We start from the raw sequence: 102673 nt of genomic DNA, 5'->3' as shown, positions 1-102673 counted from the left end.
AAATAGTCAAGCACTATATTGATGTAAATAGTTAACATCCAATTTGTAATATAGGCTAATGTTTTTATGTTTCTGTAGCCTACGCTTCCTTCTTTTTAGATCAGCTCGTTTCCAGCTTTTTCTATTAGCCTATTTTATGTGTTATTATATTAAAATAAAATGTTTTATAATTAAATAAGTTTAAATGTTTTATAAATTAAATAATAATTGTAGTTGTTATTGTCTGGTTCTGAGTAATGTTGAATGTATATGAAAATACAGCCTATCTATTGTGAATAGGCAATAATTACGGTAGGCTACTAATGATATTATTATTTATAATGTAGCAGACCTCGGCTACGTAAAATTTTAATACAGTTATGAAAATTAATATTTCCGGGAATATTAATTTATACCTCGAAATTAGGAGCCAAACTGGAACCTGGTTCCACAGGAGAGGAGCTTGATAGCTGAACGCTCTGGCTCCCATTCTACTTTTGGAGACTCTAAGAACCACAAGTAACCCTGCATTCTGGGAGCGCAGTGCTCTGGTGGGGTAGTAAGGTACTATGAGCTCTTTAAGATAAGATGGTGCCTGACCATTAAGAGCTTTGTAGGTAAGAAGAATGATTTTAAATTCTATTCTGGATTTTACTGGAAGCCAATGCAAAGAAGCTAAAACAGGAGAAATGTGATTTCCTGGTTCCTGTCAGAACACGTGCTGCAGCATTCTGGATCAGCTGAAGAGTCTTAATGGACTTTATCGAGCAGCCTGATAATAGGGAATTGCAGTAATCCAGCCTAGAAGTAACAAATGCATGGACTAGTTTTTCTGCATCATTTTTAGACAGGATGTTCCTGATTTTCGCAATATTACGTAGGTGAAAAAAGGCGGTCCCTGAAATTTGCTTAATGTGAGACTTAAACAACATGTCCTGATCAAAGATAACTCCAAGATTCCTCACAGTGGTGCTGGAGGCCAGGGCGATGCCATTAAGGGAAACTATATCTTTAGATAATGCGTCACAGAGGTGCTTAGGCCCCTGAACAATAACTTCAGTTTTATCTGAGTTTAACATTAGAAAATTACAGGTCATCCAGGTTTTAACATCCCGAAGGCACATTTGAAGTTTAGCTAACTGATGAGTTTCATCTGGTTTGATCGATAGATATAACTGAGTATCATCTGCATAACAATGAAAGCTTATGGAATGTTTCCTGATAATATTGCCTAAAGGAAGCATATATAAAGTGAAGAGGATTGGTCCAAGGACAGATCCTTGTGGAACTCCATGACTAACTTTGGCATGCATGGAGGACTCATCGTTAACATGTACAAACTGAAATCGATCTGATAAATAGGACTTAAACCAGCTTAGAGCGGTTCCTTTAATGCCAATGAAATGTTCCAGTCTCTGCAATAGGATCTGATGGTCAATGGTATCAAATGCAGCACTAAGATCTAATAAAACCAGTACAGAGACAAGTCCTTTGTCTAATGCAATAAGGAGGTCGTCAGTAATTTTCACCAGTGCGGTCTCTGTGCTATGATGAGCTCTAAATCCTGACTGAAAATCCTCAAATAAACTATTGCTCTGTAGAAAGTCACACAGCTGTTTAGCAACTGCTTTCTCCAGAACCTTAGAGAGAAATGGAAGGTTAGATATAGGTCTATGGCTAAAACATCCGGATCAAGTTTGGTCTTTTTCAGAAGAGGTTTAATTACAGCTACTTTAAAGTACTGTGGTACATAGCCTGTTGATAAAGATAGATTGATCATATCTAGTATAGAAGTGCTGACTAAGGGTAAAACATCTTTAAGCAACCTAGTTGGGATGGGGTCTAAGAGGCAGGTTGATGGTTTAGATGAAGTAATTATTGAAGTTAGTTGGTAAAGATTGAGGGAAGCAAAACAGTCTAAAAATATATCTGGTTCTACAGCTGTTTCTAAGGTTCCAGAGTTTAGAGATAAGTTGGTGCCAGTTGAGGGCAGGTCTTGGTGAATTTTGTTTCTAATAGTTAGAATTTTATCATTAAAGAAGCTCATGAAGTCGTAACTACTGAGAGCTATGGGAATACTTGGCTCAATAGAGCTGTGACTCTCTGTCAGCCTGGCTACAGTGCTGAAAAGAAACCTGGGGTTGTTCCTATTTTCCTCTATTAATGACGAGTAGTACGCTGCTCTGGCATTATGGAGGGCCTTCCTATAAGTTTTAAGGCTATCTTGCCAAATTAAACGAGAATTTTCCAGTTTGGTGGAACACCAATTCCTCTCAAGTTTCCGCGATATTTGCTTTAATTTGCGAGTTTCAGTATTATACCATGGAGCTAACCGTCTTTGTTTTATTATTTTCTTTTTTAGAGGGGCTACAGAGTCAAGTGTCATTCACAGCGAGCCTGCAGCACTATCAACAAGATGATCGATTTGGGAGGGACTGAAATTAGCATAGGAGTCCTCTGTTACTTTGTGACTTGATAATGAATTTAGAGCTGATGGAATCGCATCCTTAAATTTAGCTACAGAAGATCAGACAGACATCTTGTATAGAAATTTTTGCCCTATGGCGAGTAGTTCAGCAATACAAACTCAAAAGTTATCAAACAGTGGTCGGACAAAGAGGGATTCTGTGGGAACACCACTAAATGTTCAATTTCAATACCATACACCAAAACAAGGTCGAGGGTGTGGTTAAAACAGTGAGTCGGTTCATGAACACTCTGAGAGAAGCCAATGGAATCAGAGAGATAAACGCAGTACTGAAGCTGTCATTCTCAACGTCCACGTGAATATTAAAATCCCCTACAATAATGACTTTGTCTGTTTTGAGGACTAAAGTTGAGTACGGGCCAGGTGCTTGGTACACTATAACGAAGAGAATTGGTTGCAGTGAGTTCCAACTTGGGTGCGAAAGACAAAGAACAAGGCTTTCAAATGAGTTATAGTTTAGTTTAGGTTTAGATCTGATTAGTAGGCTAGAGTCGAAGATAGCTGCAACTCCACCTCCTCGGCCTGTGCCTCGAGGAATGTGAGTATTAATATGACTGGGAGGGGAGGATTCATTTAGGCAACATATTCTCCATCACCCAGCCAGGTTTCAGTAAGAAAAAATAAATCAATATCATAATCTGATATTAGTTCATTTGCTAGTACACCTTTAGAAGAGAGAGATCTGATGTTTAAGAGTCCACATTTAATTTTCCTATTAGTTTGCACTATTGCTCTTGTGGTTGCTCCTTTTCTGTTTACCTTTGATTTAAATAATTTCGATGGTCGGGGGGCACACACCGTCACTATAGGATTTTCACTAAGTAACTCCTGAAATGGAGGAGCAGAGAAGTGTGTTAGACTGTGACTCTGCGTAGGGTTTTGGGTGGGTAACTGCTGAATTAGAAGGGCAGAGAAGTGTGTTAGACTGTGACTCTGCCTCCTGGTCTCAACTCTGGGTTGTCATGGATATGGTCCACTAATAAACTTGGCCAGATTTCTAGAAATGAGAGCTGCTCCTTCCCAAGTGGGATGGATGCCGTCTCTCCGAATCAGACCAGGTCTTCCCCAGAAGGTGCTAATGATCTACAAAGCCCACATCGTTTGCTGGACACCACCTCGACAACCAGCGGCGGAATGACGACATGCGGCTATACATGTCATCACTGGTCAGATTTGTCAGGGGTCCAAAGAAAACTACGGTGTCTGACATTGTTTTTGCATATGTACACACCGACTCAACATTAATCTTAGTGACCTCCGATTGGCGTAACCGGGAGTCATTACCGCCGACGTGAATAAAACAGAGATCACATTTTATATGCATAGTAGCAGCCTACTCTAAATATGTTTAGACTTGTGTATGACACAAAAGGACTCACCAATCAATGAGAAACTTGACCCTGTCTCTCACTTATAAGCTTGGTCAGTCTTGGCGTCAGTGTGGCAATAGCAGCTAACAGGCTTTTCTCCAAGTTGAGTCTGTTCCTGTGCTTGGCCTTGATTACGGCCATGGATGAAAATGTCACTTCACATAAATATGTAGATCCAAATGGCAGGAGTTCATTCAGTCCATGTTTCCCCAAATCAGGATATTCCTTCTCCACATTACACCAGAACTATTACAGGTTTGTTCATGAGTACCTCATCTTCAGTTCACAGTCTGAAGACACATCCAGCAGATTTTCCTGTAGTCTGGTAGGAATGTTGTTATCCAAACTTTCAGTCATGAAAGGATTACGGACCCAGTCAAGTTTGGCAGACTTGCTTTCAATATAAGGGAAGTAGGAGTTGAACTCACTCTTGAGTCTGGATAAATGTGTGCTTACTAGTTACTTACTAGCACTATAGGAGCTCTGTCAACATCACCTGCAGAAAGGTAGCTGTTGAGCTGCGGGAAACAACTTATGTCCCCATCTTCACATTTACTCCCCCACAATTTGATCTTCTTCATGAATCCACACACTTGTCATTAATGTTTAGGATGTGTGTGTCTTTACCCTGCAAAGTTAAAGAGGTTGTATTATGCTATGCTATATATTAGGTTCAAAATCTTAATTAGGGGTTGTACCAGAACAGATTTACATGGTTTAATTTTCAAAAAACTCCATATTTTTCCTCATACTTCACATTGCTGCAGCTCCTCTTTTCACCCTATGTCTTGTACGCTTCGCTCTTGAGCTACAGGGTGATGCATCTTACTTGTACAAAATCTTTGTTGGGAGTTGCACATGCGCAGTTCCCAGGTAAGGACTACTAGCCAATCAGAAGCAGAGAAGGGCGGGTCATAAGAAACAAGGTAGTGTGATCCAAATCAAAGCTTCAGACTGCTACCCTAACCTAGCAGATGGTATAAGTTACTCACAAGTCCACAACCACACAACATTATTGTTCCACATCTTACAATAAACTACTACAAAAATCACCATATTTCAACTCAATTTTACATAAAAATTGGCCAAAAAATTTGAACATTTGCTCAGTAGCTTTCACATCGGGTGTAACGTTAGCATTATAGCTATAACTTTAGCTGTGTTAGCCAACGTTTACAACAACTCCGTGCTTGAACAGTCTGCGAAATTACATTGCCGTGTTTATTTAAAAAATAATTCACAACCAATAAAGCATACTTACAGGTTGTGACTGTGAATTTCCAGGCCCAAACAGAGTCGGAGTTGCATCGTCTTTTAGGACTAAATCTGTTGTCGTTGTTCTGACGATCTATGCTGCCTTGCCGAAAATGCTACCATAGCGCAAATTGATAGACTCGACTCTACTCGGCACTGCTCAGTTTTCCATTGCAGATAGTACCCAGAGATAGTACGTAGCTTGTCGTCATAGCGACGCCACACACAACTGCCGCGACGTAACGTTCAATGTGACACACACACCAGCGATACACACAGCTTTCTCTTTTTTAAGTTAAAACGTTTCAACATTACTCAGAATGTAAAGACAGATAAGCGGAATGAAAACCTTCCAGCTGTTTTGCTCTGCCGTTGTTGCTGCAGCGGTCTGTGTGACGGCGGGAGCAGAGGGCTCTGTGAGCGGGCGGCTGGCCGGCCTCGCCAGCTCCTCCCGTGGGTTGGCACAGGCATCCCCCGCAGCCACTTGCTGAAAATATTCCAAAAATATTCAAGCACATTTTTGTTTTGCCATCACTTCTCGTAAAACTGTCACTATTCAAAATCTACAGTTGATTTCTCACCTCAAAACTTCTCAGAAGTGGATTTAGTGATGAAATTGCATACAAAAATTGTAAAATATAAAACTTTCTGTTGCTGGCCTCTGGTGCACGCAATGATGATGCAGTGAATAGTGAATATTCTCTCTGAGCAATCAGCAGTCTGTCGTGTTTTCACGTTCGATTTTAGTATCCCTCAGCTCGCTTGGAACCCCGACGGAGGTGATAAGCAAAAAAGGACCTGGAAGCACGTACAGGTACAACATTTCTACAATGGAAAACCAAACAAAGGCAAGTCGAGCCAAGTCGAGCTGGTACTGTGCAGTGGAAAAGGGGCTTAATTAAAATCAAAGGGCCTCAGCTCAGACTAGCTTAGTTTGAGGGTGTGCCTGACCCCCGCTAGCCACTTGGCAAGCTTTATGACGCGTTTTCATTGTGACATCACAGTGAAGGAAGGGAAACGGCTGGACTACAAACAAGCTGTTTTTAAGCAGTTCAGAGCAGTGCTTTCTGTGGGAGATGGGAACTCCCTTTGGGCTGAACTTTGGGCTTTTTCACTATGCAAACCTATTACATGCACAAAAAAAGAGATATAACTCTATAAAGGAGAGGGAAAAAGGCAAAAAGCGTAATACCACCTTTTTAAATTCAGGTCGTTCAGTTTGCTGAAAACATCAGCAAGATATACTAGGCGGGCTACCCAGTCTGTGTTCTCCAACATAGCAACAAGGGGATGTGAGTGTTCTGTCAGAAAAGCGCTTACTTCGTTGCGCAACTCCAAAAGCCTCTGTAGTGCTTTCCCTTTCGATAGCCAGCGTGCGTCAGTGTGAAGCTGTTGGTGCTCAGCGCCACTGTCATCACAGAGACTTTCAAACAGTCTGTGATTCAGAGGCCGCGATTCGACAAAGTTGATCACTTTCACAGTGTCATTCAAAACTTCATGTAACTCAGGACTCATTCTCTTACTGGCAAGTGCCTCTCTGTGGATGATACAGTGATTCCACTGAACGTTGGGGTTTACTTTTTTAATCTGAGTTTTTAATCCTTTCACACTCCCAGTCATTGATGCTGCACCATCCGTGCAAACATGAATACAGGACTTCCAATCCAGAAGGTGTCGATAACATGAAACACATCTTTACCCGTAGTGCTCCCCGTTAGCTTCTTGTAGAATAGAATGTGCTCGTTGATTTCAGAAATGTCTCTGTATCGCATAAACTGGGCTTCCCCGCTAACATCTGTTTACTCGTCCAACTGCAGTGTGAATGAACCAGAAAGTTTTAACTTTTCTACTGCTTGATCAAAAATATCAACAGCCATGTCATCAATCCTACGGCACACTGTTATTTGACAATGGTACTGTTTTCAGTGCATCAGCTGCTTTCTAATCAATCATTGTTTCTGCAAGAACTACAGGCAAAATTAGCTCCTCAGCAACAGTAAATGGCTTTTTGGATTTAGCCACAAGTAGCGACACAGCATATGAGGCCTGCAATACTTTGGTTGACACTGCAGTCGCTTTCTTTAATTTCTCTTGACTTCCCTTAAATTCCGATAGTTTTCTTTGAAAAAACTCTGTTGCCGACACAGGAAAGATGCTTGGTACTTAGGTGTCGTCGTAAATGGGCTGGTTTCATTATTTATTAGAAAGCACATCCCCGCAGAGTAAAACACAGCGGCTGAGGCGGTTCTGTAGGTGTGGACGTGAAACCGAAAATGACATACTGTTCATGAAATTGCCGGTATTTTGACTTATCAGCTTTCTTTCTTTTTTCCATGGGTTCACTTGAGCTGCCACTAGCACTGCTACTGCTTGGAACGGCATGTTTTTTTCAGCCATTGATCCATAGCTAGCTAGTGTTCTACTCAAAGCTTGCCTCTCTGCCTGTTGCAATGGTCACACTACAAAGTGTGCGGCCACGGAATCAGAATCAGTTGGCGGGAAGGACAGGGTGACTTCACTGAAAGGTTTCCATATTATAACATGATTATAATGTTTTGAGAATCATACCACGTGCCCCCTGGGGACTGCTCACGTACCCCCGGTTGGGAAACACTGCTCTGGGTGAAAAAGACTACTCACTACTCATTCATATCCAAACCAGACTGGTTTGCCCCTGATGAATTGCTTGCAACCATGCCTACCATAATAAGGTATCATGCTTTCGGAACCCCATAGAAAGTCAGCAACTCATCCATGTTCAAATTGGTTTGCACTATATAGGTATTTGTCATAATTAATAATAATAATTAAGTCTTCAGTTAGCTGAAACGTTTATCCAAAACTACTGCCGATTGATATATATGTCAGAGGTCACAAGCCTCTGTATGGAAGATTTAATTGGACTTTAATATTTGTAACCCACAGAAGACAATCTACGAATGTGTACAATGATGCGCAAACATTTCACTATCTGCAAATGTGTATTTTTACATTTGTGATGTGTAAAATCATATCCACAAAAATACAGGGTGATGTGTACACACAAAACTGTTTTTATACATTTGCAGATTACTTCCTGTGAATTTGTGGGTCATGTTATATTTGTAACTTCCTTTTTACACATTTGTGTAATTATGTCCAATGTGTACTGCGGAGATCTGTAAATAAATATATACACAAATATCACACGATTTACAAATACACATAATTAAATCTGTACAAAGATCTTTTTATTTCACATACAAAGTGTGATTTTACATGAAATGAAATTACATACCCAAAATGAATCAGGAATAACTCCTCAACCATTTGGCCTAGATGCATAATTCTGGTCTCCTTTGAAAAGTCAGAAGCTAAGGAATATGAATCCATTATTTATTAATATATTTATTTTACTTTTTACAGACTACATGGAGATGCAATAAAGAAAAAATCTGATATTTTTATCCTCACCTAGTAAAAAAAACTATATTTTAATGCAATAAACCATCAAAACCATCCTGAGGAAGCTTCTGATGCAACTGAATATCTTCTAATATACCTAGAATGCAATTGTAACAGTAAATCTGATGAAAATAAACTAAAATACAACAGTTATCATACAACATTTTCAAATATACCAGGCGAATTTCCATATTTTGGCAATATTTATTGTTAAAATGCTGACTTTTATTGATAGATATCTTTAAAATACTTTTTCAGTCCATACAACCTATTTCCAAATGACAAAACATTGAAATATTGATAAAAACAAGAGTATTCATAAACATTCCTGTCACCAAAAGCACTCCCATGCTTTACAGGCCTGTAGATTGTAAACGGAACATTCCGCATGGGGGCGGGTTTTTTGTCCAATGTGTACTGCAGAGATCTGTAAATAAACATATAGACAAATATTATTATTGTCATTATTGTGTCACAGTCTAAGATGCAAAGAACATTGTCATCTATTGTAAATTCTGTGCGACCAGCAAAAAGCTTTCAACCGCAAACATTTCTACATCTGTTTTACCTCCTCGCTCGCTCCCTCTTTCCCTCAATATTGTCATAACCACTGCACAAACCTGTCCAAAGTTAGAATACCCCCCTCGCTGTCATTCTGTGGGAAACACTGGAAAGTAATATAGTAACGTAACTAGTTACTTTTATCACCCAGTAATAAGTAAAGTAATAATATTACTTCTTTAAGGAGTAATAAGTAACAAGTAATATATTACAATTTCTGAGTAACTTGCCCAACACTGGATGTCACTGCGCTGTGTTTCTGTTGTATGATTACAGGATTGGCGTGAAGAGGATTTCCTACAATAAATCACTGAGCCTTTCCCTTTCTGTTTCCCCATTTTCTCAGCAGCACCTTCGCCTCCTCCAGTCCGAGCTACTACTGGACTGCCAGCCTGCAGCACTGCTTTCTGAGCTACTTCTGCTGGCCCACTGGACTCTACTACATCTAAACTTTTCGGTACAAGTGTAAATAGTTTACTATTTAATACTTTATCACTGTATTTGTTTTACATTTATGTTTAAATTAATAGAGTTGTTCAGGACATGTAGATGTCTAGAGCAATAGTGGAGAGCAATCTTGGAATAATAATAATAATAATAATAATAATCATGGGGGTGGTGTTACCAACCCAAGACTTGCTGGAGGACCTGTCAGTATTAAATAGTAAACTATGTACACTTGTAGCGAAAAGTTTAGATGTAGTAGAGTCCAGTGGACCAGCAGTAATAGACGGTGGCAGTGCCGACAGTTTGTCGGACTTAGCAACAGTAACTAAGGGGGATTGGCTTAGTGAAGGGTCAATTGTATTCCAAGAAAACTGACAGGCCCCAAGACTCTGAAGACCGTTATATGGTGGCCAAAAGGTTTATTGAAAATATGAAAGGTTAATAAAAAACAATATAACCAAAAAATGTGAAAGCTTAATTGTTACAAATAGGCAAATACAATATTTAACATTAATTGCTCTAACCTTAATGACAATTACATGTATTTGTGCATTTATACCAAAAACAGCAATATACAAGCTGTGAAATATAAACTCTACAAATTACAAACATTACTTTCATAAAATAAGGATGAGACCAACCAACACCAGCCTGGTTCACAACTGAAAAACATCAGTAAACATGGCCCATACTTACAACGCTTACAAATGAGACACCTTGAATGAAACAATGAACTATAAATAGGGGATAAACACAAAATTACATAACTTACCAACAATTTAACCAAAAGTCAAAAGACATATGTATTTGTTGCTGATTTACACAGATGAAACCACTTTTCATGGCTTGTGTCTCTTGCGTGTGTAAAGCTTTGTCAGGAAGTCAAAGGTTATTTCCAGTGACATTTAATGGAACCACTAGGTGGCCTGAAGCCATCTACTGCACAGATTCCGATTCCAATTTACGTGAAAATAGGGCCCAGCTTTAAAAACACCAAAATTATCCTTTAAAATCAAGGACTACTCTTGGATAAAGATAATTGCAGTTCTACATCTGTGACAGAATGAGGAGAACAATCTAATCTAATCTTCCTTGCTAGGAACACATGAGTTAAAAGTCAGAGAGGCCACTCCTTCCTCTGAACTTGATCATCCTTGAAGACAACAAAACTCCCAGGCTTTACATTTGGCTGGCTGGACTGATACTCACAAGAAGTCTACAGTGTTGAAAAAAAACTGTCCTCCATTTGTCCCAGAAGGAAGTGTGTATCACTGCAGGGAGCAGTCCTAACCTTTCCAAGTGCTGTTGGCCTATCACCGTGAGGTGGAGGATCATCCAGCTGTGAACAATGTGTCTTTGCACCATGGGAGATATATTGCTACCCCAAAATATGGAAACAAAGACAGGCCGTGGTGGTGAAAGATAGAATTAAACAATAAACATTTATGTTAACGCACATAAATAATGTATATATACATACAATTCTTATTATGATTTGAAGTTGTCAGAATGGCTTTGGTGTCCCCTTCCCCATCATATTCTGTTTTGTATTCTTCTCTGGTTTCAGTAAGATAATATAACATTTTGGAGTAAAAATACAAATGAGCAGTCCAAAACTGGAAGCCAGAATAGAAAATATCTCCACAGCAACACTGAACTTTCCAGGAGAGCTGACATACGCTGGGATAAAAGTGATCCATACTGCGCAGAATATCAGCATGCTAAAGGTGATAAATTTGGCTTCATTGAAATTATTCGGCAGTTTTCGAGCCAGAAAAGCAAGAATAAAACATAAAATGGCCAGAAGTCCTATGTAACCAAGTACAGCCCAAAAGCCTACAGCTGAGCCCAGAGCACACTCTAAGATGACTTTGTCCTTAAACCCCTTAAAATTCTTAAATGGAAAAGGAGGAGAAATTGCTAACCAGAGGATGCATATAATGACTTGTATGAGAGTGAAACCCAGAACACTGAGTTTCTGCTGTGCAGGCCCAAACCATTTCATCACATTACTTCCTGGAAGTGTGGCCCTGAAGGCCATTAACACCACTATTGTTTTCCCCAGAACACAAGAGATACAGAGGACAAAGGTGATGCCAAATGCTGTGTGTCGCAGCATGCAGGACCACTCAGAGGGCCGACCGATGAAGGTCAGAGAACACAGGAAACACAGGGTCAAGGAGAAAAGTAGCAAGAAGCTCAGCTCAGAGTTGTTGGCCCTGACAATAGGAGTCTGCCTGTATCTGAAGAAAATAATTGCCACAACAGCAGTCATGCAAGTTCCAAATAAGGAGGCTGCAGTGAGCAGTGCTCCCATAATCTCTTCATATGATAGAAACTCTGCCTCCTTCTTTACACAGGTATCTCTTCTCTCATTTGACCAAAACTCAGGGTGGCATCGCACACATGTGATAGAATCTGAAAAATAATATTGAAGCAGGTGTTAGACTTGCTCAGTACATTTGTCTTTTCTTGTCTCTATGTTGCATCTTTTCTGTGCCAACAAGGCAGATTCTCTCTCTCTCTCTCTCTCTCTCTCTCTCTCTCTCTCTCTCTCACACACACACACACACACACACAATACATGACCCACTCCCTTCCTTTTCCTCCCAAAGATATGAAGATATGAAGTCTGAGAATGAAGAGGCTGAAAATAACACAGATAACAATAAATTGGAGAAATCTTAAATACCACTGACTTAGATACAGTTTATCACATAGGCTTTAACCTTGATTTACATTACAAGATATTATACAAATGTATTGATATAGTATCAGTATTTGTTAAGGATATTTGATGTATTGATTTGTGCTGCAATTATATTAAGTTTTGGTTTCCTTTAAAGACTACATAATTACTGTATCATCCATGTTTTTTTTGTCTTGCATTGAATATTACTACACCTGTAATGTTGCTTATTTCTCCCTCTGCACATCTTAAACAGTCATAACAGCAAACAGGCTTTCCTTTCTGGAGAACCTTACGAGTTCCTGGGGGACATTTCTCACTGCAAACTGACAAAGGCACCTGCAGGAACAAACCAAATGTTTATCTTTGCAATCAATCTAATATTGGTTTTGATGCACCAAGACCAAACCTTATGATACAGTAACAACAATTAATACCTTAGACAATTCTAAAAATCTAAATTTATTGTCATTAACATTTGCAGTAATCACATGGTAGCTTACCTGTTTTGAGTTCTGTGCCCAAATGAAAGAATTATTTTGCAGATTCAGCTGTTTGCCTTCAGGTAAAGATGCATCATGAAGACCAACTGTGACAAAGTCCACAGTGCCATTTTCTGTTGGCTGCCAGTTTATAATTTCATACTTTGCTGCTGGGTCTCCATTCTCATTAAAGTAAACCTCATCTCCTTCCTTTGTTTTAAAATTAATCTTTCTTAAGTGCTGTAAAATCTAAGAAGATATGTAGATCATTATCTGACAAACAAGTTTTATAGTCTCAACAGCATGATAGACAGAGAGCAGCAATTAATTTTTCAAAATGTTAGCAATTTTCTTTGTTAATGTGACTTAATGTAAAAACAATAATTCAGAAGGTCTTTCGTATTAAACTCACCATCAATGGATCTAGCTGCACTGTGTTGTTACATGTTTTATTACAGTTGAGAATACTATGAAGTGCGTGGGCCACAGCATACACGCCTTTATAGATGTTGTTAAAGATAGGCATGAATGACATATCAGTGAAGCTGTTTTGCACTCCATTCAGATCTTCATGTCCAGTACATTCTCTCTGATTGCCTGCTGATGACTTTGACTGCTCGAACTTACAGCTAAATAATGCCTCCCAAAACTCTGTAAACATTGCATTACTAGATGAATTGAGCGGCTTCACATCCAACATGAACTCTCTCATGCCACTGACATGTGCTCTGGGAATAGACAGGCCTATGGCACCATCCAGAATGTGATGCCTATCCATGGCTGTAGTTAGGGAATCAAAGATCCATGCCTCAGTGCCTACCCACTGGTATCCAATCAAGTTGTGGTGAGATAATACCTGTATTAGCACATCCATATCGATGTGGGAAAGGAAAGCAACAATCACTTTGGAAGTGGAAGACTTGATAATGTCAACTATCTTTTGTATTTTGTGTGGTGGATCTGTTCTAAAGAAAGCTACAGAGTACTCTAGACAGATGCCCAGCTGCTGGGCAGTTTCTGTGAATGTTGCCATGCCAATATTTCCGTAGTCATCATTTGTTCTAATAGCTCCAACCCAAGTCCAACCAAAGTGCTTGACCAACTGTGCCAGGGCTCTGCTCTGGTAGTAGTCACTGGGTATTGTTCTGAGGAAGGATGGGTACTTGGTTTTATCGCTGAGACAAGCACAAGTAGCAAAGTGGCTGATCTAAAAGAAACAATGGGAAATGATATTCCAAGATCAAAGTGTAAAATTCTTAACATTTACACAGTGCACTACAATTCTTTTACAACCACTTTTGCTATGACAAGCCACTTGAATTACAGAAAAATAATTGTTTTTCACAAATATAATTACATTTTTGCCAATCTACCTGCGGAATATGAAAGGGTCCAATGACAGTAGCTATAGCCATGCAAGGAGGTGAAGAGGTCTCTCCCATAATGGCCTGCACTTGAGTAGGTCTGGTACATGGTGCCTCAGAGGATGCAGATACCACTTCGTTACCATTAGCCAAGGCCAGTGCAACCCTCACACTTTTGGCAATTGAGGTACAGCCATCGTAGATCTTATAACCCAAAGATATGCCAGGCAGTAGGTCTGTGCTGTTATTAATCTCCTCAATGGCAAAAAGCATAGCCTGGCCATACTGGAACCCTCTGAAATTCAAACTTGATGCGAACAGTTATAAGAACTTAGAATGGCAAATAATCTGTCTTTGAAATAGAAACAATAACATATAAAAGAAAGCATTTGATAGTAATAATACACTTTTGGAGACACTGAATATATTTTTATTTTAATATTCAGTTGTTATTTTTGTACCTGTTTTGTATCTATATCCTCTTTAACTCTAAATACATGGTAGATTTACCTTGTGCATTGCAGTGGCAGTGGTTTCTCCATGTAGGTATCCTGTCTATCTTTCCAGCTTCTGTGGAAAGAGAAGATTCCCCCCACCATTACATCCCCATCCTTAGACAGCTGGGGGTTCTCAGGATCTCCTATCAGTACGCACACTCGCTCCTCAGCCTGAGAGACAGACACCACAAACAACAGCTGTAAGAGTACCCAACCCTTCCCTGGCCACCTCTGTGTGGACGTCATGTTATCTAAGAGGTAAACCACTGAGTGGCATGACACGTACCTCAGTATTAATGTACTACCGTTTATAAAGTTTTTGAGCTGCATGAAAAATAATAATAGAACAGGGATGTTTTACCTCTGTCGACGTAGTGGAGCAAGGGGAGGGAGGTGCCAAAACATAAAAGAGTTTTGGGCCTTAGTCTCATTTAAATATCTGTATGTATATGTATATGTTATCAGATGAGAACCAAATTGTGCTGTGCAAAAGTTTTCCCTTATTATATTCACATTTTTACATTATGTAGGTGCAATGTATACATGAATTTACAAATGAAATTTAAACATTTAAATATAATGCAAAATGAAGGTGATGTACAGTTGAGAAAATGTGACTAATTAGGCTCACTGAACTGCCCCACAACCGTACAGTCTTGTTAAAAATGCAACTGATCTTTTTTGTTGTTGTTATTTTATTTATCAGCTTATATAGTTGAAATAGCAATAGCGTAGTATAAGCAGTTCCATGTGTTAACTCATTTACACATCAAGCAGACACAGAGCAATATTATAATTCATTTGGAGTTGTTGAAGATTGGGCGCATTTTATATGGGTGCATTTTCAACAGTCTGTGTGCTCAAAAAGCAAAGGTCCAGTCACCTTTGGTCAAATCCACCGATTTAGGGATTGGTCTTTTGTACTCTGCCTTTGTGTGTATACCACCAGTTTTGATTGTCTGCCCCAACTTGATTAGTTTCACCAGTGTTATCGTCCCCTCACTAGTGTGCATCAAAGATGAAGGCCCAGAATGATGAATACATAGCACACACAGCCCTCTCCATGGCATGTGAGGAGTGTCCTTGAAGCCTTGGCTGAAGAATTAAATTAGGCTTAAGGTAGGCTTTAGGTTGTGAGCCTGCAGTCCTCCTGTCCTGAACCGGTTAACCTGCTACCTGTCCTGATCCTGCCTGTTCTAAGCTGGCAAGCCCGCTACCTGCATGTCCCGATCCTGTCTGTCCTGAGTTGGCTAACTTCCCGCCTGATTCCACCTCAGAGTAAGAAAGTAAGTAAGTAAATTTATTTAATATAGCACCTTTCACAGAGCAAGTCACAAAGTGCTTTACAAAAACAAAAACAAAACAACAACAATAATAATAATAACAAAAGCAACAATAAAACAGTGGAGCAATCAGGCATAAATATCATAATATCAAATAATCATAAATAAGCATCAAACATTATAAAGGCATCAATCAATATAATCATTTTGTATTTTAAAGAGAACATGACTATTCACAGTTAAAAGTTTACAGGGAGACAAAGGCCTGTTTAAATAAAAAAGTCTTCAGCTGATTTTTGAATGCTTCAACTGAGACCTCAGAGCGTAGGTCTGACGTAAGAGTATTCCACAGTGTTGGTGCAACCATTTGGAAAGCACGATCACCTCTAGTTTTTAGACGTGTACGCGGTACAATTAGTAGGCCTTAGTCTGAAGATCTTAAAGGCCTAGTGGTAATATAGTAATAAAGTGCAGCATGTCTGAGATGTACCCAGGTGCCTGATCATGCAGCGCTCTGTATGTTAAAACAAGCACTTTGAATTGAATCCTAAATTTAACAGGGAGCCAATGTAAAGAGGACAGAATGGGAGTTATATGAGTTCTCCGGCTGGACCTGGTCAACAGCCTTGCAGCAGCATTTTGGACCATTTGTAAACGGTACAGGGACAACTTGCTAAGAGATGTATAACACTAACCATAGTGTGTTAAACTCAGTTAAAAGGTTCTTATAATGCAGGCAGTGAACTTGAAGCTTAGTGGATTTCCACAGTCGCTCTGCCTTCCTACATTTACGCCTAAAACACGTAATGGCGTCATTTAGCCAGGGGGAAGGGTGTGTGGAGGGGACAGGTCTCATTTTACTCGGAGCCACTTGATCCAGGACTGCAGTGCAATGTGAATTAAAAGAGTAGACAAGATTATTAATATCAGTATGGTGAGATAGAACTGCGTCTTTGTCAAAAGCCGCAGAAATCTTTTCGGCTGAGAGGCCGTTTATGATGCGGGAGCTACTTATATCTTTTCTGGGCACAGAGTCCAAATTAAAGGAGAGGTTGAAAAAGACACAGTTATGGTCAGTGATATGCAGTTCCTCCAAGTAAATACAATCAATATTCAACCCAAGGGGTAAAAACAAGGTCCAATGTATGGCCCTTAACTTGTGTGGGACCAGACACATGTTGAACAAAATTAAATGATTCAGTGATACTTAGCAGCAAGTATACTCAGCAGCAAAACTACAGGAGGCATCATCAATTTGAATATCATCTCTATATAAATCTCTAAAATCAGACATAAAAGATCTGTTAGAACCAGGGGGTCGATAAATTAAGATGCAATAAAATGGGTTAGAATAACCCACTTCGGTCACTTATAATTCAAATGAAGAAAAACCCCCTGTGGTCACCCTCAAGATTTGAAAGCAGTTTTTGGAGACCATCGTGAGACTTCCACCCCGGCCAGAGGTCCTAGGAGTGCTTATAAAAGAACAATCCTGTGGACATAATTCAAGTAACGGGCCATTTTCCATGCTTCTATGCCAGGTTTCAGTTAGAAACATCTATGTCCTTGCTGGTGAAAAAATTGTTCTTTTTGTAATGGATTGAGCATTTATTAGGGCCATCTTCAGGGGTGCAGGCCCTCTGCAAGCACTAGTGGAAGCCCGGGCCAGGGGGTGCAGGAAGCGAGGGTCTGATCTGCTGCGCAAAACAGAGCCTTTCACTTGAAAAAGGGCGGTTTCAGTAACCACAGTCTCAATGGGAAAGAAATTTGGTAAAGGTGACAGATTCATGGGAGAACAGTAGTGAGAAGTCTGCTAAAATGAAAAGCGCCGCGGTCATCTAAGGGAATGGGACCTGAGACAAACACGGACTTCCCGCACTGCTTTAAGAATTTAAAAAGTTTTAAAATCTAATTTGGTCAACTTAGACTGCTTACGAGCTACCTCATTTGCTCCCACGTTGACTATTACTCTTTTGATAGAGGATGGGAGCGATGGCAGTAAAACCCGGGAGACCCTTAGTAAGTGGGAAACGGAGTGTGATGGCATTAAAGAAACGCACATTTTTTGTTATGGAATCACCAATGATAAGTGTTGAGGGAGGGGAAAGTGGCTGGGGGGATGTAGACTGGGCTCTGTCAGGACTAGTGGGAGCGAGCTCAATCCATCACCCTGTGGGGGGTACTGGGAAAAGCTGTGGCCTTGGGTCTGGCACCCATTAGGACCTGCTTTTCTGCTAGCGCTGCTGAAGAGATGGTGTTCAGCTCTACGTTATCCACTGCAGTGCTAAATATATATTATACACACCAAACTATCTTTCAGAACACATTCTTAACAAAACAGCTTTTTGCAAGAGCTTAATCAACTGAATACAATCATGAGGTTTAAAATAAAACTCGTGAAAATCATGCCTATCTTTTGTATTTTGTCTGGAGGATCTGTTAAAGATACAGAGTAGGCTCTTCTAGACAGATGCCCAGCTGCTGGGCGGCTTCAGTGAATGTGGCCATGCCATTATTCCCATAATCATTATTTGTTCTAACAGCTCTAACCCAAGTCCAACCAAAGTGCTTGGCCAACTGTGCCATGGCTCTGCTCCGGTAGTAGTCACTGGGTATTGTACAACACACTGCAATTCTTTCAAAACCCCTTTTGCTATGGCCAGCTGGAAGAATTACATTTCTTTACAATTATCTTTCACAAATATAATTTCATTTTTACCAATCTTAACCACCAGAGGGATTTGATTATGGTGACTAATTATGTCTCTGTAATGTGTACTGGACAACATCTTTGTTTTGTTATATAGTTTACTAAAGTATGTGTGAAACCACTATGGAGAGAGAATTAATATTTTTTTCATGGCTGTGAAAAATAACACAAAAAAGGGTGTACATTTCATGTAATATTTAAATTTTATTACTATTTTGTTAGTACATATTGTATAAAAATGAATTCTTTTAGATTATTCAATTGAATCATTCTCGACCTTGGGGAAACTTAGACAGTGAAGATATAGTCATAGACAGTAACAATATAAACTCAAGGTTGAAAAAATATTTTCCTAGCATGTAAAATGAGAAAACATAACTCCCACATTACAGGTTTTGTTTTTTCTCATTTTTAAGTCGGAGTTGTTGATGCCTTTTGTTTTGTGCAGAGCTATAAATTGCTTTAAATTAAGCTAGAGAAACAGCCCTTTTTCATTAAAAATGTTGTATAGCTACAGTATGACGACAATTTTATATTTTCTCAGAAATTATATATTTAAATGTATTTATGTATAAACTAATTAGATAAATAGAAAAATTATGCAAATAAATCTTTTGTTGTAATTAAACAAATAACTCAGAGGGCTCTCAATGTCACTTTACCCATCAAATGTTTCTTTGTATTGTTCTCAGGCTTTAATAAAAGTATGTAGCACTTGGGCAAAAAAATACAAAAAAGCATTCCATAACTAGAGGCCAGAATAGCAAATATCTCCACAGCTACAGTGAACTTCCCAGGAGAGCTGATATACGCTGGGATAAAGGTGATCCAGACTGCACAGAATATCAGCATGCTGAAAGTGATAAATTTAGCTTCATTGAAATTATCAGGCAGCTTTCGAGCCAGAAAAGCAAGTACAAAAGATAACAAAGCTAAGAGCCCTATGTATCCTAAAACAGCCCAGAACCCTACATGTGATCCGAAAGCACACTCGAGTATAATCTTCTCTTTATAGTGTTTCATATTTTTGTAGGGAAAGGGAGGGCTGATTGTCAGCCAAAGTATGCAAATTAAAACCTGTATGAGAGTGAAAGCCACAACACTGATCTTCTGCTGTGTAGGACCAAACCATTTCATCACATTACTACCTGGAAGTGTAGCCCTGAAGGCCATTAATACAACTATTGTTTTCCCAAGTACACAAGAGATACAGAGGACAAAGGTGATGCCAAATGCTGTGTGTCGCAGCATGCAGGACCACTCAGAGGGCCGACCGATGAAGGTCAGAGGACACAGGAAACACAGAGTCAAGGAGAAGAGCAGCAGAAAGCTCAGCTCAGAGTTGTTCATCCTGACAATAGCAGTCTGTCTGTAATGGAAAAATATCATGGCTATAGTCATTGCCAGGCATGCACCGAAAATAGAAAAGGTGACCAACAGTATACCCATCAATTCCCTGAAGGTGAGGAACTCAATAGCTTTCGAGTCACAGTTATTCCTCTCTTCATTGGACTTGTACTCGGGAGGGCATTTGTCACATTTCACTGCATCTGAAAGCATAAATATGTTTAGGCTGTACAGCACACACATCTTCAGATAGATCAGTAAAGTGCTGGCAGTGATTTTTCCCAACAGGAACACAATGAGTGCTAGAGTAAAGGCTAGAAATCCTGCTGTCTCACTTGTACTGTTGCTGAACTCCCCATCTGCACAAGTGATGCAATCGAAACAGCAGATAGGCTTGCCTTTGACAAAAGCCTGACGGGTCCCTGGCGAACAGCTCTCACTGCAAACAGACCTTGGCACCTGCATCACAGAGACAGCATTTCAAAACATCCATAACAACTTCCAGACCCACAACCATGTCAATGTGGTAATGAGCTCAGCAATTTATGAATTAACTACTAGTGTTAAAGAATGGTTGATTATTTAAAACATAATGTTAAGTCCAAAATAAGATTTAAAAGATTCATAAGGACAGGGTGTCTACATTTACTTACCTCAAGATTCTCGCCTGCCCAAATGGCTCTCACACCATCTTTCATTATAAACTGCAGACCCTCAGGCTGGGAGGAATCATAGTAACCAATGGTCTCAAAGAGAACATAACCTGTGTCATCCATCTGCCAGTTTACCAATGCATAATGTGCCACACAGTCACCAAACTCATCGAAGAACACTTTCTCACCAATCTTAGTGGTGAAATTGACCTGCGTTAGGTAATGCAGCACCTGCAGGGAAACAGTGATGCAATTATTTAAGTACATAATCAAGCAATCATTATCATATACAGTACTTTTGTGCTTTTTGGTCACCTTCCATGGTTGTAAATTCTGCTTATCAGCACAAGTATTGTTCTCAAAAGGCCCCTCTCCATCTTTGCAAGTAAACAACATATGCAATGCATGAGCGACAGCATATGTGGCCTTGTATACATTATTCAGCAGACTGGCATCTGAAACATCTGTGAAGCGTGTGTTCATGTCCCACAGAGACTCCTTCCCAGTGCAGGCTGCGACTGAACCCTGAGCTTGAGTCTCTGCTTGGGGAGTCAGTGTGCATCTGAACACCGTCTCCCATAACTCCACCAGTCCCTGGTCTCCCGGAGTGGTGGAGGGCTTGCTGTTAGTCAGGAAGTCCTGCAGTCCGGGGATATGAGCATTTATTGCTGCAAAGCCCACAGCACCCTGGACCACAGCGTAGTTCACTGGAGAGGCAATATAGCGATAAGTGATCCAGCCCTCACTGCCCACCCACTGCAGGCCTGTCACGTTCTGAGCATGGAGCTCCTTAATAAGTATGTCAAGGTCTGTGCCATCAGCAAATGCCACTATTACCTTAGAGGTGGATTTCTTTATAATTTCCACCACCTCTAAGAACCACGTCCTTGGATCAGTTCTGTAAATAGCCAATGAGTACTCAACACACACACCTTCCCTTTCTGCTGCTTCTAGGAAAGTGGCCATGCCACCATTCCCATAGTCACTATTAGTTCTGATAGCCCCTACCCATGTCCAGCCAAAGTATTTTACAAGCTTTGCTAGGGCTTTGCTCTGGTAAATGTCACTAGGTATGGTTCTGAAGAAAGAGGGATAGTCTCTTCTGTTGCTAAGACATGCACATGTGGCTGAATGACTGATCTGAAACACAGTTAAAACAGAGAAGCTCATTTTGGAGGTCTTCAATGCCTAATTTGAATCATACATGCAATAAAGCATTTTCTGATATTATATTACGTCTCATTAAACAACAAAAATTCACTTGTGTGCAGAGAGCATACATGCCAACACTCACCACAGGTATATGGAAGGGTCCCATGGTGCGTGCAATACCTATTGTAGAGGTTGACGTGGTATCCCCTACAACAGCAAGCACATTGGAGAGTTTGCTACAGCTGTCTTCCCTGCTGTCATACCTATTCATCAGGTTCAGCGATTCCCTGATGGACAGAGGGATACTGGGGCAGGAGTCAAAGATCCTATAACCCAGTGTTACTCCTGGAAGAAGCTCTGAGCTGTTGTTGATCTCCTGTATGGCAAACATCATAGTGTATGCGTACTGAAGCTCTCCTGGGTCCAGTCTGAAAAAAGGAGACCAGAATTGTATAGTTTGTCACAAGTAAAACATGTGAAACCTACATATCGATACACAGTGATTTACAAGTAAAACATGACTATACAACACATTTTCTAATAAGATATACATTAGTTTTTAATTCCTCTCTTACCCATCACAAAGGATTGTTCCTGGATTCACTTGGAGACTTGCATTGACACTGACTGGGTTCTGATGGAAGGAGAAAATGCCTCCAATGTTGATATCTCCCTCCTTAGAAAACTGAGACAGTTCTTTTGTCCCATATGTTTGACACATAGCCTCCCCTCCTTTGACAGCCAGAAGGGTAAGAAGTAGAAGATTTGCTATCTGCAACATAGTTGCTCTTCTCAATATTAACACCCAAGGCAAAAAGATAAAAAACCTTCATCTCTGAGCATTTTATAGAGTTTTTCTCTGAACTATCACAAAGCCACATGTGCTTGGTTGCACCCTATGTAAATATTGTGTTTCTGTCCACTAATGACAGTGCTTGTGGTGTGAATGACATATGGATGGGCGTATCAAAGGGCCTCCTACATAGGTTTTGCATAACCAATTCCTAACATTAATAATTTCAGAAACCTAAGCATGTCTTTGGGGATACCTGAGCTGTTACTGTGTTCTTGCATATTTTATTTCAGTTTAGAATGTTAAGCTAAATGATAAAAAAGCAAAGCTGAGGGATAGATATTTACATTCAACAAGGAGCTGAACTTTATTCCTTTAAATTTTTATTGACAATTGTGTCACAGGGAAATCATTCTGCAGAAAATAGCCAGCATTAAACCATATCTCAAACAGGTATTTATGTTGTAATACGTGTATCTGTTTCCCTTTCAAATGCACTGTATTATAAATCTAATGTAATGTATTCTTACATTTACTTTTTCAGGTATTTGATTGATTAGAGCTGAGAACATTCGATTTAGAATTCAGTTTCAGGAATGGTAATGCACTGAAATCTTTTATTGCATTCAACAATCTTTGCAAAACTGCACATATGCTTGGTCCCTCAGTGCAATAAGTAGGTGCCTGAAAGTTCATAGCCTTTAATACATTAATATTAAAATGTTTGTGTTACTATACTGCATTCTATTGTTGGTTTCTCCCCATCATATGCTTTTTAGTATTTCTATCCGGTTTCAATAGTAAAATATAACACTTTGGAGCAAATATACAGAAAAGCAACCCAAAGCTAGAGGCCAGAATAGCAAATATTTCTACAGCTACAGTAAACCTCCCAGGGGAGCTGACATATGCTGGGATAAAGGTGACCCAGACAGCACAGAATATTAACATGCTGAATGTGATAAATTTAGCTTCATTAAAATTGTCAGGCAGCTTTCGAGCCAGAAAAGCAAGGATGAAACATAGCACAGCCAGGAGTCCTATATACCCCAACACAGCCCAGAATCCTATTGGTGAACCTAAATCACACTCTAGAATAATCCTTTCAGTGGCATGAGCTGTATTTTTGTAGGGGTGTGGCGGAGCACGATTTAACCACAGCGCACAAACTATCACCTGCAGTAAAGTACAGCTGAGAACACTTGTTCTCTGAAGCGGAGCTGAGCACTGAGGAACTTTGTTTGCTGGCATTTTAGCCTTAAAGGCAATCACCACTGCTATGGTTTTAGCTAAGATACAAGACATGCACAACGCAAAGGTGATGCCAAAAGTTGTGTGCCGCAGCATGCAGGACCACTTAGTGGGTTGGCCTATGAAGGTCAGAGAACACAGGAAACACAGGGTCAAGGAGAAGAGCAGAAGGAAACTCAGCTCAGAGTTACTGGCTTTGACGAGAGGTGTGTGACGATACCGAAAGAAGACACATGACACCATCAGTGTTAAGCTTGCTCCAAACAATGAAAAAGCAGTGATAAGGGCCCCCATGGTTTCTCCATAAGATAGGAACTCTGTCACCTTTGGAACACACTGGCTGTGATCTTCATTTGACCAGTACTCCAGTGGGCACCGTAAACACTCTGCAGAACCTGAATGGGAAACGTGAAACATTCAAATGTACTCATGCTGTAAGCTGCAAGTTATGAGGGAGAGTACATGCTGTAATAAGCACCAGCTGTATTATAGCTAGCTGTATTTATAGACGCATAGGTGAGATACTGGAAAACACTGATTTTGTACAAATATTATGTGAGAAATTACAGTAAGGAAAGCTTCTACTCACTGCTGGAGTTGCTGATCTCTCCAGCACCACAGGCGATGCAGGAGAAACAGCAGATGGGTTTACCTTTAATCACAGCCTGCCGGAAACCTGGGAGACAACTCTCACTGCAGACAGACTGTGGCTCCTGATTGGTATATTATAATCAGCATTAGGGTCATATTTAGACACTGTAGTTTTATATCTTGATCTTACATATACAATCTACACTTAGCATGCCATTCTGCAAAACAGTGTATACACACACACACACACACACACACACACACACACACACACACACATACACGTAATGGGCCTATATGGCTCAAGGAATATCAACCTCCACAATGAGTATTCCATACATAACACATTTGATACCTTTGGGGAGCCGTTCACCCATATTATGTTTATTCCGTTCATGGCAAACTGCTTTCCATCTGGTAGTGAAGCATCATAGCTCCCGACAGTCACAAACACAGGATCTCCTGCTTTGTTTCTCTGCCAGTTCACCAGCTCATAAGTCGCTGTGGGATCTCCATTTCTATCAAAATACACTCTCTCTCCTGACTGAAGAGTGAAGTTCACATCTTGGAGATATGTCACAACCTACCAGTAGAGAACAGTTGATTATAACTTAAGAATTGATTGTGATTCAAATTATTTACATAATTCATGAAGGTGACCGCTTACCTGTTTAGGCTCTAAAATATCTTTCCAGACACATGACTTATTCACCGTTTCATCGCTTTGTCTACATTTTAACATATTATGCATTGCATGAGCCACAGCATACACAGCTTTATACACATTGTTAGATATCCTTAGCTCTGACACATCTGTGAAAGGATTGTTGATGTCCTGTAGTCTCTCAGAGCCAGAGCACTGGGTCTGACCATGCAGACTGGATTGGAAACTGCAGTCAAATGTGGCTTCCCAGAACTCTCTCAGCAGATTATTCTGAGGATCCTGACTTGGATTAACCTGCAAGAGAAACTCTTTCAGGCCTGAGATCTTTGCCTTTTTGATGGTGAACCCCAAAGACCCTGTCAAGATTCCAGAGTACTTTTTAGAGGCCAAATGAACTGCTGTAATCCAGGACTCACTGCCCACCCACTGCAGCCCAGTCAAGTTCTGGTTGAAAACTTCCTCAAGCAGAATGTCCATCTCACCCTGGGCAAGGAAGGCAACTAAAACCCTTGCACTACCACTTTGGATCACTCTGACCACCCTAGCAACTTGCTCTGTGGGGTCAGTCCTTGAGATGGCCTCTGAGTACTCAATACAGACTCCCTCCTGGTTTGCAGCTGTGATGAATGTTGCCATGCCGTTGTTACCATAATCATTGGCACTTCTAACTGCCCCAACCCATGTCCAGCCAAAGTGCTTTACAAGTTTTGCCAAGGCTCTGCTCTGATAGTAGTCGCTAGGGATGGTTCTAAAGAAGGAGGGATATTCCTTTCTGTTACTCAGACAAGCACAAGTGGCAAAGTGGCTGATCTAATAGAAAAGAAAAGGAGGGAAATGAAAAGCCATTTATAACATTTGAGAGGTATTAAGTATTAAGTGACAAAACATCTGACTTTTGCCTCAATCTGCTGCATATGTGCTCACCCTGTCAATGTTAATAGCACATCCCTAAAATGAAACATAATGCTACTAGAATTCGGTCTTCGTTGACAGTCACTTTATACTAACATGGTGAAATCAGTCATAAATGGAATATAAATATTTAAAAAATTTACCACTGGTATTTGGAAAATCCCTGTAATTTGTAGCATCACAATGGTTGAGGAGGACTCAGAGGCTCCGATGATGGCATGAACAGATGACTGGCAGTTTTTTCCCAAAGTCCTTTCCTGTCCATTGATTAAACCCATCACTGCACGTGTTGAAGGCAGTGTTGAACCACAGCTGTCAAATACCTTATAACCAAGTGATATATTAGGCAGCAGAGAGCTGCTTTTGTTGATCTCCCTAATGGCAAAAATCATTGTTTGGGCAAGATGAAATTCTCTTAAATTTATCCTGAAAAGAGTAAAAACAGTTTTCACTAACAGTTTTCAGACTTTATATGACTTTCCCTCAGTTCAGAATCCAACAAATGAGAAAGGAGACAACAAACAGTACCTGGAGCAAATGAGAGGTTCTGGAGTATCTGTGAAGGAGAGCAGGGGCTTTGAGAGTTGGCTATGGATAGAGAAAGTCCCTCCAATAGTGATATCTCCTTCCAGAGATAACAGAGGAAACTTTGGGCTCCCCAGCATCTCACAGAGTGCAGAGTCCTCCTCTGCTCCAAAGGCTCCAATAAAAAGCACAAACAGTAACATTACATAGACACAGTCACACATTTGGTACAATCGGCCTCATACATCCAGACACAAACCTACACTGTGATATGTGTTATTCTATCACTGTCCAAAACATTTATCTCCTTTCATGGGCAGAGCTTTATACTTGTGTAGATGATGATGACTGAGGTCGTCTTAACAAATCACAGTTTGATGATGTCAGACCACTAGCTGTTCTTCTGTTTTTAAGATGATTATGTCATTATTACTGTAAGTTGCAAATAAAATTGTAGGACAATGTGATGACGGGGGCCACATAGTATTTAAACATAATTTAGTTGCAAAATAAGGATATTAAGAATGTTGTATAGAAGCTGGAGATTTTATTTGCAGAAAATATGTTCCTAAAAGTGGAAATGGAAAATTGAAAAAGGCTGGAAATTAAACCAATAATCAGGAAATTATCTGGATGGAACCTGTATAAAATAATTGTTATTCAGACAAATATGTGATCCAAAATGTATGAACTGGCATTGGTTTTATACTTGAAACATAAAAAAGTATAGTTACAAGAGTAACTATAGAACTTAAAATGTAATTAGACATTCTGAGTCATGTTTGTTTGACAATATATAGAATAAAAACATGACTTGATGGAAAGTACAGACATGCAAGCATGAGTTATGCAAATAAAAACATTACATGTCATCTTCTTGCTACATAAGTACAATAGACTGTGGTGTCCTGACACTGCAGTTGATCTTCATGTGAAGAAAGTTTTTGACAGAGTTCAGTGGAGATGAAGAGCGTAGCTTTAGAATAATTTGTATGAGCTGTTTAATTGCAGTATATTACAACCTGTTCTCATTCCCAATAATAACATCAAATACTGATGTCATAATTCCACTCCACACATGCATCAGTGAGCCTTGGCCGACCATGACCCAGACCATGCAGACTGTTTTGGAGATGCTCTGACCCAGTCGTCTAGCCATCAAAATTTGGCCCTTGTCAAAGTCTCTCAACTCCATATGCTTGCCCATTTCCACCTTCTAACATATCAACTTTGAGGACACTATGGGTGTTTCTCAAAACCAAGAATGCAAAGAATGGACTTCAGCTATGTGTGTGTGTGGGTTGGGAGTGTGGTTGTGGGCATATGTGTGTTTATTTAATATAAATAAATGTTATGTATAATTGTTTTAAAAGTGCAATCCAAAAAAAAAACTAACGTAACATGCCAGCCCAGTACTCTAAAGAATAATATCTATATGTTAAATGCCAGTATTCAGCGGTGTGAAGGTTGTGCCAAGATCACTTGGGGAAGCCCCTCATAGTTCAACGAACTTGGGGAAGCCCAGTAGTGTCATTAACGAATGCTAAAAGCAGCAAAATCTGAGTAAGGAGGTGGAGGGGTGGCCCAGAAACCGGACTTTCACCCATGCCATGAGACTGGTGTATGTTTCCTATGTGAAACAAAAAGTCAACATTGATTGTTTTCAGTTACGTAAGTTTTTAACCTAAATCGTGATGTTTTCCGAAACCCAACCAAGTAGTTTTGTTGCCTAAACCTAAACAAACTGCTATGTTTCACAATGTTAACCACGGGCGTTGCACAACGTTAACCGCTACTTTCATTTTGAAAGTCTAACTGTATGTTGCATATTTATTATTGCTAACTTGACCACAGAGCCCTACATGTCCAAAAATGGTGCAAAAGGGGTACCCAGGGCATAAGAAGCGACGCCAAGGTGTCTTAACCAAGCATCCATGTGTGACGAGTTGGGAGTGAGATTGTGTTGCATCTCAAAGCACAGCTCCAGGTGCGGTCTTGTTTGGGGGAAAATAGGGACTATCTTCCCAGGTCCCAATGGGGAGAGGGCCCTCAAAAGCCTGTGATTATTTTTGTTTGCAATTTTGTTTCTAAGTAATAGTGTCATAACTAAATTAAAATTGGGTAAATATCACACATTGTATAATATATCTTATATTTGCTTGTGATATGTAGGTTGTTCAATGTACAGACCACTGATGTGGCCCTGAGCAAGGCCTTTAGCTCCCAATCCTGCTTCAGTGGAGCTTTATTAATTTTTCCATTAGTCAGTCTCACTCCACAAGCCCTAATTGTGCTAATTAATATTAAATGACAGGTAGTCATGCATAGCATTTTAAATGCTTTTATTTATTATTTTGTTTTGTGAAATAAAATAAAGATTAATACCATGCATCCTGGCAGCACAGTGGTGCAGTGGTTAGCACTGTCACCTCATGACATGATGGTTTCTGGTCTAAAATGCATAATGTCACATCATTTCCGTGATGCATAAAAATACAATGTAAAATTACAGTAAGATAGCTGGCTCAACTTCCCCCAGGTCTTTTGGCTCAAATTACCCCATCCCTGCCATTTTAACAAAATTGTGTCATCCAGCAGTTTAAGAGTAATGTCATGCTAACAGTATAGCCTCATATTGTAACTTCCTAAAACACTAACACATGCATAAGATTTTTTCAAACCTGTCTGAAATTGTTCAGACACAAGAATCACGACTCCTTGAACATAAAAAAAATTACTTTGAAAGGTAAAAAACAGTTTTTTTTATCTTAAATGTGATTATCCCCAATTCAATGGGCCTCTCTCCATCACAGGGTGAGTAAAATGATTAACTATTCAAAAATGTGTAGTCATATTACCAATTAACCATTAAAACCAATTTTGTCTATGGTTGCCGAGAAACAAGGGGTGGCTCAACTTCCCCACAGGCTCTCACCCTGCTCTCCCCTACATACTTTCCTAGTGATGACTAAAAAGTAAAAACAAACAAACAAACAAAAAACAATGTCTCAATTTTTCATTCAACCAAATCTGGTGTTTACTGAACATTACAGACCTTAATTCTAGCCTTACTATAATGGAATGAAACCCTGAAGAGATCACAGGTTTAATGCACAGACCACTGATGCAAGGTTATTTCATTAGTTATGAGTCTCACTGTGCCAGCCCCAATTGTGCTAATTAAAATGAAGTGACAAGTAGTCATGCAAAGCATTTTAAATGTTTTTTATTTATTTATGTGATATACATGAGATTATTTATGTGACATACATAAGAATAATAATACACAAGATTAATACTGTGCATCTCAGTTTGATTACCAACCAAATTTATTGTAAAAGATACTTACTGAAACACATTTTTAAAGTATTTTAGATTAAGCTGTATCACCAGATAGGCAGGATTCAATAAATCATGAATCCATCCATCCATCCATCGTCAACCGCTTATCCTGCGTACAGGGTCGCGGGGGGCTGGAGCCAATCCCAGCTTACATCGGGCGAAAGGCGGGGTACACCCTGGACAGGTCGCCAGTCCATCACAGGGCCACACATAAACAGACAACCAGTATACTCACATCCACATCCACCTAAGGACAATTTTGGAGACACCAATTAACCTAGCATGCATGTCTTTGGATGGTGGGAGGAAGCCGGAGCACCCGGAGAGAACCCTCGCGGACACAAAGAGAACATGCAAACTCCACAGAAATCATGAATGAATGTCTAAAATGAAACTGCCAGTCAAAAATGTTGAATTGACTTTCATTGTAGCTGTTGTCTTGATTCAGAAAAAAGTAAAGCTAACAGTATTTTTGTTTAAATGAATAGTATTGCTCGCGTTATACCAAAACTCCAGTCAAGCCAGAAGCCATGAAATAAAAAAGAAACCTTTATACGGTCATTTCCTTTAAACTAATGTCTAGATTTAATCAGATTGTGTTTTCCCCATCAGATATTTCTTTGTGTTCAGTTCAGGTTTGTGTACAATAATAAAACATTTTGGTGCAAATATACAGATAAGTAGCCCATAACTGGAGGCTAACATAGCAAATATCTCCACAGCTACAGTGAACTTCCCAGGAGAGCTAAAATATGCTGGGATAAAGGTGATCCAGACTGCACAGAACATCAGCATGCTGAAGGTGATAAATTTAGCTTCATTGAAATTATCAGGTAACTTTCGTGCCAAAAAAGCAAGTACAAAACAAAGGACAGCTAGAAGTCCTATGTATCCTAAAACAGCCCAGAAACCTACATCTGAACCAACGTTGCACTCAAGTATAATCTTCTCTTTATAGTGTTTCATATTTTTAAAGGGATAGGGAGGGCTGATTCTCAGCCAAAGAATGCAAATTAAAACTTGTACGAGGGTAAAAGCCACAACACTGAGCCTCTGCTGTGTGGGACCCAACCATTTCATCACATTACTGTCTGGGAGTGTCGCATTAAAGGCCATTAACACCACTATTGTTTTCCCAAGAACACAAGAGATACAGAGGACAAAGGTGATCCCGAATGCTGTGTGTCGCAGCATGCAGGACCACTCAGAGGGCTGACCTATAAAGGTCAGAGAACACAGGAAACACAATGTCAAGGAGAAGAGCAGCAGGAAGCTCAGTTCAGAGTTGTTGGCCTTCACCAAAGGAGTGTCCTTATTGATAAAGAATATAGTGGCCACAATTAAAGTAAGGAGCACACCAAACAAAGTGAAAAATACAAATATTATACCCATTGCCTCAGTGAAGTAGAGGAACTCGACATTTTTCAGTACACATGCATCTCTGTTTTGATTGGACCAATACTCGTCAGGACACTTTTTGCAGTCATTAGAATCTGTAATAGAAATGTTGTCACTATTATTGTAATTTAGTTACGTCCTAAAACCATAAATAAGAGACTGTACCACTGCAAACTTTAGCATGATACACAGAGTGTGGCAAGCAAACAATGTGTGCAAATTTCCATATATCAGGTCTGTGGTACATATACCTGTCCTGTTGCTGATTTCTCCTTCTGCACACGGTGTACAGTCATAGCAGCAGACTGGCTTTCCTTTCTGAAGGACTTTATAAGTTCCTGGACGACAGCTCTCACTGCACACTGACACAGGCAACTTTAAAACAAAGAAAATGAAAATTTTAAACCAGCAATCAAGGTGAAACATCGTCAAACTACATGGCAAAGCCTTGTATTACACAAATGTAGGTGTTACTGTCAATTATGATACTTGCCTCTGTCTGTCCATTAGGCCACATTATGGCTTCAGTCTTGAGGACAAACTTCTGTCCAGTAGGTAGGGAGGCATCATAGTAGCCGACAGGTTTAAACTGGACTGAGCCATCTGATCCATGCTGCCAGTTCACAACCTCATACCGAGCCACTGCTGCTCCAGTGCTGTCAAACCACACCTGGTCCCCATTCTTAATGGTGAAATTCACCTGCTTCAAAGACTCCAACACCTAAAAAGCAGTAAGACAATATGTCAACACATTAATTTAAAGAACTCAGAAATAAACAGTTTAGTAATCAATAATTTTTACCTGCCAGTGAGTAATGTTTACAGTCTTGTCACACCCCTGGCTTTTGGAGCACTTTAAGATGCTATGCAGAGAATGGGCCACAGCATAGATAGCTTTGTAGATGTTACTGGTGTATCTCAGCTCTTCCACATCATCATTATAATCTTTAAGCTCAATTAGATCCTGGTTTTCTTTGCAATTTGACGTTTCTGTCGTGGAGTATCTGTTTGTCTCCTTGCACCTAAACTCTGTCTCCCAGAAATCTTTGATTAAAAAATCAGCCAGGCCGCTGATATTGGCCTTTTGCACAGCAAAACCCAGCGAACCTCCCAGCACACTAAAGCTGGTGGGAGTCACAAGGCTGTCAGCGGTGATCCAGGCCTCCACACCAATAAACTGCCGGCCAGTGATGTTGTGTAGACTCAACTGCTGTAGAAGATTGTTCATCTCTACATGGGCCAGAAAACCAACAATGACCCGGGCAGTGCTCTTTCGGATCACTTCTACCACTTTCATAATTTTTTCTGGCTCTGCCCTGTGAAATTTCTCTGTATACTCAACACACACTCCTTCCTCCTGGGCTGCAGCAAGGAAGATGGCCATGCCGTTGTTGCCATAGTCACTGTCACTGTTGACTGTCCCGACCCAGGTCCAGCCAAAGTGCTTGACCAGTTGGGCGAGGGCTCGGCTTTGGTAAAGATCGCTGGCAATGGTTCTAAAAAAAGAGGGATACTCCTTCCTGCTGCTCAAACACTCACAAGTAGCTGAATGACTTATCTGAGAATAAACAAAGAGAGAGCACAATAAGGACATTTTGCATATAATATACACATTGATACATATAGCCATTCCTCTTACCACTGGTATTTTGAATGGTCCAGTAGTGCGTGACAGCACAATGGTTGAAGAGGATTCAGACTCCCCGATTATAGCATGAACAGCTGATTGACCAGAGCAGCTCTTTCCCTCGGTCCACTCATCACTGTTCATCAGGGCCATCACCGCACGCATTGAGGACAATGTTGAGCCACAGTTGTCATAAATACGGTATCCAATAGAAACATTAGGAAGAAGAAATTCACTTTTGTTTATTTCCTCAATTGCAAAGATCATGGTCTGGGCAAATCGAAATTCCCTGAGGTTTACACTGAGACAAAAAGAGAAAAATACAACTGTGTAGTCACTGTGAAAAATACCAAGAGAAACTATTTTTCAAGCAGTGCTCCCATATTACCTGGAACACGTGAGACGTGTTGGTTTCTCTGTAAAGGAAAGTGGAGGTTGTGTGATTTTGCTGTGGATTGAGAAGGCTCCCCCTATCATGACATTTCCCTCTTTAGAGAGCAGAGGGAACTCTGGACTCCCCAGAATGCGACAGGAGGGAGCTTCTTCCTCCGCACTTCCAAATGCCAAAAGGAGCCCCATGAAAACTAGCTCTGTTATCACATGTGACATTTTCCTCTCCCTGATGGGATAGAGCCATCCAGATCAGGTCAAAGCAGACATAAATGTGACGTTTTATAATCTTAGCTGAGGCCAGGCTCACTGGCCTTTTACTAACCAATCAGAGATAAGCAAGATATTGTTATTGTGCCTTGCCATAAAATTATTGTATGAAATTATTATGCCATGGCAGCTTTAGTTTCTAGTTACTTTGGAGTTCTTTGTAGTTCTTTGTACACAACATATGATACTTTATGAAATATAATTCATTTTTATAGATTAAATTGTCCAGAAGTAAGCTATATAGGTAACGCTCAGATGTTGTCACAGAGAAATGGCGAGCCTATGGACAGGCCCTAATAGATACAGTGGACAATTGGAGATATCATGGCAACCGATCCACAAAACCTTTTAAAGAACATTTTAAAGTAACTGAATAAAAATACTGGTTGGGCAGTAGAGATAAGAATCTCTTGGCACCTCATGATTAGATTTGATAAAAATTCAGAGGGAGGCGATGACTAAGCATTTAATTTGCACATTAAAATCCAAAAGAAACGTCTCCTCAATTGCTTAAAAGGACTACTTTACATCCCTGATTTACTTTAGTAGCCTCAGCTCCTCCGTGGTCAACAGCGTCCTTCCTTTAACAACCAGTTGTCAGACTCCTCTGAAAACTGAAATATAACTATCAGGATGTACAGTATTCTCATTCCTCGACAAGTTAGGTAGTAATGACACTAAGTTAATTAATATTACTCAGTACTAATTTAGCAAACATTACATTGCAACCAAAAAAGAAAACAACGTGCTTTACAGGGGAGATGTTAACGCCAACCGCCTTCGCTTTTCCAGGAGTTGGGGAAACAACAGACTTAACGGACACACTGTGACCTACACTGCACATGTTCTGCCAGACTGACAACTTACTAAATAACTTAAATATTTTCCTCCACTAACTTTCACTATCATGTTCTCCCCGTTCTGCCGCTTGCACTCTCCCTTTCGCTGGTCCACACAAAAAAGTATTGTGTGTACCGAATAATCAACATCATCCATAAATGACTTTTAAAAATGTTATGGCACGTTAAGATTTTCTGTTATTTTACATTACATGCCATATCACTTTTAGGGATTTTCTGCATTTGGACATGTGAATTAAAGTTACACTTTTGACAACTGATCAAAATAAACAATTCAACACACCTGATTTAGCAAGGCATTGGGCCATGTGTTGTTTAATTTGGTGTTATTGTTATTTTTCAGACAAAGGGGAGTAATAGTCAGCTGTTATCCCTCAGAGGCCCTCTTTAATTAAAAAGAAATTGTTGTTTGTGTGTTTGTAGAGATGCATGTTAGTTTTATGAAACACTATAGAGGGTATGTCTTTGGGGGCTGATTTATCAGGAACACATGTGGTGAAGTTCAGGTGCCTCAGGCCTGACCATGACTTACCCCTCAGGATCTTCCCACTCACAAACATAACAACCTCTAACAAACTAACAAACTCCCTCTAGAGTTCATGGTGTCTCCAGCCTCACCTCTCCTCTCGCCTTACACCGGAAACTTCCCTTCTCGAGTGTTGCATCATGATCCACTTCATCAATCTCCAATGGAGAACCTATGCCTTTGTCAAGATACTTCCATTTGACTGTGATGCTGCCCTTTGAACTCAACAAACTTCAATAATTAGAATAGAATTGAAAGTTTATAAATGTTTTGCTTTTAAAATGTGTGAGGGGGAATCAAATCTTAACGTGATGTACTGAATGATAAATAAAGTAGAACATACAGTTTAGGTGTGACACTAACCTCATAATGAATATGAAAAATGTTTCCAAATGATCAACATAGGTGACTTTTGGGCAATACGGTCTGGCTCCTAAATTTGTTTGATGGAGTTGAGGAGCACATGGAAAGACTGTGGAGCAGCTCACATAATCTGACAACTATATATTTGGATTAAGAGAATGCATCTCAATGTTTGTGGTTAGTAGGAAAATAAACACATATAAGGATTAAAAATGACTACATATGCCGACGAAACACAGGACACACCTGAGTCAGTTGTAACATCTTACTACCGCATGTTGATTAACAGTGAAAACAAACTAGTAAGCACGCAAACAAGGTTGCACAATGCATATAGACAGCTAAAAGTAAAGCTAAATGATTGATAGGCTCAGCTTGCCACCTGTAGTGTTTTTAGTAAACTCATGAAAAAAGAACAAAATGCAATGGTTAACCTTTAAAGCACAGTTGTGTCTCCTCAATCTGATAAACACAAGTACAGTCACACAGACACACAATCACACACTAGTCTTTGCTTTGTAAACTAGAGAGAATATCCATTCCATGGACAATGTTGCCATCTTCTGGCATTATTGTGCAACTGCTGAAAAGCTCTCATAATGAAAAAGATGATGATACTGCTACTAATGGTAACATTTAGTATTATAATCATTATGATGATGTTGATGATGATTATTATTATTATTATTAGGAAGAAGAAGAAGGAGTTTATAAAGTGTTCTTGCCATCACAATGAAAGCACAATACTCAAATTAATAAAGTAAGGCAATAAAACAGTAGGACACATTAATAGACAAACATACATACAAATATAAACAAATATACAGACAAGAGATAAATATAAATATGAATGTATACATAAGTGTAAAATAAGAGATAAGAGAAGTATAAAGGCTGAAACGGACCAACAAGGCAAGTATATAACAAAAGGACAATCAACTGCAACTGCATACATTTAAAGCCTTCAATTCAAAACACTTAAGAGTTTTTTTTCACCCAGAGTAGCTCAGTTTAAAGGGGCTACATGTAGTTTTTTAGTGAAATTATCACTTTGTATTACGAACATGTTGTAACCTCACATAAAAATAATCCATTTGCTGGCTTTCTCAGTTGCTTGTAACACCCTCTATGATGCTTCCTATGTGAAGAAATCGAGTTGGAGTCTCTTGCCAACTGAATCTGAACTGTAGGCTACTTGCAGCGACAACACTGCAGCTAATGATACAAAAAAAGAAGCTTTTATGTGCTGAAGCCAGTCAGGCTAAACAAGAATTGGATGGACGTCGGACGAAAACATGATTAACATCAGAAAGGCATTTGAGTAATAGAGACCTCTGCCTTGTTTTCAAACCGACCCAGAGTTGGCTTTCATCCTATTGGACATGTAAGCTAACCTTACTACAAATCATGTGAATTAAATAGATTTTGTGTTTTAGTTGGCTCAAGTTAGATAACATTAGCTTGCCAGCTAACGCCGGTAGCAGGATGATTTGTTCTATCCAATATCAAGGCAGAGGCAGCCAGCTAGATTAGCATGGATCTGGCAAGGTTTGCTTCGTTATGTTCAATTTAGATTCATTGTTGTTTTAACCAATACTCAGATACACTTTTCACTGGTCTCAGTCGCCCACACATAATATACAATACTGCAACATAACGCTGCATAAGTGCATGGATTAGTTCAACGTCAGGCTGATAAAAAAATAGTACTGTAATGTTGCAGTGAGAGTTTACCTGAGTACGTTTTGTTTTAAGACTGTTGTTAGCTAGCCAAAATTAGAATCACGGTTAAAATCACAGGTAATGTGAATTACAGATGCACCTAGCTAACCAAGCTTTCTAGCATCGTCCAAATATGGTCACATCCGGTAGGTAGTTGCAAAAAATCAACATGGGAGCGTACAAACTACCAAACTTGAGGCTTCAAGATGCCAATATACAAAACAATGGGTGATGTCACGATGACTACATCCATTTCTTTTATCCAGTCTATGGTTTTGACCGACGCCGAGTGCTCTTCATTAATTTGAGCATGTGCGTGAGCATAGCCTTGGAAAGTTACCTCACCACTGGAGGCCTCTGAAAACATAGCCACTTTAAGTCAGTGAGATTATAACAAAGCTAAAAAGTTGATCTAAATTTAAATTTGGACTTCCCCTGTGATGTTCCTCCCGAGAATTGTGTAGAAGAGAAAATCCTGACAGTTGCTCATAGTGTTCAAAAAGATTCTTTTATGTAGGTACAAATACTTTAAAACCATATGACCTTGATTCTCACCCAGGCGTTCAGACAGTTCATTTGGCATGGTTTATAGTTTCAATGGCTGCGTGTCTTAAAAACGATTTTAGACTGAATGTTTTTCTCAATTCAATGCTATAATAAAGATTACTTTATACCAGAGGACACTGTGCACTGCTTTTCATCTGAGTTAAAAATGTTCAGAAATCTGACATTGCTTCATGAATCAAAGGATCACATTATGTGACCTTCACAAATACAGAGAAACATCATCTGATGTGAAGTACCAATCCTTACTTCCAGTAGGACTGAAATTTTTAAAAGCACACTAGTGCTTTGTTTGCCAAAGAGCAGCAGAGCCAGAAGGACTTGTGTAAGGTCATCTTTTGTGTTGAGTTTTTTCTCTCTGCCCAACACCTGGCTGTCTTGTGATTATATGGACACCTGGAGAGGTCCTTGCCAAATATGACATTGGCAGATGATATCAGATTATTCGGGGGTGCTTTTGATGTAACCAGGCTGCTTCATCTCTCTGAAGGATGTATGAATAGAACAACATATAAAGGGGCTTGTAGAGGAAAATCTGTATTTGGTCTGCCCAGATATACTATAAACCTGACTGAAATTTAATGTCAACAAGCAGACATTAGAGTTACAACTCAGTGAACAAAGCCAAGCTGTGTAAATTCTTGGGCCAGAATGTACTCAGCCAACAAACTTAGCCAAAAGGTCCTGTGAGGGATGGTTGGAGAGCAGGCCAAGATCCATTAAAGCTTCAATAAAGAAGCAAGGTTACTTTGCCCCAAAAGATTGTGTTGATCCCTTGATAAACAGATGAAATTTATATTATTTATTGTCTCGATTTAGGCTCAAAGCTTTTTATTTCATGTTATTATGATAATTTTGCACATTTTACACATGTACATTGTACATATTTTGTCATGAGACATTTAGTGTATATGGCTTACTCTGGAGTGTTACTGTGGAGTGTTTGTGTTGTTGTCCTTTCACTGAAATCAGTATGTAAAGACAAAAGGATCTAAATGAGAAATCCCAATAACTATTTTTTGCACTTGCATTAAGTGTGTTAAACAGGCTCTGACATGCCAGATTTGTGACATTTAACATAAAGATTATATTTTATTCTCTCCAATATCCAAAAACTAATTAGTGTAGCCTGTACCGAATAATGAATCTGCTGTAGTCTTGCTAATTAATGTGAGCAACTTGTTTTGAAAGTGACAAGATAACCTTCCATTAAAACTCTAAATTAATTAATTTCCAACACAACACCTGGTGAGCTCCTGTTTCATTGCTTTGGGGCCAGATGTCATCAGTCTTGTCGAAAACACTTGCTTGTCTCTGCATGCCCAACTGAGTCTTTGCTCCCCACAGCCCTCTGGGTAAAAGGTAAATTGGCAGGTTTAGGATGATGCCATAAGGCCACCTCCCTTCCAGAATATACACAATAACAAGTTTTCCCAAGTGTGTGTGACGCTTCAGCGCATGTTGTTATTCATGACTGATTGCAATTAAACCAACAGTTGTTGATCGTAAGATATTCCCGATGTGCAAGTTCACAAACAAGTCAATGTCTGCGACAGTCCTTCAACTGTGAACTGGTCATGAAACTCTCATTCTGAAAATCAAACAAAGTTTTCCTGATGCAGATGCTTTTAATGTGGCCTATATTGTTCTGACACACTTTAGGGAACGCTCCAGCGGGCATGTGAACCTTGAAGGGTGCAGCTTTAATATATAAGAATATGTAGGCCAGTAAATACGGTGACATGTCAAAATTTTCACCATCAACTTGTTTTGTATGCTATGCTGAAGCTTTTGAAAATGAACATCAGTATAACCTAAATTAACACTGTGAAACTCATCATTATGAAAACACCCACATGTATTTTGGGCTTTGCTTAGTTCCACAGAAAACACAAAGCATAAATGACTGAATGACTGAGTAATTGAATTAATGAGTGTAACAAATGCACAACCCTAAGGATACATGTTTTTGTGAAAAAAAAAGGATCTCCTTCCACACCAGCATTTTAGCTGCATATCAGAATGGAATAATCATATCTCTGTCTATATAAAAACAACTGAAAACACAGTTGAAGTGGACATTCAGTTACACTGGGCATGCTTGTACCGGTGTAAACAGGAAGCCGATTGTCTACTCCGCAGTTGCAGAAAATTTGGCTAAAGAAGACAGAACTAATAGAGACGAATGAAGTAAATACGGTGGCATTCACAGTATTTGAATAGTACAAAATATTTTAATAAAATATAAAAACAAAAACATTGTCAGTAGCATTGTGTTTTGCTTTGCATGGCTGATAAGACCCAATTAGGAAGCCAAACATAGTGTCTGCGTCATCGTTTTCAAAGTCATACGTTTACGCCTGTCTGCACTAATACACTACCGTAAGGATTTAAAACAAATATGGGGTCAGCAGTACTTTCAAACTTCTCCATTTAAGGTGTTTAGGGATTTGCCATTTTAGTCTTGATGGCAGGCTTAAATGTAGCAAACTGAGTACTGAGTTTTAAAATGAAAGCCTAACCAACAAAGAAAAAGAAAATGAATCAAACATATTTTAAGGCAATTTGCCAGATCCGTTTGTGACAGGATAGACAGAAAACCTGAGGAGGGAGGGGTATGACATACTGGAAGCACTAAGCAATTTTATAGAAGAAAATATGGTGCTCTTAATACATTGTTCTGAAGGCATAACAACTGAGAACAATAAAATGTTATTGGTCATGCTCTGACCATTCAGAAGGGATGCCATCCCAGACTGGTCAGCACCACTTTCCTCCAAACATGTGGGGCAGACTCATCTGCTGGTCATACTGCAGTGTCTGCACACCGCCCCAATGCCAATTCAGTGGGCTCCAATGCATTCTCATTTCCAGGTTGTCAAATACAGATGCATTTTTAACACATGGTTAAAGTTGTGAAACGGTTGCAGTTTGATTGGGTTTAGGCCACAAAACTATTTTGTTAAGGAATGTTAAGGAAAAGGTCATGGTTTGGGTTAAAATAAATAAAAGACACACATGATATAACGTTATGTAACTTAAAACTTTTAAAAATCACTGTTGACTTTTGGTTTTACACGGGACACAAACCTCTGTCTCCTGGGTGAATGCCCTGTATTTGTTTTACCCGTCCATCCACCCCAACAACCTTCTTATGCTGATTTTGTCGCTTTGTATACTATGTTAAATGACATCCTAAAGGCTTTCTGGCAGCTTGGTGCATCTGATGCTGGGGGCTGTGACAAAGCGTCACTATTTGATGACCTGGGAATGAGGCCGGGCTGGGGCTTTATGTCGAATCTGGTTTGATAAGGTTTAGTGGCTACTAAACCTTATCTATTGGCTGATGAGGAAACAAGGAGTAGCCAAGCAAATTAAAAATATATCCCTTAAAAGAAATGAAACTAAATTAACAAAAATGTAGTACAAAGACTGTGAAGCCCCCACGCAAGTCTTTTACCAGCGAACAGACCCATAAAAATAATCATACTCCTAGAAGAGTGAGCTCAAATGACTTGTAGGGGACCAACAATTCACACACATGCAAAACCATGTAGCCAATGCGCAGGTCTCTGGTGTAGTTCTCTTCTGGTCCCTTTGTATTAGCAAACAGCTTGGAGGGACAGATAGGATGAATAATTCACTTTTGCCAATCCTGTATGAGAAAATTGAGTTCACTCCACTGGTGGTAAGTATAAAATACCCTGTCCTTTAAAGTTGTGAGAAACACAACACTGAACTGACGGAGCAGGACAGTGGCCTCTATCAATCAAAACCACTAAAACCTGTCCTAAAATCTAATTTAATGGTGGCTATTGGTCTTCCCAAATCCAGCAGAGCCCAATTCACTGAATGTACTGTAGACATGCATATTGACCGGGTCATTTTAATTTCAACTATTGTGAAGTGAAGGCACAACAGCTATAATCCTGTTGACAGAGGTGTTGATTTACCAGGTGTGAGATGGAATCCCTAAAGTGTCTTCTTTTCTATCCCTGTAGACCTGGCGCGAATACCTCCACAGGGAGGAGGCATCCAAATGAAATGCCTGAATCACCTCAACTGAACAGTGGGTCTGCGCTGAGTCCCTTATGGACGTCTGTCCTTCTTATCCTATCTCTAAGGATGAGTCCAGAGACCCTGCAAAGAAAACTAAAATTGGCAACTTGTATCCATGATCTCGTAGTTTTGGTCATTACCCAGTGCTTTTGACTGTGATGATTGGAACATAGATCAGCCAGTAAATCCAGAGCTTTGACTTCAAGGCAGGGTAGGTAAGTTTGAGAAACTAGCAAGAAACTGCTGCATTTTTGAAAGTATCCAACAGAGAAACTCCCACCCCCTCCCTTCTGGGATCCTTTCAAAGCCACGCCCCCAAAACATGTGAATGCGCGTTGCCGACTCTGCCGGAGGACAAGCACAGTGTGACGAGCGGAGGGCAGCACGATGCAGCGGCTCACATCAGGGGTAAGAAAACATTTAACTTTATCATTATGAAAATAAACAAATAACCCGGTTGTTAGTACTCACTATCAAGCTAGCATGTTAATATTGTATAGGTTTAAAACGACTGACTTTGATTGAGTAACGAGCTGGCTAGCTAACTGGTAGCAACAGGTAGCTGTGCTAGCTAACATTGGGCAAAGCTAAAAACAGGCTGATAGACATTTTCCCGTTTCCATCAGTTACACTAAACGAACGTGAATTTTGTGTTAGACTCATAACATGTATGTTGTTTTGCATGTTAGAGCTTCCACTGTGACAGCATTATTGTCTCCGATGAGAACTGCACTCTAGAGCCAAGCACAGACCGGGTCAGGACCGGGACAGGACCGGGACAGGCCCGGGGTCGAGGCGAAGCAGAGGAGGGAGGGCTGCCAGGGTCCGTGGAAGAAGAGGCAGGACGGGAAGGACAAGGTGCAAGCCGAGCAGCACATACCTGCGTCGAGCTTCGCACTCCAACAATGGCATATGAACAGGTATATATATTTTAATATTAGTCTATTGTCTCCCAGTGTACTTGTCTCAAAGTTTCTCTGGTGTTTCCCCCTAAGCCCTGTGGGTGTCAAAAATTGTTATTACTTTTTTATTATTGTTTACTGATTATAACAACTACAGCTCTGCTTCAGCCATCGGCTCATCTGTGTCATGTACATTGACCTGGTGTGTAATGTGGACACAGAAGTCCTGTTAGAGAACAACGAACCCCTTTTCAATAAAAATATCATGTAGATGAATGTTCTTTCAGCGTATACTGGTGAGAGGTACAGGGCTGTGAAAGACTCCATATCTGCAGGTGACCTGAGGGCACAGTAGAAATAAAACATATAGGGCTTTTTTTTTTTTACTTCTGGTAAAATAAGTAAAGGCATAACAGCACAATTTAAAATAAAAGGTTTTCCCACAGTAGGTTTAGCTATGAACAATGTCAAACTATATTATAGGTAGCTTTTATACCAGAAACAGATCCTTGGGGACCTTTAGCCATCATTGTTTATGTATACTAACGTTGAAATGTCTTTTTCATAACTACAAACACACAGCTACATCACCACATTTGTAAAAGTAACATAGTCAAACACAGTCAAACATCAACTGCAGACACAAGATAATCACACAAACAGATTAGATACAAGGTAAAGATAACGTAAAGTTAGGTGTAAACATAGTATAACAATAAACCTAAGTTATATGGTGAATAACTAAACCGGCACAGGCTACACTTACATTGTCTAACGTAATGTTAGCGTCGGAAAACACAGCTGCTGTTTTCCAGCTTACCTACAGCTAGATAGAATTTATCGTCTCTACTCTGGCTCCTACACCAGTCTGCACTCAGAGCAACAGTTAGCTGTATGCTAAGTAGGTAGCTACCGTTAGCTCTATGCGTAGGTAGCTACGTTTGCTAGCGATGAAAGTAACAAATTACCATCAAACTGATAAAAGCCAGATTACCTCTCCAGCAGAAATAAAGCCACCACGCTGTGTCAGCCCCTCTGTGTTCCTCAGTAGTCACTATCGTTGAAAAGCCATGCAGATATCACCCACCAGTCTGACCTCTTCGCTCGTCAGGTCTGAGCGAGCTGACCGGGTGTGCACATGGGGGCAGCTCTTGTAGCAGCAGGGCTGGTAGCCATGGCAGCGAGGGAGTGTGACAGTCAGTCAGCCAATCACTGTATTCGGTCCGAATGGAACCAGTGGCTGTGTTTACCGCAGCCCTGAGAAGACTACAACCAGCCGATTTTTATACTCTCTTTTTCAGTGCACCTAACTTTTTAATATGCATTGGTGTATATAGACAGTTTCAACAAATATGACAAAAAGTGTTTTAGAACCAACTTGCCTACCCTGCCTTTCAGGCACAGCTCCCTCTTCACCATGTCAGGTCTGATTCAACATCTGTGTTACTGCTGACACAGCATTGATCCACCGGTAGATCTTCTTGTCCCAGCGTACCTCAGAGTGTTCCTTCCACTGTCGAACAATATCCTCTGTCCGGGTCAGCAGTTGTCCTGATGAAAACAGGGCAACTGAAAGCCCTTCTCAATGGTCTTCACAGACTCTTACCATACCCAAGTTTTTCCATTGGCAACCACAGAAGCTGAAGCCCTATGCATCCCAATACTGCTGCTTAAGGAGTCACCTGGGCCCATCACCCTTCTTCACCTCCTTGACCACGGGTGTGCACAAGTCGATTCTTTGGCTAACAACACAACAGGCACAGATAACCTTCTGGACCATAACCATGACTCAGATCTTTGAACACACACTGCAAGCAAGTGTGAACATGTTTCAGATTGAAAACACAGTTGCAATTTCTGTTTTGGAGAGATTTTTTTTCCATCAAAGCCTGACATGTAGTAATGAAGAGAGAGAGTTTTTGGTTATGGCTGCATCTTGTTAACTGTTGGTTTACCTATATGCATTACACATTTTCCAACAACATTGAAACTAAGGAATCAAATTTGATCAGACTTGAAATTCAACGGATTTCTAAAATAATAACCCTCTAAATATTTCAATACTAAAAAAGTATTGAATTGAAATGACTCATGATACTCTTACAACATAAAGTATGTAAAATTATCTTTGCTATGCACTCTTTGGTGTTCTGTTTTGTAGCCTGCAGGGTTTGTCCTGATAATGATATGCATAACTAAAGACTCATTAATTTCTATATTAAACCTGTTTAACCCCACAGAAGGATATTAATAAGACATTAAGACATTAATAGACAGTTTGTAAAAATAATTAAACATTTAGTAAGACAAATTCCTGGATTCATGTGAAGTTACCATTATTTTGAAAGCAAATAACTACATAATGTTTACTTTTTATGTCAGGTAACACTGCAATGTAATATGCTCAGATTAAATGTACATTCAAAACAATACAATACTTTATCATATCTTCCTCTCTATTTATGATTGTGAACAATACTTAAAAGTTTTGGATTCCTTTGTCAGTAGTTCACTAGGTGTATCATGTTTGTTTGTGTGTTTGTCTATGTGTTTCAAAGGTAACGTAGTTTAGCAGCCCTTTGTGACATGGGTCTATTGCCTGTCTCTCCACATCACTGAAGAATGAGTAAGGCCCAGTCAGGCATAGCGCTGTGACACGACACAGCTCATGTCTTTCTTCATTAAGGTCAGGTGCTCATTCCACTTCCTTGTTATTGTTGTTACTTACTGTGAAATTGTTTTTCCATTGATCAGAAGCCCATGAGAAATTAGGTCAATTTCACACTTGTGAAATGAGATTGGTACCATATAAAGGCTACAGGACAGCATCTCTGTGGACTAGCTCTTGCTTTTAAATGAGAACTGACAAACTGTTAGATGCTTACAGGGTTGTTCACGGTTAGTATGTGATATTGACTTTATAGACTGTTTAGAATTGATGAATCATTTTTGGATGAATGGTCTTTCACGGAGAAGGACTGAGCTTCTGTTTTTGAGTGTCCTATGGTATATCATTTTGCCCCACAAGTCCCACCAAGACCAGAGCCAACTATGCAAAATTATCCCAGGTTCGATGTCCCTGCCTGTGCTGGAGAAAAAGGGGGACATCATCTTGGGGGGACTCTTCTCCCTTCATGACATGGTGGTGGAGCCCAGTCTGTCCTTCACCTCTACGCCTCCACCCATACAGTGCACCAGGTAAACCGTTTTTTCAATTTGCACATAGCAAAATTTTGATTAAGCAACTGTAATCTCTTAACTCTTGCTTCCATAGTTTTGTGCATCCATGTTTTGGGTGCAATGTTGACTGAAATAAAACTATTTTCTTACAGGGCTGCACACATATAATTATGTTAAAATGTATAACTGCCTCAAGACATCATCTCTCCTTCCAGATTTAACCTTAGGACATTTCGTTGGATGCAAACTATGATCTTTGCCATCGAGGAGATTAACAGAGATGGAAAACTTCTTCCCAACATCACACTGGGCTATAGGATCTATGACTCATGCAGTACACCCCATCAAGCTCTGAAGGCTGTCATTGAGTTAATGGGGAGTGAGAAAGGTTCAGGGGTTGAAGGAGAGACACAGAGTAAAGTCACATGTCATGGGACCGTACCAGCCGTCATAGGAGACGGAGGCTCTACTCAGTCTCTTGTAGTGGCCCGTTTCCTGGGAGTCTTCCATGTGCCACAGGTATGTTTGTCATAGCTATTCAACAACTGTGACCCAGTGGTTTACTTTGTGTTAAAGCCACAGCAGAGGTCAAAGTCAAAGTCATTATTTAAGAATGTTTTAATGATGAGCATTGTTGTCTTCCATTTAGGTTAGTTATTTCTCCAGCTGTGCTTGTCTCAGTGACAAAAAGGAGTTTCCTGCCTTTTTAAGGACCATGCCCAGTGACCTTTTCCAGGTTAGAGGCGTCACACACTTTGATTACTCCCAATGTAACCTCTACACACAAACAAAACATGTCCACATTTTCATTTATGAAACAAAGTTAATTATTATCTTTGTGTCTTCCTCTTATTACCTCTAGGTAGATGCACTTGTACAACTTGTCAAGCACTTTGGCTGGACTTGGGTGGGTGTGATTGCAGGGGATGATGCTTATGGCCGTGGTGGGGCAAACATCTTTGTCGATGAGGTGGGTCACTTCAGGCTATTTTATCATTTTCAGTGTGTAACTTTTAACATATTGTGAACATAAAATGAAGTAAGTTGTCATTGATTTCTCCTGTTGCTCTCGTAGGTTAGAAAGTTAGGTGCTTGTGTTGCCCTCTATGAGATCATCCCTAAAAACCGAGCACAGACTGCCATTTCATCTATCGTTTCTAAGATCCGCTCCTCTGGGACTCGTGTGGTTCTAGTGTTTGCTGTAGAACAAGATGCAGCTGCATTGTTTGATGTAGCACTCAGGCATGTTTCTCGCTTTTTCACAAATTTTCAACAGCGCTATTGCATTTATAACACGAACAAAATGCAATCAACTTTTGGTTTTATTATTTATTTATTATTTACTGATTCAAGTTTATTCAGTTAGAATTTCTGATGTTTATCTTTACAAAAAATGCCATCTACATATCTCTTGAATTTAGCGAGGGGCTTACTGACACACAGTGGCTGGCCAGTGAGGCCTGGAGCACAGCTGCTGTCCTCTCCACCCCTAAAAAGTACCACCACATCCTCCAGGGTTCTATGGGATTTGCCATTCGACGAGCACGCATCCCTGGATTGCAAGACTTTCTTCTTCGCTTGCATCCCTTGAGCCCAGATGCCGTTGAAGATCCTTTCCTGATACCCTTCTGGGAAGAGGTGTTTCAATGCAGCCTGAGTGTGCAGGCTGAAGGTCAGGAGCGTAATGTTGAGGGTAAACCTCCATGCTCTGGAGCAGAAGAGCTGGGGAGTGTGACAAATATCTATTCAGATGTGTCACAGCTAAGGATTTCCTATAATGTCTATAAGGCTGTGTATGCCATTGCCCATGCACTCAAGGCTACGAGAAGCTGTGTGAAAGCAAAAGGACCATTTCCTTTGCAGGCCTGTCCAGATGCAAACAATATACAGCCATGGCAGGTACCATCTCACTAATTTAGTTCACATTTAAAAAAGTTACAGTCATGCTAAAACAGTGTTTAGAGATACTGGTAATACGACTCTTAACAGTAAGAGTAGTAATATGTGATCGTATGTCCCTTCTTCCCATAGCTACTTCATTACATAAAACAGGTGGACTACTTGAATTCATTTGGTGATGAAACCAAGTTTGATGAGAATGGCGACCCTGCAGGCATGTATGACCTGGTCAACTGGCAGCTGAGACCAAATGGAGAAATGGAGTTTGTCACTATTGGAAAATTTGATGAGACAACCACAGTTGGAAAGCAAAAACTCCAGATCCAGGAACAGAACATTGTATGGATCGGCAACCAAACCAAAGTAGGGATCTTTACAGAATAAAACAATGTTTTGTGAATTGCATTTTGTGCTTTAATATTTTCATTATGTGACTGAGTTGTGACCATTGTAGAATGCATTTCTCTTTTGCTTAGGTTCCCTTATCAGTATGCAGCAGCAATTGTGCCCCAGGTACCCGAAAGGCAATCAGACCTCACTTCCCTATCTGTTGCCATGATTGTGTGGTTTGCAAAGCTGGGGAGATTAGCAATCAGACTGGTAAGGAAATTAACTAGCCCACATTATGTTTAAAAATCAGTTTCAGAGGAAAAGCCACAGTACAGCAGCTAAAGACTTCTTGCATTTCCTTTAGATGCCATAGAGTGTGTGCGCTGCCACCCTGAGTTCTGGTCCAGTGCTGACAGGACAGCCTGTGTCCCTAAACAGGTGGAGTTCCTCTCCTTTAGAGATACAATGGGCATCACACTGATGGCTATTTCCCTCATTGGCACCTTCTGCACCTGTGTTGTAGTCTTCATATTCTCCTGTCACAGAACCACCCCTATTGTCAGGGCCAACAACTCTGAGCTGAGCTTCCTGCTGCTTTTCTCCTTGACTCTGTGTTTCCTGTGTTCTCTGACCTTCATAGGCCAGCCCTCTAAGTGGTCCTGCATGCTGCGCCACACAGCATTTGGGATCACATTTGTCCTATGTATCTCTTGCATTCTGGGGAAAACAATCGTGGTGTTAATGGCCTTCAAGGCTACACATCCAGGCAGTAATGTCATGAAATGGTTTGGGCCTGCACAACAAAAGACAATCATTACCATTTGTACACTGGTCCAGGTAAGGACCGCTGGCATTATATGTGCTTGAATGTTTAGGGGAGCATTTATTCAAATGTTTCAAAGATATTTTTAATTTTTTTATGCAGGTTATAATCTGTACAGTGTGGCTGGTTGTAGCTCCCCCCTCTCCACGGCAACTGATCCCACGTGAGAGTGCTATTGTCATTCTCTTGTGTGACGAAGGTTCACCCATAGCATTTGCTCTCGTCCTGGGCTACATTGGTCTGCTGGCCTGCGCCTGCCTTCTATTGGCCTTCCTGGCAAGGAAACTCCCGGACAACTTCAATGAGGCCAGACTGATCAATTTCAGCATGCTCATTTTCTGCTCAGTGTGGGTAGCCTTTGTTCCCGCCTACATCAGTTCTCCAGGGAAATACTCTACGGTCACAGAGGTATTTGCTATCTTGGCCTCCAGTTATGGACTGCTGGGCTGCATCTTTGTACCAAAGTGCTACATAATTCTACTAAGGCCAGAAAAGAACACAAGGAAACACCTAATGACCAAAGTTGCCACTGACACATTTTAGGATATCATTAATATACCATGCACATTTTATGGATTTATTTTACTGTCTTTTCCCCAGATAAATAAAATATATATGTTGAACTCCCTTCACTTCAAATTTTGTGAGTTTGTGGGAACGGTGGGAAGTGGTTACAGAGAACAAGTTTATAAGCTTCCTGTCCTTGAATATGAACAGTTACACTTTACCACCAGATGGTAGTAGTGTGCTGTTAATGCTGCCTTCTGTCATTTATCAGTAAATGCACAACCATGCTGTCACACACATTTACTCTTACTAATAATGTTCACCAGTGTTTTCATAAATTGTCTTGGATAACATTTTCAATCCTGTACTACTTTGGTGTAATTAAAGATATACTTCAACTTTATTTGTGCATTTGATCAGTGGGGTAGAAAAGACAGGTAGTATAATTACAGACACAATACAAAAACAGTGCATCATGAAAAAGAGGTGAATTTATCCAATTCAAGATGTGAATCAAATGTTTTTTTTATTTTTCCAGCTACATGACACTCCTTTAACGTTCTCAGTGGGAATGTGAAGGACGGCTCATTGCTAAATCTGAATGGTATTTGGCAGCAGTGTCCATGCTGATTTGACCTGAGATAGAATGATGAGGCCCAGGGCCTCTGAGATATGTTATATGGAAATCCCAGCTGTCATTGGTTAATTAAATCCTCATACTCCAGAGGCCTTTACATATAAACATCATGCCTGGCTGTTCCCTGCAATAACAAACTAAAACGTTCAACATTTTCCCAGCTCTCCACAGCTGCTCTCAGGCAAACATTGATTTTCTATCACTGATTGATCTGTTGTTCATACAAAGGCAGAGGAATGGATTAGGAAGATGGAGAGACATTGGTTCTCTGACGTCCTACGGGAATAGACCGGAGAAAAAGGTGTTTGGAGGGGGAGATGGACAAGAGTGTTATTGACACTGTATTACTCGATATAAATTTAATTTACAACATTCATTCATCTTACCGTTTGCATTTTCAACCCTTGTCTTCTGTCCTCTGTCCTGACAGAGATGACTATAAGATTGATTTCTTTGTTTCATTTCAAAGAGTAATTCTTCAGATCATAGTACTGTTTGCTTGATTTAATTAAGGAAAACAAAATAGATTCTCTCCATTCAAGGGTTACATGGTGTGAATGAATAAGAAAAAACTTTGTCTTAATGTCTTCCATAAAATGAATTCTCAGACAAAACACTGAAAAAAGATAAGCTGAGATGTGACAACATGGGTTTGCTGACAGTGTAGATGTATACTCAGATGGGGGAAAAAGATGTAATAAGGGCATGACTTCTACTTACATACAGCTATTTACTCAATCTTGTCATCAATTAGTTTTAAAGGAGGCAAATGCTGACCAGATGGTTTCCCTTTAATGACAAAATACATGCCCTGGGACATGTTAGAGTTAACCTCACCAAAGACAGAGGTTAGAGAAGTAAAACAAAATACTATGTCATGAATATGAATGAAAGGAGGTTTTAGCAGTGATCGGTCTAGAGATACAAGGAGGTGAATAAAACAACACAAACACTTCAAAATTCAGCCTGTACTGTTTGTTTTGTTTTGACAGTATCAAAAGTGTTGCTTAAACTTAATAGTCTTTTTTGAGGAACTAGTTTGTAGGGTTGTTAAGAAAATATTCTTGAAAAGTGTCATTCTGTTGGTGCTGTTAGCAATCCACTTGTGACTTCTGCTTGACAATTATACTGCTTGAAACTTTTCCTCCCACCCAATTTTGAAGTGTTTGCAACTAACACCAGCAATTCAGGAGGCAAATCACAATTACAAATACAGCAAATTGTTGAGTTTGTATTTGTGAGTCATATGCTTCCTGATTAATGTGCATTATGTGTCAGTTTCAGTTTGACAAGCACCATTTTTGTGAGTATTCAAGGCAACACAAATTATTTAATATGGCAAGGGGAAAGGTCTGAAAAAAGGATGACAACATATGCAAAATGAGGATAAAAAAGATTAGCAAAAGTATTCATAATTAGACCCTTATCAACATTAGACAAAATAAAAATGACTGGGTATTTGTGTAGAAACCCTGCAATCTACCCCAAAAAATCACCATAAATTTAAATCAACAGCTGCAGTAGTCTGAGAACAAGCTGAACATTAATAGCCATTTAGTGCAGATGTAGGGCAATCTTATATCACTGTGAGGTAAAACATTACTTCCCACCTTTTGTAAATGCACCAGTGTTACTGATGAAATCATTAGAGGACATGATGTAGCATGACTTTGCATGATCCTTATGTAACGCTACAGAGTTGAGTGAATGATACATGTCTTGCACACATTTATATCATGACCTAAATTCTCTTTTCACAATCACAATTATGGCGTCTCTCTTACCATAATCCTCACCATGTCTGCAATTTTTCCTTCTTGAAACCAACTCCTTTCAGGTAGCCTTTTCTGCAACTTTCTTTCACCTATTATGTGGAGAAACCCAATGTCACAGAGGAGATGGGTACCATACAACCTAGCCGAAACTAATGGTCTCTGCCATAATAGCACCATTCACTGGGGCCCATGTGGTTGTCTATGTATACAAGGGATCGAATAATCTGAAAGTCTCAAAAATTGAAGTAGTGTTAGTGATGATGGCTTTTGTTGATATGGTATGAGTCACTTTGCTTATCTAATTCTCCCCTCCGGTAGGCGCTACAGAGCATTGTATGCCAAAACCAACAAACTTAGGAACAGTTTCTTCCCACAAGCCATCACTCTGATGAATAGCTGATTCTGACTCACGGTGTCAGGAACAATTCTTGTGCAATAACCCAGTAACTCTGTAATCAGCCACCTGTTTACTGGCTAACACTTATTATTTATCCACCATTCTATTTCAGTGCTGTTCATACTGTTATTGTCATATTGTAGATACTGTATACCAATCCACCTACCTCAAGTCATAACTCCTACACAAACTGCTTGTACTAATTTATTCCAGCATCCTTTGCACTATGCTTCATTGCACTGTATACATGTACCTGCACCTGTATATCACATCCACCTCCGATATGTACATACTCCTGCATCCTTTGCACTCTGCTCACTGCACTATTTGGCAATATGTCTATATTGTTTTTGTTCATAGTGTGTATATTTGTGTTGTCTACACTGAAGTCTGTGTCTGATATTATTTTATTTTTATTTTATTATTTTTGTATGAGTAAGCACATTGTGAGCAATTTACAATCCTGAGTCAAATTGCTTTTATGTGTACACATACCTGGCAATAAAAGCTGATTCTGATTCTGGTTCTAATTAGGGGCCAGATCCATGTAGGGTGTTCTAAAATGGGAGGACAGATAAGATATGTGTTGACAGGCTGCAATCGAGAAACCACAATACAGAGTTTCTCACACTGAATAATATGTGTGAGAGTGAACAATTCTCACAGTGCACAACACAATCACTCACACGTCCACTGTCTGATGAGTGAATGTTTATGATGGGCTGTCAGGGTGGCACCACGCTAACTCATGAGCTGATAATGTGATGAAATGTTTATTTCCATTTATGCAGAAATTACATATGCAGATAGTGTGCTATAGTACACCCAACAGAAAGAAGAAACACTGATAACATTTTAATGCATAGAACATTCAAAATTTCTAATTTCAGGAAAATCGATTTATTCAGTTTTTCATTTTTTTTTCATTTTATGTTTGCAATATAGTGTAGTCTTGTTTATCAATGCAGTAATTAGTTAATGCAGTTGTAAATCAAACGCTGTCAAGCTTTTTGGATGTAAGGAATGGCAAGCTAGTGTAGATCATCTGCCTTTAGCTTATTGCTCACATATAATGGAAGAGCTGGTGGTGGAGGGGGAGTGGTAATCTGCTGGTCATTTCTGCAGCCATGTAGCTACCAGACTTGAATTCTTCCCCAATTCTGTGGAGAGGGCTATGGACTAACACATTTCCAGAATTTGGTCACCATACCAATTATTAAGGGAAACTTACTTAATGTCTTGCAGACCTTGGATAGATATACTGTTGATTTTGTTTTCCGTTGTTTATGTTTTCCAATTGAGCTAAGAACCCAAGTGGTTTCTTTAGGTCATCCAGAGGTGCAAAGTCAGTTGAATGGCTTGCATACCAAAAACTTGCAAACAAATTGATTCATTTAGACTGCCAAGAAAAATTTCACATTCAGACTTGTCTTTATACTTGCATATATTTGCATCTTTTTTGTATACCAACTTAATTTAGAAATTTTGGACTTCCCCAACTCCCGTGCACACAGCTGTGCACTGCCTTGCAAGGCCACCTAGACCTAATTCAGCGTGCCACCAGCCCCTCCGCCATGAAATGTTTGCATGGCGGAGCCATATCGGGTTCTTCCGTTCGGCCTAGCACTCTCTCCTCGCACGTTCACCAAATGCATGGATGCAGCTCTGGCCCCGCTGAGGCTCCTGGGCATCCGCATATTAAACTACATCGACGACTGGCTCATCTTGGCTCAGTCTCGGGAGTTAGCGGCTCGGCATCGAGATGTCGTCCTCGCCCATCTTCAGCGTTTGGGGCTGTGGCTCAACGCGAAGAAGAGCTGACGTTCCTAGGGGTGGTGTGGGACTCCACGACGATGCGGGCCCACTTGTCACCTGCATGTGTCGGGTCCATTTTGTCCTCGGTGACCAGAGTGAAGCTAGGCTGCACCATCACTGTGAAACACTTAGAGGGTGTTGTGGGTCTCATGGCGGCAGCGTCCAGCGTAATCCCGTCTGGCCTGCTGCAAATGAGAGCCCTGCAGTGGTGGTTAAAATCCAAGGAATTCTCCCCGAGGGGAAATCCGTTCCGTCTGATACGGGTTACGAGCAGGTGCCTTCATTCCCTGTCAGTATGGAGGAAGCCTTGGTTCCTGTCCCGGGGTCCCGTGTTGGAAGCATCATGTCGCCGGACAATTATTTCGACAGACGCCTCACTCGCGGGGTGGGGCGCGGTCATGGACGGCCGCTTTGCGAGAGGCTCCTGGCAGGAGCATCATTTCTCTTGGCACATAAATTGCCTGGAAATGTTAGCGGTTTTCAGAGCTCTGAGGAGTTTTCTGCCCGCTCTCCGCGGTTGCCGTTGGGTCTGCGCTCGCGCCCGTTATGCAGACTGGCACATCAGATCCTCCTGTGGCCCCGGCAGAGACTGCTGTCCCTCAGAGCGACATACGTCCCTGGGACCCAGAATCAGGGAGCAGACCTGCTGTCGAGACAGGGGCTGAGGCCCGGGGAAGAGAGACTCCACCCCCAGGTGGTGGAGTTATTATGCAAAAGGTTCGGCCCCATTGACGTGGACGTTTGCGTCTCGAGAGACTACGCACTGTCCCCTGTGGTTCTCCCTCTCGTCCCCAGCCCCGCTAGGGCTGGATGCCATGGTGCAGACGTGGCCGAGGCTGCGCCTATATGCCTTTCCCCCAGTTGCTCTGCTCCCGGGGGTTCTGGAGCGGGTCCGTCAGGACGGTGTCAGTCTACTGCTGGTAGCCCCGTTTTGGCCGGCCCGAGTGTGGTTCTCGGACATAATATTGCTCCTCGAGGGCCCGCCATTGGAAGTTCCCCTGAGGAGGGACCTGCTGTCTCAGGTGGAGGCCCAGGTCTTTCACCCTTGCCCCGCCCTGTGGAGACTGTGGGTCTGGCTCCTGAGAGGGCCCAGTTCCTGGAGGCGGGCCTGACGGCGGGAACAGTCAAGACGCTGCTCAGCTCCAGAGCCCCGTCCACGAGAAGGACGTACGGCCTGAAGTGGAATGTGTTTGCCACCTGGTGTAGAGAACGGGCAGTGGACCAAGTTACCTGCCCGGTGACTATGGTACTGGAGTTCCTCCAGGACCGTTTCTCTGCTGGCCTTTCCCCATCCACACTCAAGGTGTATGTGGCTGCCATGGCGGCGTTCCACGCCCCTCTGAGGGATGGGCCTCTGGGCAGGCTTCCACTGGTCGTGCGCTTCCTCCGTGGAGCCCGGAGGATGAGACCCGTGACTCGTTCCAGGGTTCCCACTTGGGACCTGGCGGTGGTTCTCAAAGCGCTGGCTGAGGCCCCCTTCCAACCCCTGGAGTCGGCTGAGGCCAAGCACCTGACCATTAAGATGGCCTTTCTCCTCGCTATCACCTCTCTGAGGAGGGTGGGGGATCTCCAGGCACTTTCGGTTTCTCCTCAATGCCTGGAGTTTGCCCCGGGGAGGGTCAGAGCCATCCTGCACTCCTGTCCTGGCTATGTCCCTAAGGTTCCGTCCAGGTTGGCAGGGTCTACGGTGCTGCAGGCGTTTCATCCCCCACCTCATGTGATGGCGGAGGACGGGAGACTTCATCTGCTCTGCCCGGTCAGAGCACTGAGTATTTACTCTCTGCAAGCAGACCAGCTGCTGGTGTGTTTCGGGTCCCCCATGGCTTGGCTCCCCGCTTCTAAACACACGATCAGCAACTGGATTGTTCAGACTATTTCCCTGGCCTATCAGGTGCGTAAGGGTGCACTCTACTCGAGGCATGGCGGCTCATAGGGCCACTCCTCACACTTTCATCCGGTTTTACAGTCTGGACCTTCCTTCTGCACCCGGCACCCGTGCACTCTTTTCTTAGTCGTGCCGAAGGTTACTGCGCGCAGCCCCCCTGCGCGCAGTAACCAGGCGGAGGCTTCGGCATGGAGTAGTGGGTATTCTCGTTCCCATAGTGTCGTCACCGACGCAGTTCGAGTTCCCTCGAAGGGGAACGTCTCGGGTTACGTACGTAACCCTTGTTCCCCGAGAAGGGGAACGAGACACTGCGTCGGTCCGCCACACCTCGCCCCGCCTGGAGTGCCTTGCTTCATAGTAAAGAGCTAATTGGTCCGGTGTGCCGGCGTGCTTATATACACCTCCAGTTACGCCGTCACACACTACCGTTCTAGCAACGCCAATAGGATTGGAGTAGTTTCATTCATAATTTCAGCCCTGCTACGCCCAGAGGTGTTCCCATAGTGTCGTCACCGACGCAGTGTCTCGTTCCCCTTCTCGGGGAACAAGGGTTACATACGTAACCCGAGACGTTCACTGTATGTACAACCACCATTTTCCCCTGTCCTTTGCCTTTCATGTCTCTGTACAGTCCTATCAAAGCAAAATGCCAGCATTAACAGATACTTTCCAATTACTTTACATTCAGATTGCACTTTAATCTTGGAGCTGTGTCTAAGAGTACCCAAAATATTCTTTATGTTGACCCAATTGGGTTTCTAATAAATAGATCTGAAAATGTCATCAATAAGGTAAATAAAAACAAAACAAATTTTGTTTCAGGAGAACAATTCTTTACACTGAAATGGTTGACTTGTGTGGCTTATTTGTTGTGAGCATGGAACTGAATAAATGGTCTATAAATAGTATCAGATGTGGGAATTTGTATTGTGGTGGTACTTTAAAAGGTCTGAGCAAGACGCTTAACGCCTAGTTGCTCCAGAGGTCTCAATTGTAAGTTGCTTTGGATAAAAGTGTCAGCTAAATTAATAAATGTAAATGTCTGAGTTTCCTCAAACTAAGTAAATTTAAGGAAGTCTGAAACTGTCGCAAATAACCCTAGTACAAGATAACTCAAAATGGATTTCTGGTCTCTATTATAGGATAAACGGATATATATTACTCTAATGTAAAATGTGAACATGTGGTCATTTTTAATTATGAAAAAACAGGATATAAATATGTTTGTTTTAGGTTTTGATAATACACCTATAGCTAAAACTCTTCAATCGAAGTATCTGTAAAATGGCATTAAAATTAATTTTTCATCACAAACCCGTAATTTTACAGGACGTTTTCTTTTTTAACCCCATTAAAAAGTGTGAACACCTGTCATTTAACAATAAATTAAATATTACCTTTCTGTAATTTTACCACTTTGGGGCAATTATCCATCCATCCATCCATCGTCAACCGCTTATCCTGCGTAGAGGGTCGCAGGGGGCTGGAGCCAATCCCACCTGGGTAATTTGGGGCAATTATCCATTCATCCATCCATCGTCAACCGCTTATCCTGCATACAGGGTCGCGGGGGGGCTGGAGCCAATCCCACCTGGGTAATTTGGGGCAATTACTGTATATACTATGTTAATCTAACTTGTAATCTAAGAGTTATAATAAAAGTCAAAAGCTGTGAAATTACAGCAATTATGGCTGTTTTCAATTATCAAAACTGTGTTTTGACAGTTTAACAATACTTGTAGACACTATATACTGATTACAATAACGTTTATTCAATGTTTTTATTTTCCAAATATCCATAATTAAAGGAGATATTTGTCAATTAACAAGAAAATCTATGTCAAGTTACAGAACAAATGTTTTTTATTACAGTTAACTGTTACTAATTGTACCAAGTTTAAGAATTGTTTTTACAGTATTAAACTTAAATTTAACCCTTTTTTCTTTTAAATAAGTATAATAATATTTGTGAAAATATGGGATATTCCTGAATGTATTGTACAGTGTTTACCTGAAAAACTCAAAAAGTTTCCTTAAGATAACTGAAAAAATGTTATGGTTATCCACAGCTACAGGTTTTTCATGTTATTTTACATTAGACATGTAAATTCACAGTTTATTTCATTTCATGTATTTCAAAAACACAGGAAAAATCTGTAAAATAAAAAGAAATAAAACTGTCAAAGTACAGATTTTTTTACAGTGTAATGTAGGCCACTCAGAGGATCAGCATGTTGAATGTGATCAGTTTGGCTCTATTAAAGTTGTCAGGGAGTTTCCTTGCTAGGAAGACTGAGACAAGCCAGTAGGCAACTGTAGATCAGAAGCAGTAGGAATCCCACCACATAGAGCCCACAGCACATTCGAGAATAATCTTGGGCCCCCAGTTGTCCATCATGTCTCTTTCTGCAGGCTAAGAAGGAGCCAGGGCACATGAATCAGCACTTTGGAAATAAGGTTGGGTCAGGAACGGATATGTTCAGAATACTAAGAAAACAAAATATCTAGTAGACATCTCAATTTGTATGAATGGCCATGTCCTCATATGGAGGAAGATTTGAAAAATACAATGTCATACATAAATTACTACAGTATTACATAACACTGTCATGTGTCATGTGTTAAAAAAATCACCTGTACCATGGTGCAGATGGAGATGCCCAACCTCTGCTGAGGAGGACCCACATAACGCATAAGGTTCCCCACTGGCAGCATGAAACAAAAGGACACCAGGACCACCACGGTACAGCTCAGCAGGCAGGGTATGTACAGCACAAAGCTAATTCCAAACAGCTTATGTCTCAGCATACAGCACCAAGCCACTGGCTGTTCAATGAAAGCCATGCAGCGCACATAAGAAACAAAACTTGAGGAACAGCAGAAGCATGACGCTTACCTCTGTGCCTCACCTAAAAGCAGGAGAGGGATTTTAAAGTAAGGAGACACAGGGGTAAATTACATCATGGTTTTGGATGTGGTCTTTCAATTGATGTAAATGGATCAGGAAACTGCAACAGATTGCACTATAATTGTCTTAGAATGATGAAATTACAGTGTAATACTCTCCAAAACATGGGATAAGGCTACACTTGTCAGTAGTACAGGAAGGTGACAAATGTGGCATCTGTCGGCGCTGCCCCAACAGCTGAGATGATGGGCGAGGACAATTCCCATGCTGTTGTAAGACAGGAAATCCACCTGCTGGTGAATGCAGACTGTGAGGTTTAAGTTGGACCAAAACGGATCAGGATGATGAATACGCACTAGTGATTCTTAGACAGAGAGACAGAAAAAGAGTTGTGTTTTTGTTGTTTCCACAGGTAAATCTGAAGGTATCCTTTTGTCACAACACTAAACTTTATGACTCTTCACTCATAAAATCTAGAAAGAAGTTGACAAAACCTGCCACAAGTGCAAATTTGCACCTTTTCAAAGCCCTGTTAGTGTTTAAACCAAATAGAAACAAAACTAGTAACTCTGCATTTGCGTGGAAAATTATGTTTCCATGTAAAATCTTGTGTCCCACAAAGACAAAAAACTGCCTGGATATTTATCATTTATTTGTAATTGTCCAGTATTTCAACTAGTATAACAAAGCATTTTGTGATTTGCTTATCCTGCGTACAGGGTCGCGGGGATAAAAAAAAGAAACAAAAATGGTTTTTAGGTGGTAAACACATGACGGTTGAAGCTGACAGTTCAGCTGATTCTTCTCTTAGCATTCATTGGCAAATTCCATACAAGACACCTCATTTAAGCTGCTATAGTCTGCCTGCCCTTGCTGCTTCCTCTGCAAGCAGCTTGGAACCAGCCGCCACCCCAGCTCCTCCTTTCAGGTCATATCTGATTAATGATGTCATTTTGTATTAATGCCTGCTCTGTTCTTCACCCTGGGGGGGTATTTACTGTTCTCTGCTTCAGGCTTTCCATGTATGCACATGGATGGTCAGGGAGGTGCTGTCCCTGCTTCATGGCTTTCCATTTAGGCATGTGGAAGGACTGGGAGATCCAAAAACAATGCCAAACCGCCAGACATAACGTACTGCGGTGCAAATATCAGATTCTTTAATGAAAGTTGTCCTGACTGAAATGTGTCTTTGTTTACACAAATAAAATGAACCCTCCAAAGTTCCTGATTTGTTGCTAATATCTCCCTCAGCACAAGGCAGACAGTCAAAGGAAGATACGTCCCTTTCTGCACAGCTTTTCTTGTACCATGAGGACAAGAAATGCTAAACAGAGACACAGGATATTGGCCTTTAGCAGAACAAATCGTATGGTCCCAGCCAATGAGGGAATGTTCTTTCTTCAACAATCCTTTGTATTGTCATCTTAGGATAGTTCTTGGAATGAAAAAGAGATGTATTAACAATCAAAGAGAGAACTACAGATGGTAAGGAAAAAGACGACATGGTAAGGGAGAGAATGATAAAGATATAGAGGGAATATGTACTGACACATTCACAATTAGGCATTACAGAACCTTTGGATTCACTTCATGGTAGGCGACACACGTAACTTTGAGTGCATCTGTTAAGATCGGAATCCCAAATCTGCCAAAATCATCATCCACAGACAGATAATTTGAATTTAACTTAGGGCAAGAAATCCTCTTCTCTGCATTTGACCAATTTAACAACCAGAGACCAGCTACTGTGCAGTGCCCAAGAAACACTTCAATTTTGAATTGCTTTGTCAAAGGAAATTGTAGTTGCACCTCCAATACCTAACATTCACATCGTTAGGAAACAAGAGCAGCCAGAAGAAACCCACCTGAAAACAGAGAGAACTTGCAAACTGAACACAGACAGACGACATTATATTGGGGTTTGAACCAACAAGCTTCTTCTTGTGAGGCAGCAGTGTAACACTGTGCAGTCCAAACAAAAATGTGTTACAATATCAAACAATATTAGAAACACTGCACTTCACAACCAAACTAACAAGCACATGAATCATTATGTTTGCATCACATCTATTATCCTCACTATGGGCATATCAAACACCCCAATGGTGTTTGTCACAGCAATGAAGGCTGAAGTGCATGCATCAACAACAATAACTGGTACTAGAGGGGAGGGTGAAGTTGGGCAGGGGGTCTGGGTTCTTGTTAATTTCCTCCACTGCAAAGATGATGGCCTGAAGCAAGCGGTACACTTGCTTGTTAAAACTGCAAATAATTCCTGGAAAGACGGACAAAGGAAATCAAGACATGATGACAAGAGTGTAGTGTACACAGACTTAGTTTAGCTAAACATGTTCAAGAAAAGAAAATATTTAATTTTCAAATTCTTACATTTCATAGAAAATAAAAACTTTCTTACTCCGCAATCCAAACCCAGACTGTGGAGCCCTCACATGAACAGGGAACAGGCCCCCAATCACTACATCTCCTGCCTGATAAATGCTACCTGGAAGAGACTTTGCCATCAGCTGGCGAGGCTCCATTCCATAAACCCCCTGGATTATCCCTGCGAGGCAGCAGAGGAGCAGAGCACAGATATGCATCACTTGGAAGACTGAAGTGCAGCCAGGGAAATCCAAATGAAGGCAAAAGTATAAACAGCATTGATTAGTTAACACATGAGACACAGCATGTAATACAGCAAGATAAAATTGATGAATATAGCAAGAACCAGAAAAACACTTCATCCCGTGTGACCTTTAAATCCAGTGCTCGTTTTGTTGAAATGCAACTGTTGTGCAACATAATTTGCAAATTAAGTGTTATATTCTAATTTCTGCTCAGAACACCAATGCATACATCAACTCTGTAACAGGGATAGACACTCACTTTGAGCGACAGTGGTTGCAGGTCATCTCTCACCACACCAAAGGAAGGAAGTGGAAGAATATGCTTGATATGCAGAAATCACTGCCACATGGGAGGGAAATCAGACTGCAGCTTAGCAGGAGGAGAAAAGTCTACAGTTTACAGTCATTTGGAGTTAACACAGCGATGGAGACAATCCCAGATGTGTTCATTCAGATTGCCTGTGATACAGCAGTTTCAAAATAGATTATGCAATTGTCATTTCTAGTACCTTACGTAATATGAGATGCTGTAGCTTATGGTAGAGTCTTTCTCTCATAATGGCACGTATTTTGAAAGATCACACATAACACCTGAGGAGATTCTGGATCTTTGATGGTCATCAACAACCAAACTCTTCAGTGATAGCAGGGGTTGTGTAATTCCATGTAATTATGCAACTTGACCCTATATCTCTCGAACTTCACCATACTGATGATGGGCTATACGTGGGCATGTGAGTGTGCTCAAATTGATTGGCGAGGCCTTTTAAAGAAGAAAGAGATTGGAGTGAGAAAGAGAGAGAGAGAGCTGTCATTTTCAAGAGCAGACCCTGCAGTGATCATCAAGTGTTCATCCAATTACACCATGAGTGTCCTCTCTTTTCCATTCTGTCTTTCTTCCCCCTCCTCTTTTTTCCTGTGCTCTTCACTTTCTAGATCACCTGATCTCCCTCTTTCTCTGCTCTTCTCCTTCAGGCTTTGTTGGTCCTTAAATAGTCTCCAGTAATTACTGCTCCTCTCCTCTCCTCTGCTCTCCTCTCTTCATGTCTGCCTTCATCATACCCTTTAAAGGAATAGTTTGGCATTTCTGAAAACATGCTTATTCACTTTCTTGCAGAGAGTTAGATGAGAAGGTTGATACCGCTCTCAGATGTGGTATCGTTTCTGGCTCTGTCCGAAGGTAAACATAAAAAAAAAAAAAGCAAATTCCTCTGAGCAAATAAGCAAATTTCCCAAAATGTCAAACTATTTATGCATGGTTCCTCCTAAGTACATAGCTACAACACAAGACCTTGCTCACTTCAGCTATGCCCTCATAAATTTTATGAGATGCTGTTTACTAAAGTTTATTTAATTTGTTTTCCCATAGTATTGACCTAACTGAAGAAGACCCAAATTATCCTCTGGAGACAAAGTTGCCAGCCCCAGCTGCAGCAGATACTCCAGGGGGATACAGGAAGAGGAGCCCAGGCTCTAGGACAGCTGGGACTGGGTCCACAGAGAAAAGTATTTCACGGGAATGGCCTCACCTCCAGAAGAGGAGTAAGTTGGATGTTTCTGTCAGTATTATAATGCTTTTTGTGAATGTTGAGGAGAGCGGAACGGGCTAAAGTTATATGGGACCGATGAAGGGCTGAGGATGGATTTAATTCCAAGTCCATCAGATTTGTTCCTCCCTGCCCTGCCGGGTGCCAATGCCAACTCTTCACAGCATGGAGCTTGGCGTTGCATCCATCACAACAAGAAGATTATAGCAGAGAGAGGTGCCATGTCCAAGAGAGGTAAGAAACCCACAATCCACCCAGAGGATATAGGCAAAAAATGACCCAGAGTTTATGTCAATGAATATTTCCACAGCCTCCCAATAATGTGTTATTGTTTCTGTATTCGTCTCTCTAGATGTGCGTCCAACTGCTTTGTCCCACAAACTCTTCCCTGTTCTGCTGATCGTGGGATGGATTGCTGGCTGCACAGCAGTTGTGTACTTTGTCTTTATTTTTGCCTGGGTACATGATTCCATCTTTTAAAGTATAAACATGCAGCAGTTTATGAAGAATACAGTAGTTGCCCTTTATGTATAAAGATCTGTATAAGCTTAAATTTAGGTATTTTTCATGTGTCTTTAGCCACGCTACTGCCGTGGTTCTGGGGATGGCAATGTTCTCAGACTGTCAGTCAGTTCAACACTTTGATCAGGACTGAAATATCTCAACAACGTTTGGATCGATTATCATGGAAATCCAAAGGTTCATGGATTGTGATGAACCTTTGTATAGACATTTATGATCAATAATTTTGCAATCCCTTGACTTTTCTTCTACCGCCACCACAGGGTTGATATTTGTGGTTTTGAGTGAATGTTTGAAAACTGGATAGACTGCCATGAAATATTGTACAGAAATTCTCTCACAGGATGAATTGTAATGGCTTTTGGCGATCTCTTAAAATGCAAAACAAATACTTTATGGAAAATCTAGTAAATACCGCTCATTTTTCTAAACTTACCAGCCAGCCTGCAGTGTTTTGTTCTACTAATGGATTTTGATTTTCTTTCTTTGACAGAAAAGTGGTGTGCGAGGAAGGAATTGATTTCACCAGAGAAATTATGTTCTCCTTTCAAAGGACACAAGGAAGAAAATATCATCATTATGTTTTGATATAAAATTTCTAAACGTGCAGTCAGCTATTTTCAAATTTCATGTGGAAATGCTGGTATAAAAGTGAGCAATGGATTGCAATGGAGCTCTGACATTGTCCAGTGGTAATGATATTTAGCTCTGAAGAAAGTTTCCTTTGGCATGAATAATTGTCTGTCCTGTAATAAATGAATACATTAAACAAGATTCTGTGGTTTTCTCCCCTTTGATTTATATTATGTTCTCTACATCATGAGTTATAACTCTTTTAGGCATCATAGATTTAAATCCATTAACTCTGCCATCAAAAAGATGTCCTAATGAGAAAACCAAGCTTTTTCTATAAACAAAGTCAGATGTAATACATTGCAGTTTTTGTGTATTCAGGCTGCTGCACTTCAAGCAGCTGTTCAGAGCTAAAGTAGAAATAAGTGTTTTCTAACTAAGGTAGTAAAATGAGAAATGGATATACCTGAGTTTGTGTGTGTGTGTATGTGTGTGTCCTCTGTGTATACACTTCAAACAACTGGGCATCAAAAATATTCGGTGTTAGGACTTGCAATGTCATTGCCATGGCTACCACAAGTCCGTCTTTTTTATTTTGAGTAGTCCCACAAGAGAAAAACAATGGAAAGAAAGTTGAATGGGGAACTGCATTCTCTTGAACACTTTTAATTGTTATGTGCAGAGACGGCCCGGGGGGGATTGTTTGCTCATAATTTGTTTTATTAAATGCAAGCACTTGTATTAACTGTTTTACTTTTGACATATTACTGGATTCAAGATTACATCTGAATTAAATATATTTAATCTATATTTAATCAACCTCAAAGATTTCAGCCAGTATTTGGATTTCAGCTAGAAGCAATCAAACAACTAATGTTTGCCTGAAAAGTCAGCTCATAACTTGCCATTACAGCTTGAAGGAGTATTTTGATGTCTGCATTTAATAACAGGGAATTAGATTGTCTGGGTGTCACTGCAGGTTGTGCCACATCCACTTTCCAGTAAGCAGGAGGTGTCAAGCCTTATGAGCCTGCAAACGCCAAATAAGCCCATACAGTTAGTGTCATGTTGAACATGTACACCAGATGCAAATATCAGTCCGACAGGGTAATGAGGCTGAGATGGAAACTTTCATGCAACACATACAATCCCTATCATGCACACACATGCACATACAAACTTGTGTTAAACACTGACGCACTACTAGTGGCATCAGGTTGTTTGTAACTGGTAGAAATAATGATGTGTTGGCTGTTACGTAACATGCCCAACCTGTTTACTTCATTAACAGCAAAAACAGTACTTTTCACTGCCACACACACATCCCTTCCAGCTCTGCCAGGCAACTTCAATTTGCCATTTGTGTCCTCAAATAGATCATTATGCAGGTACACCACATGGTGCTGTGTAATAAGGTGTCTTCCAGGTGGGGTACATTCATTCGGTGTGTCTACCATTTACATGTTTTGTTTTGTTGCCGTACTGCTTATACAGTTAAATGGTGGAATGCATGCTCATTTGCAACAATTGTATAGTTTAGTTTTTAGTAGTAATACTAACACATGTGATTTATGCACAACTACAGCTTGTTAAATTGTTTTAATAATGGAAATTTCATATAATGTGTGCTACTAAATATACGATTGTTGTTTTTTTTTCAAATTCTAAAAGTGGTAGAAACAATTGGTAATAGCAGTACCAGTATTAGCAGAACCAGTAGTGGTTTTTGAGTGACACAGCCTACAACATCCTAGCCTAAGGCAGGTCAGTTCATCCCAGGTGTGTTGAGAGCAAAGCCAGCTCTCCTTTGGTCTTAGTCTAAGCAAGAAGGGCTTGCATGTGAATCTGATGCTCTTCCCTGACTCACAGGGAATTCTCAAGTTGGTTACAACAATACTGTAGCTTTAGGCCAGATCCAACTGTGCTTTTAAAGTAATCAATAAAACCTTAAAATAAATTCAAATACCGGAAGCCGCAATTGGAATAATGGGATTTTGTTGCGTAACTACAGAGCTGCTACACTTTGATGTAAAAATTACAACTAGTCCAGACCTCCAGAGTCAGATTCTTCAGATAATTGAATGTCGCCCTTTAAAAAGCCAAATGTTTCCAAGCATTTGCAAATTTACGCCTGTATGATATTCTTTAAGAGTGACACCTTATTTTAGTCAACTGTATCTCTGTATAAACTGTGTAATGATGCAAGAAACTACTGAACTACTGTGTTTATGGATTATTTGGCAAGAATAATCGAAATGGAAAGCAAATTAAAGCCTGTAACACAGAGAAGCCCCGCAGAGTATACTGCATGTCAAAGAAGTGGCCTTTCCCATTGTGACAGAAAATGTGTTTATATCAGCGGAACCAATTAAGTGCTATGACCTTCATGCCAGTCGCCAACTTGAAGCAGTTAATCAGAATTGTCTACAGCATAGTCTACAGAGTCACTGACTGCACTAAACTGTAAAAGTAATGAAAATGGCTACTTTAATGGCAGAAGTCACAGCGAATTCACAATACTCTCAATCAAGAGGGTTTCTAGATACATGTTGTTTTGATTCAATAAAGCTATTTACTGGTTTGAAATTTTTATTAAATTCTGAGATAAAAGCTGTGATTATTGGGATTTGAGGAATTATATGAGGTTGTGAGGTTAAACTACTGCAAGATAAAATGAGAAAAGTAAAAGCTAAGCGCACTGACTGGTCAAAATGTGGGGACAAAAAAGCATATTAAAATAGTAGTATACAGAGTGTAATATAGATTTAAAAACAGCATGAATTACTTTTCTCCAGATTGCTAAATTATGCAAATGGAATCAGTGAGCTGTCAGTGCCAGTACCTGTGTCTTGAAGTGCATTAGAGCAAGCAAACATGCAGCAATCCTTAAAAGAAATTGGATCTCATTTTTCATTTAAGTTCATAATAAGTCAGTAACCTCAGGCTCATTTTAGCAGCACAGATATGTTGAACAACCACAGGGTGTCACTGTTTTATATTAACTATAGAGAAAAAAAATACTGTACCTTCTCATGGCTAAAATAGGAGATATAAACTGTATATTCTGAGATAGATCTATTGAAACTTGCAGTTTTTTTAGATTTTCATTATCTAGTGATAGGGTTCATCATTAGTCATTAAAAAAGCATTGTTTTCACTGTCTGTCTTTGAATGTTCACAGGTAATTTTCCAGGTAATTTGTTGTGTAAATGTTGATTCTTTCAGGCTCACTGTGTCAATTGTGGTTATATCGACATGTGTAATGTAGAGTATGTCAAGTGTGACAAGCATACCACTAGGTATACAGTGTGCCACTTATTTCAAATACATAAATCCATGACACGTTTTTTTTTTTAAATAGAAGAAGTCACTCAATATGTGTATTAAATCAAGAGCAACAATAGCAGTGAGATTTCATATGGGCATAGGAGAGAATGATTATTTTTCTTTTATACCAATGTGTGAAAGAGTATTAGAGGTATTGATACTGAAGTAATTTTGACTGACCATATGGCCCACTGATGAAAGCCCTTGCATTTGCAGTATTAGAAACTTGATGTCATTGGCGACATTCTGGGAATAGGTGCTGTATTAAGTTACTGCTAATGCAAGCCAAACATTTACTACAACTGCAGCTTCGCAATAATAGTCACAGGAAAGTGTCATTGAGCTAAACACTTACCACTATGGTTCATAAAAAAGCTGGTCAACAAAACAAGATAACAGTCAGGCATTTTTTTTTTACAGTAGATCAGTTTGAAATGTTGCACAGTGAACTGTAAGATGAAGAGCTTCAAAAGACAGGCGGAAGACCTCCAACTTCTCAGTGAGGTAACCATCTCCTTTCACTGTGCCCTGCTGTTTGCAGAACCATTCGCAGCATAAAATCAGATCACTGTTGCTCACAGAATGATGGAAAATGGGCAATTATTGTCTGACGTCTTTATTAAAATGACAATGGTTTGTTCTTGAAAAAAAGGATTACAGCTTTAAAGCCATGGTAATTAAAACTTTTTATAGAAACTTGCTAAACTACCTTATTTAAAATCAGAATGGCTGGTTATCAGTGGCCTTTGATAATGAGAGCACAGTGAGAATGCACTTTACAATAAGTGCTCCCTTAAAATCAAATGTGCCATAGCACGGAGCCCACTCTAACTGGCTACCTGTGTGTGTGTGCACATGTGTGCTTATGCACACGTCTGCATGTGGTGTGTGCACACATTTGTGCTGTGCTCCCCTTTCATACATCTCAGTCACCACACACTGCCACAAGCACTGCGACACACTCACTGACAGGCATTCCTGAGGCCGGATTCCCCCCCTTCACACACACACACACACACACACATACCACTGGACACACTGTTAGGGTCACCCAAAGGGCACATGAGGGAAAACTGAGTCGTTTTATGACTAGAGGGCAACAGAGGGGAGCAAAACTTTGTCTTGAAAGCAAAAAGAAAAGACGGTTTAGCATGCTTTCAAGATCCAAGGTTTAGGCGTTAACTGTGTTTTTTTACACTGTCGGATTTTCAATTTCAATCATGTTTCTCGTTTGTATTGAATTTTAAAAATCCAAACATCCCAAGTGCTCCATGTTACTTCAGGACAAAACCCCTGCCATAGTGCAAAGTGCAAAACATTCTGTTCAGCCTCCCAGGAACATGCTGAGGTGTTGTAATGTTAGCTGTGATGTTAGCAAGCATAGCTGCTAATGACAAGGAGGGTGAGAGCACGAGGAAAGTGGGTGGTGTGAACCTTCAGTTATCTCCCAATGTGCTACCAGCTCGCAAAAGCAACAGGGGAAGCTAGACAGTAAATAAGCAACTGCAAATGATATTCAGTTGAAAATAATACTTGAATGAGTTTCAGAGAGGTGGAAATACATTCGCACACATCCTGACAGGCTTGTTATTAAATGTTTACTGTACATGAAATTAAGTATGAAGAATAAGTGTGTAATGCAGAGTAAAATCCAAAACATGCTGTTGCTCTGCTCCACCAATCAAAATTAGTGTATTCATATTAGCATTGTTTAGTTGAACCAATGTTAACTGACTAATACATTGAAATCAGTTGTGGTAAAATGTTTTTAAAAATTAAGAAATGATAATACACAGCATGAACGTCCTATCCTTTACTTTTGTGTATTTGCACAAGTGTGTGTTGGTTCTGTCTCCTGTTACACTCCTCTATTCCTCAAGATATTTTTGACACTTGGCTTCAAAGTTCGGTCATATTTAATTTATTCTGTCTCATACATACTGTGCGTTTTAATTCTTTTTGGTGCTCTCTTTTACTTCTGAACTTCTTGAAATGTTTTTTTCTTATTCCCTGTACATCCCAGAATGTTTGACTCTCCAGTTTCAGCCTGGGTACAAGCCATCCTTCTGCCAAGAAATGTGCTTGCTGGTTCATTGCAGCATGGGGTATATTTACCAGAAGGCAGCTTGGGAGCAGTCATAATGATATTGCACATTAATTTGTTTGCATAGTGCTTTTGACTAACTTCACGTAGCCCCTACTCCCCCACATTTTATAGGTCAAATTAGAAGGAAAAGAGTTTGGGCTTATGCTGCATTTAAATTAACTTGTTGTTTTGTTTTTTCCTGTATTTGTGGAAATTACAAAATTAAATTAGACCCCCATATTCATAATACTCCCCTCGAGTCAGTAATGAGTGAACATCATTAAGAACATCACAGAGTGCACTCTAGATAAAATGTATTTTTCTACAAGATTTCTATATGTAAAGGCTCTGAAGTCCAGAAAGAAACCATTAAGTCAAGTCAGCAGGACCAAGATATTTGTTGGCACACTTAAGATAATGTAACTTTTTTTAATCAGATTTAATAGCTTGCATTTATATAGAAGCCCGATTCAGCTTAAACAACACACACAAATACACACACACACACACAAACCTTGTAGGACAACTTGCCTGCAGGCTCAGCTTGTTATTTAAAGATTTATTTTGAAAGAAAACAAATGCACCTCAAGATGATTATCAGTCATTATTATAAAGTATCTAAATACAGGCAACTGAGGTATATCTGTCTTTCTACAGGTGGAGTGTGAGAGGGAGAGAGGCAGAAAGAAAGAAAGCCTGAGGGAGTGAACGACAGTGACAAAAATCTTGCACAAACAATGATAACAAAACAAAGGTAAACAGCAATGTATAAATGCTGGGCATGGAGGGTGCTGTATACAGCCTGAAGAAGTGGTCTACGTGATCATGGCACATCATTCATTGCACTATTTTCTATAAAAAAGGCAAAGGCAACATTTTCCACAATTAGCAACCTTGTATGATAACATATGATAATAATGAATCCTAAACTGGGATCCACTGACTTGATATAACTTTCTGAATTCAGAAGAATGCATGCACTTTGAAAAGTTCATTAGGTTCCAGCAAGGACTTGGCTTGACTTGAAATAGATAATCATAAACATTCCTTTGAAAGCTTAATTATATCATCTGTCAATTAATCAATTATATTTTGCTTGAATTTGTAAAAAAAAAAAAAAAATAGAAATAAAGATGGGCAATACACCATTAAGCCAAGATCAAACTGAGAAATCACTACATCTTTCTTAAAGGAATAGTTAAACATGTTGTGAAATACTTTCTTGCCAAGAGTTAGTTAAGGATATTGATACCACTCTCATATCATTATTAAATATAAAGCTATTGCCAGGAGATGGTTAACTTAGCATAGCTAGCAATTAACAAGTTATATTTTGTTTGTTTATGTTTTTGTTTGTTTTGTCTTTTATCTTTGGGCAGAGCCAGGCTAGCTCTTTCCAGTCTTTAGCTAAGATAAGATAAGCTAAGCTAAGCTAACAGGCTACTGTCTGTAGCGTAAAGACAGGGAGTGAATTTGATCTTCTCATCTGACCCTGGGCAAGAAGAAAAAGTCAAGCTATTCCTTTAATATCACATTTTCTTATATGTTGTTCTCCCACAAATACACATACATACTCTCACACACAGTGGCATAACAGATCATGTAAGGCATACTTGCTTGAAAAATAGTAGGCAGCGATCATAATGATGTACAAAGACTGGAAAACACATAGAAACACAGAAACACACATGTGGCTCAGTGAACCTATAAAAAGGGTCTGGTGTCTGTCGATTGTCAGCTCCATGATTCATGACCAGCTGTCATAAAGGCGAAAACTTCATTTTGGTTTATATGACGTACTGCTAGTGAACAGCAGCTGCCTGTCAACTGCAGCTGAGTCATTAACATTAAATATAGAACAGTATTGTGTAATATGTGATTACGATTAAATATTTACTTGTCTATTCAACAAAAAAAAAATTCAGATTTTCTGCAATAATTTACCTAATCTAGTTCTACGTATTAACAATGAGTACATCATAGAGTGTATCAGCATGTAGATGAAAGCTGAAACCAGCTGTGGTTTTATGAGAGGCATACAGCTCAGTCCCACATAAAGTACAGTGGTTCAGCCTTGTTACATGTGTATCTGTGTGAGTGGGTGTGCCCTGTATTCATATGCCAGTGGGTTTGAGCACATTTGTCTGTCTGCCCCTCTCTTGCCAACAACTTCTACAGTATTTTGACTGAAACGCACACACACTCACATACACATTGGCAGACTCACAAATGATGAGTAAACCAAGATGAAAATGGAAAAAAGAAAAAGAAAAACACAAGGAGTGATTGTATCCAGTGAGTAGCAGAATAATCAGGCTGATTGAATGAACTACAGTATTAGATTCTGAGAGAGGTGCTGTCTATCTGTGACAGCACAGTCCATTGCTTTCCTCGCAGGAAGGCATACTGCAGTATCAGTCCAACCACCATGGTCCATTCAGTAAAGAACTAAGTAGAGTTTCCACTTCCCTGTAGCCCCCCACAAGTGCGGCAACAGTCAGCGGGGAGAGGTAGGGGGACAGGGACGACCCATGTTAGTCCCCATCCCAGGTCTGTTGATCACCACACACGGCAGATGTTGTCAGGGACCATGTAGCTGCTCTTGTTGCAGTTGAATGCTTTGGAAAATTCTGGGAAATTCTGAAGGGAGCCCAGTACCCTGTGTCACACGCAGAGGACATTGTTGTTTGGGGTTAAAGTTCATGTATTGGATGGTTACTTGAAACTGAAGTTTACATGACATGTCACTTTGTCAAGTTTTTAATGTTAAATGCTACTGTTGTCATTTGTTTCCTGACTTGTCTCCCAAGCAAATGCCTGACTGGTGTAAAGGAAGCACTGTTGGTTTAAATTTACCTGAATTTCCCTGGACTGTGTACATCTACTTTGATGGAATTAACAGCTTGCTCTGGTCGGTGTGTTCCACACCACACCTGAGAAAGACAGAAATTGGGATGTGCTGAATCAGATTCACATGCTGTTTCTAATGTTTTTATCTATCATCCATCCACCAAATCATCCACTTGTCCATTCATCCAATTTTCCATCTATCCATCCACCAATCAACTACCTGAGCAAAGTTTAGGAAGAAGAGTTGATCATGGGATAGGTCAATGCCAGGCAGTGGTGGTTCTTCTCCATGCTTCTCCACATAGTTCTTATAGGCCTGTAGGATAAGACAAATGTTCTCATCTTATCTCTGTTAAAAATATATTAATAAAAAATGGCTCAAAATTAAATTAAACTGTTACTGATTATTAAAACCTAGCCAAAACATATTTATTTGTATACTGCTAATGTAATTTGGATGTTCATTTTTAACAGCAATAAACCAACCATGTTTCATTTTAAATCCATTTTCCAATTATGGTTGTTATTCCCTTGTCTTCATCCAAGTGTCTAATTTCTGAAGATACAATACCTGTGCCTGTGAGTATCTGACTGGGTTGAAACTCTGATGCAGTGGGGCATTTCATGAGTTGGGCTGTTTGGTAAATCATGTGTATGCTAAACATATAACTGTATTGTTTTGGAAACAGTCCGGTCAACTCATCAATATATAAAATACTATACTGTCACATTTCCGGTCCAGCATGAAACTTCAATCATAGTATAATCTGTTTGAGATCTTGTTATTCATCAAAGGATATCAAATCTCCACTTGGCATCAAAAGAGCAACAAAATTGACCATGTAAATATAAATAAAGATAAAAGAAATACTTGTATGACATCATGATTGATTGCATTTAAATCTTTAAATGCTCAAACCCGTGTAAAATATCAGACATCAGCAGCAACATCATGTCCTTCATTGTGTTTAAAATATTGAGCCAGTCACTGACCTGGCAAAATCACATTTCTATTAATGTTAGCACTTACGACGATATATAACGATAATAACAAAACACAGACTGAATCCCATCCTCTGTCATCTGTAAACCAGGGCTCTAAAACCAAGTTGTCTCCATTGTTTTCAGGCTCATTACCTGATATGCCTGCCGTATCCCTCCATTGTCAGCAATGTTCTCCCCAAGGGTGTTGTTACCATTTAACTAGAGAGGGGACATAAGTAGAGAGAACCAAAAGACTGGCTGGTAATTTTTCCTCTGTGTTTCAGCAAATCACAAATATCACTCTTTGGGACACAAGACATGATTTTCCCAGGGGATAAAAGAAGCATTGTTCAAAGCAATAGGGCACAGGAGGAGAGACAAAGCGAGGGATTGTCAACACAAAATATTAAAGACACCTGAGGCAGAGAAGAGATGAGCCTGGAAAAGTGAGGGAAAGATGGAAATGGATAGGTTGGCAAAGGCAACCGGAAAGCAAATAAATGAGACAAAAAGAAAAGTTGAGAAAAATGCTGCAGTAAATTCTATAAAAACTGAAACATGAGGAAAAAAGTAGGAGATGGATTATCTCCCAGGACATACATGAAGTCCATTGGCCAGGTCCCATGAGAAGTTGCCATACTGATTGACAATGCACTTTGACAGCTCCAGAAACCTATGAGTGGAGTCTGGTGTCCACCAGTCCTTCAAGTCACCATCCTTGTCATAGTTACGACCTAAAACATGATGGATAAACATGGATAAAATGCATTAAAGGTTTGTCGGTTGGATTTGGTCAACAAGAAAATAAATACTTCTCTATGCCCAAACATCCAGTATCTTGTTATCTTAGGCAGCACTAAAATGCTGCAAGTGATGCCAATTACATGTTTCCATTCCACTTCATTCATTTCCATTGTATTTCTCGGTGGCTTGCAGTTGTGCATATCCATATAAAAGTATTCAGACATCTTTGATATTGAACATAATAACTTTACATAACTCAAATGAAAATGAGTGAGGTGAAAAATTATCTGAGGCAGCACACAGAAATAGCACTTCAAAACACTTTTTTCTGAAGTGGTACCAGTTACAGAAAGGGAAATATTTCTATCCAAATACCCATATAATCTGCCCAGACTTCCTCTGGGTGGGAAAAGAGAGCAAAGAGAATAAAAATCATACCATTGTCATCAAAGCCATGTGTGATCTCGTGACCGATTACCATGCCGATGCCACCATAGTTGAGAGATTTAGCCTGGCCTTTGCTGAAAAAAGGCGGCTGGAGTATGCCTGCAGGGAACACTGACAGCAGGGATAAAGAAAAAAAAAACTTAATAGGTTTGTCTTTACAAGACTTTACAAATGACACATATTAATGTTTGCGACTAAATGTGTTTGCAAGTACACATGTGAAAATACCTATTTGGTTCTTGCTGGATGAGTAGAAGGCGTTGACAACAGCAGCTCCAGTTACCCATCTGGAGAAGATAAGGAAGGTGGAATTAAATAATGGTAATGGAGTAACGAGCACTATAGTGCAGCATAACTTAAATGCAATGAAGATTTTACAATTGACATGTGGTTAATAATAGCAGGCTAATATTAGCATTCCTGCTGTGAAAGTAGTGAAAGGCTGAAGTGTATCTGCGAGTAGGAGTTTGTGTGGGAGAATAGGAATTCACTGTGCTAAATGCAAGTTAGTGTGTCACACCATAAGCCCCATAAGTTATTTATTGTTAATGATTTAAATACTTTAATTTGTAACTTTGAGTATGATGACCTGGATTTGTAACTTTAATTTACTACACATCTGGAAGCCTGTTTGTTGAGCATTGATTTAATTTGCCCCCTCCCCCCGTGGAATCTTACTCCTCTTTGTTGACTTTGACTCTGAGTTTCCGCAGGCGTTTCTTCTGCACATACTCCAGGTTCCGTAAGATGTTTTCAAAGTACTCCTCTGCACTGTAGCTCAGCTTACACCAACACACAGCCGGAGAAACACGAGGATTAGCCACGATGAGAGCTATCAACACTTGGTCATATATTCTCCAGCACAACTCATAAAAGCCAAGAATTCACCGAGATGTTTTCATGGAACTGAAATGCTGCTCACAAATGAATCCACTCTGTATTCTGTTACACTAATTCAGTGAAAGTAGAAAAACATTCACAACCATATCTTTTCAGTCACTTACATCTTTGTACTCATTGTTAAGGTATTCATCATCTCTGATATTGTCAGAATAGCCGATCCGTTCCCGAATAGCTCTGGCCTACCGAAAAGCAGAGGAGAAAATTTGACAAACAATCGTCTTTGTCATCACATATCACAGAAAAGAATACAATACAATGCAATGCAATACAAAAGATTGTTTATAATATCCAATACCTTCTCCTCAGCTGCTTTCTTGGTCTCTGCATCCATCCAGGTCAGGTCATCAAGGTTACTAATGAACACTTCCCGAATGTCTTTGATCATTGCCTCCATCTGATGCCCACACACATACACACAAAAACAGAGAGACAAAACTCACAAATATGTCGCAGATATCTAACATTAAATATATATCATGAAAAAACCTCAACACTAACTGTCAGTCAGTACAAATTGCCAACAATGTGGGAGTTTTTCTCATAAGGTCTGCAGAAAGGAAACAGTGAAAAGCACACAGAAAAAACTGCAACATATTGTGCAACAGAATCATAAAAAATGTTACCCTGTATCAGGCCTCTTCATTACATACTCACATATCAATGTAGAAGCACTCGGGGGTTATTCTATCTGTGTAGGGGTTTGATAACCTTGTGTAATATTACCAGTAGGGTAATAATGTTTGTGTGATTAAAATGACAGATCGAATAATAAAAACGATTTTTCAACTATTTTTATGGATGAATAAAGTGAAGCAATGGCTGTCAGAATTACATCATGTTTAGTGATGAAAAGCTCCAATTAAAATTATGGTTATTAAAAAGTTAGAAAGACATTTTAACTTATTTATTCAAGTCTCAAGTTGTTGTCTTAAATTCTCTACTGTAGATGTCTGCTGTACTGGCTGCAAATTTGCAAATGTATTATTGATAATGCTACAAATTTACATTCTGCATTTTATAACCTTTAAATAGTGAAATTATAGATGCATGCAGCGGTTTTGTGTTGGAGTTCGTGTTACTGAAATAATCCAGTGCCTTACACCTCTAAATTAAAGTGCTTGAGCTTAATGTTTCACCATTACTAATATATTTTAAACAAACAAGTTAAACTATTGCAATATTAATATTCTGTCACGGACCATAAATAAATGCGTGTAACTAAACAAATATTTCTATGTCAGCATACCTCAAGTAACACATTCAAGATATTTTTATGCATATTCATACAGTGAGGTGCTCCAAAATCCACATCAAAAGCTCAGTTTTCAGTGGGAACCTGTGGTGTAATATTCCTGTAATGGATTGCTCTTGAGCTACAGCATTTACAAGAATATGCCAGCACACAGAGAGACAGACTGACTGACGCCACCACCATGGCATAATGCTATGCAAAGCATGGATTGTCACGAGCCACATTTTGTCCACAAACAAAAACAAAAACAGCATTTGAAGAATTCACAAAAAAAGTACCTGAACCAATAAAAGAATTAAAGCAAAACACGAAGGGGAAAAAAAAAACTGCAGTGACATCGAAGGTCACCCTTCCAGATCCCTTAAACCACAGTTGTGCTCTGAGACCACAGTGAGCTGACAGAGGCATTCCAGTGTCTCATCACATCAGCAGACCCCTCAGTAACACACTGCATGACCACTCGGACAACACACTGTGGTTCGCCACAAACCAGCAGGGACCATACTGATGAGGCTTTTCCGAAAACCTATTAGCATACAGCATGTGTGTGTGTGAGTTTGTGTTGTGTGCGCGCATAGATGTCTGTCGTTGCACGCATGAATGTCTGTTTGAGTAAATGTAGAGAAATAGTATCATCATAATATAGTCAATACAATATAATCAAAACTACTCAAAATGCCCCTTGATATGGTTGGTATGTGGAGGAGTGCAGAATATTTGCCAACTGCAGATCAGTTCAGCATACTTATTTATATGTATGGCCATGTATTTGCGGATGTCACGATTCTGCCTGTCTGCCCCTTCATTAGTTAAGTGTCTCTGTTTGTGCCATATTCAAACATTTGTTGGGCTCTGTATTTTTCCCCACCTGTTTTGGAGTTACTTTTTCCATTTGGATTTCTACCTCAGTTGGTTTGTGCTTCTGTTTGAACTTTTCTTACCACATCCTGGACTCAGGGAGACTCATGTGTGATGTGGCACTGAATCTGTGTAAATGTAACAGTCGAAATATCTCTGTTCTCCGTGTTATCCAGACTTCAGGGACAAAGTGTCTCTGTGGGATGAGATGATTTACCCTAAAGCTGGTTAAATAACAAGCTCCATCAGCTCTCCTCAATCATTTGAGCATACATGTATACGGCGTATGTGTGTTGCTGTGAGTCCTTCTGTAGAAGATTTGAATAAAATTCACAGAAAGACAAGTGTTGCCTGAGCTGTTTATTTGAAAACTCGAATTGCCGTCACACCCTGTAAACATGAGTTTTGAGTTTTTACAATAAATCTGCCAACTAAGTCTGATCCTGCTTGTGTCCTGCCTTTGGGTCCTCAACCTGCTCTTGCCTGTGCACTCGGCACCAATCCTGACAGGGGAAAGAGGTGTTGATATGTAAATGCAATCTCAAAAGGGTTGTGTGTTGCATTTCACACACAAACACACACATGGAAACATTCAGACAGGCTGAGAGGTGGAATCCACATGCTACAGCCAGCGAACGTCCAGAAAGAGGTGACAAAGATTTACAGTGTGTGAGACAACAGCATTACGACAGATGCACACGGTCACACACACAATATGACTCATAGTCATGTGTCAAAGAATGCACATACACACACGTGCCCAGAGTTGAGATTTACAGTGTGGGTGGTGTGGGCATGATAACAAGGACGCTTTGTTCAGCTGCTTTCAATGGTACAAGCACAAAATGCAATACTGTGGTGGAGATACCAAGAGATAAAGGTGACAAAAACACAGGTGAGAGACAAAAATACACGGGCATGGGATGTGTGTGAAAAACCTGTTATCATACTGTATGTATGAATAACTGAACACATAAACATTCTCACACTGTTTTCACACTGAAAACACATGCAAATTTATTTCTATGATTTAGTACCACTTCCAAATGTCAGTAAAAACACAGCATTCAATTACATTACACAGAACACTGTCTAATAATATTTAATGATATTTGTAATAGCTTTTTATGGAACATTAAATCTTATCTAAAGTAATGATATGATAAAATCCCCCCCTACTGACCAGTTCTTTACTCTTTTCAGAGAAGGCCTCCTGCACATACAGTCGTCCTACAGCATTGTCCATGTTGTTGTTGACGTAAAGTGCACACTGTCGCCACACTGCTGCCTCTGACGTTGTACCAGACAGAGCCTGCAGGGAAAGTAAAGAATCGCCGACCAATTAGCGATGCAGGATAAACCACTCAGCATGTTGGTTAAAGAGGCTCATGGCAATTCTATATTTGCACCTCCATTATACATCACTTAGGACTATATGAAATAGGGCAGATGGGAAATTATTAGATTAGTAAGAAGGCTAGGATTAGAAAGATGCAGAGAAGGTGCAAACATTCATGTTACCCAGAAGATTAATCTCACCGATGATAATTTGTCTTTTCATCTAGAGCCACTACAAGGTTGACAGTGGAATGTTTTGACAGTTACTGGATGAATTGCCATGAAAGTTTGTACATTCATGCTCCCCCTAGAATTAATTGTAGTAACTTCGGTGACCCTTTTTCATCTAATACCACCAGCAGGTCGAAGTTTGGCTTTGCCCACTACTTTGGTTCATAATACCTGGAAATCAATGACATTCCAGTCAGCCTCAGCTGTTAATTACATTAAGATGGTGACCGCTTTTACATTATACTTGTTAGCATTTAGTTGTATACTTTTGGTCTTGTTTAACTCTCTAAAATTCAGTTAGTTGGCCCCTGTGTTTATCTACAGAGAGGTTCAGGATCAGGGTCCTGGCAATGTACCTTACGGAAAGCCTTCCTGGTGTCCCTGTACGTTCTGCTTAGGCCCACCACCATGTTCATAGCAAAACGCCACACCATGTAGTTCTGGAGATCCCTGTGAGGGGAAGAAGGATGTTCAAAGAAAGTCTCCTACTCACATAAAGCTACGATACATGAGTCATAGGTGATCAGCTGTTCATTGCATGCATTACGCTCCCACCCCCACAAACTCACAAATATAATAGTATTATACACAAACAAACCTCTTGGTGTATCTGGCCAAGATATGGTTGAGTCTTCTATAATAGTTGGGGGAGTAGTTTATGACTTTCTCTGTGTCAGTTACGCTGATGTTGACTGTATCCATTATCTTAGCTGTGAAGTGGCTCCAGTCAAATACCTTCAGAGTGAATCCGAAAGCACAAAAAGAGAAAAAGAACATAGGAAAGTGGACGGAAGTTGTAAAAGAAACAACAAAGTCTGACAGATAAGAAGTCTATTTTTACCTGTGATTCAACCTCAAGGGTGAAGTTGGCATTCAGATCACCCAGTTCCATCTTGTTGTAAAGCAACACTGGATTGTTACGGTCCTCTGGAGTATCAGTAGCCTTGGAGAGAGCAAGACAGAGTGGTTGAAAATCAAGAATGCTGTCACAACATAACCCTCCAGTTTCCTGACACATGCATACAATTGCAGTGGTGGTCCAACAGCAACAAACATATTTGAAGTCCCAGGAGGCTTCAGGTCTGTAAATGTCAGAGCTTGAACAGTGACTGCCTTGTAAAAGCCAGCAGCCGAGTGGAGGGTAAGTGAAGCATGGCAGTGAGTGGAGCAGAGCAGCAAAGAATGACAAACATGGACCGTGGAAACCTGTTGATGTCTGAGAAAAGTTGTTGTGTAGGGATCAGGCTGTTTAACGGCTTGTTTTACACAGCAGCTGCTCCAGACTGGAGCCACAAACACACAGAGAGGAGAGAGGTCTGGGCAGCAAATGGAGGAGTGGAAGGTTATACTGTCATACGTCGATTTCCCGCAAAATCCTCCTGTTATGTGAAGCTAAGATAGGCGATAAGGTAAATTTTGCTGCTGGAAAACATGGCCTCCTTCCTTCAGTTTCTCAAAGAACAAACGAGCACTCTTATAGACGAAGTGGTCAAATCTGACCAACCATTTAGGTTTCTGCTGGGAAAGCATGAATATGCACTTACGTTGGCGATGTCCCTCTCCAGATCCATAACTCGTGTCACCTCCTCTCTGATGCTGGTTTCATTGATGGCCAGTCCCCGGTCAGTGCGGATAAGCTTAGCTAGGTCAATCATGAACTGCTCGTATGCCCGACATGCCTGTCAAACACACACATTCATTATATTCATAACTTGACTTTACTTCAACAAGAAAGAAAGGACACTGGTTTGAATCTAACCCTTTACCAAAAATCGAAGCACAGCATGCACTTATGTACACATACACACATACACACACACACACACACACACACACACACACACTCAGCCCGCCTCAAGCTGAGTGCGGTTGAGTGCTTCTTTCTGCATATCAATCATGAGTTTGTGGTAAACTGTAAAGTAAAACCAGAGCAAAGGATGTCAGCTTTAATCACACACATCTGGTCTGAATTGTGACATAACCAAATCTGTTCCGTTTTGCTTCTTTGATTTTCATCATCACTTGGTGCTTCAGAGTGGATTTGTATTTATTGTATACACACACGCTTGCAAATGCGCAAAAGCACACAAATAACCATAAAGGTTATCAAGGTACTGATGTTTCACCTGATGCCTTCACCACTGGTTGGACATTATGTTTGCAAGAACAAACTCTAAGGGACATTAAACCCAGACTCAATGGCACTGGCCCAAATGAACACATGGACCTGATTTCATTGTGCATTGGTTGAAAGACTTAATTATAATACAAGTGTGTGTGTGTGTATGTGTGCACATGTGAACCTTAAGCATACCTCTGCGTAGGGTCCGGTACAGGCATAGTAATCTCTGGACAAGAGGCCGAGGCTTGTCTGCTGGTCAAACTGGCAAAGAGGAAGACAAAAAAACATGTTTAAATACAATTTATACTATATACTATACTAATAAATACAAGCCAAAGAAATGAGATTTGAAAAACATGGTGGGTATATATAGCTAGAGGAGGGTGTTTTAGCTACAGTTGCACACCTACATGAATGATGTGTGAATTGGAGTCCCTGTCATCGGTGCCGACAAAAAAGTTAACCAAGAGTTGAGTTCCATATTTCTCATTTAGCTTCGCGATGACGTCCTCCAACCTCCACGTTTTACCTGAACAGAGAAGGAAGTGAGAAAGAAAGAATTGCCTGTGCATGAAATCTGCTGTGTGTGACAATGGAAAAGAATCCTTTACCATAGTTGGTCTCCCAGTTGTCCACAGCAATGGGCCACTCAAACACATCAGAGAGCATGTCCAGCAAAGGAGCCCCTCCTCTGAGCTCAATTAAACCTTAAATGAAGCATATATACAAACAAGCAAAAATCTGTTTTTAATAATGGATACATTGATTTTATACCAATCAAAATTCAGAAAATAAATTTTTTAAAAATAAAATAAATGTTGTTATTATTCATATATTGTACTTCTTATCAAGCATAATTAATCTATGCAAATTGAAATGCAATCAAGGAGTTTATTGATGTGACTTCTAAGACAAAATTCTTCATATACACACATCACATACTGCTGTAAAGCTGAAAGACAGTAATTCTTACTTTTTAAACCAATACTTGATAAAAATGGTTATTATATGTTTATGATAGTTTGGCAATGCAAGAAAAATGTTCACTTTAGGACAACAGAAGATATAAAAAGGCATAGTCTGTGTTGACATCTGATGCCTGCTGACGCACTCTCATTGGTACAGGACTTGTAAAGGGTCTTAGCCTTGGTGAGAGACGCAGCTTCCCCCTCCACTGTTTTTTCAAGGACACCTAGAAATAGAGCACAGAAACAGAGCAAGCATGAAGGAAAGAAACACAGACAGAAAGATAAAGGAGGAATGAGGGAATGTGGAAGGGAAACGAGAGAGCAGTATAAATAACCTCAGGTACAATGTAGAGTTGTTGTTTTTTGTGGATTCAAAATAGAATCCAGCTGTCGTCCACATGCATTTATCATTTTTATAAAGGCATGTTGTCTGTCCCTGTGTCAGAAAGCAACAACAAAATAAAGTGATGGCTTTAGATTGTGGCAATACATAGCAACCAGTGACAAAACAGACAATATGACATTATTCAAAGAGGAAAAAAGAAAAGGGGGAAAAAACGTCGTCATGCACAAACAAATGCTATGAAACTGATGGAAAACAAATGTTAATTATTCTGAATTTAGTTCATGTTTTCATAATACAGTATGTATAGAAACCTCCAGAAAAGCAAATGAAATGTTTCAGATGACAGCTGAAATTTGTATACAACAGCAAAATTGGCCAATGTCTAAATGTAGTATTCTTACGATGATATTAAAGGTTTTGCAGAGAACAGAATTTAAAGCAAAATGTTGACTTTCCCTTACTGAACAGACTTTTGTCAGTTTTCACTATTCAGGCTATTATTTTCCACTTGCCAACTTTGAAAAGATCAAACGTTATATCATCAAATGGATCTAACAATAGCTAATACACCAATACACAAGCACAAAATGTTCCCTTGTACTGGGCATTGCCAATCTTTGCTTTGAAGGATTGAATAAGTAATTAAACACAAACTATTTAATAGTTGCAGTGCAATTAATCGTTTCATTTGGGTGATTAAGATTAACTGGGTCATTGGTTGTAGAAGTCAGCAGTGTAATATAAACCACAAATTAGTGTGGCAATATGCAATGCATATTTTATATGCACTCTGGTTGCTATAAATTGGATTCTCAGCATGACAGCAGTAATCAAGGGTAGTGACCTCAGAACAGTGAAGTCACAGCAAAAAACTGTAAAGAAATCAAGGAATAGCAAAGCTGATGGTGTGGCAGTACAGGGTCCTTTGAAAATAAAAGTGAACACTATTGCTTGTTTTATTGCCTGTGTTCATTGCCTCTTCAACACCTGTTGTGGGCATGGAGGCCAGTTAGCTCAGCCTCAGGGTCCACATGTCTCTATGTAGACAGCTAATGAAAATGAGTGATAAGTGTTGGGGTGTAAACTTCCTCAAGTGAGGCGGGGGGAAATGGGACCAACAGTACTATTTTCCTGTTCTGCCCTTAAGGCGCTGAGTTGCATATTGGAGGTTTTAAATTGTAACCACTCCCTCAGGATCCCCTGTCGCTTTTCAGCAGCACCAAACATGAGCTCGAGATTAAATAAATGTTCAGATCACCACCATGGTGAATACAAGTGTTTTTTGTGATAGTGTTAGAAATGCTGTGCACGTTGTCCTTTCGAAAAAAGAAATCCTCACACATAACCATTAGGCATCTCAAACTTTAGCTCAAATTCAACTTCAACTATCGGATGATTTGTCAGTCAGTTCTAGATTTATCAGCGTGTCAGTGTTATTGGCCGATTCACACCAACTGCAGATAAATCGGCATTGTCATTTCAGGGTGTACTCACACTAAGCGATCCGTACCGTGCCCAAGCATGTTTAATCGCCAAAGTCCTGTTCGTTTGACCAGTGTGATCGCTCCGGAGTCCAGCCACAGTACGGTACGCATCTAGTGTGATCGCTAACTGTGCCCGAGCACAGAACCCCGACACAAACTCCACTGTGCCCTGCGAGAGAGAGAGCGCTTTTTTGTCAAAAGAGTGCAGTGCTTCCCACAGAATGACAGTTGATATTGACGTCCAGCTATGTAGACTACAGCATGCTTACCTGAACAAACCAGCTGTGATCTAACGTTAACATAGCTCTCCTCATTAGCTAGGCTCCTTACATGCTTGATAATAACTTTTTTTAAGTGCTATGCGCTATATGCGCAGCACTCTGCAATCAACTATGATTTTAAATAGGACTAGTAACAAAATCACATATCAATATGTGGCATTGATAATAATATTGATACTGTGGCGGACAATCAAAAAACAAAACCTTTAATCACGCAATGAGAGAACTTTGAACTAGAGGGAACTTTGCAACTCCCCTGTTGGCAACACTGCCACATATCCACCACAAAACACAACAATGAGCAGGCCGAGTCAAGCAGAGCATACAAGAACCCATAGTTGATTATCTGTGTTCTCGGTAAATTGGTCATTTGTCAAGTGAAACACATTACTTAAATTATAATAAAAATATCTCCAGTCACTTCTCCTTTCAAATAATGACCATAATTCCAATGCCACAACCTGTTTCTGGTACTCTACAGCACGTTTTCCTAACACAAGAACTCTCTCTCTCTCTCAGTTGTTTTGACCCGAACAACAATACAGTTACACCAGCTGGAAGTAACATGAATGTTGGTACCAGCCAAACATCAAAATTATGTTTAATGTTACAATAGTTGAATGGTGGTGGGTGAGCTGATGACAAACCTGAACAGTGTGGCAGTTCTAGCGAATGGTCCTATTATTTCTCCCTAGTTTGTCACTTCTAAATGTCCTCTAACATCGCCTACAGTTTTAGTCACTAAGTTTCATGGTATCTTGTAAAAGTATTCTTTTGAAATTCAAAAATACAGTAGTTTATTTTGATACATGGCCTGGCTGCTGTATTTTGTAGTTTTTCTTGATCCACTTGGGATATATTACATTATTATATAGAGTATCTTAATTTAAAATAAATTTTGACTATTGCACTATATAAAGTCAACCTCATGAGCTTGACTCTCAAATCACAAAGATGATCTCAGTTCAACTAGTACGTCAGGGCTCCTGGGTGGCATAGGGTTCTTTTTAAAGAAATGGCTTGCCCTATCACGGATTGGGAGCTCAAATCCTGACTGAGACAGTTCAGCAAATTAGTTCCAGCTTCCATGATTTGCAGCACACAGTCGTTTAAGTCTGAAAAGATTTTGATGTGATCCCTTAAACACCTGGTTATGGTTCAGTGGCACAGCACTACTCGGTTAGTTAGTTAGTTAGTTACTAGACTAAAAGACAAGCCACTGTGTATAACAATAGACATCCATCCATCCATCGTCAACCGCTTCCTCCTGCGTACAGGGTTGCGGGGGGCTGGAGCCAATCCCAGCTGACATCGGGCGAAAGGCGGGGTACACCCTGGACATGTCGACAGTCCATCGCAGGGCCACACATAGACAAACAACCAGTCACACTCACATTCACACCTAAGGACAATTTAGAGCCACCAATCAACCTAGTCTTTGGATGATGGGAGGAAGGCGTAGCTCCGGGGGAGAACCCACGCAGACACGGGGAGAACATGCAAACTCCACACAGAAAGGCCGGCACGACCGAAGTTCGAACCCACAACCTGCTAACCACCGCACCACCGCGCCGCCCTAACAAGAGACAATAATTATATATTTTATGTAATATTAATATTTTTTCTTTGGGTCTGACAGTTCATTTTTGTCCCGGAAAAGTATTGTTTTGTCATATTTTCTGGATTGGGGTTCAACATTTTTCTCAATCTACAAATATGTCTACAGTTAATTTTACACAAAGGTTTATAAGGAATGCATCATGAATAATGGATGACGTAAATCTCTATAAAGTCTAAGTGCATGTGATAAACCTCCTAAATGCATGTAAATGATTGGTCATGATTGCTTTTGCTATTTTATGGTAATTTAGAAGAAAGGGATAAATGGGCTTTTGAAATTCTATGAAAACAGTTAGAAGCTTTTATGAATTCCACACAGCAAAGTGTTTGTCGTTATTGTGATTTACATTTATATCACACATTATTGCATTTGTATGTATATGCAAGGTATATCGCAAATTCACTCTATTCACTCATTTGGATGGTTTATGTGTTTACATGAAATGCATGCACCCATGTTAGATAGAAGTGCCCATGAAGTTGTTAAATGTTATTTGTTATCTGAGGTCTGTAGTTGTATTTCTAACTTTTACTCAGGTCTTTGAAGTTAGAAAATTATATAAATAATTAGTATCAGAAAGCCTAACATTCTTCTTTGCATTCACAAAGCTGCCACTCCACAAAGTCAGTTAACCAAGCCCTGCAAAGAGTGTGTGTTTCAGTAGGCTACAATGCATTTATCACTCACAATGACAGCTGCTGACGCTCACTTGTTCTTTAAAGAATGTAAAAACCTGGATTGAGGTATACGTTTGCATATGGCTTTTAGCTTTCCAGACATACTACAAGGCAAACATAAGCATTTCTAACCCAACCTGCCTGACACTAATCCTGCCTCTTTTGCAAAACAATGTGTTAAATTACATATTCTGTAAAGCTAAAACAATTTTCATTAAGATATGAGAAGAACACAGAAGTTCACATATTAAAAGAACATTTCTAAATGAAAGAAATCCTACTGGAAATGAGAATTAGACTTTGTTCTACATTTTAAAAAATACAGTTTGGCTTTCTTGACAGAGTTAGAGGAGAAGACTGATTCCATTCTTTATCTGTCCGTTCATTACATAGCTACACACAGCAGCTTAGTTTAGGACAAAGACAGGAAGCAAATTGTTCTATTCAAAGATAACAAAATTCACCAACCAGCACCTTGTTTGTTTAATAAGTACAAAACACAAGTGTAAAATCAACAACTCACTGTTTTATGGAGGGTTATGTGCTGGATTATTTCTTGCTAGGCAATCAGAAAAGACTCCAGGAAGTTACTCATAATTGACAACTTTTTAAACACTTAAACGTTTTGTTCAGATTAAACAACCAAGATACAACTTGTTAATTAGAAAGTTTACAGATGCAGCTGTTTTTGTTGCATTAATATTCTCATCTGTTCAGGACATCTAAAAAGTGAATACGCATATAGCCTATCTAAAAATGATGAATTTTAAATATTATTAATTAAAAGGAAGCGCTTTAAACATGGTTTGAATATCACTATCACTTACGTAACTTAAGTTATGTCTTATAAATGTTGCATCTGGATCAACAGATATAGCCCATGATACTGAACATCTCAATGCAACTTCAAGATCAATACAGTAAAGAGGATAGATCTTAAATTACACAGCTAACAGACAGGATTCTCTCCCGCCGCGTCAAACAAGGCATCAACACGACTGATGCCTTGTTGGACCGTGAGTCCAAGAGAAAGATGAAGAAAATTACATTGATTTTTTCTTCCTTTGTAATTTGCTGGACTTAGTGACAGACAATAAAGACAGCTAGAGAAAGCAGTTAACACATATACAATTTGTATCCCTTTCTTTAATCTCTAATTACTAGTTACTTTGCATAGCCACACTATTACTATTCCCCATACTTCTTATTATTCTTCTCTTTTCCGTATGGATATTTATCATGCTACTCCTCCTGTACCGTTGCCAGCAGATACACAAAAAATTAATGAAATTGTACAGCTCAATAAAGATCGAGCTTCTATTATATTTCTCAGAGATCAGCAAAAAGAAGAACATATAATTTACATAGTGCAAAGACGTTCCATATGACTTGTAGTCTGTGAGTTGGGAGAGTATTTTTGAATGAGTGCCACAAATATTATCACCTGTAGTGTTTACATCGGTGTAAAATCACCAGTCTGTTTTAAGCATTTATGTTTAAAAAAAACATAAATCATAAAACATGCACACTGCACTCCATTATCCATGACTTACAAATAGAAATTCAATAAATTCATTAATTAATTCGCTATTGCCATTGTCATAGCCAGATTCATAGACGATTGCAGTACACGTCCGCACTCCTGGGATAACCAGCACACCTCCGGCACACTCCAAAAATATATTTGAGAAATGTTTCATTTAATGTCAGATCAGATCATCATGTCTTAAAAACACCTTTTTCCCCAAATATTATATCTATATTGTATAAGTTTATTTCAATATAAAATCATAATCTATTACTATTATGTTCATTTGCTCAGTGCTTTCAATCATTTATTTACATTATTTCTACTTTACTTCATGCATGGCTGCATTTCACTTCAGCCTCTTTCTACCCTTTAATTTCTCTAATCCTCCGGTTTTCTCATTACCATGTGTGCACTATTTATGTGCTCATTTAATCTTAATGAAGTCCTGAGATAGAGACCCTTCACGGGGCGCATCCTGCAAAAGGGCACAGATCATGTGTGTGTGATTGGATTACTGACTGCCTGGTGCTAATGTTTAACCACAGCAAAGGCTTAACCTCACACTGTCTCTCTCTCTCTCACACACACACTCTCTGTCTCTCTCCCGTGTGTGTGCGTGTTTGGATTTAGTTGAGAATGGATTTTGTGCCACCTGATGTTTGTTTGAGACATCACATCAATTTGAACCAAACCACTCAGCACGATACAGAATCAGAATTTTGAGTTTGTCCTATCTGCATTGCTATTTTATCCTTGACTGCCTCTTGTTCCACACTGCATTTACCTTTCAATGTTTTCAGTAAGGGTTTTGCATCAAATTTATCATTATGAAGCAAATCTACATGCACACAGAAGCTCTTAAAGAAGTTGAAACCGAAATGAGTTGACCCTTAATGAGAGTCAAAGGTCTCAATCAGCAACAATGAAATGATTACTGTTCTGTGTGTGTTATAAAATCGCCAAAAGACAATTTTTTTGTAGTGGCAACAAACCCACCCACAGCACATCTCATTCTCATTTAGCATGTGGATCATTTTTATTTATTTTCTTATTTTATCTTACATGACTAGTAATGCTGACTCTTACTGCTGAGCCAACCTGTTTCATGTTGAACACATTTCATTGTATCGTTGACCCTGTATGTTAACCTACATATGACTTGTAACTAAACTAAAACTATGAGGCAAACCACAGATTTTGGTGAGCTCCTTACTGTATAAAAAAGTTCTGTCATGTACCTAGGCCAGAGTTGGCTGTGAGGCTAACTGGGGAGATTTTTACTTTGGTGGAGGTCTAAACTCTATCCTGTTATTCATAAGCATCCTCGCTGGGAAAAACATATTCAATTCAGGATTTGTATTCGATATACTTTTGTTGGCCAAGAATTACTCCATTAATATTCATATTATTTTACTTGGCCGCACACCTCTGGTCTGCTATCTTTATTTGATACGTTTATGAGAAATACAGTATTTATGGTGTTGTGCAATAATTCTGACTGGAATTTTGATATCATGGAGTTCATGTGAACAAACCCTTTATCACAAAAGTCACATTGTAGTCAGTAGAGTTTGACATAAGCTCTGTTTCAGTTATTGTTATCGCAGGAAAAACACAGACAGGCAGTCTGTTTAGTACTGTATGCCATTGACTGTTAACAGCACGCCTGCAACAAAACCTCACATCTGAACACCTTTCTGACGTCACAGACATGCTTTGACGCACTGGGTGATGCCAAATTCTGCAAGAAACATAAGCTGGTTTACATTCTTGGGGCTGCAGTTATCTCTGTGCAATGAGATTTGGACTTGGATTCATGTGAGAAGCACCTCACGTAATACAGAAGAGCAGCAAGTCACACACACGTACTCATGCACAGGTGGACATGCACACATGCAGCTTAGCTTGGAGATGACGACCGCATGCTGTTTCACATTTCCTGACATATCCTCAAAGCTCTTCTCAATATACCGTCATCTTCTGGGTACAAAGCTCTTCCTCACTTCACCTCAAAGCACTCCCCACACCCCATCACCCTTCTTTTTGTCTTTCATTTAACCTCAGTTTTCATCTTGTTTGTTTGTTTGGATGAAAATCCTCTCTTTCATCCTCCTCTGCCTGTTGTACGCCTCCCATCCCTCTTCCTGACTCAAACCAGTTAGTAATTAAAACGCTCACAGTTAATTGGGCAGATTATTGCACAACATGCCACACCTGAGTAGGGGGAGGTGGAAAAACTCACAATCGTGTGCACACACAAGGCTGTGGTCACAATGAGAGTGCAGATCCTCATTATGAATCATTTATGGCCTTTTACAGCAGTGGACAACAATCCAAGGCATTTACAAGCAACTACAAATCTACACAGCTATTCACACACATACAGCCTTTTTTATCGCTGTCATATAGCCTGGAGCTACAGGAGCATCCAGGTGTTTCCAGGCTGATGCAGCTGTTGACAGGAAAAGGATCTCTCCATCAGCGGGCGGTGGCATCTGAGTAGCGGCAGCAACCAACCCCAGGGATCAGAGGTTGCATGTTTGATGTCACCTCCAGAGCAGAGGTCACAACTGTGCTGACGCCTCACACTAACATCTCAATATGCACAAGTCATAAAAAAATGAAACTCCAGGAGCTAGTAGGTCTTAGTTGCTACTGTATGTGAATGCAAGCAGAATGCACACATGCCTTTGTAATATCATGTATAATCTTAAATACACAACATTCTCTTACACACAGAAAGTAAACCTGAACATATATCTATACAGTACAGTGTGAGACATACTAACTCTGACTGGTAAGCCAGACACCCAGAAGGAATGAGCTCAACACTGATGGTTGTTGGGGATTTAAGCTGTTGAATGATTAGGACCAGTTCTTTGGCTGCTTCATTCCCTTCTGCTGTAAGTGCAGCATTTAGCACAAATAAGTCAATGATTCTAGTACATCAACCTTTGCACTTGGCCCAATATTTCATCATCAGTTGGAGGAGTATATTAGTCTTTTTTTCACCCTTCTCTCTGTTTTCAGACAGGCAGCAAATGTCCACGTGAGACTTCTAATAAATCGTCTCAGTCGCAGTAAAAATAAAACAAAGTGTGAAATGACGCCACACACTCACACAGACATGCTATATACGTAAATGCACATATAGTAACAAAATACCTAAAATGAGCCCTTGTTGAGCAATGTTTATTTTCCTTTTCCCCCCTGTGTGTGATTTTTATGGGTGTTAAGACTGCTATGGAGAAGAAAGCAGAACTGAACAGAGCAGATGGGCTGTTTGTTGTTATATAGCAATGTACGACGCAACAAAAAAGTTCATATGCATATTTATCTGACAATTCCCAGAGCTGCCTCCGTGATTTTTTTCTACAATTCTATAGCCAACTTATTCTGTTTGTTAGAAATCTAATTAGCAATCTCACTGTACTTCTGAATTATATAGAATCCCATGGTTAAACAAAGTGTGAAGGAATAAGAGCCAGAATTTCAATAACACCCTTTTATAATTACACTATAGAGTGCACGAAGATGCACTTTTACCACTACGAGCACCCTCGAAAGAAAAGGTATAGAAATTAAATGGCTCCATTAAAACCAATCTCTAAACCCTAATGAATGTTATATTGATCTGTTAAAATCAAGAAATAACAGAAAAGTGAGGACAGCGACAGCTATCAGCACACAAAGAACGACTTTTAAGACATTTGTTTTCCAAACACAAAAAGAATTAAAGTTGCAAGCATTGTTGGGCAGGCCCTCGCACGTGTAGCGCGTCGGGGCGTGAGGCGGCCGCGTTGCATATTCTGGAGCTCTCCGGTGCGGCTGTGAATTTGCTACACACTGCATGAAGGTGTTAAACCTCACTTCCTGTGTCCCCTTTGTGGCGCTACATAGCACTTGTCGCTATGAATATAAATTAATATTGGCATGTAGATATCTTCGGGGCGGGACAGTTATCAAGTACGTAAAGTTTTGTTCAGATGTGAGCATGTACACTGAAGTTACAACAACTTCCTGTGTCATGGCGAAGACTTGATCTTTGACGCCACGCCACGGACACACCCATTGACGAAAACTCACAGATAGCACAACTTTTCATCGTCAATGCCTTTAGAAGGCACAGCAGAAATTTGAAGTCGGTCGGACTAAATCCCTAGGAGGAGTTCGTTAAAGTACGGAGTGTGTAAATAATCCAAAACTTGCTGTTAAATCCAAAATGGCCGACTTCCTGTTGGGTTTAGGGCATCGCTCCAAGAGGCTTTTTTGCGCGTCTGGACATGATACAAGTACCACAGAAATTTCATACATGTAGGTCAAACGTGTGGCGGGGGCTGCTTCGTTAAAGGTCACTTCCTGTTGCCAGCAGGTGGCGCTATGACTGTGGGTAAATGTCAGCATGTACATGTGTTCAGGGCGGGACTCTCATCCTAAATGTACAGTTTGGTGCAGATGTGAGCATGTACACTGAAGTTGTAATAACTTCCGGTTTCATGGCGAATAATCGATGCCACGGACACGCCCATTGACGAAAACTCACAGATAGCACAACTTTTCATCGTCAATGCCTTTAGAAGGCACAGCAGAAATTTTAAGTCAATCGGACTAAATCCCTAGGAGGAGTTCATTAAAGTACAGTGTGTGTAAATTGCCAAAAATGAAAATTTAAATGAAAAATTAAATCCAAGATGGCCGACTTCCTGTTTGGTTTAGGCAATGGCTCCAAGAGGCTTTTTTGTGCGTCTGGACTTGATACATGTACCACAGAAATTTTGTACACGTATGTGAAACTTTGTCCAGGCACTGCTCTGTACGGGGCGCTAGTGAGCCATTTTGCCACGCCCATGCGCAAACCCCAGAAAATATGTAATTTTTCGCCGCGTCTGAATTATGAGCAAAGTTTGGTGAGTTTTCGAGTATGTTTAAGCCCCCAAACTTGAGCTTACTTTGCACAAAAAAAAGAAAAAGAAAAAAACAATCCCTACAGTTTCACTAGGGACCTCGCACGATTCGTGCTCGGGCCCTAAAAAGGTTTAAGAAAAAACTGTTACTGTTCCATTAGCTATAGACTTATGATAGGCTATGAAACACTAAATATCATGCAAATTTAATTCTGGATTTAGTAAACACATCTATTCACCACCCACCACCCACATTCAGGTTTATTGAAAAAAGAATCAACATGTCATCAATGGACAACATAAGGGCAGATAGCAAAAGTAAAAAAACGGGGGAGAAATGGTTGCCCAAGTCATGAGACTGAGGTTTTCCCATCAAGATTGGACAGATAAAGTGTTTGAGGCCAGTGCAAATTACAAGACAGACCGCACTTTAAACCCTTGTTTTCCTTTCCCACTAAGGATAAATCTCTCTTACCCTTCTGAATCACTCTGTTTCTCCTGCACCCAATCTGCACTGTCTTTATTATAGTGGAAGGGACTGGAATATAAACCGTAAATTTATGGTAGATGAAGAGTTTTGGTTGTCCATGGAAAGTTTGTACCCCCTGAAGATTTAGCACCCAAGTAACTGCTCAGGACTCGATTGGCCTTCCCTCAGACAACCTGAGGTGACATATGGACCCTTACACACACACACACACACACACACACAAGCGCTCACACATATGCAGCATAATTTGACCTGCTATGTATCAACCATGACACAAGGACACTAACAGGCCTCTGATGCTTGCTAAAAGCTGGCAAAACACCTGAGACACACAGACACACACACACACACACACACACACACACACACACACACACACACACACACAATCTAACTTAACAAACATAGAGTTAAGATTTTTCTCACAACCGTGTGTTGATGTCTTTAGAAAACAGCCTGAAAGCAATGTTCACACACACAAACACACACATACACACATTCACTGATAATGCCAGCTCTGTTGACAAACTCTCAGCTCACATGGTAGTACTGAAGCCAAACTCCCATGGCATCTGTGATATCTATAGAGCTGCAGTCCCTGAAGGACAGTCCTCTTTAGCTCGTATTCTCGCAGTTGAATCAAGCTGTTTTCAGTCCTCTTACAAAGCAAGTGGACTGAAAAAGACTTACTGTTCTATGTTCTAGCTTTACAACTCGTATTTATGGACTAATTGCAGCATAATTACTCTAATGAAAACAGGCAACACAGGTCTCAACATCTTGCACAAATCTCCCTGCCTGTCTATGTTGCGCTATTTCTATATCTACATCTTCAGTAGGTGTCTGACCTTTGAGAATGACCTCCAGTTCGTCTCGTAAGATGTCAAAGGTACTGTATCTAGAGCTGGTCTCAGGAATGATGTTCTTTTTCAGCCAGCCTCCACAGGCATACTGGTAGAAGTTGTCACAAGGGTCCACGCTAGCATCCATGTTCTCAATGAGACGAGACGCTGCATGGACAGGAAAGAAACAAGTTCTGAGAATATACTGCAGGAGCCGTAGCAGTACATTATTATCTATGTAAATTGTCCTCTAACTACTTCTATGGACAATGATACATCCTGTTTAACAAGTGTATGAAGGAGGTCAGAGATACTCAATATATTAGCATGCAATAGTTTGACATTTTAGATAATATGCTTATTCAGTTTCTTCTCAAGAGTTCAGGCTCAGTCTGATGGTAACAAAACCCACCTGCCAGTACCTCTAATCCTCTTTTAGTCTGCTCATTTTATTACACAATTTATAAATATAGTTTGTTTGCTCTATACAGAAAGTGCGTAAAACTGACACTTGCTATTATGGGAGGCTATGTGCTGAACTATTTCTTGGCCAGGACAGGACAGGGGCAGTCTTGTCATCACTTTCAGGCAACCAGCGGTTAAAGGTGTGGAATTTTCCTTCAGACAGAGCCAGGCTAGCTGTATCCACCTGTTCTATCTTTGTGCTAAGCTGAGATAACCGGCTGCTGGCTGAAGCCTTATTGTGAATGGAAAGTGGAATTGATCTTCTAGCACAGTTGAGATTATGGATCACCTTAAGCCTTGGTCACCAAATGCTCACCAAAATTTTGCATGCTCTTCTAGTAGCAGGGGAAAAATCATATTGTACCCCAAAAACACATTTAAATGTAATTAACTGTTGATTAAAATAGTATGCACAGACCTGTGAAAAAAGTAGAAATGTATAATGGCAGTAATTGGTTTCAGTTCAGCACCAGTACTGGAAATGTGTAAACTTTTTTGAGCTGCATTTTAATTACACAAGGCTGCTGAGACATCTCTTGAGACAAGGCTGTCTGTCAAATCTGACTGATCTGGGACTTTGGTTCCCCAAAAATGCATCGAAAATGAATTGGCATCTGTTGCTGGAAACTTGAAGTAGAGCTATAAATTTTTAATTTACTATGGCCATGTTGTTCATGAAAAATAAGCTGTTCTACTATAAAAAATGTTTGATTTTTTTTGAGAAAATAAAGTAAGAGGCAGGGGGAAATTGGGGGGGGGGGGGGGGTCTATTTGCTTAAAAAGTTAATAAAAGAAATGTTAGGACAAACAATGGCTTATATCAGTTATGTGTCCACTGGCGGGAATGCTAGAATTATAGTAAGAGACAGAGAAAGGTATCAGCTCACTACTACAGTCATGTGGTCAAGGAACATGTACAGTTAAGTTACAAAACTTGGTTATGTTGAAATATTTCAGCTTTGTACACAGAATGGATTTACTTAAGCTGCATATACATTCTTATACCCATTACCAGTTCCTCAGCTGCTCTTGTACAGTTGTTCTGAGATGAACTGAGGACAATTTGCAACATGTTTCTACTGATCAGGACTGTTTCTGTTTGTTTGATCACAGTTTTCTCTAAGTTTCTCTTAGAGTATGTATAAAATCCCCGGGCTTCTGCCGCAGTCTCAATTTTCCCATTCTGTCCTCCTTTGAGAAAAATCAAAGCCTTTAGAATGAGACAATAAAGAGAGCAAACAAAGAAACAAACACAAACACAATGCTTACCTGACTGTGTGCAGTCAGCTGTAGTGCAGATTTCATCTATAGAAAAATGCAAAACAAAACATCACTCAGTGGGATTTTTGCAGTCATCAGTCATTATGTCAAATGCTCAATCTCTCCTTCCTCTTTCCCTTTTACTTTATTTCTTTTTATTTCTCTCATCCTTCACACACATATACCCGTAAACTGCTTAGAAGTGTTGCTTTCATTCTGTCGGGAATAATTTAGGTGCCAAACTATAAATCAAACTCATTCTGACATTTACTAACACAAGCACACACACACACACACACGCACACACCCACACACACACACACACACACACACACACACACACACACACACAGGAACTGTCATTTGACCTTAAATACACATATGCTTTATCCATTATGTGTGAATGCACATGATGTGCACACAGGTGAGTGCGAACATAGACATAGTCATTAAACTTTCTCATTTCCCTGACATGGCAGCTTACATATTTATCAAGCACAAGACTCCAACAGATAATAATAGCTCAACACACACACATACACACGTTGTTTTAGATTGTATTAAATTGGCTTTTTTGTCGGTTTTTGTATTCTTGACCTGCTGTACCTCACAGTGGCTCCATTTGTCAGTTATTAAATAAGCTGTTTATTATCCATGTTAATATCATAGTAGTAGCTTTCCTTGTACCACATCACAGTGATCCATCGTCCTTGGACTTAGTACTAATTAATAAAACTTTCCATCATGTTGTGTAACAAGCAAGTTTAATACACTTGTACAAAAAAGTACAAACAGAAAGCAAAGTAACAGTCAGGATATTAATGATTATAAAACCCATGTGATACTCATATTGTGACATTGATCTGAAGCAGGTTTGACTGGTTTCCCATGGCAAGGAGAGGTGGGTGTGTCCATATTAAATTATAATTTTCTCATAACGTGAACTGAAGACATTTATAGCAAGATATAATATGCACAGTTATTCACAATTTGCACAAACGTCTGATATGTGAAATAGCACAATGTTAGAGGTTTACAGTGTTTATAACAAAACTCTGAGACCTCTGCACACTGCATTCTTCTTTCTGGATCAGTGGTTGTACTTTTGCACTTTAAAAGCACACATCTCTAGTGTCGTCACCGGACCATCAAGCTTACCATTAACAATGTACTCAGCTGGAAATCATGTCAGTGCATGCAAACAGCTTAAAAGAGGTGATCTTCAAAAGTTCTTAAAAGTTCACTCAATACTCTGGTGACAAGAAAAACTAAAAATAGTTTTTAATTACACAACACATTTTTGTTGATCACTTCACGGTTTTTGTCAGTCTGATAAAATTTTAAAATAATGTTTTTCTATCCCGAGTCCCCTGTTGGTTAATCACTCACCAGTCTTCTGTGTGGCAAAGAGGATGATGAGGGTGACGATGATGATGAAGAGCAAGGAGACGATGGTAATGAGGCCGATCTCCAGCGAGGTCCAACGGGGCTTCTTAGCCGACTTTGGGGGGTTGGTCTCTGTCATTCTCAGGTCTCCTCCTTCAGCTGCCAGCTGTATCAACTCACCTGAGGTGTAGAGCTGAAACGATGAGTCAACTGACAGGAAATTAATCTGCAATAATTTTGATCATCATCAAATAACTTTCATTTATCAAGACAGCATACCAAACATTTGCTGGGTGCAGCTTCTTAAATATGAACATGTGCTGCTTTAATCTGGTTTACATCACTGTGTAAATTTAATAATTTTGGGGTTGGAACTGTTGGTCAGAAAAAACAAGCAATTTAATGATCTCATCTTGGCTCTGGAAATTACAGTGGACATTCTTTTCTATTTTCTGACATTACACTATTCAGTAGATGTACTGAAAATCAAATTCTGATAATCATATAATCTTTTAAGTCATTAAGAAAAAATGACAAACGTGCTAATTTCAGTTTCTCCAGTTTCCAGTTCTTTGGCACTTTGGCAACATACTATTGTTGAAATATATTAATGCTGACATTAACAAAGCAAAAATTCCCATTTTTTTAGACATAAGCTGAAGAAAGTAAATACAAAGTGAAAGAGAGATAAAAGACACATGGCAGTGATAAGAAGACAAAAGACAAAAAGTCTTGGAGCAAAAGGTGAGAACAATGGAAGTTCTTACCCTCTAGTGGCAGTACACTCCAGACAAAAACAACAAAAAACACACACTTCTGAAGAATGGAAAACAAGAGAGACCTTTCCTCTGCTCCTCACTTTACAGTGTTGTTTTCCTCTCTGGGGCCAAGTGAAAACTTTACAAAGTTCAAGTAACAAGCAGTTAAGTCTATCACTGAAGGTAATTAATCCTTAATCCTTTACCGACAGTGCAAACATGCACACATTAATGCAATCACTACACACAAGCACATACACACACACACACGTCCACAGCCATGCTCTCACGCACCCTTTTACAAGCTGGTGTCATGAGGCGCCTGTGCAGATGGGTGGGTCTCTCTGCATGTTGGCTGAGATGAGAGCGCCACTCGACCAAAGGACAAAGTCTCTTAGCTTCCTTTGAACGTGTAGGCAGCCCTAGACACGCACACACATCACCTACTGTACACACACATCCACAGACCTGCTGAATGTCAAACCCCCTATCATTCTTCCTCATGACTAAACAATAGCCCACTGTAAAGTAAACTCCCCTTGTTATAGTCATTATCCAGGCTGGTAATTGGCACTTACTGAATACAGCAACTGCAGCTCCTAAGAGGCTGCTCTCCCATCTCCACACCAGTACTACAGCATGAATGACTTCACCATGGGTCACAAAATTTACTATAGGAGAGTGGCCATACATGTAACGGATACCTTTTGTTTGTGTTTTAAGGATGTAATTTTAAAGACAAATGAAAACACGGGAGAAAAATGATGAGTGATGAGTAGGATGACACGTGTTAATCAGAACTTCTTGTCAGCCTCTCTCTGGCTGCAGAAGGGGGTGAAACTTTCAACTTTTGTTTTTGTTCTGCGACCAAACATATCCCTGTAGCAGCAGTGCCTGAGCTCTAATAAAGCCATGTGTGTATGTCAGCGTTGGAGAGACATTATATTAATTCACTCTAATCCTGACACGGTGCATGCCAAGACATGAAACTCCTGCAAAATTTATTAGAGTCTTTCCCGTTTGCTAAGACACTTGAAGTGAATGCTTAGGGCAAAGCATGGAAACCTTATACCTTTAGCAACAATGCCTTACATACAGAGGCACCAAAAGTACAAACACATTTTCAGCTTTGCACTTTGTAATCGATCCTGCAACACACATGGTGCAAAACACTACACACAGTTTCTCACATTACACGCTTTGTTCAAGAATTAAAACTCTTGCAGTTATTGGAAAAACACTTCCATTCAAAATACAAAACACACTTGAAATTGGCAACACCCACACACACACATTAAAACATTTAAAAACTAATTGAACACCAATTAGTCACAGCTGTAGCACTACAAACAGACCTCAGGTAAGCACCCCCTTACTACACATTTCTCAATCCGATTGAGGAATTTCTTTTGGCTTGGCATTGGACAGTGTATGACCGCCAACCACATGCCTGCATGCCTCTTCTGCAAGCAATGGAGGAGGCATGCGGCATATTATTTTTCCCGTTGCCAGCCAGGGAGGACATCGCTTGTAATGTAGAGGAGGTGATGTGGTCAGACCCTACTATAAGGCGTGATCCACCCCATCCCTTACACAACTATTTTTGTTTACCAGTACACTATGATTTAAATGCATTTACTGTGTTGCTGTGAGTTTACAAAAAACATATTGTATTGCTTACTTTACTGTAATTCTCCTTCTGTTTGTTTTTGTTCTTGTAAAAACCTGTAAAGGTAAATAATAATTGTTAAATCCTGAAGCCTTTGTGTGTTTACTGTAAATGTGAGTAGATTTACTGTACTTTAACAATCAACAGAGGCCTGTATGAGAAAATAAAAAAGGCCTAGAAAGTACTAAAGCATGCAGTGTTTTCATCAGTGTGTTGTTGCTGATTTGTATGTGTAGTGTACATGATGCATGTGTGTTTCTTATTGATCCAAAAATGCCCTTTTGAAAAAGAAGTGTTTTTATTGAAGAAGTTGATTTTGAAATAGAAGTTAGATGTATATCTCTAAGTGTTGTGTCTTGTTTGGCTGTTGTGTAGAGTTTTGACACAATGACACAGATACTGCATTTTGTGTACTGTAAAAAGGAACATGGATCTAAAGTTGGAGGGAAAGAATGTGCAAAAAAGAGCAAGGGTGAGTGTGTGTGTGTGTGTGTGTGTGTGTGTGTATGTGTGTGTTTAAAGTCAGGTAATATTTATTCATTAATCGACATTGCTTCTCTGCCAACAAAGGAACCTGTTTTTTAGGTACTTGATGTTTGCTCTGTTAGGCAGGAAGGCCTAATATTTGTGTAAATATTTGTCAGGTGAGTTGTCATTTCTAGTACTGTTGTTATTGCTGCTGTTGCAGGATGCAATCACTGTTTTTATAATGTGGCTTTTATGTTTTTTCTGAGTGTGTTTTGGAAGGTATGTGCTGCTGTGTCTGTATTCTTACAAGTAGCAAAAGTCAAAACTCTCTCTTTCTCTTTTTCTGTCGGTCATGATAAATCTAAAACATAAATGGTCTCCATGTCTTGTGAGACCTCACAAACATTTTCAATATTAAAACCATCAGTCACTGAGACACCTATGTGTCTGCACACACACAAGTCAACAGGAGACTACTTGCACAAAGTCACTTTTTAACAACCAGCCATAAGCCATGAACATGTCATGCACCTAATTGAGTTTGAATAAGTGCAGAAATTTGGCCTACTTTAACTTAAAATAACACCTTCTCTGGGATATGATTTTCAGCACTGGGCCTATGGTTGCACACCCAAGACTGAAATCATTTTAAAGATCATTGTTGAGGGAGGAGACTTGATGCCCAAAGGTGCTGTGATCTAGCTGAAATAAAGTCCACCTCTTAAATTGCTTTCCTAATGGTTTTTCTGATAGCACTATGGATGGAATGGGAAAAATAACTTTTAAAGAGATACAGCAACCAGTACCCACAATAATACAGTGAGTGAACCAAAACCAAAAAGTAAGCTTAGGATACCTTGTTGGAATAATATGACAGTAGAAGTGTTTTTGATAGGGCCAAATGCAACTAGGTGTTGAAAGTCCTATGATAACAATATCCAGCTATAGCACACAGTGATTCGCAACTAAGCAAGACCCAGTTAAATGCGTGCCAGCTCCCCATCTCCTGTTGCACATCGGAAATTCCAAGGTGGGTGGCATGATCAACTGGTGCACGCTGCCCCGTGTCACCCAGCCGGCAGGCGTGCGCACACGCAAAAATACACTGACAATGCACTGACTCGGGCACACACAAACACACGCGGACGCACACAAATGGCACCGCGTTATAAGGAGCGCTCCGAGTGCGTGAGCGACTTACCAGGTGTGTCGGGAAATTTTCGGTCGATGATATATATGGGCATCACATCCACTGATCAAACGTCCATCAAATCCACGAGCGCGAAGTGCTGATCGATCTCTTACAGACTATCTGTTTGCTTCACCCTGGATTTCAAGAAGGCACAGCCCGATCCCGCCTCTCTTCTTCTCCTTCTTCTTCTTGTTCCTTTGGCTTTCTATTCTAGGAGTGCACATACACACACACGCACACACTCAAGCAAAGACCCTTAACTACAACTACCTACTATAGGCTATTGTACCACATCTACCCACTGAATCGCTGAATTCAAATGAGCCATCAGACTCTTGCGCGGCGCAACTGGTCAAGTGTGTGATCTACAGAGGGGATCCCATATTTAAACAGCCTATGACATATAGTGAGGCAATGAAGCAGCCTCTTTAGTTCTCCGTCCATCAAGTCGTTGCCTCCCCTGTAAGGGCGGCGTTTAGAAGTGACCCTGTCATCCACACTTGCTGTCAGTGGCGCCTAAATAGCTCCGGGACGCAGGTTCAGGTACAGAACAGTGTGATGAAGTGATGTGTAGTATATTTTAGTGTGCTTACTCATAGGGCTGTCAATAGCTTTTAATCCAAAGCACTTTGTGCTTAGAATGTGCATACAGCAAAATCCCTGTGATAGGGACACACTGTAGCAGGGCCGCTGCTGGCCATATGGGTGCCCTAACCACAATTGCTTTTTTATTATTATGATTGATGATCATTAGGCTGTTTGGTGCATCCTCTGGCAAGATGGCTACAATTTCTGGGGTGGAATCCCCTGGTCCCCGGAACCATTCATATTACATTAAAATAAAAGTTAACCAGAGATGGAAGAATTTATTTGACTGGCAGTGCTATATCAGGGCTCTACAGTGCAACCATTTTGCTCGCATATGTATAAATTATCATACATACATACAATAAAATTAACTAGCTAAGCATGCAACACAGCATTATCCCAATGTAACCATGGTTGGGAAGGTTACACAAGGTTATACAAAATTATACAATAAAAATAAAAAATATAAAATACAAGTATTATTCTTTTGCCAATGTGAGTGGAATTTCGCAATATGCTTGCTTCTGTTGCTGTGTAGTTACATCTGGCATTTTGCTCATGTCCTCTTTATGGTGAAACACCAAAGTTCATCAGAGGGTCATTTCTGTAGGAACAATTCACTCCGCAAACATGTGGATGTTGGGTCTGAATGCAAAAGTTAGCAGTAAAGTCAGTAGAAAGCTAACTGACTACATCA

At 40.0% G+C, this 102673-nt stretch overlaps 6 protein-coding genes across 10 annotated transcripts; 1 reads left to right on the top strand and 5 right to left on the bottom strand.

The window, feature by feature from the left end:
- Nucleotides 1–11047: 11047 nt before the first annotated feature.
- On the bottom strand, nt 11048–14635 carry LOC119882357 (extracellular calcium-sensing receptor-like). Its single transcript, XM_038692371.1, has 6 exons — nt 14589–14635; nt 14088–14385; nt 13127–13921; nt 12736–12963; nt 12448–12571; nt 11048–11961 (listed from the first exon to the last, which is right to left on the bottom strand). The coding sequence occupies exons 1-6, from the start codon at nt 14618–14620 to the stop codon at nt 11048–11050; spliced, it is 2391 nt and encodes a 796-aa protein (XP_038548299.1). The 5' UTR covers nt 14621–14635.
- Nucleotides 14636–19204: 4569 nt separating this feature from the next.
- On the bottom strand, nt 19205–22501 carry LOC119882350 (extracellular calcium-sensing receptor-like). Its single transcript, XM_038692366.1, has 6 exons — nt 22296–22501; nt 21863–22148; nt 20884–21708; nt 20569–20799; nt 20251–20374; nt 19205–20118 (listed from the first exon to the last, which is right to left on the bottom strand). Exons 1-6 carry the CDS (start codon nt 22499–22501, stop codon nt 19205–19207), a joined length of 2586 nt encoding a protein of 861 aa, XP_038548294.1.
- Nucleotides 22502–23257: 756 nt separating this feature from the next.
- On the bottom strand, nt 23258–26680 carry LOC119882351 (extracellular calcium-sensing receptor-like). The gene is made up of 6 exons (XM_038692367.1): nt 26460–26680; nt 26075–26357; nt 25023–25829; nt 24711–24938; nt 24354–24477; nt 23258–24159 (listed from the first exon to the last, which is right to left on the bottom strand). The coding sequence occupies exons 1-6, from the start codon at nt 26678–26680 to the stop codon at nt 23258–23260; spliced, it is 2565 nt and encodes an 854-aa protein (XP_038548295.1).
- A 3703-nt stretch (nt 26681–30383) lies between these two features.
- Nucleotides 30384–33351, bottom strand: LOC119882363 (extracellular calcium-sensing receptor-like). Its single transcript, XM_038692378.1, has 6 exons — nt 33212–33351; nt 32836–33124; nt 31999–32754; nt 31690–31917; nt 31448–31571; nt 30384–31291 (listed from the first exon to the last, which is right to left on the bottom strand). The coding sequence occupies exons 1-6, from the start codon at nt 33298–33300 to the stop codon at nt 30384–30386; spliced, it is 2394 nt and encodes a 797-aa protein (XP_038548306.1). The 5' UTR covers nt 33301–33351.
- Nucleotides 33352–41908: 8557 nt separating this feature from the next.
- On the top strand, nt 41909–49393 carry LOC119882348 (extracellular calcium-sensing receptor-like). Its single transcript, XM_038692365.1, has 12 exons — nt 41909–41985; nt 42267–42497; nt 45038–45677; nt 45875–46178; nt 46309–46395; nt 46522–46629; nt 46735–46901; nt 47081–47558; nt 47691–47921; nt 48035–48158; nt 48253–48725; nt 48814–49393. The coding sequence occupies exons 3-12, from the start codon at nt 45418–45420 to the stop codon at nt 49252–49254; spliced, it is 2673 nt and encodes an 890-aa protein (XP_038548293.1). The 5' UTR covers nt 41909–41985; nt 42267–42497; nt 45038–45417; the 3' UTR covers nt 49255–49393.
- Nucleotides 49394–69861: 20468 nt separating this feature from the next.
- On the bottom strand, nt 69862–101784 carry LOC119882886 (neprilysin-like). Of its 5 annotated transcripts, none has more exons than XM_038693212.1 (23): nt 101398–101784; nt 97305–97511; nt 95925–95960; nt 94197–94358; nt 82158–82238; nt 81658–81753; nt 81457–81575; nt 81239–81307; nt 80469–80603; nt 79766–79867; nt 79523–79659; nt 79281–79374; nt 78539–78667; nt 75541–75639; nt 75347–75424; nt 75021–75124; nt 74571–74629; nt 74334–74453; nt 73752–73885; nt 73305–73370; nt 72388–72483; nt 72174–72250; nt 69862–71976 (listed from the first exon to the last, which is right to left on the bottom strand). In XM_038693212.1, exons 1-23 carry the CDS (start codon nt 101438–101440, stop codon nt 71877–71879), a joined length of 2343 nt encoding a protein of 780 aa, XP_038549140.1. In that variant the 5' UTR covers nt 101441–101784; the 3' UTR covers nt 69862–71876. The 5 variants fall into 5 exon arrangements, with proteins under 5 accessions (XP_038549140.1, XP_038549141.1, XP_038549143.1 ...); XM_038693213.1 differs by having other exon boundaries at nt 97305–97481; nt 101398–101783; XM_038693215.1 differs by having other exon boundaries at nt 97305–97494; nt 101398–101782.
- Nucleotides 101785–102673: the final 889 nt, after the last annotated feature.

The sequence above is a fragment of the Micropterus salmoides genome, unplaced genomic scaffold (genome assembly GCF_014851395.1).
Source record: "Micropterus salmoides isolate LMB-PRFRI ecotype aquatic unplaced genomic scaffold, ASM1485139v1 Ms_hic_scaffold_3, whole genome shotgun sequence".
NCBI lineage: Eukaryota > Metazoa > Chordata > Actinopteri > Centrarchiformes > Centrarchidae > Micropterus > Micropterus salmoides.
Note: the sequence above shows the minus strand (reverse complement) of the source record. Positions and strands in the feature narration are given on the sequence as shown.

Coding starts and splice junctions, on each gene's coding strand:
- LOC119882363 (XM_038692378.1), bottom strand. CDS start 33,300: ATGATAGGGGGAGCCTTCTCAATCCACAGCAAAATCACACAACCTCCA. Junction 31,572..31,689: donor GGCCTAATGGACAGACAGAG/GCAAGTATCATA, acceptor TTTGTTTTAAAG/TTGCCTGTGTCAGTGTGCAG. Junction 31,292..31,447: donor AGAAATCAGCAACAGGACAG/GTATATGTACCA, acceptor TTTCTATTACAG/ATTCTAATGACTGCAAAAAG.
- LOC119882357 (XM_038692371.1), bottom strand. CDS start 14,620: ATGGAGAAACCACTGCCACTGCAATGCACAAG. Junction 14,386..14,588: donor CTGCCACTGCAATGCACAAG/GTAAATCTACCA, acceptor GTTCGCATCAAG/TTTGAATTTCAGAGGGTTCC. Junction 12,964..13,126: donor TGCAGCTAGATCCATTGATG/GTGAGTTTAATA, acceptor ATATCTTCTTAG/ATTTTACAGCACTTAAGAAA.
- LOC119882350 (XM_038692366.1), bottom strand. CDS start 22,501: ATGTTGCAGATAGCAAATCTTCTACTTCTTACCCTTCTGGCTGTCAAA. Junction 22,149..22,295: donor GGAACAATCCTTTGTGATGG/GTAAGAGAGGAA, acceptor TCCTTTTTTCAG/ACTGGACCCAGGAGAGCTTC. Junction 21,709..21,862: donor GACCCTTCCATATACCTGTG/GTGAGTGTTGGC, acceptor ACTGTGTTTCAG/ATCAGTCATTCAGCCACATG.
- LOC119882351 (XM_038692367.1), bottom strand. CDS start 26,680: ATGTGTGACTGTGTCTATGTAATGTTACTGTTTGTGCTTTTTATTGGA. Junction 24,939..25,022: donor ATATTTTAGAGCCTAAACAG/GTAAGCGGTCAC, acceptor CTCTACTGGTAG/GTTGTGACATATCTCCAAGA. Junction 24,160..24,353: donor AGAGATCAGCAACTCCAGCA/GTGAGTAGAAGC, acceptor TTTCCCATTCAG/GTTCTGCAGAGTGTTTACGG.
- LOC119882886 (XM_038693212.1), bottom strand. CDS start 101,440: ATGCCCATATATATCATCGACCGAAAATTTCCCGACACACCTG. Junction 79,868..80,468: donor TGGAGAGGGACATCGCCAAC/GTAAGTGCATAT, acceptor GCTCTCTCCAAG/GCTACTGATACTCCAGAGGA. Junction 73,886..74,333: donor ACATGGCTTTGATGACAATG/GTATGATTTTTA, acceptor ATCATGTTTTAG/GTCGTAACTATGACAAGGAT.
- LOC119882348 (XM_038692365.1), top strand. CDS start 45,418: ATGAATCATTTTTGGATGAATGGTCTTTCACGGAGAAGGACTGAGCTT. Junction 47,559..47,690: donor ACAATATACAGCCATGGCAG/GTACCATCTCAC, acceptor TTCTTCCCATAG/CTACTTCATTACATAAAACA. Junction 47,922..48,034: donor GGATCGGCAACCAAACCAAA/GTAGGGATCTTT, acceptor TCTTTTGCTTAG/GTTCCCTTATCAGTATGCAG.